At 39.9% G+C, this 122,626-nt stretch overlaps 6 protein-coding genes and 1 long non-coding RNA gene across 9 annotated transcripts; 6 read left to right on the forward strand and 1 right to left on the reverse strand.

Moving 5' to 3' along the window:
* Positions 1–2,897: 2,897 nt before the first annotated feature.
* On the reverse strand, positions 2,898–10,942 carry LOC111566542 (calsequestrin-2-like). Its single transcript, XM_023267195.3, has 11 exons — positions 10,700–10,942; positions 7,706–7,790; positions 7,407–7,507; positions 7,013–7,121; positions 6,261–6,334; positions 5,168–5,298; positions 5,050–5,095; positions 4,886–4,940; positions 4,687–4,787; positions 4,112–4,186; positions 2,898–4,031 (listed from the first exon to the last, which is right to left on the reverse strand). The coding sequence occupies exons 1-11, from the start codon at positions 10,940–10,942 to the stop codon at positions 3,822–3,824; spliced, it is 1,230 nt and encodes a 409-aa protein (XP_023122963.2). The 3' UTR covers positions 2,898–3,821.
* Positions 10,943–11,229: 287 nt separating this feature from the next.
* poglut1 (protein O-glucosyltransferase 1) lies at positions 11,230–20,039 on the forward strand. Its single transcript, XM_023267205.3, has 11 exons — positions 11,230–11,677; positions 12,844–12,934; positions 13,248–13,391; positions 13,521–13,656; positions 13,753–13,874; positions 14,320–14,379; positions 15,403–15,502; positions 16,504–16,562; positions 16,731–16,898; positions 17,945–18,001; positions 18,115–20,039. Exons 1-11 carry the CDS (start codon positions 11,605–11,607, stop codon positions 18,269–18,271), a joined length of 1,167 nt encoding a protein of 388 aa, XP_023122973.1. The 5' UTR covers positions 11,230–11,604; the 3' UTR covers positions 18,272–20,039.
* Positions 20,040–20,273: 234 nt separating this feature from the next.
* timmdc1 (translocase of inner mitochondrial membrane domain containing 1) lies at positions 20,274–27,667 on the forward strand. The gene is made up of 8 exons (XM_023267208.3): positions 20,274–20,467; positions 21,753–22,087; positions 22,930–23,095; positions 23,858–23,946; positions 25,133–25,200; positions 25,549–25,627; positions 26,963–27,073; positions 27,216–27,667. Exons 2-8 carry the CDS (start codon positions 21,774–21,776, stop codon positions 27,352–27,354), a joined length of 966 nt encoding a protein of 321 aa, XP_023122976.2. The 5' UTR covers positions 20,274–20,467; positions 21,753–21,773; the 3' UTR covers positions 27,355–27,667.
* A 151-nt stretch (positions 27,668–27,818) lies between these two features.
* On the forward strand, positions 27,819–65,224 carry LOC111566547 (ATP-binding cassette sub-family C member 4-like). Of its 2 annotated transcripts, XM_023267200.3 has the most exons (33): positions 27,819–27,954; positions 31,519–31,607; positions 32,285–32,423; positions 43,721–43,831; positions 44,581–44,701; positions 45,006–45,230; positions 45,348–45,437; positions 45,853–46,016; positions 46,171–46,296; positions 49,373–49,622; positions 50,483–50,590; positions 50,714–50,803; positions 50,910–51,101; positions 52,064–52,158; positions 52,694–52,780; positions 53,018–53,114; positions 53,433–53,648; positions 53,730–53,867; positions 54,866–54,903; positions 55,648–55,763; positions 56,542–56,688; positions 56,930–57,009; positions 57,111–57,261; positions 57,361–57,480; positions 57,658–57,768; positions 57,974–58,074; positions 59,260–59,451; positions 59,548–59,703; positions 60,426–60,515; positions 60,618–60,790; positions 60,926–61,031; positions 61,217–61,351; positions 62,332–65,224. In XM_023267200.3, the coding sequence occupies exons 3-33, from the start codon at positions 32,371–32,373 to the stop codon at positions 62,362–62,364; spliced, it is 3,912 nt and encodes a 1,303-aa protein (XP_023122968.2). In that variant the 5' UTR covers positions 27,819–27,954; positions 31,519–31,607; positions 32,285–32,370; the 3' UTR covers positions 62,365–65,224. The 2 variants fall into 2 exon arrangements, with proteins under 2 accessions (XP_023122968.2, XP_023122967.2); XM_023267199.3 differs by lacking the exons at positions 27,819–27,954; positions 31,519–31,607; positions 32,285–32,423 and adding an exon at positions 37,221–37,413.
* A 7,346-nt stretch (positions 65,225–72,570) lies between these two features.
* On the forward strand, positions 72,571–98,796 carry LOC111586791 (ATP-binding cassette sub-family C member 4-like). Of its 2 annotated transcripts, XM_023296595.3 has the most exons (31): positions 72,571–72,730; positions 75,806–75,916; positions 76,681–76,801; positions 77,106–77,330; positions 77,448–77,537; positions 77,953–78,116; positions 78,271–78,396; positions 80,759–81,008; positions 81,798–81,905; positions 82,029–82,118; positions 82,225–82,416; positions 83,233–83,327; positions 83,618–83,704; positions 84,771–84,867; positions 85,186–85,401; positions 85,696–85,833; positions 86,500–86,537; positions 86,696–86,811; positions 86,943–87,089; positions 89,774–89,853; positions 89,955–90,105; positions 90,205–90,324; positions 91,260–91,370; positions 92,448–92,548; positions 94,068–94,259; positions 94,356–94,511; positions 95,289–95,378; positions 95,481–95,653; positions 95,789–95,894; positions 96,080–96,214; positions 96,331–98,796. In XM_023296595.3, exons 1-31 carry the CDS (start codon positions 72,657–72,659, stop codon positions 96,361–96,363), a joined length of 3,933 nt encoding a protein of 1,310 aa, XP_023152363.2. In that variant the 5' UTR covers positions 72,571–72,656; the 3' UTR covers positions 96,364–98,796. The 2 variants fall into 2 exon arrangements, with proteins under 2 accessions (XP_023152363.2, XP_035798054.2); XM_035942161.2 differs by lacking the exons at positions 72,571–72,730; positions 75,806–75,916; positions 76,681–76,801 and having other exon boundaries at positions 77,204–77,330; positions 77,425–77,537.
* Positions 98,797–106,168: 7,372 nt separating this feature from the next.
* On the forward strand, positions 106,169–111,034 carry LOC118471379 (uncharacterized). Its single transcript, XM_055008727.1, has 3 exons — positions 106,169–106,472; positions 110,115–110,594; positions 110,993–111,034. Exons 1-3 carry the CDS (start codon positions 106,359–106,361, stop codon positions 111,032–111,034), a joined length of 636 nt encoding a protein of 211 aa, XP_054864702.1. The 5' UTR covers positions 106,169–106,358.
* Positions 111,035–117,895: 6,861 nt separating this feature from the next.
* On the forward strand, positions 117,896–122,068 carry LOC129348342 (uncharacterized). Its single transcript, XR_008600880.1, has 3 exons — positions 117,896–120,320; positions 120,452–120,497; positions 120,919–122,068. It is a non-coding gene; the product is annotated as an uncharacterized LOC129348342 (long non-coding RNA).
* Positions 122,069–122,626: the final 558 nt, after the last annotated feature.

Genomic DNA, 122,626 nt, shown 5'->3' on the forward strand with positions numbered 1-122,626 from the left:
TTCCATCCTAAATCATCAGCAGTTTTTTGTTTTTTTGCACACTGAAATTTGAGGCTTTGTTTCGAACAGTCAGTATTTCCTGGTCTATTAAAGTTTCTGTGTGTTTGAAAGAAAAGTCCAATCTTACATATTACTAACAATTGAAGAGTTTCGAGCACTGTTCTGTGACTGAATTCACTTTGTCAGTGTTTCCAGTTTTTTGCAGCCGTCCTCCCCTACTTTACCCGGTTTGTGATTTCCTACATATCCCAGAATACCTCTTGGCCGTCTGAAGGAACAGTTTCAGGTAAAGGTGACCAGTGAGAATGCTTTAAACTACAAAACCTGTGTGTAAAAATGAACAGTATGTATGAAACAGAACATGTTTAATAGCTACTTTGCATTCTGGTCCAGAGAGGATGTCTAATACCAACATCTGGCATTATGAAACCAGATTTATTAACCTTAATATTCCAACTATTTACTAATCAACCATGCAGTGGATGTTTAATCTGTTTATTTCAAGGATGTAATAAACAGATGAGTTATTTGTTATATATAAGATTAAACACTCTTTTTAAGAGGTTGTAACTCCTTAATTTGATTAATATTGTCTTAAATCTTCAAAGTAAAAGTTTATTAAAAGGATTTTTTGTTTAGTCTGAGACTTTCACCCCATACAAATCCCCTAATTTCTGCATATAATCCTTCTAAAAATGCCTTTCATATATGAATTTGTAAATAATTACCTCCGCGTTTGAGGTGAACCCCTAAATTTACACATGAATTGAAAATCTGATGTCATTTTAGAGTACACGTGATTTTATTTTTGTAAATTTGCCTTTATTTATAGCAGCCCATTACTTTACATGACTGAATACTGTTAGTGATTCTTTAACATATCGATCATTTTTACCTTCACGTAAAGCTGAACAAAAAAAAAAAAGTCATTAATCACATTTACTTTTTGAGGACATTGTTAAAAATTTTGCCATTTCCATGAACATTTTTTAACATCATACTTTAAAATGCACATAAAAATACAAAACATAGCTAGAGTGATTTTTCTCGTTGTGTATAATTATTTCACAAGAAGAAAACTATTAAAATAACATTGCGTGTAACTTGAAACAACCCCAAATTAATTAGAATTTAATCCCGAGAAAATGATCCACATTCAATTTTTGGCTTCTTATGGGGTGAAATTTAAAAAAAAAAAAAAAAAGTCATGCGTATAATAATTTTATTTCCCATTGTTTCACACAGTCATTAGTATAATATTGTCTTATCTCAAGAAAACACAATTATTAACTAATTTACTTGTGATTAAGGGACAAATCTCATTTTTTTTCTGTAAACAGCAGGTTGGTTTCTCAAGATAATGCTTTAATTATAATGTTCTCATGAAAAAGTGAGACTTTCTGACAATATTCTGACATAAGACAAGTAAAAATGACGGCTATCTTGGCCTTTCTTGGCTTCCATAGATTCGGTGAATATTTAGATTTTCCCTTCAACCAAACTATAACCTGTTATCAAGCAAAACAAACAAAAATGACAACATTTGCTCCAATCATTACCTGTATTTTTTCATTACCCGTCTCCCTTTCTGCCAGACTAACTCCTCCAGTGTTCATCAGCGTCTCCATATGCACCGGGTTGCTGCCGTGGCTGCAGACTTGCTAACACTCTCCTCTGTCACTGCACATTAAGCGTGTGGTCCTGCTGTGTGACATGCCCGAGCAAAATATCAGCCTTTTTTTCTGCCTTTATTTTGGTGGCTTTTTGTTGTCATGGAGCTCAGCGGTAATTGGCTTGCCGTCAGCCTGTCAGAGCCGTGCAGCCGGGCCTTGTGGGTAAATGAATGTCAGTGTCCGGTGCCTGAAAACGAACAACCTCATCCCTCCTCGAGCTCGGGGGGCGAGGCGGCCTGTCGGAACTCATCTGTCCTCGGTTTAATCCCCCTCCCACGGCCGCCTGCTCCACACAGGACCAGGACGAGGAGGAAGAGGGATGGGTAGAGAGGAAAATGAGGAGCATTTGCATCTAAATGGAATGTTTTCTCCCCTTCTTGCCTTCTTCTCTATTTCTGCTGTAATGACTTGGTTATGTGCAGATTGAGGCATGAGAGGAAATCCCTCTAGTAGCTTCAGTTTTGAACAGAAATCTGCATCTTACTCCTGTCTTTTCCTTGTTCTTTCCTATTTGATATTAAACTCTTAGACCCATCACATCCACAGTGTAATAATGTCATCCTTCCTCTGCTGGGAGGGATGGGAGAAACCAGTCCTTCCTTTAGTCAGCATTCATGTAAAACACCCTCACAGGAATTCTGTCACCTAAAGGCCCTGCAGAGCATCACAGCACCACGACACCATCTACTTGCTTTCCCCCATGAGGGAGTGTCTCATGTCTAGTGGCCTCAGGTCACATTTAAATGTGTACACACACACAGTTGAATGTTCTCATCTCTCATCCGTGGCATAGATCAGGTGTAAATCTCACAGCATGATGCAAACATCCTGTTGACACTCTGCATCACATCCACCTCTGGTGGAAGATGATTCCTGCATGGCCTTGTATTATTAATTCATGTCCGGTGTTACAGGTTCTGCAGGAGTTTGTCCGATCCTTATGCAGTTTGTTGGGCCCCGGTGGGCCTGCCTTTGAGCCTGCCTCACCCCGACTCCCTCGCTCCTGACCTCCCCCAGCCTCGATGTCCAGGTCCCTGCTCCCATTAGGAGGCATAGCATCAGTGAATTATTTACCAGTGTTTGAATAATTCAAGGTGATACACTCATTGACTGCAGGAGGAAATGTGCCAATCTGGTGTCTTGAGCATCAGTCTAGACTTTCTTAATAAGGAAGGGGACTAAATTGTGTAGTCTCTCGTAAAAACAACATAAAAGCCATGCACATAGTCATTATGAGCTTTTATTAACAGTTTTACATGATGGCAGTATTCATTGGGACCAGGTATGCAGGGTTGGAAGTGGGGGTTTACTAACATATAAACAGAATAATCTCATTTTTCCTTGAATGGACAACAAGAAAACAAATCAAGCACTAGCATTCATCATTTATTTTCACCTGTACAAACACCAAAAGAAGTCCACCTAAGTATCCTATTGCTCATATCAACTTTAAAGCTGCTATAATAAATAATTATAAGTCGAGTGTGTTATGTCAGAAGAGATCGGGGTCTGTAATTGTGATAAAACAACAAAAAAAAATCGTCCATAGCCCTCCTCAACTTTATGGAATGTCTGAGCATCTTTCAGCTTGTTGTTTTGGTTGTCGGGCCTGCAGCTTTAATGTTTGGGGTCACCCTCAACGTTCTAACCAGCAGTGTTTTCTGTGACATCTGAAAACCCACCATACGCTACCAGCCTAGCACCAAACAGAGAAACAAGATGAGCTACTGAGGAGTTCATGAAAGGAAAAGCAGAACTAAAATAACAAAAAATGTTGGCTTTATAACCGAAAATTTAACGCTAATGCTGCTTTATACTTGCTGGATGTGTAAATGTGAACATGTTATTTGACAGGTGATAGTAAGACACTGTTTGCAGTCTGCTGTGCTGCTCCCAAGTGGCCAAAAATTAAATGATATTCTGATCCTTGGTATGTACAGGAGAATTACAGCTTCAGGCACTGCGCTAACTTTATGATAAACTGGGCCAAAAATATTCCCATGATGACCTTTAATCATTTCTGTTCTATCTGTTAAAACTACCTTGTAGCATTTGGAAATTTTGAAAAACAGACATTTTGTTTTACTTTGTCAGTACTCTGATTCTGCTTCAGTGACCCACATCTGAGCCGTGAGGATAACGATGAGTTTAGTCGTCACCGTCATCTTCCTCGTCTGGGTCACGGCTTTCGTCGCTGTCCTCCGTGATGTAGCTGTCAGGGTTGTCCTGGTCGTCAGCGAACTCATCGTCATCCTCGGTGTTCACCCTCCCTGACAGGACGTCCTCGATCCAGTCCTCCAGCTCCTCGGCGGTGGGAAGGTCCTCATCGTTGGACATGTCCAGCCAAACACTGTCGGCCTGGAACAGACGGCAACACAAAGGTCAGGGTCTGCAAACTCTTCATTTGTGTTTCTTCTGAGGTTTTAACCTTTACTTACATCTGTGACGTTGACCACACCGATCTGGGGTCTGAACAGGTCCAACTTGAAGGTTTTTTCCCAGTAGGTGGTCAGCTAGAGAGGTGAGACAAACCAGGTTTACTTCAGAGATGCTTTTTTACATTTGAAAGGCATTTGGTTAGTGGTGAAACACTAGATCATTTTAGAGAAAGCCTGGTGTTAGACAGGGCTGCACAGTGGCTCAGTGGTTTGCACCGTTGCCTTGTAGCTAGAAGACCCCATGATTCGCATCCCAGGCCCAGGAACTTGAATCTGGGATCTTTCTGTATGGAGTTTGCTTGTTTTCTGAGGGTACTCCAGCTTCCAAAAACATGCTGAGCGTAATTGGTGATTCTATATTGTCCATAGGTGTGAATGCGAGTGTGATTGGTTGTCTCTATGTGTAGTCCTGTGATAGACTGGTGACCTGTCCAGAGTGTCCAGTGCCTTCACTCTAAGTCAGTTGGGATAGATTCCAGTCCCCCTGCGACCCTAATGAGGATTAAGCGGTGTGTAGATAATGGATGGATGGATGGATGGTGTTAGACAAAATGAATCTAATGCTGAGGCAGAACCAGAGGGAAGTCATCAGGATCAATCCAGACGATGCTGAGCTCTGGGTTGTTGGTGTTGTCTCGGGCCACGTCTTTGAGGATCTCCAGGAACTCGTAGCCATCTGGGGATGACACAACAGAACAGAGGTACCGAAGCTCCCTTCTGGTGCTAAAGAAAGATTAATAACAGAAAAATCCAACCTAGAATACAACCACAGACCTGGATCTTCTTCCTCAGCAAATGCAACAATATGTATTCCGTCCATATCATCCTCCTATTGATAGAAAAGAGTGGATTTACTGAGTGCAACATGAGGTGTCTGGAAACTCACTGAAAATGCATTTATGTTAAATCTGCTTAGATTAGACAAAAAAAATCCTCACCCATGTCTCAAACATATTCTCAGCCCGGAGCTTCCTCAAAGTAGCCCTGTAAAGAACTCACAGTCATGAAAAATGACAAAATGTTTTAACAATACTTATAGATATCAATCAAATCAACCTTCGATGTTGGGTGACAAATTCTACAATATCCATCTCTGACAGAGGTCGACCAGGCAGGATGGCCGGTTCCTCCATGAACGGCTCGTAGAAATTGACCTCGTTCATCTTGAGGGAGAGATGTTTGGCTACCTAAACACCAAAACACAGCAAGACAGAATGTGGTTATGATGTAATTATGAGGTTTAGTTTTTAATGAGTGGACTAAATGTCTTTAAACCAATAGAGGTGTTTTTATCAGAAATTTATTTTCTAATAGGTGCACATATCTTTACACGTTACACATCGTTCCCATACGAATGTGCCAGCAGGAGCCAACTTTACCTTCTAGTTGATGGTAAGGTTATAGAGCTCTGTTTCTTCCACTGTGTCCGCTTTTCCGCTTTTTCATGCGACCTCACGAGGTCACCAATGTTGTCAGGGTTATTTTCTGTTTATCAATGACCAGAATGGATGATAACAGGCCTCCTGAGCTTATTAGAAGCTGGAGACGGTCCCTACTGGCCTGTATGTATGGGAATGATGGATATTGGGCTAATAACATCCAAATTGGATGAGATGAGAAAAATTGATGGTAAATGTGAAGCTACCATTAGCTTAGCTTAGCATTGCATTGCGTTATGTTAAGCTAACCAGGTACTAGTTGTTAATGTACTTAAGTATTTTCCCCAAAATGTCAACAGTTTAAGCTGTGTTTTCATTTATTCTCAGGTAAATTTGAAGCAAACTTTACAAAAATAAGGCTTTGGAGCAAATAAGCTCCAATTGTTAAAAAAAAAAAAAAAAACTTGAAAAAGAAGTAGAAAAGCAAGAGGAATTGTTTAAGAATTATCTTAAATCGTTAAAGGTGTTTCCACCTCTCGTTATGCTCATTAACCTTATCAAGTCTTTTTATGAAAAGTCATTTCTTCATCATGTTTTTCTTTTCCGTTAAACTACTACCACTATTACTGAGATTAAGTTAACGAGCAAAGTGTGTGGGTGAGTGTAAGGATTTAAAACTATTTTTATCAGCATGTGACTGGCAACTCATAAATCTGTACACTGTAAATGTTGACTACTTATTTTTGTTGTTGTTGTTTATTAAGACTTACAGATTTATCAAATGTAGCAAAAAACTTGATGTAAGGTTGGAACCGCTCCGAAGCCTCCTGAAAAGCTTTGAAGTCTGAGGGAACAGGAGACACAGAGAGACACTGATGACAAACTCAAGAGACAATGACAGAAACAGTAAAGTGTTGAAGTTCAACATTCACATTCTGGTCACACTCCAGGTTGAATCTACAGCGTGTGATGAGAAAAGTAAGCAGCGAAACCTCCTCTCTTCATTCAATTTCCCATCATGATTCTACTATCTTCATCCAAGTAACAAAGTCTCCCTTAATACAGTTTTATACGCTTGTAACATGCTCCTGGCTCCACTACCAACAAGGTCACCACCAAGGACCGACCTATCTCTGGACAGAAATAGGCTTCATAATGAAAATCCGTGCCTCTGTCATATCGGACCAGATAGCATCTTCCCTGCCTCACTTTTTCTCCCTTTTTTGAGAGGAACTATAATTGCAGTTTGACCTATTAGACAGAGAGCTAGAAGCTATTTAAAGGCTCTCCTGAGAACAAGTGAGAGTACCACAGTCTGGAATCAGGTTTCCCTTTAACAGCCAGTTAGGCTGCGTGGTGATGTAGCTCCATTAGCCTTTAGATCCCATCAGCATCTGGGGAACAGTGGGAGGACTTTAGGAGACAGTGTTGTGTGTTTTCACCTCACATGCTGCCTGTCTTTGGAAATTCAAATGTTCATTTACATAGAGACACTGGCTCATGAGTTTCGTGGTGAACTAACATGAATCCTCTCCTTTGAAGTAGCCAATGAGGCGGATGTCCTCCTCCATCCTCTCGAAGGCTCGTATCTCCATGGCGTTATTGATCATCTCTACAGGGTCCTCCAGCACCTGATGGTGGAATAACACAGGTGGAAGATTTTCAATGCAAACACTCTACAATCATAAAAGGTCCAGCTAGATGCCAGTTAGCAGTGATGGAGCCAGACACTTTTTGTACGTGTGGCAAGAACCTAATATCTATTTTGCATTGCGAATCACTGTGGGCCACACAGTCAGTTTTTCTTTTTTGATCACTTCCTTTTATGATTTACTCATGCAGGATGGCTGCTGTTTAAATGTACACCAGGACGATTGTTTAGTCTGAGGAGGCTGTGCCCAGATCTTTCCACTCACATCCAACAGGAACTCCACCAGCGTGTCAGCTGAGAGCTCCCCATCAAACTCAATGACGCGGTCATCTTTGAAGACGTACAAGCTGCCCACCTCCTCCAGACCTGGTGAGACAGCAGGAGTATTGCACGTTACTGCAAGAAAGCCAATTTGAGGCTAATTTGGTGTCCAGTAGCAAAGTCATTTTTGTCATAAAGTAGTTACTGGTAACAGGTGCCTATAAAGAGGAAGTCAGTATTGTGGCACAACAGGAGAACATATAATATTCAATGTACATAATAGATGTGATACGAAGGTCATACCCAGTTTTTTGGCTACTTTGGAATCCTTCTGGGAATCCACCATTCCAAAACCGATGTCTTTGTCCTCCAGGACTTGAGCTGTTAGCTGGATGTTCACAAAAACAAACAAAAGATGGGTGCTTTCACCAAAAACAGAGTAATATGAACATTTTACACCTATTGTTAGTTCACAGTATGGATTATCAGTATCAAATAACAGTTTTTTCAGGACTTCTTCTGGTTTGGCAACACTGAAAATATACATTAATTCTGACTTGCTTTCCCCGTATATGGCTTAAGATTACATAGTTTTGTTAGTTATGCTTACTAATTATTTCTTCGGCTAAAACACCACACCAGGTAGTTTAACCTTGTTCCTGACTGCATCTGACAGTGAAGTAACCATCTACTGACAGTCCCTAAAGTACACATTTACATCACTGCAGCAAGTTAAACCACTAGATGTTCATGGAAATCTTTAAAGCTACGCTTTGATTTGAATTTACAGTTGGAAAAGACTCTAAACTCGCTTTTCAGTTATTGATTAACCTTAAAAAAACTCTCCCTGTATCAAAGTCATACATTTAGAAGTGTTTTCTATTAAAATACCCCCTTCCTGCTCCAAATCTATGAATTCTCCACCCACATGTCCTCGAGTCGCTGCAGCTCAAGCACACCAGCTCCCCTATGACTCTGCTCAACCACTATGAAACTGTTCCACACTACACAATGGAAAGTGGTAGAATAATTTACCCATATACAAGACCAGAAGTTGATTCTGGAAAAGAATAATGAAACAGAGTCCAACCCTTCAAGCTAAGAGGATTGGCTACTCTGGTTTATTACGTACAAAACCGTGGGAGTCAGTAGTGTTACCTGCTTATTACACAAATATGGACATGTGATCAGGGTAAAAAAATTAGTAGAGCTCGTGATTAAAGCAGTGAAACTCTGTTCTCCACTTTGTATTTAGCATGGCACTTCTCTGCTGTGTATTTGAGCCGGCATCCACAGCTGCTGCTGTCTTCGTCAATACATCTTTTCATTGCCAAGGTGTTTGTGTGCTCAGAGCCCCCTGTGGAGTTTTCTTGTTAGAGGGAAGCTATGAGTCAGGACTGCTTGCCTTTCAGCTCGTGGTTGTTGAGGAAGGATAACAGATTTAGAAAACCACTGAGGAGGAGGTTTACTGCCTGTGTTTCTGCTTTGGAGCCGAGCAGGAAGCGACAGAAATACAAAACTGGTAAGTGAAGATGTAGCTGATTCTACAGCTTCACTGACCAGTTTTAAGAGAAACTGTGTGTACTGACAAAGTGGGCTCTTGGGCTTTTTCATTACAATTTTGTGTTGTTGTTGTTTTTTTTAAAATATGCTGTACAACATCACAGATGACGCATTGGTGTAAATATTTAAAAATTGACCAATTCAAATTACAGCCAAACCTCGGTTATTTCCAGACAGACACGCCCTCTGTTCATACTATTTGGACCCATTTCACTAATTTATCAGGTCAACTCAAAAACAACAATTTAACTGGACATTAGCTCCACACTCAGATATCCTTTCTTTGTTCAATCACATTTTAAGGAATGTCACTTTAGTGTCAAATAAAGGGCTACGACACACCAACAAAGCTCCAACTTCAAACGGCCAACAGCTCTAATGTTGATGAGCTAAACTGAGGAGATGGTACTCTGGTAATGGCTGAGTTCAGCTGTAGATCTAGTTGACAGTTGGCTATTTAGATAAAAATTTTGTGCACAGAATAAGCCCATATTGTGTTATATATGCTTGTATACAGTGTGCATTCGTTCTCAGTTTAAACTAAGAGTGAAAGCGCTTTTCTCAAACTCAACAAGGAGAAGGAAGTGATGTGAGAGTACATGTACTTATTTCCAGTTCACAGGCAGATAGTAAAGAGTTTTGGGAACACGCTATAATTAAGAGGCTGACCTAGAAACAATCCCTGGATACATGTGAACCACAGAGGAGTGCACATAATGGGATTAAAACCACTGCTTGCCAGTTAAAAGCGCTCACAGGTAAAATGTATACCAACGCGATCAAGCAGTAAGACAGCAGTACTTCTACTGACGGTTAAACAGGAAGTCTTTACATCAGGGAGTCGTAGGAAGAATGAGACATTCGCTCTGTTTCCAACCCGGCAGATCACCGACTGTACGGTGACTTGTTATGACAAGCTGGTACAGCAGAATGTAACCTGCAGGGATTTGAGCTCCGGCTTATTGAGACATTTTTGTGTTATCCGTGGCAGAAGACATATCAGGGCAACGTGTGTCACAACAGATACATGTCATCTGTGGGTTCCTGCTCTGATCAGCAGTGACACCTTCTTGGCAGGTTTCAGGTATTTGTATACCTGCAGAAATCAGCAGCAATGTCACTAGAACATTAAGGCTTTGTAGAGATGTAAAATGTGGATATAGGTGATTGATTTATTCATTATTGTGATGCAGTATTATAACATCTTTCAATTTATTATATGTTTGAAATAAAATTGTGGCACTGTATAATAAAGAATAACTGCATCCCTGTTGTAATCATACATTAACTCTGCATCAGCTGAAACTACATGGGTATGAGTAATTATTAAATATATTATAGATATATTATAAACCATTATCAGAACACTGTCTGGGTTGCCAGGTTGTTAAAAAAAAAAAAGGAAAAAGTCTAAAGTCAAGTTTTTAGAAAGTTTTTCAACTTTTAATTGGATGGATTGAAATCCTTTTATTTATAACTTACCCCAATTTATATTTTTAGATTTAATGTCCATTAAAAAGTCACCTAGAATGTAGAAGATCACTAGATTTTAGGGGAAACTACACCTGCACTTTCTCACATCACTCACTTTCTATGTCTGAGACTTTTGCAAGTATCTCAGTTCTGTAACCGAGTAAGAATATCGACCCTGATCTTCATGTCCTGAGTTTTTCTGTCTCTTTACTCTCTCCTCCAGCTCCCCTCTTCCCACCCCTTGGGACCCCTCTTTCTCACCTCCAGCACCAGCTCTGTCATCTGGAACCGCTTCTGCAGGCCCTTGTTGGCTGGAAGAGGCTCATGGTAGAACAGACACAGCAGGTCGTATCTCTTCAGAGCCTTCTTGTAGTTGCGCTCGTTGATGTCCAGCACTCTGTCCTTCCCGTCAAAATTGGGGAACTCGAGACCTTCCTCGGCACTGCAAAGGAAAACCAGGCGAAGGCACAGGCCGGACAGAAGAGAGAGCCAGATCTGCAGCATTGTTGTTCAGCTGTGGACTAAACTCAATGAGATATGCGCAGGAGCTCAAATTCACCCACAGATTTGATCGCTGTTACTTCCCCAACACATATGAATTGTTGTATCTAATTGTTCATCACTGTTTCCACTCTCTCTGCTTCTTTCTATTGCTCTCCTTTGATCGCTCTCCACCTTTCTGTCTCCTCCTCCCTCTGTCACTTAGTCTTACTGCCCAAATCTCAGGAGGGACTCTTTCCTCCTCCTCTTCTCTTCCTGACTGAGGAAAAACTCACTGTATGGAGCACATTTAAAAAGAAGGTCATTCGTGAGGTTTTCAATTCATACCCTTGAAATAAATTTAGAAATGAGACGAGAAGCTGTTGGGATTCCATCAGCCATTATTCATATGAAGAAATAAAACCATACAAGGATGTGTTATGCATTTAAAAAATATGTCTCATACTATGAAATTACAGATTAATGAGAATGTGGATGCGACCGTGTGAAGATTTGAGAGGAATGTCCCTTTAATTAAACTTTGACCTTGTTTTCTAAGCGTTACGGTAACTCCAATAAATTTGACTGTGCGCATTACCGTAATGAGAGCATTCAGGCAGAAGTAACAGAGCACAGATCACCGCTTTGTTTCTCTCCCTCAGACAAAACTGGAGGATCGATGGAAAATGGAGCGCTGGTGGCTGTGGAGCTTTTTAATTCTGGGTCAAGTTTTAGACTTGAGTGCGGCTGGTGCTTCAGGTAATACATTTTTTAAAGAAATAGGGGTTTGAATGTGTTTTAAAGGTAATGGTGAGACTTTGGCGCATATAGTTTTGCCGTGGCTCCTTGAGAAAACTTTTGAAATAAGTCATTGAGGAGCTAGCTAACGACCCAGCAGCTAACTCCACTGAGCTAATTCATAGGTTTTGGTGAATTGTGGTGAAAGTTCGCTAACAGAAGGGACAAAAACAGCATGTGTATTTATTAAGGTGGTCATATTCACCAGGGCTGAGCCAGGCTGTGCATCCAGTAACAGCTAGCTGCTAATTAGCGCTAACCAATGCATCGTTGCTGTTCAAGATCAGCTCATTTCTCAAAGACAGACACTAGATTGCCCCCAGCTCTACAAGCTGATCAGGATTTTATCCAGTTGCAGTGTGACTACTGACCTACAACGCTGCATAATCCTGCTCTCTCACTACCTGCTGCTTCACAGTCCACCAGCTTTATTTACTTTCAAGAGCTGCTTCTGCTTATTGTAAAGTATCTCCGGCATCAGCAAATGTTCTGTTGTTGGCTGCAAGAGTGAACACAACAGTCTTCATGCAGTTCCAGCAACAAAAAGCTGCAGATCCATCATGTTAGTGGGTCATTTTCACCAAAAGCCCCACACCTGACCATCTTCAGTTTGACTGATTTGTGGTGGTAAATACTGAGTTGACCATGTGTAAAATCTGGGGACATGTCAGTTTTTGCAATTTAAAAAAAAAAAAAAAAAAACCCCAATCTGTAGAGCAATGTTTCAAGTGCCATAACTTCACAAAGAATTTAGCCAGAGTAGGTTTATTGATATGTGCAAATGTCCCTTTCAGGGACAAATTCAGGTGTGACCGAAAAATCTTTTTGACTTGTGTTTAGTCAAATTAATCCGATGCATTTGACATTTTAATGAACGTAGATGGAGTGTTCAAATGCAGCTAAACATTTCTGGTACATACACTTTCATTCAAACTCAGTGCTTGAAGTGAGGTTAAATTGGGCAAAACTGTTTGTTCCACAAGTCCAAACCTATGCAGTGCATACCTTTTGTGAAGGTTATCAAACTGTTAAAACAACTATTTTAAAGTGCTTTGTCATTATTAACAGTGGTATTTAATTTAAATGAGATCATATTTCCTCTGACACAATTTGCCTTCTTGTTGCAGGCAAGCAGTGGAAGAAAATAAGAGAGAATATTTCTGATGCTGTTAAAGGGTATATTCCATGCAACCCTGTCAACTGTAGCTGCCATATAAGGTGGGTTTCTGCTGTACATCGTGCTGCAATAATTACATACCAATCTTTACTTTCAGGGCAATTTTCAAATCCCATGCTACAATGTACTTATAAATGTGTAAATAAAGACAGAAAAACACAATTTGGTGTGTGTACAAAAACCAGTATAGTGCTGGAAAAGGTAATATATCAAAGAATGCATTCAAAGAACTTTCAAACGGGGACTTAAAAGAGTTGTCTGACTCAGCCAACCTGATTTCCAAGGATAGAATTCTTGTCAGGCAATAAATAAATAAGATGAACTTAATCACTTTCCCCTTCATCTCTGTCGCAGTGTCCTACAACATGACTTGCAGCCCTTTAGAGGAGGAATCTCTGAGAATTTCATGGCTGCTACAGTCAAGAGAGGAGTGGGCACTCACTACCAGATCATTGGACATAAGTTGTACAGAGAGAACAGCTGTATGTTCCCTGCTCGGTAAGCAGTAAAAATACCTGGTGTAGTTATTGTTATTTGATCACAAGAGAGGTTTTTGCTGAAGTTGAATCTGAACATTAAATGCGTATCTCAAGCTACGTTTGAGTTTGAATGGGTGTCCTGTTTCAGGTGCAGCGGGGTGGAGCATTTCATACTGGATGTGATTGACAGATTACCCGACTTGGAGATGGTAGTAAACGTCAGGGATTACCCTCAAGTCCCAAGCTGGGTTCAGCCAACCCTCCCAGTCTTCTCTTTCAGCAAGGTCAGAACATGGACGGTATTTTTATTCACACTCAAAAACTCGTGTTTATGAAGTGCGTGAACTGTTTTTGACATGTCGGTGTCGGTTTGTAAGTAGACCTCAGACTACCAGGACATCATGTACCCTGCATGGACGTTCTGGGAGGGTGGACCTGCTGTGTGGCCCATATACCCCACCGGACTGGGAAGATGGGATCTGATGAGAGACGACCTTAAAAAGTAAGACTGACCACTTCAGAGATACGAGGAAACATTAAAGGAATGTGTTAGACCTGCCATTAAGACAAGAACTGTGTGTTAATCATTGCTGAAATTACAAACCAGCTAGTTTATTAGTATTTTCTGTCCTTTTAAAGATGATGTTATTATTAAATGACACAGAAATATTGCTAAAACAAATTCAATAGAGGTTTTCAGCTAAATTTTATTAGTTTCCTTATAATTTTATGCATGATTTAATTGGTTTCCTTCGTTTCATCTCCTTTTGAAATTAATACAAAGCATTTTTTGCTAGATACAGTTTTAAATTTTACTTGATTTTTCACTCATTTGATTTATCCTTTTGATGACAAGTGGATAATCCTTTAATCACAAATTATGAAAACTCATTTGCGGAGTATTTAAATGAAATGGTGTCTGCTTTGTCTTTGTAATGTGTTGTTAGGTCAGCAGCACAGTGGCCCTGGAAGAAGAAAGAGTCTAAAGGATTCTTCAGAGGCTCCAGGTCAGTCTGTTAACATTGTGGATTCAGAAAGTATTCAGACCTCCTTACATCTTTTCACATTTAGTTTAGTTGCAGCCTTGTTGAGCAGTCATTTAAATTCATCTTTTCTCTCGTCAGTGTGCACTTGATACTCCAGAATGACAAACAGAATGATTTCTCTAATTTATTTAAAAGGAAATCCTGAAATATGACACTGACATAAGTCTCCCGACATTTCATTCAGCATTTCGATGAAACATCTCTGGCAGGGATTACAGTCTTGAATCTTCTCTGTCGACCGTCTCAAGCTCTGTGAGGCTGTCAGTGAAAAGGTCTCTTCAAGTATTTCCTGTTTGGTCCTTGTCAGGGATCTGCTGATCTATTTCAGGACATTTGTAGAGTTGTCTCTATGCTACTCCAGCCACCCTGACCACTCAGCTATTATGTTGCTTTGAGAATAGACTATTGGAGGAAAAACATTCTGCAACAATCCAGATGCTTCTGTAGTGCCAGTTATCTAATTACTCCGCCAAGGAACGCAGCGGAGTTATGTGACGATTGGTGTATGTTTGTCTGTCTGTCTGTTAGCGACATTACTCTAAAACAGACTAACGGATTTGGATGAAATTTAGCCACCACAGCTAAATACTTTTAGGGTCCCTTATGTGTTTCCACTTTAAGCCATACGTTGTTTTTTTGTTTTTCTTCGAACTTCCACATTAAGGACGTACCAGAATTCACTCTGTTGTAGCTCCACGACTGTATGGTAAAAAGTTACTGCATTGAGCTTCATTGATAAAGGCCACTTGGGAGAATTTGAAATACAACATGTGTTCTGGTCCCCCCTCAAGTAAAGTCAGAATAACTCACGCAAAAATGAGTTTGTACTTGGAGTGACTCAAAATGATAAATTTGAGAGTGAAAAACTGTTTCATTACAGTGAGACAGTGGACATCTCCTTAAAGGACCCTAACACTGCAACTCTAAATGATCTCTACGGTTGTTTCCTAATCTGCCCTCTGTTCGCTGTTCTCTGTTCCGTAGAACGAGTCCAGAGCGTGACCCTCTGGTTCTTCTGTCCAGAGAAGCTCCAGAGCTGGTGGATGCAGAATACACCAAGAACCAGGCCTGGAAGTCTGAGAAGGTCGGTCATACTGAAGCTACATCACACCAGGTCCTCATACATTTAGAATAATTCTATCCATCTCATGGTTATTACATGAATCTACCTGCCATATAAGGACATGCTGCCTCAGCATTTAAACATGGGACAATGATGGTAATGTAGTAGATTCTCAAAAAACGGAGTCAAACAGCAGACTTTCAGGGCTCATTACACTGCAGAGTGTCTTACGTGCACTTTTCAAAAGTCAGGTTGTCTCTACAGTGACCTCTAATGTTTATTTGATGGTAAATACTGCCTTGTCAATAACCCTTATATGCTCCAGTAATTGGACCTTATATTCTTCCATCATTACACTTTTTAAACTTATTTTTTCCACCCACTTTGTATTTGAAACATGTTTATTTTTCACTCTAAAGCAGATTTTGAACATTTTGATGATTGAAAAAGAATACTACACAGAACAATAATAGAAGAATGTAAACATCCAATTTGTTGACATTTTTTCGCTCAAGCTGTTGCTGCTCTCCCTCTCTCCAAGTTTGTTCTCTGCATCACCTCTTGTATGATATTATCAGTGATAAAGAGCTCGAGTTAGTTATACAAATGTTACAAGTATTAAAGGTAACTTAAAAAATGAAATGGAATGATATCATAAACTTGTTTTTTGGTGAATAGCTGGAAAATGAAATGATAAAAGCGTTTCATTACAAAGATATTGCAAGAAAACAACCTCACCGGGTCATTTTTGACTCACTTATGCTTCTAAGGGTTAACAAAAATCAAATTCAATCCAACTTACTATCTGTGTATGCTGTCTAAACTGTCTTTTGGCACTGTTATGGTGCTATTTTTTACCTTTCAGACACAGTAAAGCAGTCTTATTCTGGCGATACCCTGGCAATAGCAATAAATCAATACTTTCTAAGTATTTTTTTCAACACTGACACAAAAAGAAAAGGCAATCTGAAAGTCATTCTGCACTGTTTACTTGCCAACCTATATTTTTCTTTCTGTTTTAGGATACACTTGGGAGACCCCCAGCCAAAGAAATCCCCCTGGTCGATCACTGCAAATACAAGTAATCATCAAACTCTGTTTTTTGGGAGATGCAACGAACATCATCCCGGCTGCTTCAACTTATTTTGATATGAATCTACAATACGAAGCAGCTCAAGATAGTGTTTAACTATTTCTTTGAAGAATACAATCTCATGGAACTCCTCTTCTTTCTCTCCAACGATTGCAGGTATTTATTTAACTTCAGGGGAGTGGCAGCAAGCTTTCGCCTCAAACATCTCTTCCTCTGCGGTTCCTTGGTGTTCCATGTGGGGGATGAATGGCAGGAGTTCTTCTACCCTCAGCTCAGACCTTGGGTTCACTACATACCAGTAAAGCAGGATCTCTCTGATGTCAGGTACCTCAGCTTGTGTCGTTTCTTCCTCAGATGTGACAATAATCCTTCATATTCCTCCTGCTCCCTATTGTCCTTGATTTAGTGATTAATTAGAACCAAGGTGAAGCAGCTTTTGCACCTAAAGGAAAGAGTTATGTGCACCAATGCAACCAATGTAAACGGTTAGTGTGGAACCCTTTGTGAGCTGCATAAATCTCTAAAGGGTTCCCTATGTTTTAAGGAATATTGCATGACTAAATTTATCTCACACAAAAGAAAATCTACCCTTATTTAATACTTACAAATACAATTAGACTTTTTAGCTTTTATTGAATAGCCCAGGAAGTTTCAGGTTTAATTTACACACAGATATGCATGAATAGAAGCTTTTTTTTGTTCTAAAACACCTTGTTTCAGTTTCAATTCTCTATATTTTGGACCCAAAGCTAAGTTCTGTGAAGTATTTTGCCTTAATGTTGACAATTTCGTATGTTTAAAGCCTTTTTAGTTGCTCAGTATCTCCAGAAATATAACTCCCACCATCACAATATTGTTTCCAGCAAATCCAAAGGATTAAATGTTTCCTGCTGAGGCTCGACTTTTAATTAGTGGCACACAAAATTTAGAGATGAGTTTAGTATTAGGCCACAATACCCCACAGGTTTGAAAATGTTGCTCTTTCTTCCATTTTTAAGGGACAATAATCACAAATTTGCCCACTGTTGGAGCCATTTGATCATGATTTGGATCTGCTGTAAACATCTGTGTCCTCACCAGAGGTCTTGGTTATGGAAGTTATATTTTAGCTGATATTGAGTCTTTCAAAAGGCTTCCCAGGTCAAATGTTTATTCCAGAGGAGGGAAATACAAAATTTCCCAGGACTGAATACATATGAAATTGTCAAAATTCTATTAAGGTATTTTACAGAATTTCGTTTTGGGTCCTAAATAAATAAACTCTGGACAAAATGTGAGACGTGGAGCAACATATTTCCTGAGTACAGTCTCACAGGCTGACCTGTAGTATGCTAAACGCTGATGTGTCTTCACACGTTCTGTGTCCTCAGGGAGCTGCTACAGTTTGTCAAAGAGAACGATGACATTGCACAGGAGATCGCCACGAGGTAACAAGTGATACGTTCCAATTCAATTTTGGAAATCCTCTGAAGCAGCCGTTTTATTGCTTAAACCTTGTTCCAGCAGTGTGTGACTTTTCTGCTCCTCTTCCTCTCCACAGGGGTAAGGAATTCATCCGAAACCACCTGCGGATGCAAGATGTCTCCTGCTACTGGGAGAGACTCTTATCCGAGTTTAGCCAGCTTCTCACCTACAAACCCCAAAGAAGGAACAGCTACAAACAGATCGTCCACAGAACTGCTAAAACGGAGCTATAAGACGGGGATTCTGGAGGACCAGGGCAGCTGTAGTGAAGGGAAACTTCACATCCTGAATGTAAATGTAACAGTTTAACTTAAATAATCCAAGGTCCCAAGTTTTGTCAAGACCAGTTTTGTTTATTTCTGTGGAGCACACGTCTTCACAGGAATAACACTTAGAGGGCATCAAGTTTAGCATACAGCCATAGGAGTGGTTTATCTGTGGATGCGGCCATTTCCTATTTTACATTTTGCATCCAGATATGAGCCCTGATGCCTATTGTCTGTCTGACATCCAAAATAACATGTGAGATGTACTTTTTAGGCTTTTTATGCTCACTAAAGGGCTATTGTAAAAGCTTCACACATCAACTTTAGGCTACTGATCATGAAAAAGACGACTCTACCAGTGAGTGGCATAAACGATCTACATGGCTCAGGAGGGACAGAAAATATCCCTGATCATGTCTTAGTGACGTCATGAAGGTTAGTGGATTTCTCCAGAATCTAATGAAAATATTATGGTCTGGCTTTGGAGCACCATATCTGTCATGGATGTGTGATTGTTAATAGTAATTGGGGATAAATAATGGAGATACCAGGTGTTGGAGAGTGTCTAGAAAATGAAAGGTCTCATATCGTGCCCCTTTTCAGCAAATTAATCAAAGCCTTGCATGTCTCCACACTGTTTTTCAGTTCTAAAAAATGCAAACGGTTAATTTCTCTCTAGCTGTCTAACCTGTGGTTTTAGGGCTGTTCTAAATGGGCTGTTTTGCTTTGAAATCCACGGAGGTGCAGTTGAAAAACATGCTGTTCTGATGGCTGAAGCACCTGTGTTGAATTCTTGCGGGCTAACTAGCTGTGAGGAATGGCAGAAGTTCACGTCTTCATATCTATTTTGCACCTCCTAGTTTAGAACAACTACAAAACACCATATGGGACCTTTAAAGTTGATAGTGTGCCCTTTATGTGGAGTCAGTAAAAATATTCTCCCAAGGAATCTTCATTTCATTCATTCAAATACAATCTGCCCCAGTCCAAGTATTATCAAAGTATCGTGGCCATAACTGACATGACTTTTAATGTTAGGTACATAGAATGTGTGATGTTTAAGGATCAGAACTACTGTTCCGACAGATCTTATAAGCTGGAAGTTGTATTCAGCTGTGTCACTTTGGCATTTCTAGATGGGATTTGAGTTTTTATTTTTTATTTTTTAATGGTTTCAAGTAGTTTTCTTTCATGCCATGGACAGTAAGGAAAAGGTAGATCTCATGGATGACATGTCTTACTACACTGCCCTCTCCTGGACGACTGGAGAAAGTCCAGCAGACGTTAAACCAGGTTTGATTGCAACAGATCTACATTTGTATGTCATCTGCCCATTGGTTTCATTGCTCGAAATAAAAGACAATGAAATTTCCTTTCACACAGAGTGCCAGCAGTAAGCAATAATGTTCAGAGTAACACTTTTTTTTTTTTTTTTACTCGTGTCTGAAGTTTCCAAGAAACACTCTTGTTAGTGGGCTTTACCTTTTCAGTGGAAACAGTCTTGATGTTCATAGATGACAGATGGTACAATTGTAACAGGGTCATGCTGAATATGTTGTAGTATTCACATTGTACTGTCAACAAGTAGTTTGTTACGAATGTTATTTTTTCTACTACTGTTGCAAACTGTGGCCCATTAGTGTACTTATTTGACCAAGAAGCTGTGATCATTCAGGTTGTTGTCATAACTTATGCAGCTTTTTTTTTTATCCCAATAAACTTGTTACAGACATTCTCAAGCTGTCTTTCTGAGTTTTTTTAAATTTTAGAATAGAATAGGTCTTTATTGTCACTGTTACAGAAAACAATGAAAATAACTGTAGTACTCTCCGAAAAGCAGCATTAAAAATAAACTATATAACACACCCTAAAAAATATATACAACATATTTAGTATTTAGAACCGCAGCAGTAGTTGCGGCCGTGTTCAGTCCTCCAGCGACAGGCGGCGCTGTTGTCACTGGAACTCCGCAGCCGCACTTCCTGTCCGGGGTGAAAGGTCGAGCCGCCGGTAGGCTGTTGATAAAAAGTCAGTAGTGAGAAAACGGAAAACAGAAGGACAAATGTCAAAAACAGAAGTGCAGACATGAATTAGTATTAACCGGGACTTCTCCGCTTCATAAAACAAACGGTTCATTGTTGAGGAATTTCCTGCCGGCTGCTGGTAAACTGCTTTTTAGCTACGATATGGCAAATGCTAACAGCATGCTAACTGCTGACCATTATCGGACGTTATTTTTTTTTTATACAGAAAGTCATATAAACGGACGAGTAATTCACTGTCAGCTGAATTAAACCTCTGCATTGCGTTTTATAAACAGTGTTAATGTAAAGTGGTTTGGTATTTGTCGCAGATGAAGCGGTTCGATGTTAGCCTAGCTAACTGCACCCACTAAGGTTGAGCTCACAGCTGTATAGCATTGGACTGACAACCAAAAATCATCAAGCTCACTGCAGCTGTGCGAGAAAAAACAGTCAACATATATACATGGTTAGTTTTATTTCCAGCTGAGTGGACCATTTTCTGCATGTCATTCCCCTTGGTCTCTTTAAAGTGTTGCCTGTGACTCTTAACTGCAACATGTCACATACAGGTTTAAATGCCACCAATATACCCTAAAATACTAAGTTAATTTTATAATGACATGCATCTAAAATTAACAGTTGTTCTCATTAAGAAGCAATGAGCAGTAAAATGAGATGACGTTGTTGCTTTTCATACATTTTTGCACCAACAGAAGACAGCTATTATCAGTCTAGCAATCATTAAGTGACCAGTCTTGATTCTTAGAGAAAAGTTTATGAGGATGCAGTGATGGTTTGTATTTATGTCTTCAGCACACCCTGCTCAAATGGTCCCATATAATGCTGAAAGTTCAATGCTGTATTTTGATGCTGGAAAAAGTAATTTTATTTTTTTGAGTAAATCATCTTATGTCTCAGCACAGCTGAAGAATTTGGGGACATTTTGTAATTGCGATTTTACTGACAGATAATGTGATTATATTATCAAAATGATCTTTTTAAAGTCAAGATTTAGCTCAGTATTCAATCTGTAATAAATTTAAAAGGTGTCATGTAGCATTGCCATATGAGACACCATGAAGAAATGACAACAACATGAATTTTGATAACTATTGACATGCCAGTTCAAACCTGGGTTCAGACACACTGCATAATATTTATCTTAAGTTGCAGCCTTTGTGATTTAGTTATTGCATTGCTTTAAATTGCAGTTTCAATTTACAATTAATTAATTGTTCAGCCCTTGTGCCCAGTGTGTTTTGATCTGGCTGCAGCATTTAACAGCTGCTGAACTAGACAGGCTGTTCTGCCCTGCCAGCATTTCGTCTGCCTCAAGGCTATTTGTTTTGAGGATGGAGCTTAACTCCAGGCAGTGAGAGCAACATCTCAACCCATGACCATGTGTTTCCTCCTCCTTACTGCAGCCTAACGCCAGCTGAAGCGTGATGCAGCCAGAGCAGAACAGGACAAGCTTTGCCCTGCAGAATCGACAGGCAGATTCAGCCCCCCGGGGCATCCTGAGCACCGGCCTGCTGCGGGGTCTCACCCAGAGCATCAGGCCTCCTTTCTTCTGCTTCCTGCTCCCCAGGGTCCATGCAGCTGATGTGGCTGCTGCCCAGCCTGCACAGATGCTCTCCTCCTCCTCCACCAGCACTGCTCCTGTACCCGCTCCGTCTCCCAGCACCCTGCCAAGCAACATTGGCAAGCCAGAATTTCCAGACACAGGATGGGAACGCATCAAGGACCTCTTTGACAGAGAGTCAGTGTTCCTCAGTTTGAAAAGCAATAGTTTGTCTTCATGCGTTCTCTGCATCTGTCGGGTTGTTTGTAACCAGTGTAATGCCAAATCTAGGGTGGAACCATAGGTTGAATAATTGACAAGTTGATCAATAGGTATTATTTTGGCCATAAAAAATGCCAAACATTGTCTAGTTCCACCTTCTCACTTGTAATGAGCAGCTGCTTTTCTGTGTCTAATGCTCTACAAAACTCACTAGCTTCTCTTCCGTTGTCCAGAAAGTCCTAAATCGAATTGTAGAGCCACACGTAGTGCCTCAGGAACTTATGATTTTCCAGTTACACTACTTTTTATATTTGACTGACCAAATAATGAATTGTTGAATCATTAAGATAACTAGTACATTTGAAATAACTGTTAGTTACAGCCTGCGTCATTCATAGTCCTTTGAGTCTGTAAAGTGCCAATAGTAAATGAGACTGTTCTCAACTGCAAAAGCTCTTTTAGAGACTCATCTTTTTATCAATCATACAGGGAGAAAGCCATTGTGGTACCACACACCTTCATGTACACTAAAAATCAGTGCAGTGATTTCTTGTCTCTCACCTGATTTACACTGCCTAATAACACACGCTGAGAAAATGTTAGGCACAGTCTTTGAATGCATTGGACATGACAACTTCATATAACTGTGTAATCATATGCAAGGATACATATTAAATGCATATCAATATGCAATAGCTTAAATACAATATAATGCTTCTACTGTGACATATCCTTCAATATAGTAGCATGTTTGTTTAAAGATGTCAAATACATGCAGTGGCTTGATTCTCAACTGGAACATGCTTCTCTTCCTGTAGTGCAACACAGAAATACCCAGAGGAGTTGATCAATGTGATAAACAGCGGTGTTCTTGGTGCCCTTGCAGGCCTTTTCTATGGCGGCCTGCCAGCAGCTCGTCACGCCAGGCAGAGGTATATCCAAGTCAGCCAGGCAGAAATGTATGCTAATCGTGTGGAAGCAGTGGTAAGTGAAATCTGTAGCCAAGTGTGGATGTGTCTTTGAAGGCTATAAAATGATTTATGGAACAAAGATATAAAGTTACATGATAAGTTCACCATTTAGCTTTAATTTTTAGATTAGATACGCATGAAGTAGTGTGGCAATTTGTTGCAAATGATTTATCCACAGCAGCAACCCTAACAGCATATGTCGATATAGCATTTTATGCTGTCACGGCACTGCGAGCACTTCACACCACTGAATCAGCCAAGAAAAATGCTCCCACACTGCCAGGCTTTGTTTGCATGACAGTATCTTGAGAACATTTCACCATTCTAACTGCCATTATACGGTAGATGTTATAGGTTCCCTGGAAATTTGTGACACTGATGTCACCAGAGCCTGCATGAAAATGGCAGAGTGCACTGATAAAAGATGCTAAGTGCATTTTTTCTCTGGGCCTATCTTCAAAATTAGAAAAACAAATGGCTATGTGGACACTCGTGCTAATACTGAAATGTGCAGAAAAATAATAGAATTACTGTTTAAATCTAAAGTTAGAGTGACACTTAAATAGCCCCATGCTTATGAAATTACATTTTAAAATGTAATATTCGTCCTTTGTGCCCTTTAGCTTTTTTAGACTGCCTTTTTATACACTTGTGTATTTTAAGAACAATGTGTGTTTTGTTTGTTTGTATGACTTGAGTTGGTGGGTAATGAGAATCAGCAATGGAGTTTAATCAAGCTGTCTAATTCAATTTCACGGTATGTTGTGTCTATCAGCGCTCGGCACATAACGCAGCTATCCGGGGTTTTGTGAGGTATGGATGGAGGTGGAGCTGGAGAGTTGCTGTCATCGTCACCTTGTTCAAGTAAGCAAAAAGGTGGAGAATGTGAGTCGGTTTCTAATAGTGTTTTTTTCACACATGTAAGGAAGTCCTGCTTTATGTGGAGTAGTCTTTATAAGGAAGAGATTTTACTGCTTCCCAAAGCTAAAAAAATGTTAAGATCAAGCTGACACAGTGTGTAATGTACAGTATACAATAGCGGTGAGTGCACCTCTGTCAAATGTCACTTAAATGTCAAATGCTTCAAATTTGTATCCATCCTTTCCATCCAGCATGAAATTTTGCTCAAGAACATGAAAAGAAGCCTGGTGAATATGGGGATTGCGTTCTCTTTTAGATGAAACCAAGTTTAGCTTGTTCAGATTAGATCCAGTATATTTATGAGACCCATGTCAGGACTAGCACAGTGAGTTCACTGTCCTAAAAGCATGAAGGTGGAGTGTGATGATAAGGGACTCCATGACTGCTAAAGGTGTAAGAAAGATGGCATTTATAGATGGCACCATGAATGCCTGTGGATGTATCAAAATACTGGCTCACACACTGACAAATACATACAAAAGTTTGTGAAGAAGAAGAATAATAAGTGACAACTATGACCTGTCCAAGTGTGTTTTGCTGATTTGAATCCAATAAAACACCTTTGGGGTATTTTAATAAAGTAAGGCAGACCAACACAACCTCTCTAGCAAAGACAAGCTAGAAGAAGTCTCTGAAGAAAGGCATAACATCTCCAGAATTTAGTTGAACACGGGTGTCCTTCATACTGAGGATGATTGAGTCTTTTCATCAACAATATAGTTGGACAAAGTAAAAAAACTAAGACGAATCGAAGTAAGAAAAGGTTAACTGACTTTTGTTGCATTGAATTCCTTCTGTGGGGCCTGTATTTTCAATGTAGCAAATCTAATCTGTGAGTATTAAGTTTATATTTCAGAGCAAACACCCCACTGTTCAGTTTATAAATAACACAATTAAAGGTGATGAGTTTTATAATCATTTTACAGTCATGTCATATTGCACAAGGGCATACTCAGTACTGTTGTGTACTCTATGAAGAATGTTCTGAGAAATTGTTCATCTGATTGGAATGCTGTCACGAGCTATGCAGCAAATTTTAGATGTTTATTTGCTTTTTATTTCCACTGCATATCTCGTTAAACATAATGGTTTCATATGTGTCTCTTTCCCTCTCCCCATTCCTCTCTAGTTCTGTCAGCACAGGGCTGTCTGTGTACCGAGACAAAGACGCCATCAGCAACTGTGTTGGAGCTGGAGGTGAGATATTTGGGTCTAATCACACTTATTCTTCAACTGACATTGGCTTATTTCATTTGTGTCATACACACATACACTGTGTCATACGCACAGTTCACTTGTGTTGCTACTGTGTGCTGAATGCCTTCAGTTATATCTATAGTTTGTTGTCTTGTGTTGGAAACTTGTGTGTCTGCTTTTTGATAATGCCAGAGTGACAGTCTTTCAGCTGCTGAGATGTTCAGTGTTAGTGAGAAAATGTCTGGTACTGACAGTCAGGACCTTTTTGTCAAATTGTTTTAACACATACAGCACGTATTCCAGCACACTGACCTCTGACTGATGATGAAACTCTGTGTATGTGAGCAGCTGTCACTGTAGGCCTGTACAGACTGAACCTGGGACTGAGAGGGCTGGTGGCAGGGACCATCATCGGAGCAGTCCTGGGGTAAGGTTGTCTTCTGCCTCCATCAGCATCCGTTGACTTCCAGTGATCACTCCAACAGCTCATGTCAGCTTTTTACAGCTCATCTAGTCCAACATTTTCAGATAGTTCCACTGTCAGACACTGCTGTGTATGTGTTTCTACAAACATGCGTATTCGATCATGTTTGTGTGCATGTCCACACTGATGCTAGTGCGCTTGAGAGCAGTGAGCACTCTGGCAGCCAGCTGTGCCCCTCCCAGCAACCCTCTGTCGCCCAGCTGAACCCCTACCCACCCCCACCCCACTTCCAAGTCTGTACACTGTGCCAGAGGGACTCATGTGCACCGCAGAGGGCCATGTTTTGGGTAGTAAAGCAAGGAGGCAGGCCAAGGCAGCAGCTGCCCCTCTCCATTTATGCCATCACTGTTATTCCAGCCTCTCATCTCCATCTAGCATACTCTGATCTGGACTGGTTGGTATTTCACTTTGTCTTAACTCTCTTTCCTCAGCTCAGTCTTTGCACTTTTTACCTGTTTGTGTAGCACCATTCAGCTGAGTGCACAGAGCTATAAGCAGATTGTACAGTGAAAAGTGGGTGTGGTGTGTTTGATGGTGTAACAGGATGGAGGGGCTAGTTTGGATTGTGATCACTGTCCCCATATTGGCTGGTCTGTTCTCCTATTGGCTCTGTACTGGCAGTGTCTCCTCCTCTCACTATGTGGCTGAGTGGTCAGCCACCTGGAGCGTTTGATGTGTGCAAACAGCTCTGGCCCCGGATCTGCCAGGTGCAGTTGAGGCAGAGAGGGGGAAATGAAAGCAGGCAGATAATCGCAAAGCACATCACGCTCCAGATCTTGCCCCAGAATCATCCTCTTAACTGGGCATGTAGAAGACATGTGACTGGAAGGTGGGGTGGGTTTTGAGGGGTGTTGTGGTGAGACTTTGTCAGAGACTGCTGAGAGGAAAACGGACTTGATAACTGCTGGGACAGGTTTTGCTTTGACAGAACTGACATGTGGCAGCTAACTGTGTGAAACAACAGATTATGTAACAACAGAAACTGTTGTTAACAACTGATGCTGTTAGGAAGATACTACACTGTTGATGTGTTTAGTAAATACTCCGCTGGTGTGTTTTTATACTGTATTTTTTGTCAAGAACTTGGTTTGATCTGTAATGTAAGTTGCAACAGTCAGAGCAACATTGTAGTGGCAACTCGGACTCCAGAGGGCAACAGGAACAGAAGCCCATTGAGACACCTTCTGCTTTATCTGTAACAGCGTTTACTCTGAAAAACAACATATTATGAATGCACGTAGACAATATTTAGAATTATACAAACTGACTCCTTCACAGGATTCCTGTTGGTGCTTTGGTCGTCGGCTTGCAGTCTCTGACTGGAGAAACTGTCAGAGAAAGGAGGAGGAGAGAGCGCAGAGAACTCTATGAACTCAAGCTCGCAGAATGGCAAGTTTTTTTTCCAAAGATTTTATTACCTAATGACCTTTTTTGTTGGATCGTTCAAGAAGCATGAAAAATCAATAGAAAATCCCTTGTTGTTCTATTGTGTTTCTGTTAACCCGTCACTCTCCTCCTTTTCAATGCTTAGGACGGCCCGTCTGCAGCTGACAGATGAGCTGATTGATAATCTGAATGTTAGCTCTCAGGCAGAGGAAACCAATAAGGACATGCAGAGGATCCAGGAGCTGCTCAGTTTACCACAGAATGAGGACGTGAGCAAGAACTGAAATACCAGTTTAGAGAGGCTGCCATGCTGCCTGATATCTGTTGGATATTGAAGGTGAGACTTCATAGAGACAATCAATCAATCCCGTCTTTCCTGAGACTCTACACATCTTCTGAATGGAAACTGATTCACATCAGGATTTCAAGACACTGCTGAGAATCACCAGCTGGAGTCACTTTAAGCAGCCGCTCATGAAATGTGAAATGAGCTACAGGAGTGTGGCATGTCTTCTACGTGTCATTTCCTATAAGGTGTGTTCCACAGAGTCCATGTTGGCACTGCGATAATAAAGTTTAACTGTTAAAATAAACAAATTGCACTTAGTGTGGTGTTCATATCAGTAGTGGTCCAATCTTATGAGGACTATGCCTTGTGTTTTTATCATCTGTGCATGTTGTCTGTGGTTTACTTTTGATTTGCCTCCTGGGCTTTTCAACAACTAGGTCAAACATAGCTTTGGCCCCTGGTGTAAACAAGATGTGACACAGCAACAGCTGGGGCCCGAGATGCAGCCGTGGCAGCTGATGTGCAGATGGACAGTCAATAGATTGACCGGTTTGTGTTCAGGAGCACCAGGATTCCTCTGAGATGAGAACTTCAGGTAACATCACACTCGAAAGCTATTATAGAAACTATTTTTAATCAACTACTACATATTTTTTACTTTTCTGTACTACCCCAGGCTTTCACTGAAAGTCAGCTATAGAATCTAATTTTGCCTTTAACTTTTTGAGGCTGTGTCCCAGAATTTTAGAGGTATGAAAATAGATTAAAGTTCTGGACTATTTGGATTGGGATAGGTTTCCCATGCAATAGTCTGATTTAAGACCCTTTGTTTTTATTGTTTCAATGGCAGTTAATTGGTTAAATTGTTATTACAACTCAACTGGGCTGAATTGAATGTGTACTGGTCGCATCCCAACATGACCAATACAGCCCATCTGCATTCCCACTGTGCAATTTTTAAACGCTTTTTGAGACGGAAGAACAGACGAGCATTGGCAGCAAATTCAGTTTGTAAAAATTCATGTAATATGTAAAACCTTTTATATTTAGCTTCATATGCAAATGTGTGTGTCTATTGGATCTCCTCAATTCTGTTGTCATCTTGGTAAACAGCTTGTAGTGGGAGACTATTGCAGGGCCCCTAAAATGAAAGTGAAGAACAATAATCAGGGAATAAACATTTATGTGGTCTCTTAGCTCCCTCTACTGATGGCCTTATGTAACTGAAATATTTCCCACATAAACTGACAGACCAGTTGCTTTTAGATGTGGCAGTTAGTTTTAATAACTTTATTAGACATGACAATACATCTCAAACAGGCATAATACAGTATTCATAGCTACTCAAAGCTTATATTTCCATGTTATGTATTGACTCTGGTCACCTTTTCCAAGCATTTTCGAAAAGGTTTTCAAACGGCAAATGATTACCAATTTAAAAATCTGTTTTTTATTCAGCTGTGGATTTTTAGTCATGGATCCGTTTCGCATGAAAGAGCTATTGTGTGTTTTATCAGTGAGGAAAGACAGCCGGGCCTTTGAATAAAAATAGCATCAGGATTTGACGACTTTGGACTCTTGGCACTGGTTACAGCTTTGGCAAGTGCGTTTATTAGAGGTTTCAAATTCCAGGAATGTTGGGACACCATGCTGAAGTTTTGACAACTGCATGCATTATGTTAACCTCGTCACTGTTAATGACTCACGTTTGACCTTTATCTATCCATGTTATTTACATCGGCTGTTTGTGCTTTGCCATGGTGATGTCTTACCAGGTTTCCAAATAAAAGACTCAAATTCTTCATGCCATTGTATGAGTAGAAGGCTGAGCTAAATCAAAGGCCTATAAAAGTACTTGCATCCCTTGTGAGTTTCGCCCTTTCATGGCTTTTCAACATTCAGTTATGGTCAATGTAATTTGGCTTTTTTGACAAGGATTTCTTTTTTTAAATGTGACTTTTTTTGGGTGATTAAAACTATTAAAGTTAAAATAGGTGATTGCATAAAGTCAGCATTTAGTAGATGTTCTTTTAGCCACAATTACAGCAATCTGCTGTGCACATCTGGACACTGCAATTTTATCCTATTCTTCTTGGCAAAATGTCAGATTGCACAGAGATTATGAGTGAACGGCTCCTTTCAAGTCCAGCCACAAATTCCTAATTGGATTGAGGTCTGGACTCTGACTTGACCTCTCCAGAACATTCACCTTGTTGTCTTTAAATAATTCCAGTGTAGCTTTGGCTCTGTGCATACAATGTATGGAATCACTGCAGACACATTCACTGCACCCAGATGGTCTCCATTTTACTAACTGTGTGAATACTTATGCAATCATTTGTTTTATATATTTAATTAATTTACTTATTTTGTAGAAATCCGTTTTCACTTTGACATGAAATAGTCTTTTCTTTTTTTGATAATTTCTTACCAAAAAGTGAAATTGCACTGACTGTGATTCAATGTTGAAAAGCAATAAAAGAAGAAAACATCTTTTCTTCTTTTATTGCCTTTTGGTCAACAGACAAAACTTTTGGAGACCTTTCAATGGTGCTTATTAACGTTATGTGGTATCTTACTAATCTTTTGATATGAATTCAGGTGAACTGCAATAATGAAGTTTATTAAAATCAAGATCACTAACAGCACTTCTGCAAAAGATGTTAAAACGTTACAGTGTTTTGCTGCAGGAGAGTGACACACCAATCAGCAGGCCAATGCCCAGGGCGTATGGTATCAGTGGATAATCAAAACTACATAGGAGGAAAAAATCTAAGAGAAAACCACCACAAGTGCCACAGCTAAACTGAAATGGTATCACCACAAGTCAACAGGCTAACTCCTACTGCACCTGCCACACCTGCAGCACTAAAAAGATAAGCAGGTTAGCTCTGTAGTCTACCAAGCACAAGAAATAATCAGTACACAATTCCACAAGTACCTTCAGGGTGGATTTAACCTGTAGATTACCTTAACAATCAAATACTACTAATTTAAACATGACTTTACTTGGGTTACCAATAAAGTGTGTAAACAGCAGCAATGGCAGGAATGAAGCTGACACCTGCACTTCATGCTTCTAACACCCTGATTGGTCAAAGTGTGCTTGTGTCCTGGTGTGACCTTCAGTGGAGAATGATTGAAAGAACCAATTCCACAAACTGGTAATGACTTCTGAGAAGAATGTGAAGTATGTGCTTTGCAATGGATGAACTAGACAAGCAGTTATGCGCTTAACATTAGCTAAATCTCCTTTTCCCACGGCTGACAGCTTCGAAGGCTTCCCCCCCCCCCAAGTCTTTAAAGAAGCTAAAACTAATATCTCACCCACTAATTAGCATGAAACGAGGCATTATTGCACAAATACTAAAGCTGGTCAAACGATTGCTAAATGATTAGAAACGACTAGCCTCCATTAATAGTAACATGTTTGAAAGAGGGCCGGCAAATTATTTTAGGTTTTCTTCCTTTTTCATTATTCCGTTACTTTGTAAAAAGCACTAATGTCACTGGCAGCAGCACAACTCCAGTGCATAATTCTACCACCACCATGCTTGAAGGTAGGGTTTAAAGACCCATTGTGGCCATATCGCTTAATTTTTATCCTATCCAACCACAGAACTTTCTTCCAGAAGCCTTTTCTTTGTCCGTGTGATCAGCAGCAAACTTCCGTCGAGCCTTATGGTGCTGTCTCTGGAGAAAGGGATTCCTTCTCGCATGACATCCTCTCAGCTCACAGTGATTTAAACAGACTTCACTGTGGACACTGACAGCTGTACTCCAGCAGCTTGTAATTTCTTGCAGACCTACCTTTGGTGATTTAAGGTTGACTGTTGATCATCCTGACCAAGTGTTTCTCAGAAGAAGGTGAAGGCGGTTTATGCTTTCTTCTTGTTCGTTGCAGTGACACAACTGCACCTTGCACTGTATTCTTACAAACAATTGTTTGTACAGATGATTTTGGGATCTGTCGTTGCTTTGAATTCTTGCTGGTAAAACAGGGATCATTTCTCTTGATCAACTGGAAATAAATTTATTAGATAATGTGTGTTTTTCTGGCAAGAAATTAGCCAAAGTATGGGTAGAATTTTTTAAAATTGAATTTCAAAGAAAGCAACACCAACATGCATGATTTTTTATTTTATTTCTTTTGTGACAGAAATGCGTGGCTGTAGGTGATTCCATGATAGAAAATTCTGAGTTATGGGAGTCATTGGAAAATCAAGACTGCAGTCTTTGCAAGTGTATGTAAGTGTGTTTGTTTACTTCTGTATGTAGGACATGGAATCTAACCAGAAGCAGAATGACTCACAGACGCTACATGTAAATATGAGCGGAATGATTCTCAGACAAAGTGTCGCTTAGCTGGAACATATTTAGAAAATTATTTTGTCTCTTTGAAAATTAGGGTTGAAGAGATTTATGGTGAATTGTGCTGGATAACTGGTCAATTATACATTCCTGACCAGTCTGACTGATCTGATATACTTAATTGAAAACTGTTCTAAAGTAAAAGTGCTTTTCAGTCATTTTATCAGCGTTGTATCTTCATGTTCCAATTCAGACTATGTGATACTCTGACAAAGTGATTTCTGTCTGCCAGTCCCTGCATCCCTGTGTGCTCATAGACTGAGAGTTTTTTTTACTGATAACCCAGTGTCTGCACTGAACAACATGAAGGGCACGACCAGAATCTTGTCTTGGAATAGTTTTATGTTGTTGTACAGTATGTTTTCAGAAGCTTTGGGGCACTGTGAAAGGGTGTATATGCTATTTCCCTAAGTATCAGTGCCTTACACATCACTTTACCTGCTAAATGTTGTGGTGGTTTTATGTCATGTAATCAGGGCAGCTCTGTGGGATGTCTCTGGTCAACTGAAGCTGATCATCTTTTTCTTTCTTTGTGATTCCACATCTTTCTCTAGATACATCTTTCCACTGATTTGGTTTGGACGTAAAGGCAAGTTTTTCCTGAGTGCCTCTCCACCCCCACAGCTCAACCTGACAGACGATGCCTGTAAGCACGACTCTAACAAAAAGCGACAAGGTGGTGGATCAGCAAAAGTAAGAGAAATCATCATTTTTTGTCGTGTGATACTTTGAGATGCATGCACATTTAGCTATTAGGTTATATCCAAGGTCCCTATGCTTGGAAACCCAGGCATCAAAAAGTTTGCTCTTTAGACCCTGTATTTGGTGATTACACATCACCACAAAGTACATCATTATACTGAGCAGCCACAATAATAAAACCACAGACAGGAAAAGTCATTAATGTTGATCATGCCGTTACAGTGCAATGTCAGCTCTTAAATGGTATTTTATTATTGAAATCCACAAGAAATTACAGGCAATGCAAAATCTACGTTTACCATGAGGGTAATCTACAATCTTCTTACCTCATGGGACCGACTACCAGTGCAATGTTTTCAGCTTAAATGTACACACGTGCCTATAAATGAAGACCCCTCTATTTTTACCATAGGCTTTAAATAAAAGATTTGCACTGGATTTGCCCAGCTGCACATCCTGACGGTGGCGAAAGGTTGGAATACTGGTAGGCAGTTGGAAACAAACCACTGGTGAGAAAATGTACAGCAAAAGGACAGTTATGAAAAACCGAAATGCATTCCATGCATTCCATCAGCCAGGACTTCTCAGTATGGGCAGAAATGTGAAACTACATGAAACCACAGTTCTACTATTTCATTTAGAAGACGCCTTTATCCAAACCATCTGAGAGTAGATACAACACAAGCAAGGTTCTAGTCCGGATAAAACAACCTGGATAAGTGGCATAAAACAAAGTTATATTTTAATTTACAATGACTTGAATCATTGAAATAACTCTATTCCAATCCACTAAACCAAATGTTGTCATGTGAAATTGAGTTCTTTTGATCTGAATTTGTATTTGACCCTCACTGAAAAATCATCTCTACATTCAGTTTTCGCAATTTCAGTTCATGAAATTCAAATTCTCTCACACTGTGCCACACATCCGGATCATTGAAGAAGAGGAACTGTGAGCAGATCAGCAACGTTCGACCAGCAGATCAACACTTTGCCAGCTGATCCTGTAGAACAGGTCAGGCTGCAGCATTCTGCAGCACACTGGCATTCTGCTTTAGGAGAAAACTGCTCCGACGTGTTTGTATTTCTCTTTATCAGTTACAATCGTTGTGGGTATGGCTAAATTAAGACTTCTGCTGTGAAACAGTCACAGAAAAGTCATCTGATCTGTCCAGTAACTTATTGAATTGAATTATTGCGTGTCAAGAAGAAAATGGCATATTTTACAATATTCTGTGGAGGCATTCACACATTACTGGCTATATCAATTCATCAGAGTACAACAGGGATGTGTTAAATAATTCTCATTCAAACATTTGCCTTTATTCTGTGTTTACTGCTATCTATAAAAATCCATCTCTTTAATTTTTTTTTCCCGAACCCTATGGTGCTCAAAACAATTTAACAGAAAAGCAGCAAATCCCTTATTACTCCAAGCTGAAACCAACTGATGTTTAGAATGTGAAATTTTAAAAAAATTAAGATGTCAGGAGAACTATTGAGACTGTTAAATGTGTATATAAGAAACAGGAAATGGCATCAAAGTTTAACACTCTCCACAGAGGCCAAGAGTAACAATAAATATCACAGAAATATCTGGACTTCAAAACATGACTATTTTGAGATAGCATGCATTTTTTTCATGTGAGAGTGATTTAATGTGATGTTTTTAACATTAACTTCGATCCATTATACATTAACAGAAAACACTGCAGGCTGACTAGAAATACATAGACTTTGTTCTTTCTTTCACCAATTCTTCGTTCACTTGAATATTAAGAAAAAGGCCTGAACTACAAGTGGATGAGTTCTACACATGCTTTAGTAATCACAGAAATAAAGAAAAAGAATTGTCCAAAAGAGTTCCAGTTGATTTTGAAGCTTCTGCCACAAACCTGTGAGTGAGATCTGCCCTGCTACCCCAGTTTTACATAACAATGTTCTCAAGCACAAGTCTTTGCAAGTCTTGCCAATACCTATTTATAATCGTGTTTAACTGAGCTCATATGCTACAACAAGTTGAATTCAATATTTTTTTTCTAAAACAACTTCCTGATATGGAAACTGAGGAATTTATTTTTGCCTTACAGTAAACAATGCTAATAAGTGCTATGAATTTCCACAGACTTACAGAGTGTGATCTTTATTATTTAGCTTCTATAAATGTTCATGAAGGACTTGGATTGTACCAACAATTATTTTCCCGTGTCTGCTTAAATGGTGCAACAGCAAACAGGATGAACGATGATGATGATGATGATGATGATGATGATGATGATGATGATGGTGTCCATTATCCAACAGAATGTTTTACCTTTATGTTCTTGGTGTTGGGATCTTTGAAATGAGCGCTTCCAAGACGAGATAATGTGTTCCAGGCATTCCTTGTTCATCCTGCCGCATCATGGTCACCTACAGAAGAAGTGTGGATAAACTACATGTACAGTGACTTTCCAGTAACTCCTATAACTCTTAATTTTTTCACGATGAAATTGTTGAAATACGTATCTTTGTCGCAAACAGCAATCATGCATTTTTGGTTCTTTCATAGATTTATTATAGGTCTTATGGCAATATAACAAAATATGCTGGGTGAAAATTATACATACAACAACTTGAAGGGTCAGTTTTGGTGATGTAAAAAGCCACATTAATCAAATTCGCATAACGAAGAGGGACGATTACCTCCACATTCTTAAGGAAAACCTCAAATCTTCAGCCAGAAGGTTGGTCTTGGATGCAGTTAGATGTTCCAACAAGAAAATGACCTCAAGCACACATTAAAAATGGTAAGGAGATAGTTAAATCCAGCTTAGCTTTAGTCTGACCTCCCAAAATCCTTACTGAAATCCCATCAAGAACCTGTGAATTGCGCCAAAGAAGCAAGTCATGGCCAGAAAGCCAACAAATTCAGCTGAACTGCAAAAATTATGTCAAGAGGAGGGTTAAAGATACGACCACAACCTTGTGGACGGCAACCAAAAGTGCCTAGTTGAGGTGAAAATGGCCAAGGGACGTTTAACCAAATATCAGCATTGCTTTACGTATGTTTTTGACTCAGCAGATTGTTTTATATTTCCAGAAGACAAATAAAATCTATAAAAGAACTGAAAATGCATGATTGCTTTTTGCGACAAAGACGCAACGATTTCTTTTTTAACAATTCTGACAAGAGCTGTGAGAGTCAATAGAAACTCTAGACTGCCGTGATATATGGGATCTTTACAATGTATGTAAACCTTTATTGACGACTGTAGTTGTTATCACCAGTGTTTTCGTCAACTGTCTTAGCAATGGCCAACGTGATATTAATGCTTTAGATTTTTTTCTCTCACAGGATGTGGGCTGTGCAAACTAATTTTGTGAACAAGGTTTCAATAATTGTGTGAATGACATTTACATAACACATCCCTGCACTGCTCGGATTAATTCATATAACTGGTTGTGTGTGAATGACACTCCAGACTATTGTAATTAAGTTTTGAGCAGTTTCTCTTCGGTTAAAACTGAGATCTACGGGGATGTTGTTGTATCAGTTTCAGGTGCTCTTTTTAAAAAAAATAGCAGCAAGGTGGTGGATCCAGGTGTTACTGCCTGTAAATATGTGCAAACACGCAGATTATACTGCTTTTCTGGGGGAAGGTAACATTGCTACTGTTCCAACTCCTCCCCTCTCATAGGCCCAACAGGACACTGAACACCAAAACATCCGGAGGCAATTACAGTTTCTTCCCACAAGACAAACATTTAAATCATTCTAACAACCACAACAACTCTTCTTGAATTCTAACTCTAAGCCACTGTATATTCTGTTTATCACATACCTGTTTATATTTCATCCCTCGTCTCTGTTCTGTTGCACTACTGATGGATATAAGGTCTCAGTAACTCTGTATTGATTTCTAACATCTGTATTTTGCACTTAATTTTGATTTACTTAACCCTCCTGTTGTCTTCATTTACGGGCACCAAAAAATATTGTTTCTTTGTCTGAAAAAAATCCAAAAATTCAGAGAAAAAAATTCCCCAAATTTCTGAAAATTTGCAAAATCTTTAGGAAGAAAATTCCAATAATTCCTTAAAAGTTTACCTTAAAAGTTTTATTTAAAAAATTCTAAAAATCCCCAAATTTGACAAGAAAATTCTTGTAAATATCTTTGAAAAAATTAGTAAAAACCTTCCAAAGAAATCCTAAAAATGTGTAAATTGATTACATATATATCAATAAAACTTCTAATATTTTCTTTAAGAACATTCAGAAAAAAAATCAACCAAAATCCAGCGAATTTCACTGGATTTTGGTTTTTTTTTTGTGAATGTTGTGAATGTTCTGTATGTGTATGTGTATATATATATATATATATATATATATATATATATATATATATATATATATATATATATATATATATATATATATATATATATATATATATATATATATATATATATATATATACATACATACATACATACATACATACATACATACATACATATATGTGTGTGTGTGTGTGTGTGTGTGTATAAAACAGAGAAAACACAATAACTCTCAATTATGTGTTGAGGTAAACATTGAGACTTCTGGGTCCCCTTTAAAAACATAAATTGAAGCATGTCAGTAAAAGTCTAATATGTACTAAACATGCAAACCCAAGACACATCCGGCTGTATCGGAAAACCCCTGCTTTTAATGAATTTGACACTTATCGTGTGTTTAGGATATTCGTGGCAGCGCCTCCCTACAGCTGCTACATTATTGGCTGAGTCTCAGTTTTACATGATGTTCGCGAACTCGTCATGTCGTCAAATAAGGCATGCGGTAGTCCCTCTGTGTCCCTCCGTGTCCTGATGTGTCCGGACTTTACAGTCGGAGAATAACCGGCTGAACTGATGCCAAAGCAGCTATGGAGGTGACAAAGACAGACAGCAAACACAATCCGCTGGCAAGTGCCAGGATTCTCTCCCGGATATTTTTGTGGTAAGTGTTTACCGTCACGCCGCGGACTGGTCCGGAGGGGCAGCGTGGATGTCATGTCATGAAACTGACAAATCCAAACAGTGGCGGTTCTAGATCAGTTTAGTAGGGGGCCAGGCTCGGGTCAGTTGTTTTGTCAAAAGAAAACAGACAGTGCGGAAGCTTTTAATTTGTTTGTACAGTATTTAAAGTCATCAGAGGCACGCATGCGCAGTTATTTCTTTCAGTGACGTTCAGTAACTTTATTTTTTTTTGCATTATTTGTTATATACATCTGTTTCTGTAACTTACAGTTACAATCTAATCAAATTAATAATTATTATCTAATTACCATTATCAAATTCCAGTATTTAAGACAAAATAAAGCCACACTTCAGATGAAGCAACACTACAGGGCTCAATGAACATTACATACCCCACTGCACTCTACTGCATCCCAGTCTGTAGTTTCCATTATGGAATATGACCTCACTGCAACAGTATTCTATGTTTTTTTTTTGTGATTTTTGACATAGTCACCCAGATGTGAAGGAGAAGAGCTTGTCTACCTCTGGGACAGCTTTGACTGTATTTAGGCAGCTGTTATTGCAAAGGACGTAAAAAGAATATTTGTTTTTAGGTTCTAATTTGGACCTCACCAGAGATGCTCTGGGGAGATTTATCACTGAACAAGTCCTGGCTAGTATATTGTAACACCAAATTGCCGCTGTAATTGCAGTTATAGCTCGATCTCAATTAATTCTAATCACAGCACAGCAGGCCAAAGTGTCTTAGAGCCACAATTTTGCTGTAAGAAATTGATACCACTCATGACGGCAGGACTGTCATGTGCTTCGCCTTCAAGGTTGTTTTTGTATTCAAGGACCATGACTTCCCCACACGTGAATTATTTTCTCAGTAAGCCCCATTGAATCTAGCCTCTCAGCAGATTCAAAGTGGAGGGAACTCTCATGGATAGCTGCATGGGATTACCTGAGTACAAGAGAAATCTTCTGCCATGTTGCTCAAGACTTTTCTGTTTTTCAGTTTGCTTGTAGTTTAAGTTTAAACCATATCTGCCGAAAAATAGAGAGCATCATTTGGAATGGTTTTACTTGTGTACTTTGACTTATGAATTGAAATCAAGATTTTTTTCAGCAGTTGTCTCCTGAACTGAACTGAAATCCCATGTATTATGTGAATGTGGACTCATAGTGTCCTCTTTGGACAACGGTTTGCATGACAGTAAGTAGCAGCACTTCCCCTGTTCCTTGTCGTTTTTTTACTTTCCAAAATTTTGCTTGACCGGTTCATGTTCCTTCCATTGTGATTATCCCTCCATGTAATCATTACCTGTCTGGGCCATTAGTTATTAAATTCAGATGGTGCGTTAGATGCTGCTTTTGTGCCAATAGAAGGGTAAAAATGTCTGCAGGCTTAACAGAAATTCCAAGGATTTTGTTTTCATTGGCATTACATAAGTGTATGTAACCGTGCTCAGTCACACTCTGTCACTGGCTGCTTCAGAACCCCTCGACTCTGCGTTGTGTTTATTTTATAAAGAAGTTGGAAGGCGGAAATGTCTTCTCTGTGCCGTTTATCGTATCATCTGGTACATATAAGAAAACACTGTGGCCAGCGGGCTCAGGAGTCTCGTGCACAGCACACTCATGCACGCCTCTCAGGAAATGACAGTGGATTTTACACAGTGATACAATATTAAAACAAAGTAATAAAGCGCAAGGTGTACCTGGGAAATATAAGAAAACACTGGTCCGCAGGCTCAGGCATCTCGTGCACAGTACGCTATAAAGGGAGCAGCATGACATTTTGGCTAATGCTTGTTAGATAGCTAGCTTACAGAGTGCTTCAAACTCCCCATACACATTTTTAAACAAATAAAAACATGAAATATATGTCAAGACACTCCAACGAACATCCGAGTAGATCATAGAACACATACACTCATAAAATATAGAAAAGAACATCAAAACAGATAACCATTTATGCCTTTCTCGTGCACGCCTCTCAGGAACTGACCGTGTATCACCAATGCCAGTTGCATACTTTAACCCCAAAGAAGGTGCTATTGAACCAACAATAATGCATTCAACGAAATTACAGCAAGTGGAATTATTTACCATATATACACTTTTACATGTAGAATGGCATTATTTGGCCTTAAGTATAAGTGGCATCACCTCAAGATCGCTGTTTGGTTCCTTCACTGAAAATGTTACTCTAGTAAATAATTAAATCATTGTTTGAACAAGTATTTTCAGTTTTACTGGTCCTTGACACTTCTGGTTATAATTTTGCCATAGTTGTTGCCTCTATGGCCCTGGCTATTTGTTTCAAGCCCTAAGCAGACATCGATCTCTCTCCCATAAACCAACCAACCCACCTCTGGAGACCAGATATGACATTCTGCCTTCGGTTTTATTTATACTGTATATACATACCAGGTTTCCATTTACCTTGCATGCAACAGTCACCACTTTACTGTTACCATAAACTACACTTGTTTCAGACCAAGTGTGTGGAGGAAAACATGAGCAAATGGTCTGAATACAAAAGCGATTGCTATTTTATCCAACTTGTTTGATACACACTGATTCACCCAGACAAGTTCAACAAAAATAATGATAATATGCTGCACTGCCTACGTTAATAACACAAGGATCCAATTAATTTGTACGACATTTTTTCTTCTAATCATGAAGCATCAAAATGTTTACCTTTGCCAAGTAGTATTCATTTTTGTGAACCTAATGAGTTCTCACCTTGACATTAGACTTAATCTAAGGTAAAGTGGGTCCATTGTCAAGGGCCAGAAGCAGCGTCTTTAGCTCAAACACGGCTGGTTTTAACAACAACTAGCAATAAGAAAACTGACACCAGTGTTTTTTGTTTTCTGCTGGTATGTTGTAATTTGTCCATACTTACTGTTTTTGTCAGTAAAGCCCTTTTCAGTAATGCACTCTCTTCCTTTAGGCTGAATGTGACAGCAGCATATCGGAATGCTCGCCTTGTTGGCTTTCTGTAAATTATGTACTACCACTGTTATTAAGTTAGACCTAGTGAAGGCTTTTGTCACATTTCCAAAAACCACAACACACCTTTGTCACTCACTTTGCCCAACAGTTACCATGAGGCTAAAAAATTAGACGTCAAAAATAATAAAACTTTACTGCCATAATGCTGACACTAATGGCTTAGGTTATTGATATTCGCCAGTAATTAATGTTTGTTTGTTTGTTTTTTAGCTATTTTGCTTTTTTTTTTTTTTTTTTTTTTTTTTACTTTTTATTTATAACATTTTTTGAAAGGAACATTTACAGAACAAGGAACACGGGAACCATATTCCCAACATCAACAAGAATAATGATGGCAAAAAAAGAGAACTGAAATAAATAAAATAATAACACACATACACACATATATATACATATATACATACATATACACACACAAATACATATATGCATATATGGATACATACACATACAAAGACACATATGCACTTAAAAATGAATATATAAATTTAAAAAAGGAATAATAGTAAAGTAAGTGAGGGTCTCGGAATGAATTATGAGTCTGTGCATCACAATAACGGCATTACAGTGAAAATAGTTGTTAATGTTTATATTTCAGCAGCTACATACATACACCATTTTCTCCATCATTTTTCACCCTGATTTTTTCGAGTCTTATAAAGTAGGTCTTTTGCTCTAGAGTATGCAGGTGCTTAACAATGCTGACAAAGAGGGCTGTGGTAGGGCAATTTTTTCTGGAGCCAATATTTTGTGATGGTTTTTTTACTTGCTGCCAGCAAAATCTTAAGGAGGTAAGCATCATCCCAAGATAAAGAGTTATAAATGTCATGCTAATATTAAAACCTGGGACTTTTGATATAATTCCTGACACCTGACTCCAATAGACCTGGATAATGGGGCAAGACCAAAATATATGAGTGTGATCAGCTGTGACCTCTCCACATTCCCTGCAGCAGTTATGTTGGATGTCAGTTTGTTTTGATTTTTGTTTAGGGGTGATAAAGAATCGCATTAGGTTCTTCCAACAAAAGTCCCTCCAAGTCTTCGAGTTGGTGGAGGATACCTGTGTTTTCCAGGCACTCAGCCACATGTCCTGTGTTATTTCTATGTTCAGCTCTCTCGCCCATCTTCGCTTCACATAGTCCGTGGTGTCCATCTGTCAGTAATTAATGTTGTCCTTGTTTTTTCCCCCACAAGACGTTAACAGAAGCCGAAGTTGCTTGAAGGAAATTTTCTGGAAATCATTAATTAGCTTCAGCATCAGACAGCAGCAGGATCCATATGAGTGTCTTGACAGCAAGATGGTACATATTAATAATTATGAATTATCCATGACACAGACTGATTGCTCTCTGTGCCAGAATCTAGTAACAAGTCACACTGTGTGCTTCTTTTTACGTCATCTGTGTAGATTCTCAGTCATCCAGGTCATGGTAATCCTAACAGCTCCAGCTAAAAGCAACTGGACTTCTTTTTTAGGTTCTTGAAGATGTTTCACCTTTTGTACAAGAGCCTTCATCGGTTCGAACTGACTGATGGAGAATTTCAGATGTACTGGGTGTTACTGGGTCCAAAGTTAGGTTTGAGAGAGGAGTGAAGGAAGCCATGTATGTCAACAGCCATTTCTAAACAGAGGAGGAGGTATGTGGCAACATCTGGCTTTAGAGAGATGTTACACTACTCCAGATCTCCAGACTAAGAGGCACAGCAAACCTCCTAACAATAGCCAACAGTAGCACCTTCAACAAAATAAGTTCCAGCTGTGTGATTGAATCATTGCGGCGTCTCTGCATAACAGGCAGATTAGGCATTCTTGTGGAAGATTGCAGTAGTGTCTGCTACCTCACCTTCAGAACAAAGGTCCCCCAATCATGAGAGCTTCTCTGCTTACCAAATCCTCTCGTCAGTCCCGCGCTGTAAACCGTGACTGACTGCATCTCAGCCAAAGTAGTGTATTTACCTGGTCATTCTCCACATCGGTCAGCTAGAACTAGAGAAGCCTTTAGAATGAAGTGTACAAGTCTTCAAGAACCTCAAAGAGAAGTCCATTAGCTTTTCACTGAAGCTGTTAGGATGTTCTTACCATCAGTCAGGCGACCTGTTACACTCTAAATACCTGTCAGGATCCAGAGAGTTGTGCACGGAGCGCCAGCAGTCACTGCATAAATTGGCTGCAGTCATAAATGATCAGGATCCAACAACAGCTTACACTATGTACTTTTCTTTTGTCGCACAGTAAATTTTTCAGCTGCAGCTAAATCATTTCAACAGCTGTCCTCAGTCCTGAGCTTCATCACAGCTGTTGGGATTTGTAAAGTTGTGGTAAGACACGTGGACGGATTTTTCAGTATTGAGGAAAGTAGGTATTTGAGCTTTTTAGTTGAATTTTTTTCTGTTACTGCACAATTATGTCATATGCTGTTATGTGTGGCTGGCTGCTGTGTCTCTCCTCGCTCTCTCTGATCTCCCTCCTCCCTTTACCTGTGTAATTGCAGCACACCTGAGTGCTGTTAGCATTTAGGAAGGAGGAGGGTATTGAGGGAGGCAGGAGAGAGCAGCAGTCAAAGCAGAGATTGAAGCACCACCAAGCTACACATCCTCCTGGACAAACACATGAGGGGTTTTATTGTGTTTATAAACTTTCCATTTGTGAGTAACATTGAGTTTGTTTCAGGTACTTTGGCTATTCCCTCCCCACACATGTTTAGATTGCTGGGTTTTGTTGTTTTAGTTTGGCTGTAGTTGCTGGTAGTCCTATTTTCGCTGTTTTTCTTTTGTAGTATTAATTTGTGGTTAGGAAGTTTAGTACGGGGTGGTGACTGGTCTGAGAGCCCATTGCAGGGTTAGCCACGTTCATCACCCCTCTTTTGTTTCTTTTGGCCAGCAGCTACAGCCCTTTTACTTTCACCATTATTTTCACCTTGGTTAGTTGAATTATTTGTAAATAAAGTTGGGTTTTTCCCCATTCTCACCTTACCCGCCGTGTCTGTCTAGTTTATATGTTGCCGGTCTCTTTGTTTGTTCGAGCCTTGTTAACTTTAAAGAGGCCGTAACATATGCATCACTTGGTTTACTGTCCTCTTGCAAATGCCAAATATCGCATGCATATCATGACTCCCTCTATCACTGTGATGGGTATGACTGAAGCTGTGAGCAACATAAATGAAAAGTGACCTAAGTCTGAGTGGCAAAATGCAGAAGTCATTTTAATGGATTGATGCAGCCAGCTGTGTTACGGATCCCATATCTGAAAAGGGTTTGCCTCTCTGTTTCAGCTGGTTAACACCCTTACTGCACCTTGGCCCAAAAAGGAGGCTTGAGGAAAGTGACATGTACAGCGTTCTTCCAGAGGATCGGTCTGAAACCCTGGGAATGGAGCTGCAGAGGTACTTCATTAGTGTGATGCATTATTTGGCCAAATGTCTAGTAAGACACAAAAAGGTTTTGGTTATGACATTTGTTTGTACAGATTGTGACTTGTTTAAGTGAAGACGGCACAATTGTATTTCTAGTTAAGTTGATAAATAGGTGCTTACACACATTGCGTCCATTATGATGTTTCCATGATAGATGGTGCACCAGACGTTTTCAGGAATCAAGTTAATGTTACAGTTTTTCGATGCATGTGAAGTTCAGCCGACAATGAAGTCATTATTGGAAATGACTGCCATTCTGTTAACCAGCCACTATTTGTAACATCAGTGTCCTGCCATTGTGGCTCCTCATAACTGTACTGCAATGTTTTCAAGTACACGGTGTGCGACTGTCAATTGTTTTATTGGTAATGCTCATCAGATTATCTTGACTAATACTGACCTGCTTCTAGACGCCCACGTTGTGTCTAAATTGACATAAAATGACATCTGCTTGACTCCTGTATCAAGTAACTGACATAATTTATACTTTGTACTTTTAATCTTGATATCAATTTATACTTAAGGAATTCTGCCACTGCATTTAATACACTTTTGGTGAAATTCCGAATGGACTTTAAAGAGTTTTCACTGCTTAATCTTGCCCTGAACAAAAGTAGTTTTTCTGATTTCCTATCTTACCCTCATGAGGGATATTGTGCTCTGATGGTTCTAATATTTCACGACTGAATTGACATACTTTTATGTGTTTGTCCATGCAGATTTTGGGACCATGAAGTTAAAAAGGCAACAAAGGAACTTGAGAAGCCAAAACTCACCAGAGTTCTTATTAAGTGCTATGGGAAATCCTATGCATTAGCTGGGCTGTTTGTGTTTTCACTTGTAAGTTTTGGGCAGTTAAAGCTTCCTTAATATTTTGTCACATTCATTGATTGTAATGAAATCATCAGAGGTTTGTTAGCCTACCCAGATATATTGTATTTGTTCATCTTACATTCTCTGATAAGGTTTTTCTTATTGACGAGTTGTAGTATGTTTTTGAGAATACTAGCAGCTAGAGTTTAGTGTAACTACTAGTTCAGCATTTGTGATTCAACATTTTCCATATCTAATGTTTGCAACCAATGAATTTGAGATTGTCTGCATACTCTATTATGAATTTTTGTTTGCTGTCTTTGTCATAAAGGAGGCAATAAAAGTGATCCAGCCACTTCTTCTGGGGAAAATAATCCTGTACTTTGAGAATGATCATCCAGACGACCAGAGAAGTCTTTACATGGCATATGGTTATGCTGCTGCGATGTCCATCTCCACGTTTGCTCTCGCTATTCTCCAACATCTCTACTTCTATCACGTCCAAAGAACAGGCATGAAGATTAGAGTGGCCATGTGCCACATGATTTACAGAAAGGTCAGTGAAGATTTTGCAGATTTGTAGCAGAAATGCAGATTTTATTTGACTGTCTTTAGAGATTTGCTGTGAACTCTTCAGTTCTGCTCAGCAGACAAGTGAAATGTCTCTCGTCAGGCTCTTGGTCTCAACTGTGAATCCATGGGACGAACAACCACTGGACAAATAGTGAACCTCCTTTCAAATGATGTCAATCGTTTTGATGAGGTGAAGTAATGCAATCATGCTAGAACACAACAGAGAAAATGTAAAAAATGGAGCAAACTGAAAGTTAGAGATTTTAAAGTGCTAGATCACAATACTACAAAGTTGATGTAGACTTAAATTTTAAAAACCTTTTATTATCAGAGTTTTCATAGAGATTTAATATTTATTAGGTACTATCTAAGAATAGTTATATGAACATTATCTATCCCCTCAGACCTTTAGTATGTATGTTTCTCTGTTCCAGGCTCACTGTGTATGACTGTCTGATGCATCATTAATTTGACTGAATGTTTGAACCAAATTGTGTCCTGCACCATCAGATATAACACATTTTACTGAATTTTGTGAAAAATGAAGCAGGTTTGCACTGTTCCTACAGAATATTTGCTGTCAGCATTAATCAGTGTTTCTACAGGTTACAGCCAATCTGCACTACCTGTGGGTGGGCCCTCTACAAGCAGTAGTCATCATCGTTCTCCTTTGGGAAGAGATCGGCCCATCATGTCTAGCAGGTGTGGCAGTCATTGCACTCATGATGCCTCTACAGACTTGGTTTGGAAAACTGTTTGGTATCTTCAGGTGAGAAACAAGATAACTGAATTCTAATAGATTTTTACAATATGGGACATTTAATTTACTCAGCATTTTTCTTGTTTGGTGACTTGTGTAAATGTAGTATTGGATTTTTTTTCCAAACATTGTGAAAAATAGAACAGCAATAACTTTTTTGCAGGAGCAAAACAGCGGTTCTTACTGACAGTAGAATCCGTATCATGAACGAAGTGGTGTCTGGCATCAGGATCATCAAGATGTATGCCTGGGAGAAACCCTTCTCAGCTCTGGTTGCTGAAGTGAGACGGTAAGCATGGAAACTATCTTTAGTAAGGAACAGACGAACTTTGTTAGTATGTTAGCAGGAATAAAATGGGGATTTGTTGGTTCTTCATTTTTACAGGAAAATATATTGATATTCACGGTGTAATTAAGAACAAATGACATAAGAACGGAGAGTGGAAACCTAAATTTTTAACCCACTTATGGGTATATTTAAAATCGCACCAAGAAAAACTGAAATCATAGGTTGATCCAACTTGCATGAATTTCTGTTCAACAACCCATAATGTGGCTCAGCAACATCTGGGCATGCTTCTGATGAGATGGAGGATGGCATCATGGAGGATCTTGTTCTGGTGGATCTGTTCCCAGAGCTAGATCAGGCCATCAATTGGTGGCAAAAGCATAAATCCATGAGGCGGTAATTGTAGAATATGTGGTAATAAATTGTTAGTTAAAATAGGGTGTAGATGATTTGCTGCCGTTTCCCAGCAGTCTGCAGTGTGGATTTTGTGCTTGATACGAGGGTCAGCCAATTGTCAGTATTTTGAGAACATGAACCCTTTGGGATCATTAACTTCTCAGAGCTGTCTAACGCACTGTTTCTTCTCATTATTCTCCTGTGTTTACTCTTTCAGCCTTGCATTTTTTATGATCTGAAGCTGGATTTGGAAAACACAAGAGAGAGACAATAGAAGTCATTAATCATGCTTTGTTTAAACAACTTGATCTTGGAGAGCAGCTTAGATTTTGCTTTCCAAGCATCCTCTCTCTGTGTTACCGCTAATCCTTTCTGCTGTTTGCCCTGTACTTTGTACATCAATTATAGTCCATATAGTTCTCAGTAAAGACATCCCAAGGCTCTTCCTGAGAAAACCTCCTCAAAATCAATCCTGCTGATAATCATTAACCCCGCGTAGACCCAGATTCAGTTATACCAAATAGCCAAAACCTTTTACAGAAGAAATAGTTATATTGGTTTCCTCAACACTCAGATGCAGCAGCTTTTTTTAGTAGTTACTATTTAAAACACACTCAACATTAACATATAAACAGGCAATAAAGAAGTCAATAAAGATCGACCTACTTATATGCAATAACTGATACCTCATCCTCTTATATATATTCTTCTGAACTTTCCCCACTGTGGGATCAATAAAGCTTATTTTATCTTATCTTTAGGTTGTGGTTCTGTTTATGTAAACTGCTGTTGACGCTTTGTAGACCTGAGCATATAGATGTTAAAGAGGGTGGGACCAAGGACAGACCCCTGAGGGACCCCACAGGTGACAAAGTGGGGCCTTGACTTGGCTTCCCCCAGGACCACTTACTCAGCTCTACCTGCCAGGAATGATTTGAACCAGTCTAGCACAGTACCAGACAGACCAATATTGCATTGCAGTCGGTGGAGAAGGATGTTGTGATCAGCTGTATCAAAGGCAGTCGTTAAGTCCCAAAGAATGAGAAGTGATGGAGAGCCCTGGTCAGAGGCCACCAGAATGTCATTGGTGACCCTGACCAGGGCTGTCTCTGTACTGTGGGCTAAAAGGAAACCGGACTGGAATTTCTTGTATAGTGAGTATGTGGATAAATGATCGTGGAGCTGGCCAGCTACAGCCTTCTCCAGAACCTTCGAAAGGAATGGAAGGTTCAAGATAGGTCTGTAGCTGGCCAGGTCTTCAGGATTAAGATTGTGTTTTTTGAGATGGGGTTTGATCAGAGCCGTTTTGAGAGTGGGTGGAACATGACCAGATCGGAGTGAACAGTTTATAATTGTGGTAATGATGGGGCTGAGTGCTGAAGTGTTGCATTTTATCAGAAAGGTAGGGAGTGGGTCTAGAGCACAGGTTGATGGTTTCATTTGACGAAGCACTGATTCAATCTCCTCCACCTCCACAAAATCTGCAAAGCTGTGGTCAGGAGTAACAGATGCTAAGGGCATGCGGGTAGTTGGAGTAAGAGGACCACGAATGTTGTCCACTTTGAGTGAGAAAAAGTCACAAAATTTATTGCACTGATCCTCTGTTGCACAAATAACTGAGGATGTTCTGGGTTTTAGGAGATAATTTATGGTTGTGAAGAGTTGTTTTGAGTTTCCCCGAGTTTCTATTGATTATATTGAGGATAATGAGGATGTTGGCAGTTCCATTGGCACAGATAATGAGAGCAAGGCAAGCACAACTTCTCTTTGACCCTTTATGCAACTTCCTTATTGTCAATATTTAAGCCACGGTTGCTGAGTGCTTGGTAATAAGTGACAGATGTGGGAGCTTACACATGACTTACCTTCTAAAAAGCTAATTGGAAATTGTGTACCTGAAGGAATGTGGTGTCACTGAGTCCATGGTGAAATGTTTCGTCTTTCTTGAACAAAGTTTTACAGAATTTTTAGATATTTGTACAGAAAATGAATACAAGCAACTGGCTTCATCTTTATCGAATGCTGTGGACTTTGAAATAGGAAATATATATGCTTGGAATAAGAATCTTCTTGTGTCTTTTACTACAGTGACAGAGAGAAGGGAGTGTGTGTATCATGTGTATTCGTCCTCCAAAAACACTTGAGATTTGGTGTGTTCTTCTTTAATCCTGGTCCTGATCAACCTGGTATTGAGATTGGACTCAGATTGAGTCCAGATGTTGGGATCATCACTCCGGTGATGCTAAATTTCATTATTTTGAGGATTTAAAACTGTTCAGTTCATTGTTGTAGAAAAAGGTCAGGAGGTCACAGTGAAAAATGCAATCTCCTCTTCTCCAGAGGTGTGGTTGTTGTCACAATTGGGACTTTATGACCCTTATCAGATTCTGATGGAGGCGGGAGATGTCCTATTGTCTCAAAGAGGGCTGTGAGTGATCCTTTTGTAGTAAACGTCTGATCTACAGATATTCCATTTGGATGTGAGTTTTGGGGTAGCCGTCTTCTGAAATGATTACCTACCAGATTTACAGCTGTGGGAAAGGGTAATTTTATTTATTTTTTTCAGTATTTCATTTCTGTGATATGAAAGAATTAACTAAATACACTATAGAGTTAAAACCAACAACGGTGCTCCTTTAACTTTGTCACCAAGCTCACATATTTTGTCTTATTTTCTTAGGAAAGAAATCAGTCAGATACTGAAGAGCTCCTACCTACGAGGACTCAACATGGCCTCCTTCTTTGCCAGCAGCAAGATCATTGTCTTTGTCACCTTTACTGCCTTCGCTCTCCTGGGAAACTCCATCACTGCCAGCAGCGTGTTTGTCACTGTGTCTCTTTATGGTACAATTAAGCTCACAGTCACTCTGTTCTTTCCTCTGGCCATTGAGAAGTTGTCAGAAACAGTTGTGAGTCTTCACAGGATTAAGGTAATTCTGGTCTCTGTTATAAACTGTTGCATTCAAACGTTTAACAGCTGTAAAATTTTTAGGGTGTTTAACCAGCGGATGTATCTTGCATTATTTCCACAAAATTATTGCTCTTTTGTTATGTAAATCAAAACTTTGGAATCTACACCCAGTTATTTAACCACCAGAGTTATTAGTAAGCTTTTGTATTGATCCTCCAGCAAGGGAGGTCACGTTTCTTCCATTGTATCTTCTCTTCATTGGTTCCAATCAAATGCAGAATCGAGTGGACAGTTATTTTCGTAACACACAAAGCTCTTGCAGGTTTACCTGTGGTTACTAGAGCTTCCAAAAGCAGAGGGGAAGGCCTTTGGCTATCAGGCTTCTCTGCTGTGGGAACGCTCCTGGTTTTGTTTCAGGGGGCAAAAACCCTCTCTCTAATAATATTAGGCTCGAGACCTTCCTGATAAAGCTTATAGTTAGGGCTGCTCAGGTGATCCTGAAGCATCCCTTAGTTATGCCTAAACTGCTGGCAGACTGTTGATGGCGTAATGCACTGAGCACCTCTCGTCTGCTCTGCTCTGATCTCCTCTCTCTTAGAGTAAAGAGAAGAGAGAAGCGAATAGCAGATAGAAGACAGACAAAAAATATGTAAGCGAACAGGCCACACTTGGGAGGTTGGTTAGGTCAGTGACTGCATTTCAGGAACATGTAGCTCCACAGCCCGAAGAGAGGACAAATCATAAGCTACAATAATATGTTAAGCTTTTCAGAGGTTAATGTTGGTGAGACTGTAGTGTTATGGCATTGTAGAATGTCAGTCAGCAGCCAGCTCTTTGGTTATAGTCTAAAAGTATGTGTGTCCATTAACACCTTCCCAGAATTTCCTCCTGCTGGAAGAGGTGAAGAGGGAAAACTCTGAGGTGCCACTGGGGGAGAAGAGGGAAAACTCTATTGTGATTGAGAATCTGACCTGCTACTGGGATCAGGTGAACATTGTAATGTTAAAATGACACTTCACAGTGGACGATGAGTGGAATTGCATTCCTTATCTGTCTCATGTACCATCTGTTCTAAAAAGTTTTACAGCATCAGCTGTCTTTTTCTGCCAGACTTTGGATGCACCATCTCTGCAGAATGTCTCTTTCACAGCAAAGTCCCACCAACTTCTGGCTGTAATTGGACCAGTAGGATCTGGAAAGGTGAGTACATCTGTGTAAAGCTTTAATTGAAAAGGTTTGAAAAAGTGTTGACTGCATGTCACTTCATATTCAGCTCACATGTCCCTAACATGGATATTTTCACCAGTCGTCCCTGCTGAGCGCCATCCTGGGAGAGCTGCCTCATGACACTGGGACACTGAAGGTTGAAGGTAGTCTGAGCTACGCATCCCAGCAGCCCTGGGTGTTCCCTGGAACCATCCGCAGCAACATCCTGTTTGGGAGAGAACTGAACCTCAAGAAGTACGAGAGAGTCCTCAGAGCCTGTGCTCTGAAGAAGGTGAGATATGACCCTGCTGTAAACCACATCCTGTGATGGAGGACAGTCACAGGTGACCAGATCTGAGCTCCTCAGCTGCTCTGCACCAGTGACTGTTTTCCAGTGACTGTGTCCTTTTTTGGGAATTGTTGTTGACTCCTCCGTTCTCTAAAAAAACCCAAATGTATTTAGTTTGTAATACACAGACACATTGAGCTCACAGATCACATTTGGTTGGCTTCTTTTCTGATTGCATATGAACTTCTGTGTTAAAGGTGGAGTGTGATTTTAATCCAGAACACTTGTCAGATCAGTGACTTTCTCCTCGCATTCATCTAGCTGTTAATCTGTTTAGCCCAACCTCCCCCTACAGCCTGATTATTGTCCAGTATGGGCACCAGTGGACAGGTAGTTGTTGTTAATGTACTAATTTTGTAGTCTGCCTAAAAGATGCTGACTTGTGCAAGTGCAGTAGGTCACATCCATGTTTACTTACTCATTACATGCTCATAGCTGCAGTGCATGGATTTAAACATGGATACAGATTTTGGGCAGCACCAGGTTTGTGCAGAGGTTCTCGTGTGAACTCTTCCAGACTTGGGGAAGCAACAAAATTTATGTCACGTGGACCCTCATGTACCTTCAGACGCGAGAAATTTAACATCACCCAAAGCCTAACCACTCAACCCTCTGACTTAACTGATGTCACCTGATAAGAATGCGAGCCTGCAAGAACTGGAATGGACGTACACAGGAATGGGACACCATTTTGCAACATACATAGCACATTACGTTGACAATAATGAAGCCTGTTTTGTACTATTGTGGCTTTGGGTCTTGTTATTTTATATATTTGACATTTTACACAGCCAAGGCAGTTAAAGGCAGTTGGGGAAAAACTTATTGAATGGTGGAACAATTGTCTCAGTTTTAGCAATCAGGTATGTTGTACTTGTCTGGAGCATCGCTGTTTTTGAGTGCAGGACCTGGAGCTGCTCCCAGATGGAGATTTGACGCTGATCTGTGACAGAGGAGCCACACTCAGCGGGGGACAGAAAGCTCGCATCAACCTGGCCAGGTATGAGGACAGTCGTCACAGCTACCGTGTCTGCCATCCAGCCGACAGAATGCTACCTCAAAACACATTACATAACTTATACATGAGGCAACAAGCAGCTACACATTAAATGACATTTCTCTGCATTCTCCAGGTGTGAGTCACCTGATATGTTTCTCATCTTAGTTGAGAGGCAGATAAGACTGTGTCATTGGAAGCTCAATGCTGCCATGATATACATGGTCTTTACAAGTGTATGTAAGCTTTTGATCATATCTACATTACTGCTGAAGGAACACTTAGTGAAAACAAGTTGGAAAACATAAAAAAGGCACTAGCTGCATGTTAGATGGCATTTGTCATAAATCTTCTGATGTAAACGAGACGGTATGTTTCTCACCTCAGCCGAGAGGCAGCTGTTAATCTGCCCTGAAGCACCCTTCTGTTTGCTCAACCTCATGTATATGTGAAACTCATGTATATGTGCACATTGATGTGACACTGGAAGCTTCAACTAAATTAGAAATTTATGTTTGAATGATTTGAATGATTTTAGGGCTGTGTATGAGGAGGCAGACATCTACCTCCTGGATGATCCTTTAAGTGCCGTGGATGCAGAAGTCGGAAAACATCTTTTTGAACAGTGAGTGACGAGCTGTTTTGTCCGGTCTGTCCCTGAATCCTTCCACACACACACACTAACTCTAATGAGTGTGTAATGCATACTAATTGTTCTTGTATACCGTTTTATCAGTCACAAAAATAGCACACTTAGTAACTGCACTTTTCATGCAATCAGTCCAGCTGTGTCAGATCTATGACAGAAGTGCTTCTCCTGGTATTTCTGAATGACGTGACGTCTGTCTGTGTTCATAATCAGGTGTATCTGTGGCCTGCTGAAGAACAAGTGTCGTGTCCTGGTCACCCACCAGCTGCAGCATCTGACGGCAGCTGACCACATTTTGGCCCTTAAGGAGGTTTGTGACCCTTTAGAAGGAAATGATTTAATGAAGTTTGCCACTGCTTCTTGAGCCCAGTATATTTTTTACTATATCCCAGTTACAAAGATGTTATGTTTAAGGTCATTGCAAAGACAAATGTGTTGGAAATGATTTAGATTATCTTCTATTGCAACACACCCTCCCTGTTTTGCCATGAAGTAAATGTGTGTGGTAACAATTCCTTGATATTCAGCGCTACATTGAGAACATTTAAAGAGGAGAGCAGGTGGTCTGTTGAGCTTTTAGTTTGCATTTTATTTCACCTTCATGTGGTTTCATTATTTGTCCCTGCAGGGTCATATCATGGGCCAGGGAACCTACAGTGAGCTTCAGTGTTCTGGCCTGGACGTGGTGTCCTTGCTGAGAATTGAGGAGGAACAAGACCGAACTCGATCAGCTGATCCGGAAATGCAGTCTTTATTCAGCCAGAGGACGAATCTCTCACACAGTTCACAGTGTTCTTATAGCAGCCTCCTGCCAGCAGAGAGCAACAGCCCTGAGCAGCCTCCTGTAGGTTAAACTATAAAGAACATCATGTTACCGTTAGTTAACCCAATCCACAACTCATCAAATTGAATACTTGTTTTGCAGGTTCAAACAGTTGTGGCCTCTGCAGAAGAAAGTCGAGCTGAAGGAAATGTCAGCAGTCACATTTATCTTAAATACTTTACTGCAAGCTGCAGCCTTCTGGTTTTACTGGTTATAGTTCTGCTCAGTATCATCGCAGAGGTAAGGAAACTTTACACCTGTAATAAAGTAACATTAACGATATGAAAATGAAATAGACTGATAAACCAAATTACAATAATAAAAAAACCACAATAGCAATGTTAAGGTCATTCTTTTGTACTTTTAATTGCTATGAAGTGTTGTCGAAGAATTTACAGCAAATACAAAAAGACAGTCAAAAGTCTTTCAAAGGAAGAAAATTCCAAAATGATATATTCACTTCATTCACTGAACAGAGATTCTGCTCCAAGATAAAACTAGGGACAATGTTGTCTCATCCCTGTTGACACATCGTTTGAGAAGCGTTACAGGGTGAGCTGGAGAACCCAGGCGCAGACACAGAGAAACTACAGACGGGCAAATAAAGAAAAGGGTTTTATTTAACCAGACGAAAACTACAACAACACAGAAAGGGAAACTGGATTGTGGGGTAAACCAAGACCAAACTTTTCACAAAATTAATAACTAATAAAAAGGGGAAAACTAAACCGAAACCTACTCAGAACTGACTTAAACTGTCAGCTGAACAAACCATAAAACTCAAAAATGAACAACTAGCTAAGGCAAGACAGGGGGGGAGCTGGGTCCATGGGGAAAACAGAACCCAAGAGGGGATCAGAGTCTATGAAGGCATGTGAGTCGCTGAAGGGATGTGAATTTATGATCTGGCAGAGAGTAAGTGAATGAACAGGGTTTAAATAGTGAGCAGGTGAGATTGTGGGCAGGTGAGCTGATTACTGCAATGCATGTCACCTGCAATAATCAGCTGAGTGCCGGCAGGTGTAGCAGGGAGAGCAGAAGAGACAAGAGGGAGAGATGATAGACAGAGGAAGCCAAAGAGAACAGACAGGTTAAAACAGACAGACAGATACAGAGAGACCAGGAGGGAGAATGAAGGAGAGGAACAGGGGCTGGAGCTGGGATCATGACACTAAGTGTTCCTAACAGACATGCAAGTTGCATCCATGACAAAATGCTGACTGAACTTTGTTTTACAGGCTGCCTATATCCTGCAGGACTGGTGGTTGGTGTACTGGTGAGCACTTGATTCATGTAGATATGTTTTCATGACAAATAACTGAAGATGCAGTCGTTTAATGTACATCAGACTAATAGGGCAGGAATGGGAACGCTGCTGAAACTAATATTAAAAGTACTAGTGCTTTTCAGAATGTTATAAAGCTAATTATTGTCGGTGCATTAACATGTAAGATATTTTAATGTTGTTGGTGCTGGAGGTGGTTTTAGGTATTTGTAAAATGTTCAGTCTTCAAATCTAGAACAATCAATGTTCTGATTAAGGTCAAATCTGAATGTGTAAAGCAACTAAAGCTGACATTTTTTTCCACTTCAAAATAATGAAGTAGAGCTATGAAGAAGCACAGCATTGAAATATTCTGGAAATATATTTGTGTCACAGTCCAGTAGGAAATGCGCTTAGTTTCTCTACTTTTTACTGTACCGCTGATTTTTAGATTAATTTTCTTCTTTCTATATAGTCCTGATTCTCATTCATTTAAAAACTACATAATAACTTGCCAACAGAGTGTTGAAATGTAGTTAAGCCCAATTATTTTTTCAAACTCACATTCAGATCATTTGGCAATGCCACTGTGTGCAAAGACTGCCTTAAAACATTTGGCAGCATTGCAAGAAGCCCTTACTCTGGGAACTGACAGCAAAAATGCATTCTTTACTGGTTTCAATTTAGGTGGTTTTTAAGTGGTTGTTATGTTATGCGGTGTGCCTGGTCTGATGTGCTTTTTTTGTCATCTGACAGGGCAAGACAAGAATATTCTAACAGCACAGCAACTGTGGTTGACATGAAGAATGGAATTAATGTTACTCACTCAAATCTAGAGTTGAATCTCACATTTCATCTTGGCATTTACTCAGGTAAGCCTGCTCTTCCTACAGTTCTCACGCCATGAAATTCCCCATCTTCAATAGAATTCCCCACTGTAACCTGTAACAGATGTGTTGAATGTGAAGGAGCACGTACAGACAGAGCAAAAGAAACTCTGTGTAGGCAATTAATTCAAATAATTGTGTCATATGGAACAATACAGAAAAAGGCATCATTGTGTAACGATGCTACACTACATTTGCAAATCTCTCCTACTGAAGATACAATATGAACTCTAAGCCTTCAACTCTGTCTTGGGTGAGGAACATATTAAATATTTGGTGAGGATTTGCCTTGCACAACCTCTCTTTGTTCCAGCATCTTCTGTGTCAAAATGCAAGTTTTGATGCTCACTGAGGCAGGTTTTATGATATCCTGTCATATGTAAGGAGTAATATGGATAAATGGCAAAGCACCTCCCACTAAATAAAACTGCAACACAAGTCAACACAAGATAAGGGTGACATTTTTCATTTTTTCCAGTGACTTCAACTGATAAGTATTCTTCTAAATTAATTTTGCCATTCCCTGACACGTTTCTTATAATACTGTAATTTGGGTTTTTATTTTGACGTTTGATGTTAAAAAAGAAACAATGCATGGTGCTGTTAATTTGCTTTTCCTTTTAATCCATTTATCAGTCTGTCTGCCTTATCTGTCTAATCTAATTAAACTATCTAATTTCATCTTAATTGAAAAGAATTTTCTTCTGGAAAACAAAAGATTACAGAATTTGCTCCAAAATAATCCTTCTCTTTTTACTTCAAGGTTTGACAGCGGCTGCTGTGGTCTTCGGTTATGCCAGGAGTTTAATAATATTTAATCGGCTGGTAAGGTCAGGTCAGATTCTACACAACAGCATGTTCAGCGCTGTCCTCTGCACACCAGTTCACTTCTTTGACGTCAACCCTGTAGGTGAGCCCTGTTGGGAATTTATCATGCGTTCAAGAGGGCAAAAAGGATATGTAGCTTAATTTCTGTGTGGGTAAACCAGAGTGTGTTTGTTGTTTAAATCACTCAATTATTAGTCTGAGTATGTTAATTATATACTATAGGTCTCAAGTTCAAGTAGTGCAAGAGATTTTTTTAAAATGTGGGTTTAAACTCTAACCTACATGGCCCTGCTAGTAAAAAGTAACTTTTTCCCATGTTGTAGGAAGAATTCTCAACAGGTTCTCCAAAGACATCAGCCAAGTGGACTCCTTGCTGCCCATCACATTTGTGGACTTTTATCAAGTGAGGAATTTCTCTTGGTTTGACTACTGCACGCTACTTCTGCTTAAATATGACTTTTTCTTGAATTTACAGTATTCCTCACCTTGTGATGTTTTTTTTAGTTAATTCTACAGAATGCTGGTGTGGTCGCTGTGGCAACCGCCATCATTCCTCTCGTCCTCATCCCTGTTGGTGTTCTGCTTATAATCTTTCTGTACTTGAGACGCTTCTACCTCAGTACATCACGTGATATCAAACGTCTTGAGTCAACAAGTACGTTATTGGTTTTGTGTCAAATATTTTCTGTGCACGAATAAATCGTTTGAGCTGTAAGTTAAAAGACTTTGGCTTCATTCTGACGTTTTCTTGCAGCCCGGAGTCCAGTCTTCTCCCACCTGTCTTCATCTCTTCAGGGTCTGTGGACGATCCGAGCTTTCAGGGCTCAGGAGAGACTAAAGAAAACCTTTGATGCTCATCAGGACCTGCACTCAGGTTTGATGTTTCTTTTGCAGATTCACAGTTAACATTTAGACTTTACAAGCTGATCTGAGTTAATTGGAACTAGTAGAACTGGAATGTTTGGAGTTTTGTCTGCCAGTGAATACAAGGCTTCTAAGCTGGAAACATACTCTCTGTCATAACTTGTTGTTATGTTTTCTTTTGTTTCAGAGGCGTGGTTTTTGTTCCTGATGACGTCACGCTGGTTTGCACTTCGCCTTGACAGCATTTGTTCCATATTTGTCACTGTCACATCTTTCGGCTGCATTTTGCTCAGAGATGGTGAGGAACCGTTTTTCCACACAGAAAGATGTTCATCTGTCATACAGTGAAACTGCAGGAAGTGGTGGGGTCTGACTGTAAACTTTTTGAAGGAGGGTACTGCTGAGATGTGTGCAACACTTCAAATCACTCACACTGATTAGCTGACAAGTATTTGTATCAGCTGCACAGCCTAATTGCTTTGATTTTGTGTTTTGTGTATCAGGACTGGAGGCTGGAGAGGTGGGCCTGGTGCTGACCTATGCTTTGACACTGGTGGGAAACTTCCAGTGGACAGTGAGACAAAGCGCCGAGGTGGAGAACATGGTAAGACATATCTAGAAATATGTTTGTATATATTTTTTTTCATTTGATTTTCACATGATTTTGTGCCCAGCTTATTGTCGTCTAGCTGGTTGAGCTGTTCAGACAGGAGACATAACTCAGCAGCAGATTGGAGTCATTCTGCAGCTGAGAAAATACTCAGATCTTCAGTTGTGTTGTTGGCTAAATATTGATCTTTATAATTAGCGCTTGCAGAGGATGAATGGATAGATGTATTTGCTTGGCATTTTACATATTTTACTTGTCTCTGCAAGTGTTGTAGCGCTTGAGTCAGGAGGAAGATGGAACTAAGGGTTGAGACACTTTTCATTGATCTGCTGAAATCTGGATTGTACTAGAGCCTGACCGATACTGGATTGTTTTTGGGGCTGATACCTATTTTTCATATAATATTGCAATTGAAAGAGCCATATTGTGCTTTGTTCTATGGGTCTCTTTGTCTCCACTATGTTTTTTTAAAAAAAAATATAAGCACTCATATTAGACAGCATACACCGATCAGGCATAACATTATGACCACCTGCCTAATATTGTGTTGGTCCCCATTTTGCTGCCAAAACATCCCTGACCCATCGAGGCATGGACTCCAGTAGACCTCTGAAGGTGTGCTGTGGTATCTGGCACCAAGATGTCAGTAGCAGATCCTTTAAGTCCTGGAAGTTGAGAGGTGGGGCCTCCATGGATTGGACTTGTTTGTCCAGTTCATCCCACAGATGCTCGATTGGATTGAGATCTGAGGAATGTGGAGGCCAAGTCAGCACCCCAAACTGGTCATTGTGCTTCTCAAACCATTCCTGAACCATTTTTGATTTGTGGCATGTCACATTATCCTGCTGAAAGAGGCCACAGCCGTCAGAGAATACCGTTTCCATGAAAGGGTGTACATGGTCTGCAGAAATGTCTATATATGTGGTACACTGCCTCTGCCAGCATGTTGTTCACTTCTACTGTCAGTGGTCATAATGTATGCCTGATCAGTGAATATGCTAACACGGATATCTCTGTAATAGGCCGAACTGAGGGAAAAGAATCAGCAGGCCAACAAATTGAAAAGTGATTTGTGATATTCTTCAATATTAAACACAACCGACTCTACTTCTGAGCAATGAGGAACTGTAAAAGTAGAGCACAAAAAGCAGAACTGAAAAGAACCTTTTGTCTTTTCAGATGACATCTGTGGAGAGGGTGGTGGAGTACACAGAGCTGAAAAGCGAAGCACCCTGGGAAACCCAGAGGCGTCCTCCTCCTGACTGGCCAAGCAAAGGTCTGGTGACTTTTGAGCAGGTCAGCTTGTCCTACAGCACAGACGGCCCCATCATCCTGAAAGACATCAGCGCCACCTTTGAACCCAACGAGAAGGTGACGCATCTCTGTTTACAGACGGACACAGTGTGCTTTATGAAAACGCAGCGGATGTCCGCCAGTCACCGACTTTGTTTCTGTCCCGTGTATCAGGTCGGTATTGTGGGCAGAACAGGTGCCGGGAAAAGCTCCCTGATCTCGGCTCTGTTCCGCCTGGCAGAACCTCAGGGAAAGATCTCCATCGACGGCGTTGTGACCTCTGAGATCGGCCTCCACGACCTGCGCAAGAGGATGTCCATCATTCCTCAGGTAAAACACAAGTGGACAACTCAAAGAACTAAATATGTTGAATGCTTTTTAACACAAAAGTTTCCTTTTTGCTTGCCTTTGCGGAGGCATTTATCTTTGCATGTGACCGTCACCCAATGACTTTGGCTGGACTGTGTGTTATGCAACTGGTGGGCACATGTAGCTTTGTACTATCATGCAGTCTGTTAGGATTTCTGCTGAGCAGCGGTGAAAGACTGCTATTATGTATCATTCTTATCTTTAAATACTTTAACCTTTATTTTATATGTATATTACAGTGATGACCTGTGGGAAAAAGCAGTTCTTTTGTCTGGTTGTTTTTGCATTAATCGCTCTGTAGCACCTAACAGAGGGAAGGAGTTGGAACATGTGTCCAAGTTGTAATGGTCTGCAGTGTGTTTTCTGCCCTTTAGCTGACTCTGGGCAAGTATATGTTCTGGATGGAAGGCAAGTTGGCCTGAAAAGTGATTTCCTGTGTAGTTCCGACTGTCCATTGTAGTTCGTCTCTGTCCTTTTGGTGGCCGATCCAAGCCAGACAATAGAATAGAATGTGCTTTATTGTCATTATACAGTGTACAGTGAGATTGGAGAGCCGCAGATACATGATGTTGCATAAAACTGAAGTTGTCCAACTTTGTAAGTGAGATGAAATCCAGCTTGTGGATGTGCTGAAGTCAAGTCAAGCATGTTTCTGTCTGACATCTCCTCCTTTCGTTCCTCAGGACCCGGTGCTATTTGCTGACACTGTGAGGAAAAACCTGGACCCTTTCAACCAGCACAGCGATGAAGACCTGTGGAAAGCTCTGGAAGAGGTCAGTGTCCAATCGACACCCAACAGTCGAGTCTCCGGTTCCCGTTGTTGCACACAGACACTGTGCAGGTTTTCCTGGAACTTGCCTCCGTTTTCCCTGCAGGTGCAGCTGAAGTCCGTGGTGGAGGAGCTGCCCGGTAAGTTGGAGACGGTTCTGGCCGAGTCGGGCTCCAACTTCAGCGTGGGTCAGAGGCAGCTGGTGTGTTTGGCCAGAGCCATCCTGAGGAAGAACCGCATCCTCATCATCGACGAGGCCACGGCCAACGTGGACCCCAGGTAGGGCAGAGGTCAAGCACAGGTCGGACACAGAGCTGAGTTCAGGCGTTGAGTAGTTGAACATGCATCTCTGACACAATGCTGTTGGGTGTTTTGGTTTTCAACGGTTTTGCTCATGGGTGTGTTTCACCACAGGACAGACGAGTTGATCCAGAAAGCCATCCGGGACAAGTTCAGAGAATGCACTGTGCTCACCATCGCTCACCGCCTCAACACCATCATAGACAGCGACCGCATTCTGGTGAGTCCCGCGGTGTGCATCAGTGAAACTCCATAAATGTAGATGTGAAGATGCAGTGTTTTGTTGCAGCTTTACTCTGTACATCTACGAAATACAGTGACGTAAAGCCACGGAGTTTCTCCTGTTAAACCAGCACACATGAGCAGTTAAATGAGGGTTGCTGCTGGCCTTTATCCCGCTTCAAGGTGCTGGACGGTGGCACCATCCAGGAGTTAGACCGACCTTTCACCCTGCTGCAAAACAAAGAGGGCGCTCTGTACAAGATGGTGCAGCAGCTGGGCCAGACGGAGGCAGCAGCCCTGCTGGAGGCGGCCAGACAGGTGAGGTGAAGACGTCCCCATTACACACGAGTCAGAACGGTGGCTGTTCATCAAAATGTGCATCTGAATCTGGTTAGACAGTTTGTACATATTTGGAGTTACAAATGGGTTATTCCATCTCAGGTCATTTTGACCCTTCTGCTCAACCATCTTGAAATGCTCCAAACGGTTTTCATTAACTTTGTAGACTGGAGAAACAGAGTGAACTGTTACCAAATAAACTTGGTGAGCTCATGTAGTTAATGGAAGAGATGCTTGAAGATTAACTCTTCAGCAGTTCCTGTAAATATGTACTCAAACTTTAATTTTCTGCATAAGGTCCAACTTGTGACTTTGGTCTTGAAGGCCAGTTTTTATTCCCAATCAAATACAAACCAAGGGAATCCACTGTGATCCAATCAAACAATGATAATGAAAATACATTTACCAAAAAAGCATTTTCTTAGCTATACTTTGAAAGTTTGGCACTCTGTTCTACTTAGATCAGGTTGTCTGGCAATAATTTTGTTCTTGTAGTACACCTTGTCATACCTGCTCAGTTAGTTATGACAGTAAAGTATTACATATTAAAAAGTATTCTCTGTTTGATATTAACGTAACATGCAACTTCATATGGTGTGCGTGCTAATATGTACTTAGATATGGGACTTTTCATGATGGTTTCTCACCCATAATCAGAGACTATTTAATGTACTAGTCCAGAAATAACAATGAAAATTTCAGGTTTTCTTTTGTAATAGTTCCTTAGATTCAAACATTCAGACATTGCCTCATATCTCAATGTACAAAAAATGTGCTGAAAGTGGGTTGACAGGCAACTTTTAAAAGTGTTTCTCATAATTCAAATTTTACAGCTGTCTATGTAAATATTCACATTTTATACTGTAAACATGTAACGTAACTCAGAGATGGTAGAGCAGACATTGTTCTAAAATTGTGATAATTTGCGATGGAATGAGCTTTTCTTTAAATTTCCACAGGCAACAGAGAAAACAGCGGTCCTGACAAGCTGAGGCCAGTGGAGTGTGATTGTGCCAGACTGCTCCACTGGACACCAGATGAAGGTAGTGACTGAGAAACCTGAGGCCTTCCATCACATTCAGAAACAGGATTTGTTAGAGTGACTACAGAGCAATCTTGAGCCGCCCACTTAAAAGCCCTTTTCAGACATGGGATATGTATCATTGCTGCTATATGTTTAAGTAACGGTATTTTGTTATTTAGACTCAGATTCACTTTTCTGTTCCTCACAGCTTCATTCAGATGCTGAAGAATCGCACGATATTTGTCATTTATGTGAGATTAGACACACACCAAGTGATGTACAATACTCAATAACGCAATAATAGACAGACGAGTAAATCTAAACTAGTAGCAGCTCATCAAACTGTCTAAGCAACTATCAGCCTTGTTTAAGTGTGATAAAACAGTGAAACTAAAACCTCAGGAATCAACCTGAGGATAGCCACGATGCAACTACTGATTTAACTACAGCTGATAAACTGTGACTCTGTGTGAGAAAATGCACAGTATGACCATGTCAGGGCTAATGTATTATTTTAAGAATTTAATGATGTCAACATTACCTCTCTTTGGAGATTCTCATATGGATCTTGCTACTGTCAGTATTATTAATCTCAGCTGTTAGTGTCCGTTTCTATCACAGCAAAGTTTTATTTTTATGAACGTCTTGTTTAGTAACATATTCAATTTTAAATTGAATACGTTTTCAAAACTTGCATAACTGCAATTTAATTATTTACAAGTATAATATTAAGTATAAGTCCTAATGAGGCTGCAGCTATTGATGTCCACATTATGTTACATCCCATTTGCTCAATTCAGTTCCATTGAGTTTTATTTATATAGTGCCAGTTCACATCATATGTCCTCTCACAGCACTTCACATAGTAGCATTGTAAAGACCTTACTGACTGTGAACAAAGAACAGACAACCAAACAATCCAAAGTTGCCTTTGGATTCCCAGTGAGCGAGTGTTCAGCAACTGTGGGAAGGAACCAAAAACACCCTTCAGCGGGGAGGGGAAAAAAACCTCAGACAGAACCAGGCTCAGGGAAGGCAGCATCTGCCTTGACCAGTTGGGGTGAGAGTGGGGATGAGGGGGGTGGGGGATAGCAGGATAGCAGATGGAGAAAGGACAAATAATACAAACAGAACAATGAACATTTTGGAGGACGGCGAGGCCAGCGTCTGCAGATCAGAGATGTAGCTCTAGTATTAAGTCAGACCAAAGCTTTAACCAAAAGCAAAAAAAGTGAATATTTTGCACCTGTTGTTAGTTCTCTGCACTGGTTGTCAGTATTAAAGAACTGCTTTTTCAGGACTACTTTTGTTTGCACATTATTTAAGATACACAGCACAGAAGCGAGCCTGGTGAACAGTGAAGGAAAATGACACCACATTGGGCAGAAAATTTTCTTTAAAAATCTTCCTGATTGCAGCTTGGATAAAAGCCTGGTTGTGTGCAAATTGTGCAACAAAGAGTTTTCTGATCACTGCGTCACTTCAAGCCGACGGTATCACCTCAATGTAAAACATGTTGCTGTTAGCACCAGAGCTAACGTTAGCTACAACAGTCCTGGTAACAGCCAACAGTGTAGCCATCCCATAATGGACCACTTTAGAAGACATTTAAAGTGCTTGAGTTTACAAAAAACTTAAAATGCTGAATATGATCACTATAATTGCACTTTGAGTTTGCAGTAATCTGTTCATGTAGTGGAAGGATGAAAAATGCAGATAAATATAAATGAAGAAAACGATAACTTAAAAAATAATGTGCGTTTTAATAAATTAATTATAAACTTTTAGTTTATTAGAAAAAGGTTCATAAATAAAAAAATTGTATTACTAAAAACAGAATCATCAAAATTACACCATTTATCAGAAACTATGAAAACATAAATCTATGGATTTTCAACTTTTTGAAGTTCCTTGAGCTACTTATCCTTATGTTATAGCCATACAGTGGAAAAACTGAACTAAATCCAGGCCTTAAATCATCAAAATCATTTTTTTCTATGTGTCCCATTTTAAAATTGTATTAATTTTAATAATTTAAAATGCTAAACATGTTTGTCTATTCATTGATTCAACTCAACTGTCAACCAAAAGTTATTTGAATTGAAAAACTTTACTTATTGTATCAAAAATTGCTATTTGACAAAAATGCGATTATTTGCAATTAATTAATTAATTACATAAGCTTATGGACTCTTTATATATATATATATATTCTCTAGAAATCTGAGGACTAAGGAATAATTTCCAGTTCACAGGACTCAGTAGCCTGTGAGGGAAGAAATGTTAAAGTGCACCTATTCACGGTATACAAGAGAAGTGACCTCACCTCTGTGTCATAGCACTTAATTATCGAATTATTAAAAATTGTTTTTCCTTACGGTAATTGCAGTGCTTCTGAGTTGATCAGTAGGATGTTTGCTTTTGTGTAAAATTAGCAATTAACCGTTAACATTTACTGTGTGTTTGAATTCAATGCAACAATTGCTGAGTTACATTTTTTTTTGTCAGTACTTCATATGTCCACTTTCATTTTGAATGACGGACTCGATCCTCCTTGCTAAAGAGGATGCCAGTGTTCAACTCATTCCTGGAGAGATTTTATGTCATTCTTCTTTCCAGCTGCTCTCTGCTGTAGGGGTCTTGCTGCCATTTCTTTCTCTTCAGAATACCACAGAATACCAATTGTGTCCTGTTATTTTTAAGTCAGTAGATTTAAGTTATCATAGGTCATAGTTTTCATCTGTTCTAGTTTAGAAGCTTTTGGCAGTGCTTTTTCCACCCTGCACTGTGAACGTTGACACGCTGTATTCAATAAAAACATGACATCATTTTTTGTGCGGTATTCATTTAAGCAGACTGTGTTTGTCTACTGTTGTGACTTTGAACACATTTTATGCAGAAATCCAAGTAATCCCAAAGGGTTCACATGCTTTTTCTTGCAACTGTGTCAGAGTGCCTTATCTTTATAATGTGTTGTTAGGTCTGCAGCACAGTGATGCTGGAAGAAGGAAGAGTCTAAAGAATTCTTTTGAGGCTTCAGGTCAGTCTTGTGAACATAGTTTGTTTAATCGTGCAAGTTTCTGCAACATTTACTTTTTGGTAGTATCACTTCTTAACCAGTAGTTTTTGACAGTGAGGAGACTTTTTATTAACCACACCAGCAAACCTCTGTTGGGCTCTTTATACAGCTCATTTAATCATAGGCTCTTTATTTTAGAAAAGACTCAGCAAACTCAATCTGTTATAGCTCCACAACTGTAAGGTTGAAAATAAATTGCTTTGGTCTCCCTGGATAAGGGTCATTTGGAAGAATATTTAACCCTCGTGTTGTTCTGCGGGTCAAAATTGACCCATTATAAAGTTTGAAAATGTGGGAAAATATATATATTTTCACAGTGAAACTTCTGATGTCCACATTTTCGGGAAATCTTTGAACATTTTTTTGGTGGAAAAAAAGAAATGTTAAAAATGTTTCTTAAGAACAATGACCAAAAAAATCAACCAAAATCCAGCGAATTTTGCTGGATTTTGGTTGATTTTTTTTTGTGAATGTTCTTAAAGAAAATATAAGTTTTACTGATATATATGTAATCACTTTAGATATTTTTAGGATTTTTTGGGAAGATTTCTGCTCATTTTTAAAAAATATTTGCTAGAATTTTCTTGCCAAATTTGGGGGATTTTTTTTTTAAATAAAACTTTTACGGAATGCTTTCAAGGAATTATTGGAATTTTCTTCCTGAAGGTTTTGCAAATTTTCAGAAATTTGGGAATTTTTTTTGCTGATTTTTTTGGATTTTTTCAGACAAGGAAACCATATTTTTTGTTGCCCGTAAATGAAGACAGCAGGAGGGTTAAGAAGTGTTACAAGAAGCTCTTGCCCCCTTCACTTGGTTCAGTTAAAGCAAAAAAACTCCAGCAATAATTTGTTTGTGCTTAGAGCAACTCAAAATTCTAAATTGGAAAGTGAATAACAGTTGTTTTGTTTAGCAGTGCAACAGTAGACATCTTCCTAAAGGGCCTATATGTACTCCAGATTCTTTTTCCAGTGATGCGTGTATTTTAGTACATTACATATTATATTGTAGTGTTTACCTAAAAAGCTTGATTAAATTCAGACTTAAATGACATATGCAATATTTTACAGATTTGTTTCTTGGCCATTTGAGCCTGAAGTGACTCACTGATGCATCACTGAGCTCACATCATCTTTCACTGTAACTGCTGTTAAATTCTCACATTTGACTTAAGACAACAAAGCATCAATCCAGCTGCTTGACTTAACTAAAATATTGAAAAATACAATCTCATCAAATTTTCCTTCCTTCTCACTGATGTCTGCAGGTATTTATTCAACTTAGCAACAAGCTTTTACCTTAAACATCTCTTCCTCTGTGGTTCCATGGGGTTTAATCTTTTTAAAATTACTGTTATTTTTACCCTCAGCTCGGGTCTTAGGTTCACTACATCCCAATAAAGCAGGATCTCTCTGTCAGATAGCTGATTTCCTTTCAGTCTATCACAAACTAAAGCATCTGAGTAGAGAATGTTGACACAGATTTCAAAACCAAGTGTGAGGTTAAAGGACAGCTGCAGAGAGTTTATGTGTTGCCTCCAGCAAACTACACTAAAAGATACAGATGGAATGAAGACTAGAAGATAATAAATGTAATGTGGGCTGAGTATGAAAACTGAAAGGACTGTTCACTTGATTTGCAGGTAGCTTCATAATGCCATTAAACGCCTCTTTCAGTGTAAGTCATTCATCTGTGTGTGTCTCATTAGACTAAGCTGCTCCCTTTACGGCAACTTTTACCCAACGTTAAATTTGAGGAGCAATTTCTAGTAATAAATAAGATGGAACTGTTTGTATAAGCTTCTCTGCTATTCTACACCTCTGAATATCATATTGCATCAGATGTTGCATTCATTTGACTTGGACAAAACCACATGTGTCTTCTTTACCATAATATAAAATTACCATCATTTGATTTTTAAATGCTTTCAAACATTTCCTTAAATGTCTTGGGAAACTTAAGGTTTAATGTACACACTTCTGTCCTGAATTGCAGTAAATACTGAAGTTCACAGGTGTGCAGGTCTATACTTGAACGATTCAAAGTGTTATTTTCATTCAGAATGTTTTCTATAAGCCTTGCTTTGATTTCCATTGACATGCATGTCAGATTTTAATAACTTTGCAAGTTCTTTGCCCTTGCAAGTCTGCTACAATTTGTCAGAGAATAATGCCATTATGCAGGAGATCAACACAAGGTAACGGATGACGTTTTCTGATTACATTTCGACACAAATCTGCCCTAGCAGCCATGTTATTGCGAATCTCCAATACCTGTTTTATCTTTTCCCCCTCCCTCCCCCACAGGGGTCAGGAAGTAATCATCAGTCACTTGCACATACAAGATATTTCCCGTTACTGGGAGTGGCTGAGTTTTTTAACAACCAGAGACTTCATCCCAGTGCCGCTCCTTTAAATTTATTTATTTATTTATTTATTTATTTATTTTTAATCGTTGCAAATACTCCACCGCCGCTTGTCTTCGCCTTCACAGCAGTCTTACACTGTGTCAAGTACTCGCGAATACCACGGTAAACTACAGATAACTGTGTTGCTCTCAGTATCTACTCTTTTTTTGTGTGTGTGTGTTTGTGTGTGTGTGTGTGTCAGCTGCCTGCTACATGTCCCTTTCCATCTCTCTCCTGCAGCTATGTAAAGAAAGACTTAAAAGTGCCCCTTTGATATAAAACATGTTTAATTAAACTGTCTTTTTAGTGTAATTTCATATTGTTTAAAACTTGTGTGTCTGTCTGCTTTTTGATAATGCCAGAGTGACAGTCTTTCAGCTGCTGAGATGTTCAGTGTTAGTGAGAAAATGTCTGGTACTGACAGTCAGGACCTTTTTGTCAAATTGTTTTAACACATACAGCACGTATTCCAGCACACTGACCTCTGACTGATGATGAAACTCTGTGTATGTGAGCAGCTGTCACTGTAGGCCTGTACAGACTGAACCTGGGACTGAGAGGGCTGGTGGCAGGGACCATCATCGGAGCAGTCCTGGGGTAAGGTTGTCTTCTGCCTCCATCAGCATCCGTTGACTTCCAGTGATCACTCCAACAGCTCATGTCAGCTTTTTACAGCTCATCTAGTCCAACATTTTCAGATAGTTCCACTGTCAGACACTGCTGTGTATGTGTTTCTACAAACATGCGTATTCGATCATGTTTGTGTGCATGTCCACACTGATGCTAGTGCGCTTGAGAGCAGTGAGCACTCTGGCAGCCAGCTGTGCCCCTCCCAGCAACCCTCTGTCGCCCAGCTGAACCCCTACCCACCCCCACCCCACTTCCAAGTCTGTACACTGTGCCAGAGGGACTCATGTGCACCGCAGAGGGCCATGTTTTGGGTAGTAAAGCAAGGAGGCAGGCCAAGGCAGCAGCTGCCCCTCTCCATTTATGCCATCACTGTTATTCCAGCCTCTCATCTCCATCTAGCATACTCTGATCTGGACTGGTTGGTATTTCACTTTGTCTTAACTCTCTTTCCTCAGCTCAGTCTTTGCACTTTTTACCTGTTTGTGTAGCACCATTCAGCTGAGTGCACAGAGCTATAAGCAGATTGTACAGTGAAAAGTGGGTGTGGTGTGTTTGATGGTGTAACAGGATGGAGGGGCTAGTTTGGATTGTGATCACTGTCCCCATATTGGCTGGTCTGGTCTGTTCTCCTATTGGCTCTGTACTGGCAGTGTCTCCTCCTCTCACTATGTGGCTGAGTGGTCAGCCACCTGGAGCGTTTGATGTGTGCAAACAGCTCTGGCCCCGGATCTGCCAGGTGCAGTTGAGGCAGAGAGGGGGAAATGAAAGCAGGCAGATAATCGCAAAGCACATCACGCTCCAGATCTTGCCCCAGAATCATCCCCTTAACTGGGCATGTCGAAGACATGTGACTGGAAGGTGGGGTGGGTTTTGAGGGGTGTTGTGGTGAGACTTTGTCAGAGACTGCTGAGAGGAAAACGGACTTGATAACTGCTGGGACAGGTTTTGCTTTGACAGAACTGACATGTGGCAGCTAACTGTGTGAAACAACAGATTATGTAACAACAGAAACTGTTAACAACTGATGCTGTTAGGAAGATACTACACTGTTGATGTGTTTAGTAAATACTCCGCTGGTGTGTTTTTATTGTATATTTTTGTCAAGAACTTGGTTTGATCTGTAATGTAAGTTGCAACAGTCAAAGCAACATTGTAGTGGCAACTCGGACTCCAGAGGGCAACAGGAACAGAAGCCTATTGAGTCACCTTCTGCTTTATCTGTAACAGCGTTTACTCTGAAAAACAACTCAACATATGAATGCACGTAGACAATATTTAGAATTATAGAAACTGACTCCTTCACAGGATTCCTGTTGGTGGTTTGGTCGTCGGCTTGCAGTCTCTGACTGGAGAAACTGTCAGAGAAAGGAGGAGGAGAGAGCGCAGAGAACTCTATGAACTCAAGCTCGCAGAATGGCAAGTTTTTTTTCCAAAGATTTTATTACCTAATGACCTTTTTTGTTGGATCGTTCAAGAAGCATGAAAAATCAATAGAAAATCCCTTGTTGTTCTAATGTGTCTCTGTTAACCCGTCACTCTCCTCCTTTTCAATGCTTTCAATGCTTATTCTGAGATGCCTACTGAAACATATCTGAGATATGTTGCTAGCACGCCAAATGTCTTGTGTGATTTGGTTTGTCTGGAACACATCAAGGAATAGACCATCCTGTTTTGTTTAGATTATTTCTTTTGTTTCCAGCAAACTCAGCACAGGCAGTGCATTGCTGCATCCTGATGGTTAGAAAGACTAATGTTAATGCTAAGTGTGAAAAGGGCAGATGTGATCCAAAGAGAAAATCACAATGTTACCATTGTAGCGTTTAAACCCTAATTAAATATCTTTCGTTAAAAGAAATGAACTGTCTTCTCTGCACACTGGAAAAAGTGAATTTTGTCCAGTAAAAAAGGCCTCTTTCTTTGCTTCTTGTGTCTATTATGTATGACTTACTTTTGATTTGCCTCCTGGGCTTTTCAGCAACTAGGTCAAACATAGCCTTGACCCCTGGTGTAAACAAGATGTGACACAGCAACAGCTGGGGCCCGAGATGCAGCTGTGGCAGCTGATGTGCAGATGGACAGTCAATAGATTGACCGGTTTGTGTTCAGGAGCACCAGGATTCCTCTGAGATGAGAACTTCAGGTAACATCACACGTGAAAAAACTGCTGTTTATTTTATTATTAATTTGTTTTCACCTGAGATCTGTTTTCAAGCTATGAACTGAGGTTGTCACCAGAGGTAAGCTTTAGAATCTCATTTTACCTTTAACTTTGTGGCTGTGCCCCAACATTTTAGAGTTAGGATGTTCTCGACCATTTGGATTGGAACAGTGTTCCCTTCCCTTGTTCCTTTTATTGTTTGAATGGCAGTGTTGGTTAAATGTCATTGTCGTCCAATAGGACTGAATGTGTACTGGTCACATCCCAACCAAACCAATACAGCGCTTCTGTATTTCCACTGTACTGTTATAAAGCACACAGATGAGCAGTGTAAGCAGTATGTAAAAATCCATGCAATCTGTGATTTTTATCATTTTAAATGTAGCTTTGTCTGCAGCTTACCAAAGTACGGGATCATATCTTCTCAGTTCTGTTATCTTCTGAAACAACTAATTGTGACAGACCACACCACAGCACCTACGGAGTGAAGCCCACCTCTCTCTCAGCTCCCTCTACTGATCGCATTGTGTAATTGAAATATTCCCCAAATAAATTCACAGATGAATGAAAATCTTTAGTTGATAAACTGCATCTGTGACCTTTAGACAGGCGTTGTACGGTATTTGTAGCTACTCATATCTTGTATTTTAATGTTTGCCTCTCTTGTGTTGACTCCAGACTCCTTTTAAACGCATTTTCAAAAAGGTTTTCAGAGAAATTACAAATGTAAAAAATTATTTTTGAATCGACTCCGGATTTTCTGTCATGCACTAGGTTTGCATGAAAGAGCTATTGTGTGTTTTATCGGTTTGCTATCGGTGTGAAACGGCACCGCGATTGGACGACTTTGGACTTGTGGATTTTATTACAATCAGGAAATGTCCTTTGGCAACTGCGTTTATCACATGAGATTTATGAACCAAGGTTTCTGTTGGGCCTTTCTGTACCCATGTTATTTGCAGATGGGATTACAGCGGCTGTTTCTGCTTTGCAATGGTGTCATACCAGGATTCAAAACAAAAGACTCAAATTCTTCACGCTGTTTTATCAGTAGGAGGCTGAGCTACATATGTTGATCCCTTGGCTTTTTGGTCAAAGGACAAATCTTTTGAAGGCCTTTTATTGATAATTAATTTAAGTTTGTGTAAGTGGTATGCAAATGAATTTTCAATGAAGACGAAAACATTTAACAGGTTTATGATTCCAACTGCTCAGCAGATGCACACTTTCTACACATCGCCAGATTTACACAGTCCATTTTGCCAATGATGTCACGCTTGTGTGTTTTCATATGATGGGGGTGTGTGATGCCCAGCTGTGCGTGTTTCCCTCTAATGACCCAGGAATACACTCCACCACTTTTCCTCCAGTGTTGCTCTTTGCACTGTTTGAATTGTGCGCAGAGATTGAGGTTGTGAGGTCCTGACTGTAACTGCAGCAGACTCATGATCATGTTCTGTTTACAGTAAACTTTGTTTGGAACAAACGTTTTTTTTTTAGACTTACTGCCCTGATTTGATCGTCCTGCCCCCCTGGACATTTCGTTGTGATGACTTCAGAAAACAGGCGTGGGGAAAACTCGTTACACAGTTGCCTTCAGGTGCCGCTCGTAATCTATAACTTATTGAGTATGGAGTTCTTTGTCATTATCGTTGAGCTGCCCGTCAGTAGAAGCCTAATGTCTACTAGATAAATATTCATTCAAACCTGTGTCCTGTAAAGCCCTCAAACGACACATCCCTTCACATTGGGAAATTGCCACTTTCATTTAGTTCAGCATTTCATGTCGTGTAGAGTGTTCTTTGTAAGTGATGTTCAAATAACGCTCGACTACAGCTGGTGTCGTGTCCTCGGCAGAATATGAGTTTTACGTGATGTTCGTGAACTACCCATGCAGTGAACGCAGTCTAGTCTGAGTGCACTAATGCGTCCGAACACTTTGTGTCTTCTGCACCGGTGCAACGCGCCCACCTGATGCTGTGTTAATCATGGAGGTGACAAAGAGAGACAGCAGACATAATCCGCTGGCAAATGCCAGGATTCTCTCCCGGGTCTTTTTATGGTAAGTTGTGACTCTGACAGGCTGGTCTGAAGGTAATCACACACTGACACCAACAGACAAGCAGCTACATTATTCACTGGATCTCATGGACACACGCGCTGCAGTCCTGCGGAGAAGCCAATATAATTTTAATTTAATGCATTTGTACCAGCTAAAATCAGACCAGAGCAAGTTAGATACATCACATTTTTAAAAGACATGTCCTCTGTAGCTTACTTAGCATAAAACAGTCTTCTCTCAGCTTTAATTACTGGTTGCAACTTCAAGCCAATTTTCCCCACTCCGTCTGGCCAATGCAAAAAAGAAAGATTGTAGTAGTCGAATGTTTTACTTTAATTTTATGCCGCACAACTTATCAGTTAAAGTCTAAGAGTAGGTATCCATCCATGCATCCCCCTTCCCTCATTAATTTTACACCAATTTAGGAATGAGTGGCATTCTCTTCTATGAGCTGGCACTGAAGAGTTTGTCATTCTTATGCTTGTAGATCTTATAGCAACTTTGAGAACCACAATGTCCTCATCTCTTGCTTGTAGCACTGTGTTAGTTTCAGAGTAGTTCCAGTCTTAAAGCCCAAACATGCCACTGTGTTGGTGCTGCATACACCTTTGTAAATTCACATCTACCAGTTGTAATTCTCTGTTGCTAACTGGAAGCAGAAAAAATATTCTCCATAATCAAGTTTGTGTTTGAGCTGTTTTTGTCTTTTGGTTTTGCGTAGGGCATGGAGTACATAGAGGTCACTGTGGAGGACTTCTTGGTAGTGGAGTTAAAATTAGTATTAAAGTAGATCCACATTTCAGAGGATAACTGTCAGGCCGGTTGTATCTGCAGATATAAGTAGTGCTTATTTAAATTCTGCTGTGGTTGTTTCCTTTCTGGTTTAAACCAGCCTTTCAATCAAATTTTCATTCCACCAGTGCACAGGAGAATCATCAAAGGCTGATGCTGACATAAACACGGGGCCATCGATCATCCTTTCCCTGTCTGTCCCTTAAGGTTATGGCATCATGTTTCACCATTTACCACTTAGATGTATCTGCTTTTGAAACGGAATGACACAAACTCTGTGTTGGACTTTCTCAGGGACATTAAAGCGTGTTGGCGTGATTTATTTATTTTTTAACCTAGAGTGAAATTACTGTAGCCCTGATACTGAGATCCAGTGGGGCCTGTGATCCTTCCCAAATGGACCTGCGTTCAGTGGATCCTAATGCACAGCCCACTGTAAAAAAGTTAAAAATCTAGGTGTGATTATAGAGAGTGATTTCAATCAGTCAAGTAAAGTCTGTTTTATCTTTTAGTGATCTGGAAATTATTATATATGCGTTTATTAATGTTGATGTGAGCTAAACCTCCTTAGGTTGTAGCTTGTGGTTGGTCCAGGGCCCAGTTGCTCAGAAAAAAAAGTAAGAATCATACGTAAAAATTTTGATATACAGTGGTTAATTTTATCATTGTATATTAACCAGAGTGTCGTCGTGCCTCCTTAAAGTCTCTTGCCAAAGAAAGGACTGTCTTTCTTTCTTTTTTCAATATTTGCCACCTAGCTTCTACATGATTTAAACCACATGTTCAAAATGTTCACCATGTATATTTGCTTGTATTATGTGTTATGGGTTTAGTGGCTAATACTGTGATTTGTAGTCTCATTTAAAGCATTGATAATCCACATTTAGAAATCCTGATAAATTTGTATCAGGGTCAGGATGGCTCAATTCAATATTACTTTAAATAGCTGGCACAGAAGTCACATGGATTACCTGATCCTGGACCATATAACATTGACTTAGACTTTATTGTCCCCTTGGACAAATTGTTTTCCACAGCACCATTCCACTTGATTCACATTGATAGGACAGTACAAAAAAACCCCAAAGAAAAACCAAATTGCACATTCTACATAAACACTGTTCAACATATAAGGGTAGTTTTCACTCTGGCCAGATCACCTTGGCCTTTTATTAAGGCTTGCGAGAACACATGGGATCAGGGTTTTGCCTAGTCGTGCTCGTCTGCATCTCAGTGTTCTGTATCCATGTCCTGAGGGGAGGGGGGGTGAGGTATGTGTTCAGCGGGTGTGTTATGTCCTGTTCTATTATGTTTGCAATTTGTGTAATGGCCGTGTTGTTTAATTCTGTAAGGTACGATTTGGGAAGATCAGTTATGTTGGAGGTTGTGGTGGTTATGCATACGAGTTTGGTTTTGTTTGTAACAGTGGGCATGTTATAGAAGCAAGTAGAGCAGTACAGGATGGACTGGATGATACCTTGATACAGCAACAGAAGGACATGGGGGGCAACATAAAATCCTTTTAGTTTACGGATGTCTGAGAGTCTCTGGTGGCTTCTTTTTTGGATGTCTATGGTGTGCTGGTCAAAGGTGAATTTAGTGTCGAGTGTAATCCCAAGGTATTTAAAACTGTCTGCTATTTCAGCTGCTTGGTAATTGATGAGGATGGGCTGGTGGGGAGAGGGGGGCAACTAATGATCAGTTCCTTTATCTGGTTTACCAGACGTGGATGATTTCTTTGGCCTTTCTTTGGATCCAGTACATGTTGAATGGAAGATTTAGTTTCTTTGGAAATGATCGATGGGCTAGATCCAAACATCCTCTCTGACCTTTTCCAACTGCATCTCCCATCAAGGTCACTCAGGTCTGGCTCTTCTTTGTTATGAGGGTTAAGAATCACAGATACAAACTTATGTAATCCAACTAGTCCTTTTAGTAATGATAGACCATTGACTGACAGACCAAGCATTGTATGTTTCTGTTGTTTGGTGACATTCATACCTCATAGTGTTGGGTTCTTCAAAAGTATGAAAAAACAGCAAAACCAGATGTTTGTGCCCTAAACAAGACTTGTAGATTATTGTTTGTGATGCGAATCAGTTTTAACTTAACATTGAACCAGTGAAGCGAGTCCACTTTCAACGGTTAGAAGCAGTTTATGTTGCTTAAACACAGCTGGTGTTAACTAACCATAAGAACATTGACACCACTGTTATTTGTGTTCTGCTGGACCGACATGATTTGTCCACAATCTCTAATTCTCCAAGTTACTGTCTGTTTCAGCTGGTTAACCCCCTTGCTGCACCTTGGCTATAAACGGAGGCTTGAGGAAAGTGACATGTACAGGGTTCTTCCAGAGGATCGGTCTGAAACCCTGGGAAAGGAGCTGCAGAGGTATGTCGTTAGTGCGATGCATTATTAGGCCATGATGGTGATGTGCAGCAAGAACATTATGTGCGACAGAATGCTGTCGCAAGGGAAGACTAGTACGAGAAAATGCAAAGATGTGGGCAAAACACATGATGTAACTACACCGCTGCTTCCTTTAGAATGTGCAAATCTCACAAGGACAAGTTGTAATATTTCAAATTTAGCTTTGTGTGTTTTAGCCAGAAACCAGTTCAGGGGAAAAGTCATACAGATGGCTCTATCCTACAAGATGACAGGATTGGTTCCACATGTACGTTCCATATAAAACCTTGGAATTTGAATTTGCGTTTTTGAGACTGTCATCTGTACACTAAAGTATTGCGAAGTTTGTGTGATCCTGTGAGCTTTGTTGTTGGGGGCAATAGCAATAGTAGCAAAAGGATCTCTCAAGACAAATGGTTGGAGAGAAGAGATCAGATGAAAAACGATTCATAAAACCTCGGTGTAAACGATCGGCACCACATCGTCTAAATGAGGGAGACCAAGGCGTCTTTCAGGAGCCAGGCCCTGGAGGGGAGCTCGCCTGGGAGCATCTGGTGACTAAGTCTTGATCCACGACCCTGAACATTTACCACATCTCTGGTGAAACTCAGAATGGACTTTAGAGGGAGTTTTCACTCCTGAGTCTCTGCATGTGTTTCTTGTTGCAACATTATGAGTGGAGTTTTGCTTTGATGACTAATATTTCACGGCTGAATTGATGAATTTTTATGTGTTTGTCCATGCAGATTTTGGGACCATGAAGTTAAAAAGGCAACAAAGGAACTTGAGAAGCCAAAACTCACCAGAGTTCTTATTAAGTGCTATGGGAAATCCTATGCATTAGCTGGGCTGTTTGTATTTTCTCAGGTAAGTTTTGGGCAGTTAAAGCTTCCTTAATATTTTGTCACATTCATTGATTGTAATGAAATCATCAGAGGTTTGTTAGCCTACCCAGATATATTGTATTTGTTCATCTTACATTCTCTGATAAGGTTTTTCTTATTGATGAGTTGTAGTATGTTTTTGAGAATACTAGCAGCTAGAGTTTAGTGTAACTACTAGTTCAGCATTTGTGATTCAACATTTTCCATATCTAATGTTTGCAACCAATAAATTTGAGATTGTCTGCATACTCTATTATGAATTTTTGTTTGCTGTCTTTGTCATAAAGGAGGCAATAAAAGTGATCCAGCCACTTCTTCTGGGGAAAATAATCCTGTACTTTGAGAATGATCATCCAGACGACCAGAGAAGTCTTTACATGGCATATGGTTATGCTGCTGCGATGTCCATCTCCACGTTTGCTCTCGCTATTCTCCAACATCTCTACTTCTATCATGTCCAAAGAACAGGCATGAAGATTAGAGTGGCCATGTGCCACATGATTTACAGAAAGGTCAGTGAAGATTTTGCAGATTTGTAGCAGAAATGCAGATTTTATTTGACTGTCTTTAGAGATTTGCTGTGAACTCTTCAGTTCTGCTCAGCAGACAAGTGAAATGTCTCTCGTCAGGCTCTTGGTCTCAACTGTGAATCCATGGGACGAACAACCACTGGACAAATAGTGAACCTCCTTTCAAATGATGTCAATCGTTTTGATGAGGTGAAGTAATGCAATCATGCTAGAACACAACAGAGAAAATGTAAAAAATGGAGCAAACTGAAAGTTAGAGATTTTAAAGTGCTAGATCACAATACTACAAAGTTGATGTAGACTTAAATTTTAAAAACCTTTTATTATCAGAGTTTTCATAGAGATTTAATATTTATTAGGTTCTATCTAAGAATAGTTATATGAACATTATCTATCCCCTCAGACCTTTAGTATGTATGTTTCTCTGTTCCAGGCTCACTGTGTATGACTGTCTGATGCATCATTAATTTGACTGAATGTTTGAACCAAATTGTGTCCTGCACCATCAGATATAACACATTTTACTGAATTTTGTGAAAAATGAAGCAGGTTTGCACTGTTCCTACAGAATATTTGCTGTCAGCATTAATCAGTGTTTCTACAGGTTACAGCCAATCTGCACTACCTGTGGGTGGGCCCTCTACAAGCAGTAGTCATCATCGTTCTCCTTTGGGAAGAGATCGGCCCATCATGTCTAGCAGGTGTGGCAGTCATTGCACTCATGATGCCTCTACAGACTTGGTTTGGAAAACTGTTTGGTATCTTCAGGTGAGAAACAAGATAACTGAATTCTAATAGATTTTTACAATATGGGACATTTAATTTACTCAGCATTTTTCTTGTTTGGTGACTTGTGTAAATGTAGTATTGGATTTTTTTTCCAAACATTGTGAAAAATAGAACAGCAATAACTTTTTTGCAGGAGCAAAACAGCGGTTCTTACTGACAGTAGAATCCGTATCATGAACGAAGTGGTGTCTGGCATCAGGATCATCAAGATGTATGCCTGGGAGAAACCCTTCTCAGCTCTGGTTGCTGAAGTGAGACGGTAAGCATGGAAACTATCTTTAGTAAGGAACAGACGAACTCTGTTGGTATGTTAGCAGGAATAAAATGGGGATTTGTTGGTTCTTTGTTTTTGTGGGAACATATATTCTTATGTTTTAGCCTGTCTGCTGACTTTTGAAAAAATACATCTACGGATAAACTGCAGTGCTATTATTTTAACTTGCCACTAACAACGTACACCAATTAGCCACAACATTTCAATCACTGACAGGTGAAGTGAATGCAATTGTTCATCTCCTTATGGGTCCTGTGTGTTACTGTAGCACATAAAACCCACTTAAATATTGTTGCAGACCAAGCTAGACATCACAGTACAGCCCCTGAGGTCCTGGGACCACATTTTGGAGCAACACATTATCAGGCAGGTGGTTTTAATGTTGTGGCTGATCGGTGAACAAGCGTACTTCAACATAGTCTCCTATAAGTTCAATGTACTTGGTCCACCAATGTTCAAGGTAACGTTTAGAGCCATCATCACTCTGAAAATGGTGACCATGCCAGTGTGATTTCAGTTTGGAAAACGGATAGAAGTCAGATGGTGCCAAGTTGGGTGACTAAGGTGCATGAGGTAATGGGTAAAAGCCTCATTTTGACACCTGTGCTGTGTGGATGGGCGTTTTGTCCTGCATCAACAGCACGCCAGCTCAAAGCTTTCCTCTCCTTTTTTTTCTTAGATTGCTTCAAACATTAGAGTTTTTGCAGGTGTTAATGTAAGGCTTTATAATATACAGTTACAAAATGTTGTGGTAGACATTCTTGTTCATGATACCATCCATTTGATTTAATTCTCCCATGTTGTTTCCACAAATGGATCTCCATACCATAATGGAATCTCCACTGTGTTTCACCGTGGGTACATCTAGCATCAAAATGTTTTCCAGCTTTTCTGCCGACATAAACGCTTTTTTCCGAGTTTAATTTCTTTGTTTTTATGATCATAAAATTTCATGTTGATTTTGTTGCTGAAATTACGTTTTATTTCTATGATTTTAAGGTATGCTTTTAATTCCTACCTTTTAAATAATCTTTGTAATTAATTTATTTGCCACTGTAAAGCACTTGGAATTGTCCTGTGCATGAATTGTGCTATTTAAATGAACTTGCCTTACCGGCTTTGGCAAAACGAATCTCACACATGAATCCAACAAATACATGCAATTGATTAAAATGCTGGCCAGAAAGGAGAACATTGTGAATCACAGAGAGGCTACAGTACGCAGTGGCAGCCACACTGTCCCCCATGCTGCACTGGACTGCACACTGACTATGTTATCATCTGCATAGAGGCAGAAATGGAAACTTGTTGTCTGAATCTGTTGTAAGCAATGGATCAGTGAATCTGTGAAGAAAGCTCCTGGGATGTATTCAGGACAGCTATCAACATCATGGTTTATGGAGTTACTTTTTTGTCTTTAATCAAAAGTGTGATGTTTAGCATTACACTCATGGCACGCTTCATCTCAAATCCCTGCTTTCCCTCTCAATTAGCCTCTGCTCGCATACGAAGTTACGCTGTTCAAACCTGTTTGTTTGCATTCAGAATTACTGTTGCTGCACAAATGTGTACTTGGGCTTCCATGCGTATCCTTATGCTCACATGAAATTTCTTTGCTCTGTGTTCATCACCTCCCACCCTTTGGGCTGTATTATATATACTTCCCTGTTTTTCTTGTGGGCCCTGTGTTGGTAATACATGTACTATGTATCTGGGTTTTTTGCTATGGGTCATTCCTTTTCAAATCATAATTTTTTACAGTAATATCTCCTGTAAAATCTCTTATTTGCCTTCAGGTATGGTAGAATCAAATATGGATATATATAGAAAGATATTTCTGAAATTTTAGCTTAATGTGTGAAATACTTTCTGAGATCATTTTTTTTGACTCACTTTCAGCACATTTTTTCACATTGAAATTTGAGGTTATGTATAGATTTTTTTAACAGGTGTTTGTGAAATTTCCTATTGCTGTATCAGTTACTGTCAGAGAGACTTTTTTTGCCTTTTGACCCACTTTCTGCACTTTTTTTGGCAAATTAAAAACCAAGGCTAGATTTGAGCAGCAATTTCTTTGGAAGTAGTAAAGATAAAAGCCTACTATACATAGATGCCACTTTGATAATTTTTTTATTTGTTGACATGTTGAAGATTATTGGTGCATACCAAATTAGTAATAGACTGCATTGGACCCTCTGCTTCTCAGTGAAGGGGCTTTTTAGTTAAAATTATTCATGCCAGAAAGGCTGATCATAAAGCAGACATTTAAGAGAACAGCTTACAAACAGAGCAAACTTAAGCAGCACTTTAACTTTGTCACTAAGCATATTTTGTCTTATTTTCTTAGGAAAGAAGTCAGTCAGATACTGAAGAGCTCCTACCTACGAGGACTCAACATGGCCTCCTTCTTTGCCAGCAGCAAGATCATTGTCTTTGTCACCTTTACTGCCTTCGCTCTCCTGGGAAACTCCATCACTGCCAGCAGCGTGTTTGTCACTGTGTCTCTTTATGGTACAATTAAGCTCACAGTCACTCTGTTCTTTCCTCTGGCCATTGAGAAGTTGTCAGAAACAGTTGTGAGTCTTCACAGGATTGAGGTAATTCTGGTCTCTCTTAAAAATCAACTGTCTCCTATACATTGCACAGCCACAACATTTAACCATCTGCCTACCATTGTGTAGGTCCACTTGTGCTGCCATAACAGCTTTGACACATCAAGGCCTGGACTCCACAGACCTCTGAAGATGTCTTGTAGTATCAGGCACATCATAATCATTGCTATTCACTTCACCTTTTAGTGGTATTGATGGCTGATCGATGGATCTTCCATTATTTTCACCAAATACCTGAAGCAACCTCCAAATCCCTCTGCTCAAACATTCATATTATCAAAGTCTTAAATTCCCAGAACATTATGTAACAACCCAGTTGTACATAGACCCAAATTCCATTCAGTGACTGAAGGCTTTGGAATCAATGCCCAGTTTGCCCAACAATTATTATTAATAAGCCTTATGTATCAATCTTCCACTTGGGACGACAGAACATTACAGGAAGCAAATACATTTCAACCTATGTCTGACCTTTTAAATGTATCTGGTAAAGACATCTGAGATAATAGCTCAGAGGTGAAATGGGTGGTAATAAGATTTGTCTCTAAATGCTCTGGAGCAGTGACTGTTAAATGTTATGTTACATATTATGTAACCTGCTTTAGTAACACCTTGCAGTATAGACTTGACAGAAGGAATTTTAAAATTATATGTTAAGCTTTTCAGAGGTTAATGTTGGTGAGACTGCAGTGTTATGGCATTGTAGAATGTCAGTCAGCAGCCAGCTCTTTGGTTATAGTCTAAAAGTATGTGTGTCCATTAACACCTTCCCAGAATTTCCTCCTGCTGGAAGAGGTGAAGAGGGAAAACTCTGAGGTGCCACTGGGGGAGAAGAGGGAAAACTCTATTGTGATTGAGAATCTGACCTGCTACTGGGATCAGGTGAACATTGTCATGTTAAAATGACACTTCACAGTGGACAATGAGTGGAATTGCATTCCTTATCTGTCTCATGTACCATCTGTTCTAAAAAGTTTTACAGCATCAGCTCTCTTTTTCTGCCAGACTTTGGATGCACCATCTCTGCAGAATGTCTCTTTCACAGCAAAGTCCCACCAACTTCTGGCTGTAATTGGACCAGTAGGATCTGGAAAGGTGAGTACATCTGTGTAAAGCTTTAATTGAAAAGGTTTGAAAAAGTGTTGACTGCATGTCACTTCATATTCAGCTCACATGTCCCTAACATGGATATTTTCACCAGTCATCCCTGCTGAGCGCCATCCTGGGAGAGCTGCCTCATGACACTGGGACACTGAAGGTTGAAGGTAGTCTGAGCTACGCATCCCAGCAGCCCTGGGTGTTCCCTGGAACCATCCGCAGCAACATCCTGTTTGGGAGAGAACTGAACCTCAAGAAGTACGAGAGAGTCCTCAGAGCCTGTGCTCTGAAGAAGGTGAGATATGACCCTGCTGTAAACCACATCCTGTGGTGGAGGACAGTCACAGGTGACCAGATCTGAGCTCCTCAGCTGCTCTGCACCAGTGACTGTTTTCCAGTGACTGTGTCCTTTTTTTGGAATTGTTGTTGACTCCTCCGTTCTCTAAAAAAACCCAAATGTATTTAGTTTGTAATACACAGACACATTGAGCTCACAGATCACATTTGAGGTCAGTTTCACATCCGTGTTTGATTGCTAACTCTTTTGATTTGCGTCTGTGCTGATGACAACATAGACCTCGAAAATTTCAAACTTCCCACCTGAAAATACACGACGAAATGACTCTCAGAGTCTGTGTTCTCAGTGTTCCTACTTGGAAGCTTTCCAGCAGATGCTGCGATGTCACACAATATGACAGCATTCACAGAAGTGACCATCTGTCTACTGCCATAAAAATGTAAATTACATGTGCCACCTGAAACATGTAACATTCTTGGTACTTGGCAGACTATTGGGTGTAACTTTCTGACTAAATAATTTCCATTGTTTATCCTCTCTCCTTCGTTGATCTATGCTGCTTTTGGTTTATATTCTGCCTGTCTTAAGTTTCTTTCCATCAGTCATGTTGATTGTTGACATTTTGAGCTTGAAATTGGAAATTTTCAACAATTTCTGACCTCAGACATTAATGGAGTGAGGCATCAATTTTGTTGTGGCCAAAACAAAGCCAAACAGCTGTTACTATGAGAGGCAAAATTGTTGAATTCATGGATGTTGTATTTATTTTTAATTCTTTTTTTTATCTTAAGCCTCCTCTGTTTTTGAGTGCAGGACCTGGAGCTGCTCCCAGATGGAGATTTGACGCTGATCTGTGACAGAGGAGCCACACTCAGCGGGGGACAGAAAGCTCGCATCAACCTGGCCAGGTATGAGGACAGTCGTCACAGCTACCATGTCTGCCATCCAGCCGACAGAATGCTACCTCAAAACACATTACATAACTTATACATGAGGCAACAAGCAGCTACACATTAAATGACATTTCTCTGCATTCTCCAGGTGTGAGTCACCTGATATGTTTCTCATCTTAGTCGAGAGGCAGCTTTTAATATTCCCTGAAGCACCCTTCTGTTTGCTCAACCTCATGTATATGTGCACATTGATGTGACACTGGAAGCTTCAACTAAATTAGAAATGTATGTTTGAATGATTTCAGGGCTGTGTATGAGGAGGCAGACATCTACCTCCTGGATGATCCTTTAAGTGCCGTGGATGCAGAAGTTGGAAAACATATTTTTGAACAGTGAGTGACGAGCTGTTTTGTCCAGTCTGTCCCTGAATCCATCCACATAATAACTCTAATGAGTGTGTAATGCATACTAATTGTTCTTGGATTTCGTTTTATCAGTCACAAAAATGACAAATTTCACCATTTTATTTTCCTAACTAAGAAGATAATACAGTGTGAGTGAGGCCAGATGTCAGTCATGCTGATATTTGGGAATGTCACTGGCAATTGAACTTACCAAAGAGAAAGAGTAAATATCTTATTTAAGGTCTTATACTTGTTTTTGTGTTTTCTTAGATGTTTCTGGAAATGTCTCAACTATTAAATCTGCATAGTGCCAGGTTTTAGTATTCTTTATATTGGCATTTCCAATTGCTGTGCATTATGAGTTTTAATCGAGAGGAGAATTTTCTCCCTCCTTTTAAGAGACTACTATAAAATGAACTATGTTGGGAGCTCCTTGGCAAAAGTAAAACTTTTGGACACTACTTGAGTCTATTAATTACATCACTGGTGTTGCTCAACTGATCGATGCTCGCTATGGTAATAAACTGACTGGCACTTTTATGATAAATTCATATCATAGCGCAGGTATTTGTTTGTGTTGCAGTTCGTCGCTCTGCTTTCTTTAAACATATCAATACAAATGATCATTTTAAATTTTTATATTTTTGCACCATAATTCATGGATTTGAGCCCAGCCTGTTGTAATGTCAGCAAGCTACACATATAGAATAAACACATTCCGTAGAAAATACATCTCAATGCTGTAAAATATGTCACTGTAAAATTGCCTGCAGAAATCTTTGTCCTTGGCTGACACTCTCATCCGTCTGCAACTCTTCTTTGACGTAATGCACACTATGTGGTGTGTAGTGACTGATTTCAGACATAGCCCATGTGTCCAGACAATGGTAAAACATGCAGTGGTATTTAGGGAAACATTTGGACTGTTGTAACTCGTCTGCATAGTAACTGCACTTTTCATGCAATCAGTCCAGCTGTGTCAGATCTATGACAGAAGTGCTTCTCCTGGTATTTCTGAATGACGTGACGTCTGTCTGTCTGTGTTCATAATCAGGTGTATCTGTGGCCTGCTGAAGAACAAGTGTCGTGTCCTGGTCACCCACCAGCTGCAGCATCTGACGGCAGCTGACCACATTTTGGCCCTTAAGGAGGTTTGTGACCCTTTAGAAGGAAATGATTTAATGAAGTTTGCCACTGCTTCTTGAGCCCAGTATATTTTTTACTATATCCCAGTTACAAAGATGTTATGTTTAAGGTCATTGCAAAGACAAATGTGTTGGAAATGATTTAGATTATCTTCTATTGCAACACGCCCTCCCTGTTTTGCCATGAAGTAAATGTGTGTGGTACCAATTCCTTGATATTCAGCGCTACATTGAGAACATTTAAAGAGGAGAGCAGGTGGTCTGTTGAGCTTTTAGTTTGCATTTTATTTCACCTTCATGTAGTTTCATTATTTGTCCCTGCAGGGTCATATCATGGGCCAGGGAACCTACAGTGAGCTTCAGTGTTCTGGCCTGGACGTGGTGTCCTTGCTGAGAATTGAGGAGGAACAAGACCGAACTCGATCAGCTGATCCGGAAAAGCTGTCTTTAATCAGCCAGAGGACAAATCACTCACACAGTTCACAGTGTTCTTATAGCAGCCTCCTGCCAGCAGAGAGCAACAGCCCTGAGCAGCCTCCTGTAGGTTAAACTATAAAGAACATCATGTTACCGTTAGTTACCTCCCATTTCAAATACATTTTATGGACTTCCTTTACATTTTCCATCTCTTTATCATTTCAAGTACTTTTTCATTTGCAGATCTTGCAAATAACAAGTTTTGTCCATTTTTCCTGAAAAAAGTTTTTTCTAACTTTTTAAGCTCATTATGCATCTCTGACAATATGCTTCCTCCATCTTCTGTTCAAATACCCCAACCTGAGTAAGTGAAAATAAGGTATGAATCTTTATGTTTGGATAATACTTGTTTTGCAGGTTCAAACATTTGGGGCTTTTGCAGAAGAAAGTCGAGCTGAAGGAAATGTCAGCAGTCACATTTATCTTAAATACTTTACTGCAAGCTGCAGCCTTCTGGTTTTACTGGTTATAGTTCTGCTCAGTATCATCGCAGAGGTAAGCCCTGGCTCACGGATGTCAAAAAGGCAAACTTGAAAAACTGAATATGGACATTAAAGAAACCATTTTCTTCCAAGGTCTGAAATTCCCTCAGTCTTCCATATTTCATGTTAGTGGGAAAACTAATATTATAGATGACATTAGCAAAAGCACTTGTTTATACAGTGTTTAGCTTTCATTATATTAGCTATTCAACATATAAAGGCCATAGAGAAGACATGTAACCAGACATGAAGGACACTATACAACAATGCCAACAATGCATGGAATCAAGCAATATTAATCAGAAGATAACTGAAAATGAAATTGAATGAATGAAATGGAATAAAAACACAAATTATATTTCTGAAATAGCAGTAGAGTTTTGGTTTTTCTGTTTGTTTAGCTTGATATGAAGTTCTGTAGAGAGATTCACAGCAGATAACAAGAAACAATAAAACCTACATTTTCAAAGGAAGAAAATATAAATGTGGAAACAAATATGAACACAAAAGGAATGCAAGGACTGATATGTACAGATTCTGCCCAGTATAAATAAAGCCAGAAAAGAAAACCAGGGACAAAGTTTGTCTCACCCTTGTTGATACATCTTTTGAAAAGTGTTTCTAACAAGACCTGCAAGTTGCATCCATGACAAAATGCTGACTGAACTTTGTTTTACAGGCTGCCTATATCCTGCAGGACTGGTGGTTGGTGTACTGGTGAGCACTTGATTCATGCAGATATGTTTTCATGACAAATAACTGAAGATGCAGGCGTTTGTTGCTTTTATATGCTGTTGATTTTACTGGTTTCAAATTAAATGGTTGCTGTGTTGTTCAATGTGCCTGGTCTGACGTGTTTGTTTCGTCATTGACAGGGCAAGAGAAGAGTATTCTAACAGCACAGCAACTGCTGCTGGCAGAAAGAATGGAAATAATTTCACTCAGTCAGATCGAGAGTTGAATCTCACATTTTATCTTGGCATTTATTCAGGTAAACCTTCTCTTCTTGTATTTCTCACGCCAGTGTTGACCAGAAAACCCTTCATGTGAAGTAGAACTTCCTGCTCTACAACAAGAAGAAAAAACAATGATCCAAAGTAACCTTCCTCTTTTTACATTTAGGTTTGACAGCAGCTGCCGTGGTCTTAAGTTATGCCCGGAGTTTAATCATATTTCGCGGGTTGGTGATATCAGCTCAGATTCTGCACAACCGCATGTTCAGTTCGGTTGTTCACACACCCATTCACTTTTTTGATGTGAACCCCATAGGTGAGTCCTATTCAGGATTATTTTGAGTTTTTTCGGAAAAGAAATGAGTCACATTTACAGTGTCACTTGGAAGTCTGTGGAGCCTTTAGAATATTCTGTGTTTCTGCATAAACAATGACCTAAAATAACATTGATTGTTCAGAAAAGTCCTAAAAGTAGATGAAGAGAAACCAATTTAACAAATGAGGCAAAGTAATAGTAAATTGAATCTCAATAGCATGACAATATGTGTGAGTGGGCCTCCTGTTGTATTGACAGCAAAGTGCGATTTTAATGATATATTAGCGGAAGTGTATCACGACACAAATAGAGAAGATCTCTGAGGACCACAGCAAAAGAACCTTCACCAATATACAATCAAGCCAGGCTCAGACTATTACAGAAGCATCTCGTATAATTGAAATATGGTGGAAAAAGTTTGATATTTTCATCATACATTGTTTGAAGGGAAAGCTGTATATACTCTAGAGTCATTACACATAAACTGAAATATTACCAGCCTTTATTTGTTTTAACTTTGATGATAGAAGCTCATGAAACCTCTCCAAAATGTATCTGGAAATGTTGGGACCAACACCAACAGATGACTGTGAAAACTTCACATTGGACTTGTGAGGCTGTGACTCTCCACTCTTCCTCCAGACTCTGGGATCTTGTTTTCTGAACCTTCAAAATTTACTTTCATCTGAAAAGAGGACTTTGGGCCGTTTAGCAACGGTCCAGTTCTTTCTCAGCTTAGCCCAGGTAAGACGCTTCTGGTGTCGTTTGGTCTTTAAGACGGCTTGACAATAGGAATTTCACACTTGTAACCTATTTCCCAGACACGTCTGTGCTTGGTGGCTGTGGATGCACTGACTTCAACCTCAGTCCACTGCTTGTAAATCTCCTCTATATTCCTGATTCTGCTGTTATTGATAGTCCTCTCAAGTGTGAAGTCATCCCTTTTGCTTGTGCAGCTTTTCCTACTGCATTTTTCCCCTCCAATCAACTTTCCACTAATATGCTTTGACGCAGCACTCTGTGAACAACCAGCCCCTTCAGCAATGTTCTTACTTTTCAGTCTTACCCTCCTTATGGAAGGTGTCTTTTGGACAGCTGTCAAGTCGGCAGTCTTCTCCGTGATTGTGGTTGTGTGTACTGAACCAGACTGAGAAACTCAAGACTCTTTGTAGGTGTTTTTGAGATAATTAGCTGATTAGAGTTCTTCTTAGGACTGTGTGGGAGTCTCTAGAGTCCCTTGGGTGACATCTCTGTGACCCTCTGTGAAATAGTGTAATAATTTGAGATTGATTTATGGGTGGAGGGATCATGAGCTTTAAGTCGTTATCATCAAAGCTGACACACAATAAAAGCTTGGCATACTTCAGTTTATGTGTAACTCTGTGACTCTAGAATATATAGTTTTCAGTTTGCGCAATGTCTAATAAAAATATTGAACTTCTGCCACCATATAAAATTATGGGCTGTACCTGTAGAATTTTAAAATCACAACAGACTGTAAAATTGGGTCCCATCACTTGCACAAGTGGAAACTTTTATAGATATTGTTTTGTCTTATCTCAGATAAAATAGCAATCCAAGATTTTAAAATCATGGTCTGTCATACACTGAAAGATAGTATCAAGATTATGGTGTCTGAGGGAGCGTTGAGAGAACGATGCACTAACTCATGATGTCATGAGGAAGCAGATGTAAATAAGATGTGAACTGTGGTGCAACTTTACTACTTATACTTTGCACTAAAACAAAACAGAAGAAAGATAATAAGCAAGTCATTGGGGTGACATGGTCATCACAGTTTGTCTATTCTTCAGTCTTTAAGTCAGTTTTAACATCTGTGCAAACATTAGCCTCAAGCGTGTTTTGTATGTTTAGCGGCAACAGCATCCGCTGCTCCAGTCTGCATTGTGATAATTGTAACCATCCCAGTTTTAACTCACATAGTGCCTACATAGTGTTCTTTCTCATTGAATGGTTTTCCCTTTAATTGCTATTCCACGTTGATTCATGGTCAGTATAATTTACAATTACAATCTCTTTCATATAAAATATAAAAGGGACGTAATATCAATTATTTAAAAATATAAAACTTAAAATATGTATTCACCCCTTTCAAGTAAGTATTAAGTCGTTATTAAGAGTTATGATGACGTTCATCCGTGTTTTACAGCCGTAGGTGATAATGTCATCCTGGAGTTGAAGCTGTTCTGTACAGAAAAATGGATAAAATTCCTCCAAGCTAATCTGCAGCTTGCATTGTTGGTTTGATCTTTATTGCTGCACAAGGGAATCACATCAGATACTGAAAGCAAATGTTCACATACCTTTTCCACTCACAAATATGTGATATTGGATCATTTTCCTCACTAAATGAGGGAGTAGCAGTTATGATTTTGTCTTATTTAATTATTTATCGGTTTCTCTAGTTTTAGCGTTGATGATGTTTTAGGGCATACTTACCCCAAAATATGCAAAATCCGAAAGGGATCACAAGCTTTCAAGCACAAGTGTTTTTCTGTGGCTAAAGCAGACTTATCAGTGTTTGTCAATTGTTTAAGTGACTCTGTTATTAGCCTGAACCTGTTAAGCATATATTATATATACAGTATGTTATATATAATGTGGGTTTAAACTCTAACCTACATGGCCCTGCTAGTAAAAAGTAACTTTTTCCCATGTTGTAGGAAGAATTCTCAACAGGTTCTCCAAAGACATCAGCCAAGTGGACTCCTTGCTGCCCATCACATTTGTGGACTTTTATCAAGTGAGGAATTCCTCTTGGTTTGACTACTGCACACTACTTCTGCTTAAATATGACTTTTTCTTGAATTTACAGTATTCCTCACCTTGTGATGTTTTTTTTAGTTAATTCTACAGAATGCTGGTGTGGTCGCTGTGGCAACCGCCATCATTCCTCTCGTCCTCATCCCTGTTGGTGTTCTGCTTATAATCTTTCTGTACTTGAGACGCTTCTACCTCAGTACATCACGTGATATCAAACGTCTTGAGTCAACAAGTACGTTATTGGTTTTGTGTCAAATATTTTCTGTGCACGAATAAATCGTTTGAGCTGTAAGTTAAAGGACTTTGGCTTCATTCTGACGTTCTCTTGCAGCCCGGAGTCCAGTCTTCTCCCACCTGTCTTCATCTCTTCAGGGTCTGTGGACGATCCGAGCTTTCAGGGCTCAGGAGAGACTAAAGAAAACCTTTGATGCTCATCAGGACCTGCACTCAGGTTTGATGTTTCTTTTGCAGATTCACAGTTAACATTTAGACTTCACAAGTTGATTTGAAAATATGTAGAACCAGAAACCTGTAGTGTTTGAAGCAATAATAAAATGTGTGTTTTTGCCAAGTGTCATTTACAGGATGATAGCTGGGGGGCTTAGCTTGTTTTCCAGGCCATGAAGCACATTCTTCAGTGAACTAATGTCTGCAATCAGTAAATGCTGATGAATCTAATTCATTACCTGAGCTTAAAAGGCATACGCCCCACTATAAATTCTGTAGTCTGGGGTCACTAGCAAACTATTCTGAAGAAAAACTTCCAGCAAATCAGAGGCACACACACAACAACAGCAGACCATCATTTCTGATCACACAGACCCACATAATGTTGCACCACAACTGAAAACACAACTGACATGTCAAGGTAACCAGAGGTAGCTGGTTATGTTATGAGTATACATTAAGTTGGCCTGTGCTTTACTGAAATTCAAGGCATAGACCAACCCACTCTTTAAATTAGTTTTCTTACTTTGTGAATGGTTTAATATAATGCAAATTAGGATTCTACAGTGTAGAACTTGTGCTGGTTCCAACTGCAAACGATATGATAGAACTCAAAACCCTAAGCTAGAATAACTCCATTAATTCAAAAGTGAGAAAATACCCTAATGCAGATGATTCTTTTAGGATCAACATTCTATATTAGGGTAAAAGTTGGAAAGTAGCAAACATTAACATTCATCCATAGTCGTTTGACACATTTCAATTCAGAAACTCTTAATGTAAGAAAGTAAAATGGTTAAGTAATGCTATAGTTTTACATAATACAATGATCTCCCAGAGGTGTAGATAGGAAATCTATTGTAATATCTGTGATTACAGGTAAGATAAAATATAAATAACTGTAAATCCAATTTTTGGGTTCTTCTTTTCTTTTTTCAGAGGCATGGTTTTTGGTCCTGATGACCTCACGCTGGTTTTCACTTTGCCTTGACAGCATTTGCTCCATGTTTGTCTTCTTTACAACATTTGGCTGCATTTTTCTAAGAGATGGTGAGTAGCTATGTTCATCTTCTACATTCATTTGAACAGTTTATCTGTCAAACAGATAAATTAGAAATTGGTGCTAATTATTGCAACAAGAGGTGTTTTGAAACCTTTCAGTAATTTCAGTGTCTTTTCAGATTGATATATAGTTGTATTAAAATGATGTTCGAATGACTTAGACCTATTTGTGAACAGCTGACACTGTCCCCACCACTTTCACTTGGAAATCACCAAATTCACAGCACAGGTTTTGTTTTAAACACTTGTTTGGTAAGTTTGTGAGGTCAACATTGTGGTTTTAATTCTGTATTTTAGCTGTAGAGCAGCAGATTGGAAATTACTTTGAAGTGACTTCTGATTAACACGTGGCTTTAGTAGGCTGTGTTTCAGTCACTATTCTGTAGTTGTCCTTTTGTCTGATGACAAAAACTGAAAATTATGTAAATAAGAACAGCTTTTTAGGAAATTCAGTTGTATGAAAATTCAGTATGTGTGAGCGCACACAGCAGGACCGGAACAAATAGATACAAACACTGGCACAGTAAGCTACACAGTCCTAGTTTATTGGTTTCAAATCTGTCTTAGAGTTTCCACAGAACTCTCTGGCTAGAAGAATGGCAAGCATCTCATATTCTCAGAGCTTTTATTTTATGCCCACAGGCTTGAACAGCATCGTTCCATAAAAAATTTCACCTTATGGGACCCTCAAAGCAATTTCTTTTCTCTATAACTGCAAAACTGAATTAATATTAAATTTTTAGGCACCATTCCTTATTTTATCAGTGAGGAACAGTTCTAAGGAGATCTTTTTCTTTGGTTGTGATACCTACCTCCAGTTAGTCTATTAATATTTATTTGAATGATAATGTTGTTGTACCGCAATATTGGACAACAAAGATTATTTCAACTACATGGATACTAAGACAGTTTAGACTGTGACCTTTCTGAGGGAGGGCACCACTGACATCTGCGCTACATCTGAAAATGACGCACACTGATCAGCTGAAGAGTTCTTGTATCAGCTGAGTCTGGAAATGTGTTTGTCCAGAAGCAGTTTCATTTCTGTAAATGGGTCTTTGTCAGGCCTGGAGGCTGGAGAGGTGGGCCTGGTGCTGACCTATGCTTTGACACTAGTGGGAAACTTCCAGTGGACAATGAGACAAAGTGCCGAGGTGGAGAACATGGTAAGAACTAAGCGATGTTTAATTACATTTTTTTTCATTGAACGTTCACATGTTCTTGTGATCGCTCACGGGTAATCAGGCTCGGTTTTTACAAGAAAAAAAGACTAAATAGATTGTGATCATTCTGCAGCTGAGAGAGCTCAGATTTTCAATCATGTCGTTGACATAGATAATGATCTCTGTGATTAAATCAGCGGTGGCAGATGATGAATGGATAGATTAATTTTCTTGGCACCAGTTAGTGGTTATCCACTAATTGTAAGGTAGGCGGTTTGATCTCACAAGACACTGCACTCCCAAGTTGCTCCCAGTGGCAGAGTTTGGCCATTGGTACATGAGTAGGTACATGAAAACATTGATAAGCATTTTGTACAACCTAGCTAAGGTCAAAAAGATACACTTAGTTTACTATTTAGTGTACAGCAGAAGCGATTACACCCTTGTGCAATATTAAATGTCAAATTAAAACTAATAGTTTAGATTCAAAAATCAAAATCTATAATATCACTCCCCACAGTGGAAACACAATGCAACTGAAGTCAGTACACCTTTAATTACGAAGATTCAAATCTTGATTTTTTGCAGCTGCTCTTTGCTGTAGGGGTTGCCTTACCTTTCTCTTTAAGATACCGCAAAGGATGTTCTGTCAAGTCAAGCAATGTACTCAGTTCGTAGTTTTCACTTTTTGCTTTTTTTTTTTGAAGCTCCAGTTTGATTCTGATTCCTCCTGTGCCAAGCTTCTGCAGCCTGGAGTCATTTTGATATATCTACAGACGTTCACAGTGTTAATCTGCACATCTCATCTCCCCAACGTTCTGCACTAATGCAGACATATATCTCCACGCTCTACATCCATGTTTGATTGTCAGGACTATGCATTCACTGCGGTAGTCTTACAGCCAAAGAGGAGAGGTCTGACTAAGAATCAAAACAAGACTATACAAGTTATTGTAGTATTGTCCTTCAAACATTACAGCCTGAGCTTCTCATGAAGGTAACAGGAACGTCTCAGCTGAGATATGAAAATAATACAGAGTGCAGTCAAACCAGACTGTGACAATAGTGAGACAAGGTAATGTTAGTTATATGATAAATTGGCTACAACAAGAAATTTCTGCTGTTACTGGGACAGTTTCAACACATTCATGCAGTTGGGCTAATTGATATTGTGATCACAGGTTTCAAATTAATGTCGGACAGAGTTTCAACTTTGGTGCCTGTATTTTCAGTTTTGTATTTCTCAAGAATTTGTTTTGGACTTTTCACTAAAGGACATACTAAACTGTTCAACTTAGATGTAATGCAAGTATTGAGAGGTGATATAAATTTGAATTATTAGACATTAAAATGATATTGCACAGAGCTGTACACAACCCTGGCTAGTGTTGTGGTACCGTACTTCAGTGCCACTAAAGTTGGCATTGCACTTGATCTGTAAGCTGACTCTGCTTTTGAGCAATGAGGAACTGTAAAAGTAGACACAAAAAGCAGAATTGAAAAGAACCTTTTGTCTTTTCAGATGACATCTGTGGAGAGGGTGGTGGAGTACACAGAGCTGAAAAGCGAAGCACCCTGGGAAACCCAGAGGCGTCCTCCTCCTGACTGGCCAAGCAAAGGTCTGGTGACTTTTGAGCAGGTCAGCTTGTCCTACAGCACAGACGGCCCCATCATCCTGAAAGACATCAGCGCCACCTTTGAACCCAACGAGAAGGTGACGCATCTCTGTTTACAGACGGACACAGTGTGCTTTATGAAAACGCAGCGGATGTCCGCCAGTCACCGACTTTGTTTCTGTCCCGTGTATCAGGTCGGTATTGTGGGCAGAACAGGTGCCGGGAAAAGCTCCCTGATCTCGGCTCTGTTCCGCCTGGCAGAACCTCAGGGAAAGATCTCCATCGACGGCGTTGTGACCTCTGAGATCGGCCTCCACGACCTGCGCAAGAGGATGTCCATCATTCCTCAGGTAGTCTGACTCACTGGATGCACATATAAGCCTGCCTTCTTTCTCCTCGATATCTATATTTTACCATTTTTGAAATCTACGTCTCCATGGGAAACAGCAACCACCTCCGAGCGGCAGCCTTGGGGAATAAATGACTCAGTCTGCTCTGGTGTGTGATTTCCTTGTACTTGGGTATAGAGTTAAAAAATCTTTGAACTTGTGAGAACCTGAAAAAGTTTTCTGTACCGTACTTTCCGAACTATAAGCTACTGCTTCTTTCTCATGCTTTGAACCCTTCAGCTTATACAATGATGCGGCTAATACATAGATTTCTACGGGTGAGTTTCATGCCGTCAATACGTTTAGCCTCGTCACATCAGACCAATGAAATTACCGAGAAGGTCACAGTGGACCAATGCAATGTTTGAATTAAATCAAAGTTAAGATTATTGACAAAGTCACCTGAAGAATATTTTGGGGTGATTGACAATATCTTCTTTACACTATGCCACGTAGTTAACAATGAAGGTTGGGCTTTTGAATCCTGCACAATGTTTGCTTGCCTGTGCTGTTTATCTGGGCATCTGTGTATCATATGGGCACATGTACCATCATGCAGTGTATTTTCTGATGAGCAGTGGCGAAAGACTGCTATAATGCATTATTTTTTTCTCTATTTTCGCCTTCTATGTTTCTGAAGTTGTCCAACTTTGTAAGTGAGATGAAATCCAGCTTGTGGATGTGCTGAAGTCAAGTCAAGCATGTTTCTGTCTGACATCTCCTCCTTTCGTTCCTCAGGACCCGGTGCTATTTGCTGACACTGTGAGGAAAAACCTGGACCCTTTCAACCAGCACAGCGATGAAGACCTGTGGAAAGCTCTGGAAGAGGTCAGTGTCCAATCGACACCCAACAGTCGAGTCTCCGGTTCCCGTTGTTGCACACAGACACTGTGCAGGTTTTCCTGGAACTTGCCTCCGTTTTCCCTGCAGGTGCAGCTGAAGTCCGTGGTGGAGGAGCTGCCCGGTAAGTTGGAGACGGTTCTGGCCGAGTCGGGCTCCAACTTCAGCGTGGGTCAGAGGCAGCTGGTGTGTTTGGCCAGAGCCATCCTGAGGAAGAACTGCATCCTCATCATCGACGAGGCCACGGCCAACGTGGACCCCAGGTAGGGCAGAGGTCAAGCACAGGTCGGACACAGAGCTGAGTTCAGGCGTTGAGTAGTTGAACATGCATCTCTGACACAACGCTGTTGGGTGTTTTGGTTTTCAACGGTTTTGCTCGTGGGTGTGTTTCACCACAGGACAGACGAGTTGATCCAGAAAGCCATCCGGGACAAGTTCAGAGAATGCACTGTGCTCACCATCGCTCACCGCCTCAACACCATCATAGACAGCGACCGCATTCTGGTGAGTCCCGCGGTGTGCATCAGTGAAACTCCATAAATGTAGATGTGAAGATGCAGTGTTTTGTTGCAGCTTTACTCTGTACATCTACGAAATACAGTGACGTAAAGCCACGGAGTTTCTCCTGTTAAACCAGCACACATGAGCAGTTAAATGAGGGTTGCTGCTGGCCTTTATCCCGCTTCAAGGTGCTGGACGGTGGCACCATCCAGGAGTTAGACCGACCTTTCACCCTGCTGCAAAACAAAGAGGGCGCTCTGTACAAGATGGTGCAGCAGCTGGGCCAGACGGAGGCAGCAGCCCTGCTGGAGGCGGCCAGACAGGTGAGGTGAAGACGTCCCCATTACACACGAGTCAGAACGGTGGCTGTTCATCAAAATGTGCATCTGAATCTGGTTAGACAGTTTGTACATATTTTGAATTCCAAATATTTCCACAGGCAACGGAGAAAACAGCAGTCCTGACAACTTGAGGCCTGGGGGCACAATTGTGACAGGCTGGACTCCAGATGTAAGTAGTGACTGAGAAACCTGAGGCCTTCCAAGAAGATGGCACTGCTGCCAGCATTTATTTATCAGTCACTGATTTTAAAGGCTAAATAATCCTGCTCCAGTGACAAAGTGAACTTGTTAATTATAGAAAACTGGGTGTTTTGTTGTATTCAAAGGTTGTTCAAAAGGTGAAAGTTTGGGTCATTTTTTGTATGTCTTTGTGATTATAGTGATCCAAAGATCAAAAAGTGTTTGTTCAATTCATCTTTTATATAGAATTTGACAAAACAAATGTACAAATTGGCAGTTAATATGACAAATGTTAAGACATCAAAGTCATTGAGCCAAGTCCACATCATCTGTAGCAGCTCTGTTTAATTTTGTTTCTCTCTGTAAAGTCTAAAATCAGTGGAGTGGATATAAAAGGTATCTGTTGTAAAATGTCCTTTTTAGACTGTTCCTAAAGTCTGCAAAATTTGTATAAAGATTGGTCGATTAGTCAAGGTAATTTGAAAGCAATTTAACAGGATAAATATGAAGCAATAGATAATAAATATTGGTCTGCATCAACAGTTTTTACACCAGTGATTTTCAGTCTGTGTGAGCTTGAGCAAACAGCATTAAATGTACATGTTTGGCTCATTTTGAGGCTACAGCGTTCCAGTAGGTCCTGCGTTCCAGTCTCGTCACCAGCTGCAGCGGGTGGGTGGGTGCTTTCATCGGCGGCTGCAGTGCCAGTGCACACGCTCAGGCACTTTGTTGAGGCTTCTGGCATAGCAGTGACTCTTCCTCAAAGATAACCAAGTTACCGTCGGCTGTTTGTGCACAGTCATTTGACACATTGGCACGGCTTCGGCTCAAGTAACCCTGAAAAGACAATTTGTAAATTTAGTTTGACCTAAGGTAATGAGAAAAGCTTTTGACTTGTGTTTAGGTATTTTTAAAGGTGGAACTTGCCTGCCGAGCTGCTGTTTGCCCCTCTGCTTTTCTGCTCGACCATTTTCTAAAAGATCCCGTCTGAGCAAGTTAGAGCAAGTTGAGACCTAAAACATACAGTCGGGTCCATAAGTCTTTGGACACTGACACAGTTGTCAGAATTTGGGCTCTGTACACCACCACAAAGGATTAGAAATGAAACAATGAAGATGTGCTTTAAGTGCCAACTTTCAGCTTTAAATTGAGGGTATTTGCACCCAAGTCAGGTGTATGGTGGAGGAATGACATCACATTTTAGATGTGCACTCCATGTTTGTAAGGTATCAAAAGTAACTGGACAAACTCCTTTTCAGTCAGTGACAGCCTGGAGTCCTCAGACATCACTGGACGCTGGGTTTGGTCGCTGGTGATGCTCTGCCAGGCCTCTACTGCTGCCGTCTTTAGTTCCTGCTCCGTCTCCTCTGCTCTCCAATGACACAAATATTCATTCTCACAAAATCTGCTGCCTCACTTTTTTATATGGCAATTTGCATAGACTCCACAATGTTCACAAGAGTGATCGGATCCATTGCAATCCACTGCAAAGTCCATCTTTGACATCAAAGCAAACTTAATCCCACTTGAAACGTTTCCACTGCATTTCAGCCCTGCTACAAAAGGACCAGCTGTCAGTGATTCTGCTGTTGACAGAAGTCACGGTGTTGACAAGGACGAGGCTGGACAGAGTTAGAATGACAGACTGGAAGCTGGTGCTTGGAATCATTGTTCTTCCTCTGTGAACCATGGTGACATGCAAGAAAACACATGCAGGGATCATTGCTTTGCACAAAAAGGGCTTCAGGCAAAGATATTGCTGCTAGTAAGATTATCAGATCATCAACAACTTCAAGGTTTGCACTCAGTGAAGCGAAAACTTTTGAAGGATGGCCTGGTGTCAACAAGGGCAGCAAAGAAGCCACTTTTCTCCAGTGTAAACATCAGAGTCACCCTGATGGTGAGGTGTAATTCCTTCTTTTGGAATTACACCTGGTAGTGTTGGCTAACAGCTCTCCTACTTTTAAATGTGCCAAAAAAATGAAAGTTGGCACAGCAGAACTTACCTCAAGCTACACAAGAAGCAACCCGTCTATGTTTTAGGCGGTTTAAGGCGATTTTGATAATTGCTTTTAAAGTTCTTCAGGGCCATGGTCCTGGTTACATTTGTTACATTTCATTACGACCTTAAGCACCAGTATGCACTTTGAGATCCTCAGGCAGAGGTTTCATTTGTTTCAGACACCCAAAGCAATCAAGCAATCAGTCGAGTCACTCTTCTTCTTCTTTCAAGTCTCTTCTTGATTTATACTTTTATCAGAGCCTTTCCTAATTTTATTTGACTTTTATACGCCATGATACGCTTTTGTCTCTCTCAAAATTCTTCATATTTTAACTTGTAAACTTTGATAAGTGCTCTATAAATAAAGATAAGTCATATTACACACCCAGTGTCCGCCTGTAATTAATGCCATGTCTGAGCATTAGATAAGCTATTTGTAAACAACCCACAACTCGGATCGTCCCAACATTAGGTGTACTAAATACCAGGGATGACTACAGGTACATAATACTACACTCTGCTACCGACTATACTCACAGGGGCATCCTTAGAATAACCAGTGAACTGAAAATGCATTTCTGCAGCTTGTTAAAGGGTCAGTTTATCCTGTTAGACATTTCAGTGAAATTTTCTTATGACCAGTGTAGGAATTCTTAAGTTACAGCCAAAAATGCATTCGAGGCTGCAGTGACATCTAACTGGTTCATTCTTGAGGCCAGTTTGTGCCAAATTCCCTCCTGCCTTTGTCACTGAGACGTAACGATGGAGTTGATGGAGGTTTAGACGTGTGCCGATACACTTGACAAACGACTCCAAAAAGCTCATTAGGTTAAAACCCTGTCCGCTGAGAAAGATAACACATCAGAGTGTGAAGGAATTTCTTTCCTCCAGCTATTGCAGATCACTCCTTGATGAATGACGTAATTAATGACTTGGCATCGCTTCACCCTCTTTAGACTCAAGAGCAATGATGCTGTGTTACCCTTATTTGGACTTGTGGACAAATGCAAATACTTAAATAAAAAGTATTTGCCCCCAAAATTCCTCCATGGTGATGTAAAAGACTGATCACAGACAGTTTACTGCAGTTGTTGCTGCCAATGGACCAACCAGTTATTAGGTTTAGGGGAGCAATTACTTTTTAAAGGGGCGATGAAGGTTTTCAATAAATCTTTAGTAAATCGCCATTTAAAAAAATGCATTTTGCGTTCTATGGGTTGCCTCTGTCTAATATTAATTGCATATAAATATTAGTTTGACGATCTGAAACATTTATATGTGAGAAATATGCAAAAATAGAAGATACTAATTCACCCTGCTGGGAGCGAAACCTACAGATTTGTTGCCCTTCAAGAAATGTTGGCAGAGAATTCACCAGAATGCGGTTGCTGATGGTGTTGGGACGGTGAGCACGGTGCATTATCTGAACTTGTCCTGTATTGTTTTCTGGATCAGTTTGTCTGTCCTGCAGCGACAGAGGATTTGCATTGAAGAAATGGATTTTCTTTGCATGTTATTTGGCCACATGAAGTTCAGTATTTGATAAGAAGGTGACATTTTTGTTGCAAAGACGCTTTAACAGGGTTGTTTGGATGTTTTGGTACAAAGACAAAAAACACCTCACTTTTTTACAAGCAGATAAAATATGCAGAGTGCTTTGAGATGACATGTTAATTTGATCTTTTGAAACTCCTGGAAATTATCTGTCTTCACCAAATGTGTCTGTGGGGGTTTTATTGTAGGAGATATTGAACCCATTTTATTGAGACTCAAAAATACTAAATTCTCACATCTGAAAACATATTCATTTCTAAAAAATCTGCCAAATTATTCCACAGAACTTGAAAATAATAAACTAGTAAATTCTGAACAATTTGGAACAGATTTCCTGAATTCAGGAAATTCTGGATCCACAGATTTGTTGAAGATTTCTGTATCATTGCGAGATCGCAGCATGGCGTCACTGTAACTACATCAGCTGCCTGCTGACGATCACATGATTGCGATCCTACTACAAATCAACTGCTGCGGACTTATCGGGACTTATCTGTCAGAAATGACCTAAGGATTAAATTCTGGGGATATTTCCAAGTCCCATCAATTCCCGCCACCCGCTACATATGTAGGTCATGCGATTCGGTATCCGTACATAACGTACACATGCATAACACACGCCTGTGCTCAGCGCAAGGTCAGTTTGTTTGTGGGTACATCTATATTAAATGGCCACATTCTATGGTGCTGTGACTGAGGAGCCTTGGTGGAATACTATGCTCTCTGAGTGCTTTTCTTGTATTCAGCAATATCATGAGCAATGTAATGTAATTTATCATTCGGTGTCTGTGCTGCTTGTGGATTTTAGTGAGCTGCTCCAAGTTGTTCTCCAGGAAAGAAATCTTCTGTTTCTAGGCGACGTTGCCGAGTCCTTCCTTGCGGTCGAGCTCTGTGCTCTTAATTAAATGCAAACTGAGCAGAGGTTGAGCAAAATGATCGAGCTAAATCATCCTGTATGTCTGGTAGAAGACGTACCTTCTTGACCCGTGTGGTGAGCAGGGGTGGACTGACCATCTGGCATACCGGGCACTGTCCCGGTGGGCCGGTGTCTAGTGGGTTCCGGTCAACAGGTTCCCCCAGACCTGTAATCAGTAAATTGTAACGGGATTTTAAATTTCACCGATTGCTTCTATTATCCCGGCGCACTTCATTCTGCACTTCATTTTAAAATATACATTTATATCAAAAAGTTATTTACTCATAATTCTTGTCAAAATGTTTTTGAACCCTACTGACATTATTTGATTTGACGGTCAGTTATTGATTACATGCAGACTCTCATAAAACTACTAGGTTACATCAACATGTATCACACTAATTCAGTCAGACATTATGATTTTCTGGACCTTTGCTTTTATATATTTTCTCTGACTGGACCTCTTTGAATTTTAGTCGAACACTCCTGCTCTACTGGATTGCAATCAAAGTTTGTGTAGGTCTCTAAAGATGTTTTTGAATTTTTGTTCTGAAATCCGACCTGTCAGTTTTTGTCCTTGCATTCAAAAATTAGTGCTTGATTCAGTCAACTGATAATGTTGTGGGCCGGTCTGGGCCAAAAATGCCACGGCGGATTTTTTGCCCCAGTCCACCCCTGGTGGTGAGGTCTTGTATGAAGAGTTTGCACAGGTTGTGAAGAGTCTGTAGATCTTTGGCCTGAAAGTACAAGAAGAGTCGACTCATTAAAGGTTAAAACGGGAGATGTTGTTGGTTCTTCTGTCACTCTGCAGTTTCCAGTTTCCTTGGACTGAATCTCAAGTGTGTATTTCAAATGATTTACAAAGATTTTAATAAATGCCCCCCATCCCCTGGACACGAGATATTTTATTATGATGTTAAATTATATTGTGTTGTTGTTGTTTTTATATATATATATATATATATATATATATATATATATATATATATATATATATATATATATATATATATATATATATATATATATATATGGTGCTAGACAAATAAAGTTTAAGTGATGAATTGAATAATTGACTAACTCATAATTGTGACACAACACAAGTATTTGCATTGTGATTTCAGGATTTGTTTCATTTTTAAGGTTGGGGTAAAAATCTTGACCGAAAAAAAGGATAAATAATTTTAAAAGCAATTCAATTTTATTTATATAGCGCCAATTACAGTCAAATTGTCCCAAGACACTTTACAGAACCCATATGCCTGAACCCCAGAGCAAGTCCCAAGGTGACGGTGGTAAGGAAAACACTCTTTTAACAGGGAAATGAAATACAATAAAACAAAGCCAAAGCATTTACAACAATAAAGTTTTTTGAAAGAAAATTAAACATTAAAAAATACAAGCAAGTAATTCAAAAAGAATATTAAACATTCTAGACAAATATTTAATTAGATAATTAAACATTAAAAATATGAAACATTTAATTTCAAAATTAATTATTGAAAATACAAATAAACAATAAAGAAGAATATTAAACATTAAAGACAAAATATTTAATAAGATAATTGGACATAAAAAATACAAAATATTTAATTCCAAAATTAAACCTTGAAAAAACTACAAATAATTAAAAAGAATTTTAAACATTTAAAAAGACAAAACATTTAATTATATTATGAAACATTAAAAAAGACCAAATATTTAATTCCAAAATTAAACATTTAATTGAAGAATTAAATATTAGAAAAGACAAGAAAACACTGAATAGGAAATTAAACCATAAAAATACAACCAAGCATTTCAAAAGAAAATTAAACATTAAAAGATTATAAAACATTTCAAAAGAAAAACCTTAACAAAGATTAAATTGAAAAAAAAATAACCCTTCGGAAAGAAAAGGAAAATTTTCAAACTTACGAAACTTAGAAAAGCTGATAAAACATTTAAAAACGCAACAATTAAACATTAAAAAGACAAAACATTTAGAAATCAGATCAAACATTAGAAAAGACAAAAAAACATGAGAAAAGAGCAACACCAAACATTTAAGAAGAAAAAAACTAAAGACTAAACATTTGAAGAGACACCAGTTAAACTTTAGAAGATGCAATTAAACAGAAGAGACAAAACTATCAAAAAGTGCAAAAATGAAAACACCAAGCTGTTTCTGAAAACATTTCCTCTTTCTATGTTCTTGGTTTGATCGTGGACAGATTTACTAAGAAAACTGCTTTACAGATACAGTCTACTATTAGTTTAAGGCATTGATCCAAATAATTGCAGGAGCCAGGATGATTGTTTCCTTTTATTAATCTCTGTTTTTCTTGAGTTACCCCCATCTAGTGGCTGAAGGATGGGGATAAAAGCCAGGGAGACTGCCAGGAAGGTGAGGCCTACCAGAGAGAGACAGTCTTTTGACCGCAACGCACATCCAAGGCTTGCAGTAAATTCATCCTCAGTTTATCTGTAGAATCTCACACCTTTTTGTTTCTAACTTTCAAAGAAATTTACGTTACAATACATAGTGCCTTATGTTTAAAACATTTTTTCTGTGGACATTCTTTTCTTTTTGGATGTGTGTCGAGTCAGACGCTTAGGTACAGTCGGCACAGTGGCAATATAGGCGCAGGAATAGCCACTACACTAATGTGACCTTCGGATCTCCACAGACTTTACTGTTCAGTGAAGATTATCAAAGTTTGTTAAGGATTTCAGAAGAACTCAGTTCTGTGGTCTCAATGTGAAATCAAGACTCCTCGACACAAGTTTTAAGCTTCTGTTAAGCAGAAAGCTCAAACTAACAGAGAACTACTGAGAAAGATTTCAGTCCTCAGCAACACCTTGTGGTTCAGAAGTAAGTTCTGTGCTTCACATGTTGAAGGTCCATGGTTCAAATCCCTACTTGCACCTTTTATTTGTCCTTTGGATGCTCCAGTACTAATTGATACCATCATTTAAGCCAAGTTACAGCAACACCTTGTAGGTTGTGATGGCTGATCGAGGCTTTGTTGAAGCTTCGACACTTAATTCAAAACATGCTTCATTACTCGAGGCCTCAATGACACACACAGCTCGAGTAGTACATCTAGTGGTCAATAAAATGAAGTGCAATCAAGACGTGGTTAGTTCATGGATTGTTTTGGATTTGACTCGCAATGCACACATTCCTCTTTGACTACACTAGATGATTGTATGGGTTCGAGTGGACACAAAAATAATATTACTAGTAATAATAATGACAAGAACTATTGAAGAGCACGTTTCTTATTTGCCATGTTTGTCTGTAACCCTATGTACTCTTCACTTATATTCTGTGTTATGAAACATTTAAACGGCGCTGCTACATTCATGAGATGCTCTACAAATACAGACTGATGTCATTTTCACTTGGGGCTTGTGCAAATAAAGATTATATGGATTATTATGGATTTTGGCAAAATATGTCTTGGGGTTTATTTTTATGTTGAAGGTCCATGGTTCAAATACCCATCCTGACCTTTTATCTGTCCTTTGGTTGCGCCAATACTAATCGATAGCATCATTTAAGCAAAGTTAGAGCAACATCTTGTAGGACAGGTGGTGTAGAGGTAAGTTTTCTGCTTCTCATGTTGAAGGTCCCCTGTTCAAATCCACCTTAGTACCTTTATGATCGTCACCTCCTTAATACTTTTGTGTACCATCATTTACGAAAACTAAGAGCTACACCCTGGAGGAAGGATAGCGTAGTGATAAGTTATCTGCCTCTCATCCAGGAGGTCCTTGGTTCGAATCTAGCTCAAGGCTCCTTTTACACTTTGGCTGCATGACAACCTCTTTCTAGCATCATTACAACAAACTCTACAAACGACCTTGCGTGAAAGATAGCACACACATAAGTTGAGTGTCTGTCATGTGGAGGGTCGCAGTTCGAATCCCCACTGGAAACCTTTTTTCCACTTCTTCTCTATCATGCTTTACATGATAAAATCAAACTACGTCCCTCAGTCGGTCCGGAGGACGATAGCCAAGAGGAATGGTCGTCGCCTGTGGTGTGGAGCGTCGGCGGCTCGAGTCCAAGAATGGTTCCTGCAGAACAAGTACTAACCAAGGAGATTCTGAAGTGTACGTCAAGGAAGGCTGGAAAACAAGGGAAAAAGTCACTGGAACACGGATACTGGAACAGGACTCTGGAAACAAAGGATGGGTAGACGGCGAGTGGAACGAGACTGGAGGAAGGGATTCCAATCTTTGGCCCAAATTTTAAAAAAAAGCTTGAGCACGGTGGGGGATCGAACCGGCGCTCTCGAGGTTCCAAACCACCACCACTACCTCTGGACCTCTGTGACAAATATTTGAAGTTATATCCACTGACCTGTAGCGTTCCATACCACATGAGAGTCAGCTTACTTATCGCTTTGAATCATAGTTTTATGTCTTAGCAGCAGAGATCACAACAAAAAGTCACTCAGAGAGAATCTTCAACTAATTCACTTTAAAACCAGCAGCAGCATCTGTTGAAGCCTCAGATTAAAACTTGAAGCTTTTAAAATCTGGAATCATTATTTGATGTCAACTCCAGCATGAAGGAGTGCAGAGACAACACAGAATAAACCTACTTTAGTGTGTATTTGGTTGAATAAACCACCAGAAATCACTCAGCTGCTGTGTCTCTGTGATTATTGTAACATTTGATGCTTTCAAACTATCTGCCAGTTCGTTCATTCACTGATTCACTGGAGCTCATTGGGAGTCCAAAGGCAACTCTGGATTGTTTTCTTCTCTGTCCTCTGTTTGTAATTCATCAGGTCTGTACCTTACTATGCTCTGCGCTGTGAGGTGACAAATGCTGTGAATTTGCTCTAAATAAATCTAAATAAAGTGAATGGATTGAGCTCACCTGGATTCAGTGTCCTGCATCCTGTATCTGGAGTTACTGTACAACCACAACAGAAACAACAACAAACCAGAATTAGCTGCAGCTGGTCATCAAGGATCCCAACATGAACAGACGACTACAATCAGTCACTTCCACAGTATTGGATCCATTCACTGTCACTCAACCCCTCAGCCAATCACCGGCAGTCTCTCTCCCACCTGGAATCCACCCCTGTTCCTTTGTTTGAAGTACATCCAGATTCAGTCATTCACACACAGCGACTTGAACAGCAGGATCAGCTCACACCATTCATCACTGGAAACCCGTTCACTTTTCACAATCCTGGAAACCTGGAAACCACAGCATCAAAGAAAGTGAGTTAAAATTCATGTGAAGCAAGTTGAAGCTGTTTGGTATCATGCTAATGCTCATGCTAATGCTAACAGACCTTCAACTCCACAACCATCCTCTTGGACTTCTGGATTCCACCAACAGAAACCAAACATTTTGCTGAACATTGGTGAGCAACTAATGAAAAATGTGATGAGTGACTGATGATGATGATAATGATGAAGCCTGTCTGCTGAACAGGTTAGGCTTCAATGGATGATTTGAATTGATGGCGAGCTACCCTCCAAAGAACTGGAACAGTATGAAAAGATTCAGCCCTTCACCCACCCCACTCATTGGCAGGCCTCAAGCCTTACAGCTTCATCCCTTCCCCAATGCTGTGGTAGGACTTGTTTAGATTCATTTCACCTTGTTTGGACTTGTTCAACTTGTTTTATGGATTAATTACTTTGATTAACACCCCATTGGCAACAGTGGAACCACATTCACCTGAATCTAGAACTGTCATTGCATTATTGACATTGACCATAGCACATAGTCACTTTAAATTGTTTAAAGTGTAGCTGCTTTATTGTGATTTGAATTGATTGAATGACAGGTGAAGGTTTGATTTTTCTGATTTTCTGTTTCTGACTTCTGTTATTGTTTTGTGTTATTATTTTGGTCATTGTTTTCCCTTGATACATTCACTGCATGAAAGTAGGGATTTTTGTCTTTAAACAGCACTGAACATTTCCGTGGAATTTCAAGTTAATGGCAGTGCACTGCAATTTGCAGGCAGCACAAAAAACTACCGAGAAATGCCAGGAATTAACGTGGACGGCTGATGTCCCAGGGGGGGAGCTTTCCAGTGTCAGTGCAAATGCTGTGAGCTATACAAATGCAAATCAGAGTGGTGGGTGTGGAGGGTGTAAGGTAGGGGGGTTAGGGGTGGGGGTTGACTTTTCACACTTGCATTAGTTTTTTTAAGAGAAAAAGGACACACAAACAAAACTATACAGTTTATACTTTATTTGAATCAGGGTTCATACAGCTTTTATAAAAGTAAATAAAAGCACATCACAGGCACTTTTCAACACTGTGAAAATCCTAAATCTCAAACACCATGCAGAGCAGCATGACTACAGTCACCTTTTCTCTTATGTTGCTTTCCTGTACAGTGGATGTGTTTACTACACATCTTCCAGCAATGCCCTCAACAGGTAGAAATGATGATGGACATGAGGTGTCTGTTCCCCTCAAGTTCCAAACTTCTACCGACTTTCCATAAAAATGTCTGTTGGGATGGTGATGAAGCCTGGAAACTCCTGCAATTACGCGTCTATATATAGTACTCTCTGACCCTGACATTAATAGCTATGAACTGCTTCATAATGGCTGGTCTTGTTTCTGTCAGAGGTTCAAGGATGGATTCCTTAAAAAACACCATCTAGCAAATACAGACCTGATCAAAATCTTAAGACCAGTTGAAAAATAACTAGAATTTACCTTTTGCACATTTGGATCTTAATGAGGTTTTAAGTAGAGCTACAATATGCAAAAGCAAGAAGGGAGAGTGAGACAAAAAGAACTTTGAAAAAGTAATTTATTGAAAACAACAAGTAAACTGAAATAGGCTGTTTATCAGCTGATCAAAAGTTTAAGACCACAGGCTATAAAAGCCCAAATCTGCTGAAAATTCTCATCTTCTGTCAGGCATTCACATGGTCATGCCCTCCTGATGGCTAAAGCTAAGAAGCTTTCTCTTCTTGAACGTGGTCGGATCGTAGAGCTGCATAAGCAAGGCCTCTCGCAGCATGCCATTGCTGCTGAGGTTGGACGCAGTAAGACAGTCATTCTAAATTTTTTGAAAGATCCTGAGCATTATGGAACAAAAAAGTCAAGTGGTAGACCCAAAAAAATTACACCTGCGCTGAGCCGGAGGATCCGATTGGCTGTCCGTCAAGACACAGGGCGGTCCTCGACCCAAATTAAGGCCCTTACTGGTGCCGACTGCAGCGCAATAACCATCAGACGGCATCTGCGGGAAAAGGTTTTCAAAAACAAAAAATGAATTCAAAGACCTCGTCTCCTACAACGCCACAAAACTGCGCGTTTAGACTTTGCCAGGGAGCATCAAACATGAGACAGTGAAAGGTGGAAAAAAGTTTTATTCTGTGATGAGAAAAAATTTAACCTTGACGGTCCAGATGGCTTCCAACGTTACTGGCATGACAAGGAGATCCCACCTGAGATGTTTTCTACCCGGCACAGTGGAGGGGGGTCCATCATGATCTGGGTGCTTTTTCATTCAGTGGAACACTGGAGCTTCAGGTGGTGCAGGTCATCAAACGGCAGCTGGTTACATGCAGATGTTGCAGCTGGCATCCCTCATGACTGAGGGCCCTCGTCTGTGTGGTAACAGCTGGGTTTTTCAACAGGACAACGCTGCAGTTCACAATGCTCGCTTGACCAAGGACTTCTTCAGGGAGAATATCATCACTCTTTTGGACCATCCCTCATGTTCCCCTGATTTAAATCCCATAGAGAACATTTGGGGATGGATGGCAAGGGAAGTTTATAAAAATGGCCATCAGTTCCAGACAGTTGATGCCCTTCGTGAAGCCATCTTCACCACTTGGAGAAATGTTCCCACCAGCCTCTTGGAAACACTCGCATCAAGCATGCCCAAACGAATTTTTGAAGTGATTAACAAGAACGGTGGAGCTACTCATTACTGAGTCCTACTGAGAACATTTTTTGTTCTGGTTTGGAGAGTTTTTTGTAATTTTTTGAGCGATGGTCTTAAACTTTTGATCAGCTGATAAACAGCCTATTTCAGTTTACTTGTTTTCAATAAATTACTTTTTCAAAGTGCTTTTTGTCTCACTCCCCCTTCTTGCTTTTGCATATTGTAGCTCTACTTAAAACCTCATTAAGATCCAAATGTGCAAAAGGTAAATTCTAGCTATTTTTCAACTGGTCTTAAGATTTTGATCAGGTCTGTACATATGCTGACCTTTCTGCTCTAAATCTGTCATTCAAATATGTTACAAGTTTGCATGAAATGGCAAAATGATCAACTGTAATTACAGTGTTCAGGGTTCATCTGATGATACATTATCAACACTGCATGCACACTACCAGACAAAAGTTTGGACACACCTCATTCAATGGTTTTTATTTATTTGTATTATTTATACATTGAGATTAATACTGAATATTAACTCTTTTTGTTTACAACATAATTCCATATGTATGTATGTACTGAATGAGAAGGTGTGTCCAAACTTTTGACTGGTAGTGTAGATCAAGCTCATCTAGGATGATATGACAGAGGCATCACAGTAAAGGGCAAAGCCTTTTCTTCTTTTGATTAAAGAAGTTCATCTTGCAGGCATAGAGAAAATCTGTTGACCTGGAGAAGTCGGCATGTTACTTTAAGGAATGCTGCGTCACTGACGTCATCACGTTAGAGTTGCTCGTCCAATCACACGCGTCGTCTCGCAAGAACCGCGCGATACACGAACAGACAAAGAAGTCGTATTGCTTTCGACCAAAGAACACCAGGTGCTTGGTTGGTTCAGAGTTGAGAGCCAGTGCTTTTTTGGTTCAAATCTCGTGCCGCCCCAGAACGGGTTTGTGTTTCCATTCAGAAGGAGCAAAATTGGAGCTGCGTCATTGCGCCACCACAAAACGTGTGTACGTCACTGCGTACCTAGCCGTTCAACAGCGTTCACGCTGTACGGAAACCCACACAACAACAATGGAGGACTTCATTGGAGTGGTGTTCATGGCTTTGCTAGTGTGTCTCGCCATCGCTGAACAGCAAAACCTTCTGTTAGGGGTTACCCATCGGCGTCGCCGTTCCAATGCCCAGCGATCACGTTTGAGAAGAAAGGTAATTATCAAAGACGTTTGGATACTTAACAGTAAACGTGCTAGCGTTAGCTTAGCTACTTAGCTTCGACTACGCTTGCATTGACTACTTAGCGGTTAAACACACGCAATAAGTTGATGACCATATCCATGTTTATCTTTTTAGATGTTTTTAGATGTCACCCCGCCCTCTGCCCGTGACGTGCTCGGCTCTCAACTCTGGCCACCTCTGGCCCAGCAACGAGTTGGTGCCCGAAACGGCCCCAGAGTTTGGAGCCCGGAGCCGCAGCTCCGGTGGTCGAAACACAAAAAACCGGCGCCAAGTCGGGCGCCGGCTCCAACTCCGAACGGGCTCCACCCCGGTCGAAAAGAGGGAGTTTCTACAATGGCGGCCCGGTATCACCAGTCCGACTCACCACAAACTCCTCGCATAGAACAGCCTGAACATGACCGACTGGTTCCAGTCAGACCCGCGACAGACACTGAGAAGAAACTATTGAGCGTTATCAGCCGGCTGTCTGGCCAGAGAGGACCGCTGGAGGAGAAGCTGGAGGAGAGGATAGCCGCCATGGAAGCAAAATTAAACACTTTCTCCAGCGGCGAGGAAATTCAGCGGAAAAGAGGAGAGCACAGTCCTAAAATTGCGGTAAGAATATATTCCATTTGTGGGATATTTTTAGCGAGTTTTAGCACAGTGCTCTGAATTGGTAACGTTAAGCAGTGATAGCATGTAGTCCCTCCATCTTTGTTAACAAACGTGACTTTATTTTTGCCTTTTTGTACTTTTAGGAACAAGGGTGAGACTGTTTATTCTTTTTTCTTTTTCGTTTCTTTTTTGTGAGAAAAATGTTTACTGTAAGCATGTATAATAATTCTTTGTCAGCTGAATGCACACAAATTGTTGTACTGTAGATTGTAAACAATTCATGCATCCATTCAAATTGTGTCTGCTAATTTAAAACTGTTTTAAACGACTTTACAGTTGACTCTGCAGTTTATTCTGGCTGTGAAGTAGTAAATGTATGTTCTGATTATTTTTCACAGACTGGGCTCACCTCACAATTGAGACTGTCAGGACATATTTAGTTAAAACTTTGGCTGAAGTCAGATGTGGAGGATGTGGAGACAGAGTCTTCTACGTAAGTATCCTGTGTAAAATTGTTCTAATTTTCGATTCATCACAGAAACAAAAGCTAGCAATAGGCTGAAAATAGCAGGAAATAATAATAAAGCTAATAACGGCTTTCATTTAACTGTTTTCCAGCTGATTGTAAAAAGCATTTTGAAACTCTACGGAGGAACTACCGCTACAGTCAACCCAACATGGCGGATCAGGCGGAGGCCATGAAGTCTTCTGCCCGAGTCACCACAGAAGAAAGAGGGTAAGAGATATTAGTTTGATTCATTACATTGTGTGTTTTATACAAAATGTGGTTAGAATAGTATTGCTGGTCACTATGACATTATTTTTCTGTTAAATTATTAAATGTATTGATTTCCGGGGCGCTATGGAGCCGCGGACCCGGAAGGCAGCATAAAGTGGAGGCTCCGTGTAACCCGCATTAAAAACTTGTAATAACCCTACATTAGACAAGCCAACTGAATTGAGAAAATGTCCAAGACGACTATAACTAAGGATTGTGACATTTTCACCCGAAAGCGCGGTTCCCAAAAGCCAGGTAAAGCTGATAGTCCACCGCCGGACTCGCATGGGGAGAGGGCCGCTAGCCCTAGCAACACAACCGACCTCACGGCGGTACTAGCTGAACTTCAGTCACTCCGCTCCGAGATCGGTGGATTTGGAACTAAACTGGACAATATAAGTAGCCTCATGGGTGAAATGACTAAATCAGTAACCGCTTTGGAGAACAACATGACAGAAGTGAAGCAAAATGTCGCCGCCAATGCTACACGATTGGAGGAAGCTGAGCACAGAATCATGTCAACAGAGGAACACCTAGAAAAGAAAACAGCGGATCTCAACAGAGCCATGAAACGAATCGCCTACCTGGAGACCAAGACCGACGACCTGGAGAACCGGAGCCGAAGAAAAAATCTACGTCTGTTTGGCCTCCGGGAGGGCACTGAGGGTAAGCGGCCGCTGATGGAGTTTATACGGGAGATGCTACCACGATGGCTGGAGACCGACAGGTCCTTCACGATAGAGCGGGCCCATCGTACCCTCGCCTCGCCGAAACCGAATATGGATAGAGCAGTCATTATCCGTTTTCTGAACTTTCAAGATCGGGAGTTCGTGTTTCGCTCCACAAAGACAGGCACAACATTTACACACGATCGGAAACAAGCTCCTTTTTTTGTCCCAGAGAGCTAACAGCTGAGATCCGCTTCGACTCAGAGATCCAGAATTCAACACTGTCAAAAAAGTCGTTCGCCGAAAAAGGAATGTCTCCGCGGGTTCAGTACAACCCATGCAAGATGAGGATCCTCCACAATGGGAAACTCAACTCGTCCAGCTGTATCATGCTCCAAAGGAAGCAGAGGACGTTCCATCGCACAGCACACCGGAGACTAACCTAACGGAATGCGAGGTGAGCTGTTCACTTTCCTGGACCACTACAACAAGCTGGCTCTTAACCCATTAAACACTCCGTTAAATGTGTGGATATAAGATGAGCCCAATAACTTGAGACTTTTTCAGTTATACATTCTATCTTACTAATTCCCGAGCCAGCTATGTAATTTTAATTTGTAAAAGGCATTCCTCTATAATGCTTTCATGAAGCCCATTATAATCCATTCTAAGTTCTTCTTCCTCTTCTCTGTTTTTGCATTAATGTTATTTCATTTTTGTGAAAGTGTTATTTTTTCCAAGACATTTTGTGCGCCAGAATGGACACTATTAAGAGACACTGTTGCCAAATAGCTTACTGGCTTATCTAACCTGTCTACTGTTTGTTTGGGTTCATAGAGTTTAAAATATGGTATTGCGTGGTTGACGGATACCACTGTGGCTTTTGAGGTCAGGTTCTTATAGTTCAACTACTCCCCTGTAGAGTGGATTAGTATAAGCCCCTGTTTACTGTTCTGAGTAAGGGTGGGGATTTGGAGTCTTATGGGCCAATTACAGGTTTATTTTTGTTTGTTGGTTTTTAAGAATTTCTATGTATTTTATGTTAATACAGCATCAGCAATGGGTCTTAGTACATTTACATCACAGAACAAAGCTACCACTTATGGAACAAGTAAATATCCAGAACATGTCTGATATAAAAATTACAAGTTGGAATGTCAGGGGACTCAGGAGATTGATTAAATTGAAGCAAGTTATAAACAGGATCAAACAGCTTAAATCCAAAATAATTTTTCTTCAAGAAACACATCTGACAATGTCTGATGTTAAACTTGTAAAGAACAGATGGCCTGGTCAAGTTGTACATGCATCATATAATAACTATGCCAGAGGGGTACTTATCCTGATCCACAGAACTGTACCGTTTCAAATGATTAAAACAATTCAAGATCCTGCTGGTAGATATGTAATCGCTCAGGGCAATATTCTCTCATTTGCAGTGAATCTAGTGAGCATATATGGACCAAATAAAAATAACCCTAAATTTTTTGAAGATCTCTTTCTTACAATATCTACTTTACAAGGATCTTACATAATTGGAGGAGATTTTAACTGCACTTTAAACCCAACTATAGATCATTCAACAGGCTCAGACATTTATAAAACACAAACTAGACAAGTAATAAATCAATATATATCAGATATTAATCTGGTGGAAGTGTGGAGGGAGCAGAATCCAGACAAAATAGAATTCTCCTGTCAATCCAGTATACATAAATCACAATCTCGTATAGACTTATTTTTGGTTTCAAGAGGACTTATTATCAAGGATTAAAAAATGCCAGTATGATAGCATATTGATCAGTCGATCATGCAGCTCATCTCATTAATGTTCCCCATAGAGAACTTTACTTACTAATACTCATTAACTGGCTGATTTTCAAGCACGATGGCTACAGAAACCTGAGTTTGTACAATCGTAGGCGAAGAGAAATACATAATTGTACCTATGAATTTAAATACCGACCAACTAGTGCCTCGGTGAGATCGGGAGGGGTTTTTGCTCTCACACGCATACAATAGAGGTGAAATTGACTCAGGTTTCACGAGCGACGAAGGCTAGACAAAAGACCAACGAGAACAGATTGAAATTTCTGGAGAAAAGAACAGGAATCAAACTTCTGGACAAGACATAACCACTGGCGGATGAACCAGCTTAAACAACGTGAAACTGTTAGTACGCGTAAGAGAAACTGAGTATAATAAATTATCCTCGCACGCATGGACAAGCGAGTAAACTTGTTGGTGGCTAAGAACGCACTCTTTACCTATAGATCAGGGAGAAAAAGCTGGCAAGCTCCTGGCATGGAGAATTAAGAAAATGCATAGTGACAGAGCGATTAACAGTATAATCAACTCTGCAGGGAACTTAACAGTAGACCCATCTGAAATCAATGACAGCTTTAGAGAGTTTTATCAAACCCTATATAAGTCAGAATGCCCTCAAGTTTCAGTGGAACAAGAAACATTCTTAGACCAACTTCAATTCCCGACCCTAGCAGAAGATTCAAAAAAGGAATTAGACAGAGATTTAACAACTGAAGAAATATCACAGGCCATCAAAAATATTAACAGTGGTAAGGCCCCTGGGCCGGATGGATTTACGAGTGAATTTTATAAAGCTTTTCAAGAAAAATTAACAATCCCACTTTTTAAAATGTATAAAGAAGCTTATCAAAATGGAACTCTCCCACCCACTCTGAGACAAGCAATGATCACACTGATCTTAAAACCTGGTAAGCCACCTGCAGAACGCTCATCATTTAGACCAATAAGTCTAATGGGAGTTGATACTAAAATACTTTGTAAAGTTCTAGCAAAAAGATTAGACCCCTACATCTCACAATTGGTTCATAATGATCAAAATGGCTTTGTACCAAAACGTCAAGGATTCCACAATATTAGGAGAGTTTTCAATATAATTTATGAGAAATTTGATGCAAAAGATACAGCCTTATTATCGCTGGATGCCCGTCAGGCTTTCGATAGGATAGAATGGCCATATTTATTTAATGTTCTGCCAAGATTCGGATTTGGAACTAACTTTCTTAAATGGATTCAGATCTTGTATACAGGACCCACTGCCAGTATTTTAACAAATAATATAGTTTCAAAACCAATTACATTAGAACGCTCCACACGCCAGGGATGCCCACTATCACCAATGTTATTCATACTGGCTATAGAACCTTTGGCTATGGCAATACGAACACATACAGACTTGTCTGGTATCCGTATAGGAGAACAACAACACAGATTGGCTCTATATGCTGATGGTTTGATAGTTTTCTTAACAAAGCTGTCTACCAGCATACCAAACCTAATGCAACAAATTGAACTATTTGGACAGTTCTCTGGATATACTATAAATGACTCAAAATCTTCCATACTATTTTTAAATGAGGACGAAAGGCTAAAATCAATCATACAAACCCCGTTTATTAATGCATACGAGGGATTTGTGTATCTTGGAATTAAAATTACCCCTGATGTTAAAACCACCGTTGCAACAAATTACGACCCTTTGATTAGAGAAGTGAAGGCAACTCTGGATAGATGGATGACAATGCCCATATCAATAATTGGCCGAATAAACATGATTAAGATGAACGTGCTACCAAGGTTCTTATACCTCTTTCAATCACTCCCTCTACCACCCCCAAAATTATTCTTTGATGAAGTAAACAGTATTTTTAATGCATTCATCTGGAATAATGAAAAGTCCAGGCTGAGACTACGCTTGCTGTACCTGCCATACGAAAGAGGAGGGCTAAAACTGCCAAATCTGAAATGGTATTACTGGTCTGCACAGTTACGCTCAGCCATGTTTTACTTTTCAACTGAGATACCCCCAGCCTGGGTAAATATTGAACAAACATCAGAACCAAACCTTGCATTAAAACTGTATCTGTACTCTGCAAATCCCAAACGCTTAAAGAAAATAACAAACAACCCTTTTCTTAAAAATACCATAGACGTTTGGTATAGGGCACATCAACATGTTGGCGATCTCCCTCCTATTTCACGTCTTTCCCCTATATGGGGCAATGAGTGCTTCATGGCAGGAAGAGCAGATGGAGGTTTCAAAACTTGGGCACATAAAGGTGTACAGAAGGTGGCAGACCTTTATAGGGATGGTGGTCTCTCACATTTGACCAACTATGTCAAACATATGACATTCCAAAGAAACATTTTTTAAAATATTTACAAGTAAAACATTTCATCATGTCAAAATACAAACACATTATATCTGAACCTCCGCTATCACATCTGGAGAACCTTACACTCCAAAACTTAGAGGAGAAAGGTCAAACTTCTTTATTTTATGCAGCTCTATTGGCACATGATAAGGAAACCACCACTGACAAGCTGGAAGCATGGAGATCTGATCTTCAAGAGGATATACATGAAGTAGATTGGGAAAGTGCATGTTTAAAAGCCCAAACTCAATCAATTAACACAAGGATGAAACTCCTCCAATATAAATGGTTGATGAGAACTTACATAACTCCGATCAAACTGAATCGTTGGTCGCCCAATATCCCAGACACGTGCAGCAAATGCTTAGAAGAAAAGGGTACTCTGTTTCATTGTGTTTGGGGCTGTTCAAAATTACAGACGTTCTGGAAATCAGTCATACGAACTTTGTCTAAGATTGTTGGTGTGAGGGTGCCTCTTCACGCAAGGACGTGTGTGTTGGGTATATTTCCAGAGAACTGTATTTTCACTTCAAGTCAGTTAACACTCATTGATTTTGGACTCCTGCAGGCCAGGAGGCTGATATCTTTATACTGGAAGAAAATGGAGTACCCTCAATACCTATGTGGGTGAGAGAGATGGCATCTTGTATTGTACTAGAACGACTTACTTATATTGTCAGAGGAAGAGGAGGGGACTTTGGGAAAATATGGTCACCTTTAACTGAGTTTCTCAGATGTTATGAGGCCAATTAATTTTGACAGTGGTGCTGAATTGTTGAGCTGTATGCTGTGTATTTATATTTATTTACTTATTTATTTATTTATTTTTTCTCTTTCATTCTTTCACTTTTTTATTTATTTTTTATTTATTTGGGGGGATCATGTTGCTCTTTATTTGTTTTATGTTGAGTGTATTGTTAAGTTTTTCATAATATAAAACCCAATAAAGATATTGTTTAAAAAAAAAAAAAAAAAGTATTGATTTCCTGTACTGATTGTGTTCACATCTGCTGGATGCCAGGAAGACAGTCCTTGCTCCCGATGAAGAGGACTTCTGGAAGAGCATCACAGCTGACATGATGTCAGATGAGGAGGACGGCAGCGTTGACGGGGTGCGTGGATGGATAGTATGGCCTCCATCCTTCCACAGCCAGGAGCTTGCCAACCTGTGTGCAGCCCTACAGCCTGGAGGCTGATGTAAAGTACACAGCTCTACATCACAGGTGTTTTCACAATGGACAGCCGTCTGATAGACTGAAGCCACTGAAGTACAACACGGCAGCAGCCAGAAAACATTTTAAGCCAGAGCTGATGCTTGAGACCAGCCTGGAGTGAGAGATGAACTTGGTCAAAATTTTTTGTAAATTTTTTGTTTTTAAAGACAGTTTATTTTAATTTTGATTTCGGATTTCTGGAACTCAGGACTGTTCAATAAAGCTCTTGTTTTTCAACATGTCTCAACATGTCATATTTTTTCCCTTGCAATAAATTAATGTCATTGATTGTAGGATAGCCCATTGGTTAACAATAACAAGTATGCAGGTAATTATACACTATATGGCCCATATTTATTAATGTCTTATTAAAATATTAATAATAATAAGCGTTATTATTGTGTGTGACTGGGGGTGAGGAGGTGGGGGTGGGGGGGCTGGCGGGGGGCGGGGATTTGACCAGTAGCAACAGATCTTTCAACCAATCATGACACAGTTTTTTTTCTGCTGTCATGTCTTGTTTCATCCAATCGTAGTCCTGAGTCATGCTAGACAGGCAGGCTAGATGCTAATTAGTTTTCACACCTCTGCCATGCCCCAGGTGTGAAGTCTCACTCCCCCCCTTGCCCCACACACACACCCCCCAACTCCACAGACATGATTCATTCAAGGTATTTCTCCTCACCCGCCAGCTAGGCTAGGCTTCTCAGGCTATGAACTTCATAGCCTGAGAACAACCAATAACTGTGGGGAACTTAGTAGGTTTTCAGTGATTCACAGGGTCGATAATCTGGCTTTTCATGCAGTGAGTGTTTTCTGTTGATTATTTTAATACATTACCGGGAACCTAATTTCTGTGTCTTGTGTTCATTAATTTTCACACAGTTCCCAGAGCTGAACCTTTTCCATAGTCTAGCCCTTAAGCCACCTAATGGCAGCATATTTCCATTGTAAGTGCTACACACACAACACAAGTATTTGCATTGTGATTTGAGGATTTGTTTCATTTTTAAGGTTGGGGTAAAAACCTTGACAGGAACAAAAAAAAGATGAAAAATTTTAAAAGCAATTCAACTAAATTTTATTTATATAGCGCCAATTACAGTCAAATTGTCTCAAGACACTTTACAGAACCCATATGCCTGAACCCCAGAGCAAGTCCCAAGGTGACGGTGGTAAGGAAAACACTCTTTTAACAGGGAAATGAAATACAATAAAACAAATCATTTAATACAATTACGTTTTTAAAAAGAAAACTAAACATTAAAAAATACAATTAAATAATTCAAAATGAATATAAAACATTAAAGACAAAATATTTAATTAGATAATTAAACATAAAAAATACAAAACATTCAATTCCAAAATTAAACACTAAAAATACAAATAAACAATTAAAAAGAGTTGTAAACATAGCATAGCAGATGGGACGAGGTTTTCTAAAGTTAAATTCACTGATTATGTTCAGTCTCTACCATATTCAGCTAAATTTATGACCGTAACAGGACCAGAATATGTACGTGTGATACATGATAGACAGGTAAAGGTGTGTAGATTGTGTATTCAGCCGGGCCACATCCTCAGAGAGTGTCCTGATTTTAAATGTCATGTGTGTGGGGAGCAGGGTCATTACGCTAAGGAGTGTGACATGAGAACGAGGGTGAGGCGATGCGAGCTGTGTCCTAATCAACTTGCAAATTGTATATGTAACCAGGTGGTAAACAGAGGCAATAAAACAAACTGAAAAAACCACTGAAATGCCTGTTTGTGGCTCTTCTGCTGGTTCTCATTTTGGACAGCAGGGGGCGTATGGTCATTGTTGTACCTCCGGTAGTTTGGAGGTCAGAGGGCAGAATACCGGAAGTTGTGATCGCAGAGACGGTCGGGGATCAGGACCGTAAGAAAAATGTAAATCATACTGCGATATGAAAGGCTGAAATGTGAACTATGATGACGGAATGGTGGATTGTTTGTTATTGACACTGGAGATCCACTTTATGTCTGTGTGTTGTGCTTAGGAGTGCCGATGGTTGAAGGATGGAAGCACTGTACATGTGCCGCTGATGCTAGTCGTCCGTGTGCTTGGTATGGGATTTCCAGTATATGATTTTATGCTCCTAGTTCCATGAGATATGAGTGTGTTATTATATGCATTGTATTTTTGTGTTGTTAAAGATGAAATATTTGTAACTACTGTTTGTTACTGCATTCTGTGCTTAGCACCAAGGCTTATACAGAGCACTGTGGTAACTGTGTTTTTTTGTTTGTGCTAGGGGCCACAGCCGTATGTTTCTTGTATGTTTCTGGTTCGGATACTGTTTCTAGTACTGTTGCTTATATAGTTGCTAATGTATTGTGCCCTAAGTTTTGGGGAATACATCTCATTTTAGAAATTCTATTACTTGTAAATAAATTGGGAAACAAAGAACCCCCACAAAAATTAAATTTGAAGTATTGGTGTCTGATTTAACCCGGCTTCATATATGCAACAAAAGTGAGAATGATGTTAGAGAGAACTCCGTTTCTGAGTCGGAGGATGGAGGAATGTGTGTGAGTGACCAGGAGGAAGAGGGACTGAACAGCCAAGAACGAGAGCAACTGGGTATGACACTCACCGATGCGAGGGGCTCCGGAGGCGTGGAGGTTCCTGGTCCTACACGGGCGAAGGAGGCTCAGCCGGAGAGCCGGAACCGGGAGGAGGCGGTGGAGAAACTGGTCTGTGAGGAGCCACAGTGTGCTCTGGATGGAGTGGATGAGACGGAAGAAATGCCTGATGACACTGTCCCTGAGTCACAGTCTCAAATTCCGCTGGGGGGAACCCGGTCATGAGGCTGTCATCCTCTGACTCGGAAATGGAGCTCTTGGAGGTAACCCAGTTAAGAAAACGGCTAAATGAATCTAGGCAGCCGAAGACGGTTAAGAAAGCAAAGAGTAAAAAAACGGTTGTGACATGGCCAGTAAACTCATCCCCGTTCTCTGTCCACTCCTTATGCTGCAGCTCATATCTTTCAATGCGTGTGGGCTCCGCACAGAAGCTTCTCTTGGTGAGCTTTTTAGTCATCACTTTGGGTGTTTTCACCTTCAACAAATAGGTGAAATATTTCTTTTTAGAAAGGATTTCTAATTTCCTAGAAATATTTGAAGAAGCATCACAATCAGCGACAACACTTCAACTTTACTCATCTTGTGTGACGTCGTTCATAAATGGTGCACATTAATAAGGAAAGAATAAGCTCTATTTGTGTGAATTTAGCACTAAGTCCAAGTTCATTTAATGGACTAATGGACTAAAATAAAAGAAAAGTGGATTAACACAGATGTTTGCTGTTCACCTTACGGCAGTTTTAATATATTATAGCCACTCAATGGCTCTGAATCTTGGTAGTTTCTGTTCAAATTGAAGTGAATATTCTCTGTGAAAAGTAATTATTCTCTGCTAATTTTGCTTGTCTTTTGTCTCCACAGCTGATACCCTGACTTCATGGAGGAGGTGAGTCAGTTCAATAAAGTTTTTCTGTGTTAGTGAAGTTAACAGTGTTGTGTGTTTAGTTAGTGGCTGGAACATCATGATATGTTTTTGGAGAAAGTCCTATCATATGGTATTCCTTTCTAACTAAGCACTAAACATCAAAAATGTCCTCTTCTTTCCCAGTATTTTACAGTAGAAAACAGGATTCAGTCATCTCACATTAAATCTGATATTCTAATGGTGTTTAAAACAGTTTAATTCTTTCAGATGCTTGATGGTGTTGAAGGATTTTAGGAGCGAATAAATAACAAATACATGAAACATCCTTCACTCCGATAATTAGGCTTACTGCAAATCTCATAAAGACAAGAGGCACAAAGTGTCAGTCTCTGGTTTAGGGTTAAATCAATATTTACAGCCAATAGAATCTGTTATTGACACATATCTTTATTCTGTAGAGCAGAGCTGTCAAACTCATTTTAGTTCAGGAGCTACATTCAGCACAGTTTGATCTCAAGTGACCAGTAAAATAATAACCTATAATATTTCCCTGTGTTTTAGTGCAAAAAAATACATTCTGAAAGTGTTCACGTTTAACAAACTGTCTTTTACTTGAAGTTTTTAAATGAAAATAAGTGCAATTTCAACATCATTATGCCTCAGTTTATCATTTATACACAAATTACAGATCACAGAGTGTCTAGAAAGGCACAAAATATTCAGTTGCAGATATCTGGAACTCAGTGATGTAGTATTTTACTTTGTGATCGCAACAACTTGTCAAGATATGGAAATGATTTTAATTTGATATTCATTTCCACGTGTAGTAATCCTGACACCACAGCATACAAACTAAACAGGAACTATTAAGGAAGAAGTTTCGGTTATCTCCCTGCCTTGTAAATGGAGAAAATTTAGAAACATGTAATTTTTTATTTTTTAAAAATGCATAAAAGTTGTGTTGGTGCATGAACTGAGGCTGCTGACTGACCTTATATTGCACAATGTTCAATGTCTTTAAATATTTTCACAGTAAGGATTCATCTGTCGATCTATCTATACCTGAAACCTCATCCTCTGTATATAGTCTTCTACATGTTTTTTTTTGTTTAAAGAATAAAATCATCTGTATATAATGCTATGGGAGGGCTGACAGTGGTGTAGTGGTTAGCACTTTTGCCTTGCAGCTAGAAGATCCCTGGTTCGCGTCCCGGCTTTCCCGGGATCTTTCTGCATGGAGTTTGCATGTTCTCCCTGTGCATGCGTGGGTTTTCTCCGGGTACTCCGGCTTCCTCCCACAGTCCAAAAATATGCTGAGGTTAATTGATTATTCTAAATTGCCCGTAGGTGTGAATGTGAGAGTGCTTGTTTGTCTTTGTATGTAGCCCTGTGACAGACTGGTGACCTGTCTAGGGTGTCCCCTGCCTTCACCTGAGTCAGCTGGGATAGGCTCCAGCCCCCCCCCGACCCTAGTGAGGATTAAGCGGTGTATAGATAATGGATGGATAATGCTATGGGCAATTTTTGCACCGTTTTTTTCTTATTTATTCTTGCACTGCCTTTATACTCTTATACTTTCTCCTTTCCTAAGGAAGAAGTTTCGGTTATTTCCCCAGTTATGTTTGAAATGTAACATTACTTCTTCAGCTCAGTGCATCAGTGATCATATTGGTTTAGTGGTTGGAAGTCAATAAAACATTAGCG

Source organism: Amphiprion ocellaris, chromosome 24 (genome assembly GCF_022539595.1).
Source record: "Amphiprion ocellaris isolate individual 3 ecotype Okinawa chromosome 24, ASM2253959v1, whole genome shotgun sequence".
In the NCBI taxonomy this organism is placed as follows: Eukaryota; Metazoa; Chordata; class Actinopteri; family Pomacentridae; genus Amphiprion; species Amphiprion ocellaris.

Bases quoted from the DNA above. Each gene is read 5' to 3' on its own strand.
- LOC111566542 (XM_023267195.3), bottom strand. From the start codon at position 10,942: ATGCTGCAGATCTGGCTCTCTCTTCTGTCCGGCCTGTGCCTTCGCCTG. The intron at 4,941-5,049 runs GTGAGGATTTTT...TTCTATCAATAG, and splicing joins AGAATATGTTTGAGACATGG to GAGGATGATATGGACGGAAT. The intron at 4,788-4,885 runs GTCTGTGGTTGT...TGTCATCCCCAG, and splicing joins TGCTGAGGAAGAAGATCCAG to ATGGCTACGAGTTCCTGGAG.
- poglut1 (XM_023267205.3), top strand. From the start codon at position 11,605: ATGGAGCGCTGGTGGCTGTGGAGCTTTTTAATTCTGGGTCAAGTTTTA. The intron at 11,678-12,843 runs GTAATACATTTT...TTCTTGTTGCAG, and splicing joins GAGTGCGGCTGGTGCTTCAG to GCAAGCAGTGGAAGAAAATA. The intron at 13,875-14,319 runs GTAAGACTGACC...ATGTGTTGTTAG, and splicing joins ATGAGAGACGACCTTAAAAA to GTCAGCAGCACAGTGGCCCT.
- timmdc1 (XM_023267208.3), top strand. From the start codon at position 21,774: ATGCAGCCAGAGCAGAACAGGACAAGCTTTGCCCTGCAGAATCGACAG. The intron at 25,628-26,962 runs GTAAGGTTGTCT...ACTCCTTCACAG, and splicing joins ATCATCGGAGCAGTCCTGGG to GATTCCTGTTGGTGCTTTGG. The intron at 27,074-27,215 runs GCAAGTTTTTTT...TTCAATGCTTAG, and splicing joins GAACTCAAGCTCGCAGAATG to GACGGCCCGTCTGCAGCTGA.
- LOC111566547 (XM_023267199.3), top strand. From the start codon at position 37,340: ATGGAGGTGACAAAGACAGACAGCAAACACAATCCGCTGGCAAGTGCC. The intron at 46,017-46,170 runs GTGAGAAACAAG...ACTTTTTTGCAG, and splicing joins AAACTGTTTGGTATCTTCAG to GAGCAAAACAGCGGTTCTTA. The intron at 50,804-50,909 runs GTGAGTACATCT...TATTTTCACCAG, and splicing joins GACCAGTAGGATCTGGAAAG to TCGTCCCTGCTGAGCGCCAT.
- LOC111586791 (XM_023296595.3), top strand. From the start codon at position 72,657: ATGGAGGTGACAAAGAGAGACAGCAGACATAATCCGCTGGCAAATGCC. The intron at 72,731-75,805 runs GTAAGTTGTGAC...TGTCTGTTTCAG, and splicing joins CTCTCCCGGGTCTTTTTATG to CTGGTTAACCCCCTTGCTGC. The intron at 86,538-86,695 runs GTGAGCACTTGA...CGTCATTGACAG, and splicing joins GACTGGTGGTTGGTGTACTG to GGCAAGAGAAGAGTATTCTA.
- LOC118471379 (XM_055008727.1), top strand. From the start codon at position 106,359: ATGGCGAGCTACCCTCCAAAGAACTGGAACAGTATGAAAAGATTCAGC. The intron at 106,473-110,114 runs GTAGGACTTGTT...TTATCTTTTTAG, and splicing joins ATCCCTTCCCCAATGCTGTG to ATGTTTTTAGATGTCACCCC. The intron at 110,595-110,992 runs GTAAGAATATAT...TATTTTTCACAG, and splicing joins AGCACAGTCCTAAAATTGCG to ACTGGGCTCACCTCACAATT.